The 144,179-nt window shown below is 41.4% G+C and overlaps 1 protein-coding gene across 1 annotated transcript; it reads right to left on the bottom strand.

The window, feature by feature from the left end:
- Nucleotides 1–51,986: 51,986 nt before the first annotated feature.
- LOC100369387 (protein Jade-3-like) lies at nucleotides 51,987–81,081 on the bottom strand. The gene is made up of 13 exons (XM_085498134.1): nucleotides 80,732–81,081; nucleotides 79,702–79,812; nucleotides 73,289–73,488; nucleotides 72,759–72,910; nucleotides 71,685–71,833; nucleotides 68,526–68,707; nucleotides 67,892–67,997; nucleotides 67,160–67,225; nucleotides 59,683–59,781; nucleotides 59,142–59,266; nucleotides 57,806–57,932; nucleotides 55,098–55,223; nucleotides 51,987–54,120 (listed from the first exon to the last, which is right to left on the bottom strand). The coding sequence occupies exons 2-13, from the start codon at nucleotides 79,774–79,776 to the stop codon at nucleotides 52,771–52,773; spliced, it is 2,757 nt and encodes a 918-aa protein (XP_085354260.1). The 5' UTR covers nucleotides 79,777–79,812; nucleotides 80,732–81,081; the 3' UTR covers nucleotides 51,987–52,770.
- Between the last annotated feature and the right edge of the window lie 63,098 nt (nucleotides 81,082–144,179).

Below are 144,179 nucleotides of genomic sequence, written 5' to 3'. Positions count from 1 at the left end.
GGGGTGTATACAATAACAAGTGAACCAGTGTAACCAGAGCAGACTGGGGTGTATACAATGACATGTGAACCAGTGTATCCAGAGCAGACTGGGGTGTATACAATAACATGTGGACCAGTGTATCTAGAGCAGACTGGGGTGCATAGAGTGACATTTCAACCAGTGTATCCAGAGCTGACTTGGGTGTATACAATGAGATGTGAGCCAGTGTATCCAGAGCAGGCTTGGGTGTATACAATAACAAGTGAACCAGTGTACCCAGAGCAGACTGGGGTGTATACAATGACATGTGAACCAGTGTATCCAGAGCAGACTGGGGTGTATACAATAACAAGTGAACCAGTGTATCCAGAGCAGACTGGGATGCATGGAATGACATGTCAACCAGTGTATCCAGTGCAGACTGGGGTGTATACAATAACAAGTGAACCAGTGTACCCAGAGCAGACTGGGGTGTATACAATAACAAGTGAACCAGTGTGTCCAGAGCAGGCTGGGGTGTATACAATGACGTGTGAGCCAGTGTATCCAGAGAAGACTTGGGTGTATACAATGACATGTGAACCAGTGTACCCAGAGCAGACTGGGGTGTATACAATAACAAGTGAACCAGTGTGTCCAGAGCAGACAGGGGTGTGTACAATAACATGTGAACCAGTGTGTCCACAGCAGACTGGGGTGTATACAATAACAAGTGAACCAGTGTACCCAGAGCAGACTGGGGTGTATACAATAACAAGTGAACCAGTGTATCCAGAGCAGACTGGGGTGTATACAATAACAAGTGAACCAGTGTATCCAGAGCAGACTGGGGTGTATACAATAACAAGTGAACCAGTGTACCAAGAGCAGACTGGGGTGTATACAATAACAAGTGAACCAGTGTATCCAGAGCAGACTGGGATGCATGGAATGACATGTCAACCAGTGTATCCAGTGCAGACTGGGGTGTATACAATAACAAGTGAACCAGTGTACCCAGAGCAGACTGGGGTGTATACAATAACAAGTGAACCAGTGTGTCCAGAGCAGGCTGGGGTGTATACAATGACGTGTGAGCCAGTGTATCCAGAGAAGACTTGGGTGTATACAATGACATGTGAACCAGTGTACCCAGAGGAGACTGGGGTGTATACAATAACAAGTGAACCAGTGTGTCCAGAGCAGACAGGGGTGTGTACAATAACATGTGAACCAGTGTGTCCAGAGCAGACTGGGGTGTATACAATAACAAGTGAACCAGTGTACCCAGAGCAGACTGGGGTGTATACAATAACAAGTGAACCAATGTATCCAGAGCAGACTGGGGTGTATACAATAACAAGTGAACCAGTGTATCCAGAGCAGACTGGGGTGTATACAATAACAAGTGAACCAGTGTACCAAGAGCAGACTGGGGTGTATACAATAACAAGTGAACCAGTGTATCCAGTGCAGACTGGGGTGTATACAATAACAAGTGAACCAGTGTAACCAGAGCAGACCGGGGTGTATACAGTGACATGTGAACCAGTGTATCCAGAGCAGACTGGGGTGTATACAATAACATGTGGACCAGTGTATCTAGAGCAGACTGGGGTGCATAGAATGACATTTCAACCAGTGTATCCAGAGCTGACTCGGGTGTATACAATGAGATGTGAGCCAGTGTATCCAGAGCAGGCTTGGGTGTATACAATAACAAGTGAACCAGTGTACCCAGAGCAGACTGGGGTGTATACAATGACATGTGAACCAGTGTATCCAGAGCAGACTGGGGTGTATACAATAACAAGTGAACCAGTGTATCCAGAGCAGACTGGGATGCATGGAATGACATGTCAACCAGTGTATCCAGTGCAGACTGGGGTGTATACAATAACAAGTGAACCAGTGTACCCAGAGCAGACTGGGGTGTATACAATAACAAGTGAACCAGTGTGTCCAGAGCAGACTGGGGTGTATACAAAGACGTGTGAGCCAGTGTATCCAGAGAAGACTTGGGTGTATACAATGACATGTGAACCAGTGTACCCAGAACAGACTGGGGTGTATACAATAACAAGTGAACCAGTGTGTCCAGAGCAGACAGGGGTGTGTACAATAACATGTGAACCAGTGTGTCCAGAGCAGACTGGGGTGTATACAATAACAAGTGAACCAGTGTACCCAGAGCAGACTGGGGTGTATACAATAACAAGTGAACCAGTGTGTCCAGAGCAGACAGGGGTGTGTACAATAACATGTGAACCAGTGTGTCCAGAGCAGACTGGGGTGTATACAATAACAAGTGAACCAGTGTATCCAGAGCAGACAGGGGTGTATACAATAACAAGTGAACCAGTGTACCAAGAGCAGACTGGGGTGTATACAATAACAAGTGAACCAGTGTATCCAGTGCAGACTGGGGTGTATACAATGACATGTGAACCAGTGTATCCAGAGCAGACTGATGTGTATACAATGACATGTGAACCAGAGTACCCAGAGCAGACTGGGGTGTATACAATGACATGTGAGCCAGTGTATCCATAGCAGACTGGGGTGCATAGAATGACATTTCAACCAGTGTATCCAGAGCAGACTCGGGTGTATACAATGACATGTGAGCCAGTGTATCCAGAGCAGACTTTGGTGTATACAATGACATGTGAGCCAGTGTATTCACAGCAGACTTGGGTGTATACAATGACATGTGGACCAGTGTATCCAGAGCAGACTCGGGTGTATACAATGACATGTGAGCCAGTGTATCCATAGCAGACTTTGGTGTATACAATGACATGTGAGCCAGTGTATCCAGAGCAGGCTTGGGTGCACACTATAACATGTGAACCAGTGTACCCAGAGCAGACTTGGGTGTATACAATAACATGTGAACCAGTGTACCCAGAGCAGACTTGGATGTATACAATAACATGTGAACCAGTGTGTCCAGAGCAGACAGGGGTGTATACAATGACATGTGACCCAGTGTATCCAGACCAAACACGGGAGTATACGATGACTTGTGAGCCAGTGTATCCAGAGCAGACTTGGGTGAATACAATGTTATGTCAACCAGTGTATCCAGAGCAGACAGGGGTGTATACAATAACATGTGAACCAGTGTGTCCAGAGCAGACAGGGGTGTGTACAATAACATGTGAACCAGTGTATCCAGAGCAGACTGATGTGTACACTATAACATGTGAGCCAGTGTATCCAGAGAAGACTGGGATGCATGGAATGACATGTCAACCAGTGTATCCAGTGCAGACTGGGGTGTATACAATAACAAGTGAACAAGTGTACCCAGAGCAGACTGGGGTGTATACAATAACAAGTGAACCAGTGTGTCCAGAGCAGGCTGGGGTGTATACAATGACGTGTGAGCCAGTGTATCCAGAGAAGACTTGGGTGTATACAATGACATGTGAACCAGTGTACCCAGAGGAGACTGGGGTGTATACAATAACAAGTGAACCAGTGTGTCCAGAGCAGACAGGGGTGTGTACAATAACATGTGAACCAGTGTGTCCAGAGCAGACTGGGGTGTATACAATAACAAGTGAACCAGTGTACCCAGAGCAGACTGGGGTGTATACAATAACAAGTGAACCAATGTATCCAGAGCAGACTGGGGTGTATACAATAACAAGTGAACCAGTGTATCCAGAGCAGACTGGGGTGTATACAATAACAAGTGAACCAGTGTACCAAGAGCAGACTGGGGTGTATACAATAACAAGTGAACCAGTGTATCCAGTGCAGACTGGGGTGTATACAATAACAAGTGAACCAGTGTAACCAGAGCAGACTGGGGTGTATACAATGACATGTGAACCAGTGTATCCAGAGCAGACTGGGGTGTATACAATAACATGTGGACCAGTGTATCTAGAGCAGACTGGGGTGCATAGAATGACATTTCAACCAGTGTATCCAGAGCTGACTCGGGTGTATACAATGAGATGTGAGCCAGTGTATCCAGAGCAGGCTTGGGTGTATACAATAACAAGTGAACCAGTGTACCCAGAGCAGACTGGGGTGTATACAATGACATGTGAACCAGTGTATCCAGAGCAGACTGGGGTGTATACAATAACAAGTGAACCAGTGTATCCAGAGCAGACTGGGATGCATGGAATGACATGTCAACCAGTGTATCCAGTGCAGACTGGGGTGTATACAATAACAAGTGAACCAGTGTACCCAGAGCAGACTGGGGTGTATACAATAACAAGTGAACCAGTGTGTCCAGAGCAGACTGGGGTGTATACAATGACGTGTGAGCCAGTGTATCCAGAGAAGACTTGGGTGTATACAATGACATGTGAACCAGTGTACCCAGAACAGACTGGGGTGTATACAATAACAAGTGAACCAGTGTGTCCAGAGCAGACAGGGGTGTGTACAATAACATGTGAACCAGTGTGTCCAGAGCAGACTGGGGTGTATACAATAACAAGTGAACCAGTGTACCCAGAGCAGACTGGGGTGTATACAATAACAAGTGAACCAGTGTGTCCAGAGCAGACAGGGGTGTGTACAATAACATGTGAACCAGTGTGTCCAGAGCAGACTGGGGTGTATACAATAACAAGTGAACCAGTGTATCCAGAACAGACAGGGGTGTATACAATAACAAGTGAACCAGTGTACCAAGAGCAGACTGGGGTGTATACAATAACAAGTGAACCAGTGTATCCAGTGCAGACTGGGGTGTATACAATGACATGTGAACCAGTGTATCCAGAGCAGACTGATGTGTATACAATGACATGTGAACCAGAGTACCCAGAGCAGACTGGGGTGTATACAATGACATGTGAGCCAGTGTATCCATAGCAGACTGGGGTGCATAGAATGACATTTCAACCAGTGTATCCAGAGCAGACTCGGGTGTATACAATGACATGTGAGCCAGTGTATCCAGAGCAGACTTTGGTGTATACAATGACATGTGAGCCAGTGTATTCACAGCAGACTTGGGTGTATACAATGACATGTGGACCAGTGTATCCAGAGCAGACTCGGGTGTATACAATGACATGTGAGCCAGTGTATCCATAGCAGACTTTGGTGTATACAATGACATGTGAGCCAGTGTATCCAGAGCAGGCTTGGGTGCACACTATAACATGTGAACCAGTGTACCCAGAGCAGACTTGGGTGTATACAATAACATGTGAACCAGTGTACCCAGAGCAGACTTGGATGTATACAATAACATGTGAACCAGTGTGTCCAGAGCAGACAGGGGTGTATACAATGACATGTGACCCAGTGTATCCAGACCAAACGCGGGAGTATACAATGACTTGTGAGCCAGTGTATCCAGAGCAGACTTGGGTGAATACAATGTTATGTCAACCAGTGTATCCAGAGCAGACAGGGGTGTATACAATAACATGTGAACCAGTGTGTCCAGAGCAGACAGGGGTGTGTACAATAACATGTGAACCAGTGTATCCAGAGCAGACTGATGTGTACACTATAACATGTGAGCCAGTGTATCCAGAGAAGACTTGGGTGTATACAATGACATGTGAACCAGTGTGTCCAGAGCAGATTTTGGTGTATACAATAACATGTGAACCAGTGTATCCAGAGCAGACTGATGTGTACACTATAACATGTGAGCCAGTGTATTCAGAGAAGACTTGGGTGTATACAATGACATGTGAACCAGTGTACCCAGAGCAGACTTGGGTGTATACAATGACTTGTGAGCCAGTGTACCCAGAGCAGACTGGGGTGTATACAATAACAAGTGAACCAGTGTGTCCAGAGCAGACAGGGGTGTATACAATAACAAGTGAACCAGTGTGTCCAGAGCAGACAGGGGTGTGTACAATAACATGTGAACCAGTGTATCCAGAGCAGACTGGGGTGTATACAATAACAAGTGAACCAGTGTACCCAGAGCAGACTGGGGTGTATACAATAACAAGTGAACCAGTGTATCCACAGCAGACTTGGGTATATACAATAACAAGTGAACCAGTGTCCTCAGAGCAGACTGGGGTGTGTACAATGACATGTGAGCCAGTGTACCCAGAGCAGACTGGGATGCATAGAATGACATGTCAACCAGTGTACCCAGAGCAGACTGGGATGTATACAATAACAAGTGAACCAGTGTATCCAGAGCAGACTGGGGTGTATACAATAACAAGTGAACCAGTGTATCCAGAGCAGACTGGGATGCATAGAATGACATGTCAACCAGTGTATCCAGTGCAGACTGGGGTGTATACAATAACAAGTGAACCAGTGTACCCAGAGCAGACTGGGGTGTATACAGTGACATGTGAGCCAGTGTATCCAGAGCAGACTGGGGTGTATACAATAGAGACATTAAGTTGCGCATACGAGAACGGAACGAGAACGGATACGTCACTGCTTTGTGCATGACCTCCGCGCGAACCAATGACGTCATCGGTTGCCTGGTCGTTCGGTAGTCGTTTTGAACGTGATCAAGGCGACTGACTCGTAGTTGATTTCCGAGAGCTTTTCTCGCTGTCAATTTTGAATAATTTTCATTGACATTGATAAAACGTTTTATATTAGAGTGTTTTTGTATATTTATGATGAAATAAGAAATATTGGATGCATTTTAGCTGACATTTATACCCACTGAAAACGCAAGATATTGATCTGCTGAAAGAGGATTCGGCAAACAGGCCTGGAACCTCAGCAGAGTGGATGGAAATAGTGAGAGCTCTGTCAAATATCTGGGAACTAACTACTAATTCAGATTCCGGACGTGAAATGACATAACAAATTTTATTAGGTAGTTATTGTTGCCCAATGAGAGACGGATTGACATGGTTCTGGTTTCAGTTACGTTCCCGTTGTGGGCTGTTGTACTTAATCGTTTTCTGACACCCGAGAACGTAACGCAAACGAAATTAGAACATCACGTTACGTTCTCGTTACGTACGCAAATCTTAAACTCTCTAATAACAAGTGAACCAGTGTGTCCAGAGCAGACTTGGGTGTATACAATGACAAGTGAACCAGAGCAGATTGGGGTGTATACAATCACGTGTGAGCCAGTGTATCCAGAGCAGACTGGGATGTATACAATAACAAGTGAACCAGTGTACCCAGAGCAGACTTGGGTGTATACAATAATATGTGAACCAGTGTATCCAGAGCAGACTGGGGTGTATACAATGACGTGTGAGCCAGTGTATCCAGAGCAGACTGGGATGTATACAATAACAAGTGAACCAGTGTACCCAGAGCAGACTTGGGTGTATACAATAACATGTGAACCAGTGTATCCAGAGCAGGCTTGGGTGTCACAATAACAAGTGAACCAGTGTACCCAGAGCAGACTGGGGTGTATACAATGACATGTGAACCAGTGTATCCAGAGCAGACTGGGGTGTATACAATAACAAGTGAACCAGTGTATCCAGAGCAGACTGGGATGCATGGAATGACATGTCAACCAGTGTATCCAGTGCAGACTGGGGTGTATACAATAACAAGTGAACCAGTGTACCCAGAGCAGACTGGGGTGTATACAATAACAAGTGAACCAGTGTGTCCAGAGCAGACAGGGGTGTGTACAATAACATGTGAACCAGTGTGTCCAGAGCAGACAGGGGTGTATACAATAACATATGAACCAGTGTATCCAGAGCAGACTTTGGTGTATACAATAACATGTCAACCGCTGTACCCAGAGCAGACTTGGGTGTATACAATGACATGTGAGCCAGTGTATCCACAGCAGACTGGGGTGCATAGAATGACATTTCAACCAGTGTATCCAGAGCAGACTCGGGTGTATACAATGACATGTGAGCCAGTGTATCCAGAGCAGACTTTGGTGTATACAATGACATGTGAGCCAGTGTATCCAGAGCAGACTTGGGTGTATACAATGACATGTGGACCAGTGTATCCAGAGCAGACTCGGGTGTATACAATGACGTGTGAGCCAGTGTATCCAGAGAAGACTTGGGTGTATACAATGACATGTGAACCAGTGTACCCAGAGCAGACTGGGGTGTATACAATAACAAGTGAACCAGTGTGTCCAGAGCAGACAGGGGTGTGTACAATAACATGTGAACCAGTGTGTCCAGAGCAGACTGGGGTGTATACAATAACAAGTGAACCAGTGTACCCAGAGCAGACTGGGGTGTATACAATAACAAGGGAACCAGTGTATCCAGAGCAGACTGGGGTGTATACAATAACAAGTGAACCAGTGTATCCAGAGCAGACTGGGGTGTATACAATAACAAGTGAACCAGTGTACCAAGAGCAGACTGGGGTGTATACAATAACAAGTGAACCAGTGTATCCAGTGCAGACTGGGGTGTATACAATAACAAGTGAACCAGTGTAACCAGAGCAGACTGGGGTGTATACAATGACATGTGAACCAGTGTATCCAGAGCAGACTGGGGTGTATACAATGACATTTCAACCAGTGTATCCAGAGCTGACTCGGGTGTATACAATGAGATGTGAGCCAGTGTATCCAGAGCAGGCTTGGGTGTATACAATAACAAGTGAACCAGTGTACCCAGAGCAGACTGGGGTGTATACAATGACATGTGAACCAGTGTATCCAGAGCAGACTGGGGTGTATACAATAACAAGTGAACCAGTGTATCCAGAGCAGACTGGGATGCATGGAATGACATGTCAACCAGTGTATCCAGTGCAGACTGGGGTGTATACAATAACAAGTGAACCATTGTACCCAGAGCAGACTGGGGTGTATACAATAACAAGTGAACCAGTGTGTCCAGAGCAGACTGGGGTGTATACAATGACGTGTGAGCCAGTGTATCCAGAGAAGACTTGGGTGTATACAATGACATGTGAACCAGTGTACCCAGAACAGACTGGGGTGTATACAATAGCAAGTGAACCAGTGTGTCCAGAGCAGACAGGGGTGTGTACAATAACATGTGAACCAGTGTGTCCAGAGCAGACTGGGGTGTATACAATAACAAGTGAACCAGGGTACCCAGAGCAGACTGGGGTGTATACAATAACAAGTGAACCAGTGTATCCAGAGCAGACTGGGGTGTATACAATAACAAGTGAACCAGTGTATCCAGAGCAGACTGGGGTGTATACAATAACAAGTGAACCAGTGTATCCAGAGCAGACAGGGGTGTATACAATAACAAGTGAACCAGTGTATCCAGTGCAGACTGGGGTGTATACAATAACAAGTGAACCAGTGTAACCAGAGCAGACTGGGGTGTATACAATGACATGTGAGCCAGTGTATCCACAGCAGACTGGGGTGCATAGAATGACATTTCAACCAGTGTATCCAGAGCAGACTCGGGTGTATACAATGACATGTGAGCCAGTGTATCCAGAGCAGACTTTGGTGTATACAATGACATGTGAGCCAGTGTATCCACAGCAGACTTGGGTGTATACAATGACATGTGGACCAGTGTATCCAGAGCAGACTCGGGTGTATACAATGACATGTGAGCCAGTGTATCCATAGCAGACTTTGGTGTATACAATGACATGTGAGCCAGTGTATCCAGAGCAGGCTTGGGTGCACACTATAACATGTGAACCAGTGTACCCAGAGCAGACTTGGGTGTATACAATAACATGTGAACCAGTGTACCCAGAGCAGACTTGGATGTATACAATAACATGTGAACCAGTGTGTCCAGAGCAGACAGGGGTGTACACAATGACATGTGACCCAGTGTATCCAGACCAAACGCGGGAGTATACAATGACTTGTGAGCCAGTGTATCCAGAGCAGACTTGGGTGAATACAATGTTATGTCAACCAGTGTATCCAGAGCAGACAGGGGTGTATACAATAACATGTGAACCAGTGTATCCAGAGCAGACTGATGTGTACACTATAACATGTGAGCCAGTGTATCCAGAGAAGACTTGGGTGTATACAATGACATGTGAACCAGTGTGTCCAGAGCAGATTTTGGTGTATACAATAACATGTGAACCAGTGTATCCAGAGCAGACTGATGTGTACACTATAACATGTGAGCCAGTGTATCCAGAGAAGACTTGGGTGTATACAATGACATGTGAACCAGTGTACCCAGAGCAGACTTGGGTGTATACAATGACTTGTGAGCCAGTGTACCCAGAGCAGACTGGGGTGTATACAATAACAAGTGAACCAGTGTGTCCAGAGCAGACAGGGGTGTATACAATAACAAGTGAACCAGTGTGTCCAGAGCAGACAGGGGTGTGTACAATAACATGTGAACCAGTGTATCCAGAGCAGACTGGGGTGTATACAATAACAAGTGAACCAGTGTACCCAGAGCAGACCGGGGTGTATACAATAACAAGTGAACCAGTGTATCCACAGCAGACTTGGGTATATACAATAACAAGTGAACCAGTGTATCCAGAGCAGACTGGGATGCATAGAATGACATGTCAACCAGTGTATCCAGTGCAGACTGGGGTGTATACAATAACAAGTGAACCAGTGTACCCAGAGCAGACTGGGGTGTATACAGTGACATGTGAGCCAGTGTATCCAGAGCAGACTGGGGTGTATACAATAACAAGTGAACCAGTGTGTCCAGAGCAGACTTGGGTGTATACAATGACAAGTGAACCAGAGCAGATTGGGGTGTATACAATGACGTGTGAGCCAGTGTATCCAGAGCAGACTGGGATGTATACAATAACAAGTGAACCAGTGTACCCAGAGCAGACTTGGGTGTATACAATAACATGTGAACCAGTGTATCCAGAGCAGACTGGGGTGTATACAATGACGTGTGAGCCAGTGTATCCAGAGCAGACTGGGATGTATACAATAACAAGTGAACCAGTGTACCCAGAGCAGACTTGGGTGCATACAATAACATGTGAACCAGTGTATCCAGAGCAGGCTTGGGTGTCACAATAACAAGTGAACCAGTGTACCCAGAGCAGACTGGGGTGTATACAATGACATGTGAACCAGTGTATCCAGAGCAGACTGGGGTGTATACAATAACAAGTGAACCAGTGTATCCAGAGCAGACTGGGATGCATGGAATGACATGTCAACCAGTGTATCCAGTGCAGACTGGGGTGTATACAATAACAAGTGAACCAGTGTACCCAGAGCAGACTGGGGTGTATACAATAACAAGTGAACCAGTGTGTCCAGAGCAGACAGGGGTGTGTACAATAACATGTGAACCAGTGTGTCCAGAGCAGACAGGGGTGTATACAATAACATATGAACCAGTGTATCCAGAGCAGACTTTGGTGTATACAATAACATGTCAACCGCTGTACCCAGAGCAGACTTGGGTGTATACAATGACATGTGAGCCAGTGTATCCACAGCAGACTGGGGTGCATAGAATGACATTTCAACCAGTGTATCCAGAGCAGACTCGGGTGTATACAATGACATGTGAGCCAGTGTATCCAGAGCAGACTTTGGTGTATACAATGACATGTGAGCCAGTGTATCCAGAGCAGACTTGGGTGTATACAATGACATGTGGACCAGTGTATCCAGAGCAGACTCGGGTGTATACAATGACGTGTGAGCCAGTGTATCCAGAGAAGACTTGGGTGTATACAATGACATGTGAACCAGTGTACCCAGAGCAGACTGGGGTGTATACAATAACAAGTGAACCAGTGTGTCCAGAGCAGACAGGGGTGTGTACAATAACATGTGAACCAGTGTGTCCAGAGCAGACTGGGGTGTATACAATAACAAGTGAACCAGTGTACCCAGAGCAGACTGGGGTGTATACAATAACAAGTGAACCAGTGTATCCAGAGCAGACTGGGGTGTATACAATAACAAGTGAACCAGTGTATCCAGAGCAGACTGGGGTGTATACAATAACAAGTGAACCAGTGTACCAAGAGCAGACTGGGGTGTATACAATAACAAGTGAACCAGTGTATCCAGTGCAGACTGGGGTGTATACAATAACAAGTGAACCAGTGTAACCAGAGCAGACTGGGGTGTATACAATGACATGTGAACCAGTGTATCCAGAGCAGACTGGGGTGTATACAATGACATTTCAACCAGTGTATCCAGAGCTGACTCGGGTGTATACAATGAGATGTGAGCCAGTGTATCCGGAGCAGGCTTGGGTGTATACAATAACAAGTGAACCAGTGTACCCAGAGCAGACTGGGGTGTATACAATGACATGTGAACCAGTGTATCCAGAGCAGACTGGGGTGTATACAATAACAAGTGAACCAGTGTATCCAGAGCAGACTGGGATGCATGGAATGACATGTGAACCAGTGTATCCAGTGCAGACTGGGGTGTATACAATAACAAGTGAACCATTGTACCCAGAGCAGACTGAGGTGTATACAATAACAAGTGAACCAGTGTGTCCAGAGCAGACTGGGGTGTATACAATGACGTGTGAGCCAGTGTATCCAGAGAAGACTTGGGTGTATACAATGACATGTGAACCAGTGTACCCAGAACAGACTGGGGTGTATACAATAGCAAGTGAACCAGTGTGTCCAGAGCAGACAGGGGTGTGTACAATAACATGTGAACCAGTGTGTCCAGAGCAGACTGGGGTGTATACAATAACAAGTGAACCAGTGTACCCAGAGCAGACTGGGGTGTATACAATAACAAGTGAACCAGTGTATCCAGAGCAGACTGGGGTGTATACAATAACAAGTGAACCAGTGTATCCAGAGCAGACTGGGGTGTATACAATAACAAGTGAACCAGTGTATCCAGAGCAGACAGGGGTGTATACAATAACAAGTGAACCAGTGTATCCAGTGCAGACTGGGGTGTATACAATAACAAGTGAACCAGTGTAACCAGAGCAGACTGGGGTGTATACAATGACATGTGAACCAGTGTATCCAGAGCAGACTGATGTGTATACAATGACATGTGAACCAGAGTACCCAGAGCATACTGGGGTGCATAGAATGACATGTCAAACAGTGTGTCCAGAGCAGACAGGGGTGTATACAATAACATATGAACCAGTGTATCCAGAGCAGACTTGGGTGTATACAATGACATGTGAGCCAGTGTATCCACAGCAGACTGGGGTGCATAGAATGACATTTCAACCAGTGTATCCAGAGCAGACTCGGGTGTATACAATGACATGTGAGCCAGTGTATCCAGAGCAGACTTTGGTGTATACAATGACATGTGAGCCAGTGTATCCAGAGCAGACTTGGGTGTATACAATGACATGTGGACCAGTGTACCCAGAGCAGACTCGGGTGTATACAATGACATGTGAGCCAGTGTATCCATAGCAGACTTTGGTGTATACAATGACATGTGAGCCAGTGTATCCAGACCAGGCTTGGGTGCACACTATAAAATGTGAACCAGTGTACCCAGAGCAGACTTGGGTGTATACAATAACATGTGAACCAGTGTACCCAGAGCAGACTTGGGTGTATACAATAACAAGTGAACCAGTGTGTCCAGAGCAGACTGGGGTGTATACAATGACGTGTGAGCCAGTGTATCCAGTGAAGACTTGGGTGTAAACAATGACATGTGAACCAGTGTACCCAGAGCAGACTGGGGTGTATACAATAACAAGTGAACCAGTGTGTCCAGAGCAGACAGGGGTGTGTACAATAACATGTGAACCAGTGTGTCCAGAGCAGACAGGGGTGTGAACAATAACATGTGAACCAGTGTGTCCAGAGCAGACTGGGGTGTATAAAATAACCAGTGTACCCAGAGCAGGCTTGGGTGTCACAATAACAAGTGAACCAGTGTACCCAGAGCAGACTGGGGTGTATACAATGACATGTGAACCAGTGTATCCAGAGCAGACTGGGGTGTATACAATAACAAGTGAACCAGTGTATCCAGAGCAGACTGGGATGCATGGAATGACATGTCAACCAGTGTATCCAGTGCAGACTGGGGTGTATACAATAACAAGTGAACCAGTGTACCCAGAGCAGACTGGGGTGTATACAATAACAAGTGAACCAGTGTGTCCAGAGCAGACAGGGGTGTGTACAATAACATGTGAACCAGTGTGTCCAGAGCAGACAGGGGTGTATACAATAACATATGAACCAGTGTATCCAGAGCAGACTTTGGTGTATACAATAACATGTCAACCGCTGTACCCAGAGCAGACTTGGGTGTATACAATGACATGTGAGCCAGTGTATCCACAGCAGACTGGGGTGCATAGAATGACATTTCAACCAGTGTATCCAGAGCAGACTCGGGTGTATACAATGACATGTGAGCCAGTGTATCCAGAGCAGACTTTGGTGTATACAATGACATGTGAGCCAGTGTATCCAGAGCAGACTTGGGTGTATACAATGACATGTGGACCAGTGTATCCAGAGCAGACTCGGGTGTATACAATGACGTGTGAGCCAGTGTATCCAGAGAAGACTTGGGTGTATACAATGACATGTGAACCAGTGTACCCAGAGCAGACTGGGGTGTATACAATAACAAGTGAACCAGTGTGTCCAGAGCAGACAGGGGTGTGTACAATAACATGTGAACCAGTGTGTCCAGAGCAGACTGGGGTGTATACAATAACAAGTGAACCAGTGTACCCAGAGCAGACTGGGGTGTATACAATAACAAGTGAACCAGTGTATCCAGAGCAGACTGGGGTGTATACAATAACAAGTGAACCAGTGTATCCAGAGCAGACTGGGGTGTATACAATAACAAGTGAACCAGTGTACCAAGAGCAGACTGGGGTGTATACAATAACAAGTGAACCAGTGTATCCAGTGCAGACTGGGGTGTATACAATAACAAGTGAACCAGTGTAACCAGAGCAGACTGGGGTGTATACAATGACAAGTGAACTAGTGTATCCAGAGCAGACTGGGGTGTATACAATGACATTTCAACCAGTGTATCCAGAGCTGACTCGGGTGTATACAATGAGATGTGAGCCAGTGTATCCAGAGCAGGCTTGGGTGTATACAATAACAAGTGAACCAGTGTACCCAGAGCAGACTGGGGTGTATACAATGACATGTGAACCAGTGTATCCAGAGCAGACTGGGGTGTATACAATAACAAGTGAACCAGTGTATCCAGAGCAGACTGGGATGCATGGAATGACATGTCAACCAGTGTATCCAGTGCAGACTGGGGTGTATACAATAACAAGTGAACCATTGTACCCAGAGCAGACTGGGGTGTATACAATAACAAGTGAACCAGTGTGTCCAGAGCAGACTGGGGTGTATACAATGACGTGTGAGCCAGTGTATCCAGAGAAGACTTGGGTGTATACAATGACATGTGAACCAGTGTACCCAGAACAGACTGGGGTGTATACAATAGCAAGTGAACCAGTGTGTCCAGAGCAGACAGGGGTGTGTACAATAACATGTGAACCAGTGTGTCCAGAGCAGACTGGGGTGTATACAATAACAAGTGAACCAGGGTACCCAGAGCAGACTGGGGTGTATACAATAACAAGTGAACCAGTGTATCCAGAGCAGACTGGGGTGTATACAATAACAAGTGAACCAGTGTATCCAGAGCAGACTGGGGTGTATACAATAACAAGTGAACCAGTGTATCCAGAGCAGACAGGGGTGTATACAATAACAAGTGAACCAGTGTATCCAGTGCAGACTGGGGTGTATACAATAACAAGTGAACCAGTGTAACCAGAGCAGACTGGGGTGTATACAATGACATGTGAGCCAGTGTATCCACAGCAGACTGGGGTGCATAGAATGACATTTCAACCAGTGTATCCAGAGCAGACTCGGGTGTATACAATGACATGTGAGCCAGTGTATCCAGAGCAGACTTTGGTGTATACAATGACATGTGAGCCAGTGTATCCACAGCAGACTTGGGTGTATACAATGACATGTGGACCAGTGTATCCAGAGCAGACTCGGGTGTATACAATGACATGTGAGCCAGTGTATCCATAGCAGACTTTGGTGTATACAATGACATGTGAGCCAGTGTATCCAGAGCAGGCTTGGGTGCACACTATAACATGTGAACCAGTGTACCCAGAGCAGACTTGGGTGTATACAATAACATGTGAACCAGTGTACCCAGAGCAGACTTGGATGTATACAATAACATGTGAACCAGTGTGTCCAGAGCAGACTCGGGTGTATACAATGACATGTGAGCCAGTGTATCCAGAGCAGACTTTGGTGTATACAATGACATGTGAGCCAGTGTATCCACAGCAGACTTGGGTGTATACAATGACATGTGGACCAGTGTATCCAGAGCAGACTCGGGTGTATACAATGACATGTGAGCCAGTGTATCCATAGCAGACTTTGGTGTATACAATGACATGTGAGCCAGTGTATCCAGAGCAGGCTTGGGTGCACACTATAACATGTGAACCAGTGTACCCAGAGCAGACTTGGGTGTATACAATAACATGTGAACCAGTGTACCCAGAGCAGACTTGGATGTATACAATAACATGTGAACCAGTGTGTCCAGAGCAGACAGGGGTGTACACAATGACATGTGACCCAGTGTATCCAGACCAAACGCGGGAGTATACAATGACTTGTGAGCCAGTGTATCCAGAGCAGACTTGGGTGAATACAATGTTATGTCAACCAGTGTATCCAGAGCAGACAGGGGTGTATACAATAACATGTGAACCAGTGTATCCAGAGCAGACTGATGTGTACACTATAACATGTGAGCCAGTGTATCCAGAGAAGACTTGGGTGTATACAATGACATGTGAACCAGTGTGTCCAGAGCAGATTTTGGTGTATACAATAACATGTGAACCAGTGTATCCAGAGCAGACTGATGTGTACACTATAACATGTGAGCCAGTGTATCCAGAGAAGACTTGGGTGTATACAATGACTTGTGAGCCAGTGTACCCAGAGCAGACTGGGGTGTATACAATAACAAGTGAACCAGTGTGTCCAGAGCAGACAGGGGTGTATACAATAACAAGTGAACCAGTGTGTCCAGAGCAGACAGGGGTGTGTACAATAACATGTGAACCAGTGTATCCAGAGCAGACTGGGGTGTATACAATAACAAGTGAACCAGTGTACCCAGAGCAGACTGGGGTGTATACAATAACAAGTGAACCAGTGTATCCACAGCAGACTTGGGTATATACAATAACAAGTGAACCAGTGTATCCAGAGCAGACTGGGATGCATAGAATGACATGTCAACCAGTGTATCCAGTGCAGACTGGGGTGTATACAATAACAAGTGAACCAGTGTACCCAGAGCAGACTGGGGTGTATACAGTGACATGTGAGCCAGTGTATCCAGAGCAGACTGGGGTGTATACAATAACAAGTGAACCAGTGTGTCCAGAGCAGACTTGGGTGTATACAATGACAAGTGAACCAGAGCAGATTGGGGTGTATACAATGACGTGTGAGCCAGTGTATCCAGAGCAGACTGGGATGTATACAATAACAAGTGAACCAGTGTACCCAGAGCAGACTTGGGTGTATACAATAACATGTGAACCAGTGTATCCAGAGCAGACTGGGGTGTATACAATGACGTGTGAGCCAGTGTATCCAGAGCAGACTGGGATGTATACAATAACAAGTGAACCAGTGTACCCAGAGCAGACTTGGGTGCATACAATAACATGTGAACCAGTGTATCCAGAGCAGGCTTGGGTGTCACAATAACAAGTGAACCAGTGTACCCAGAGCAGACTGGGGTGTATACAATGACATGTGAACCAGTGTATCCAGAGCAGACTGGGGTGTATACAATAACAAGTGAACCAGTGTATCCAGAGCAGACTGGGATGCATGGAATGACATGTCAACCAGTGTATCCAGTGCAGACTGGGGTGTATACAATAACAAGTGAACCAGTGTACCCAGAGCAGACTGGGGTGTATACAATAACAAGTGAACCAGTGTGTCCAGAGCAGACAGGGGTGTGTACAATAACATGTGAACCAGTGTGTCCAGAGCAGACAGGGGTGTATACAATAACATATGAACCAGTGTATCCAGAGCAGACTTTGGTGTATACAATAACATGTGAACCGCTGTACCCAGAGCAGACTTGGGTGTATACAATGACATGTGAGCCAGTGTATCCACAGCAGACTGGGGTGCATAGAATGACATGTGAGCCAGTGTATCCAGAGCAGACTTTGGTGTATACAATGACATGTGAGCCAGTGTATCCAGAGCAGACTTGGGTGTATACAATGACATGTGGACCAGTGTATCCAGAGCAGACTCGGGTGTATACAATGACGTGTGAGCCAGTGTATCCAGAGAAGACTTGGGTGTATACAATGACATGTGAACCAGTGTACCCAGAGCAGACTGGGGTGTATACAATAACAAGTGAACCAGTGTGTCCAGAGCAGACAGGGGTGTGTACAATAACATGTGAACCAGTGTGTCCAGAGCAGACTGGGGTGTATACAATAACAAGTGAACCAGTGTACCCAGAGCAGACTGGGGTGTATACAATAACAAGTGAACCAGTGTATCCAGAGCAGACTGGGGTGTATACAATAACAAGTGAACCAGTGTATCCAGAGCAGACTGGGGTGTATACAATAACAAGTGAACCAGTGTACCAAGAGCAGACTGGGGTGTATACAATAACAAGTGAACCAGTGTATCCAGTGCAGACTGGGGTGTATACAATAACAAGTGAACCAGTGTAACCAGAGCAGACTGGGGTGTATACAATGACATGTGAACCAGTGTATCCAGAGCAGACTGGGGTGTATACAATGACATTTCAACCAGTGTATCCAGAGCTGACTCGGGTGTATACAATGAGATGTGAGCCAGTGTATCCAGAGCAGGCTTGGGTGTATACAATAACAAGTGAACCAGTGTACCCAGAGCAGACTGGGGTGTATACAATGACATGTGAACCAGTGTATCCAGAGCAGACTGGGGTGTATACAATAACAAGTGAACCAGTGTATCCAGAGCAGACTGGGATGCATGGAATGACATGTCAACCAGTGTATCCAGTGCAGACTGGGGTGTATACAATAACAAGTGAACCATTGTACCCAGAGCAGACTGAGGTGTATACAATAACAAGTTAACCAGTGTGTCCAGAGCAGACTGGGGTGTATACAATGACGTGTGAGCCAGTGTATCCAGAGAAGACTTGGGTGTATACAATGACATGTGAACCAGTGTACCCAGAACAGACTGGGGTGTATACAATAGCAAGTGAACCAGTGTGTCCAGAGCAGACAGGGGTGTGTACAATAACATGTGAACCAGTGTGTCCAGAGCAGACTGGGGTGTATACAATAACAAGTGAACCAGTGTACCCAGAGCAGACTGGGGTGTATACAATAACAAGTGAACCAGTGTATCCAGAGCAGACTGGGGTGTATACAATAACAAGTGAACCAGTGTATCCAGAGCAGACTGGGGTGTATACAATAACAAGTGAACCAGTGTATCCAGAGCAGACAGGGGTGTATACAATAACAAGTGAACCAGTGTATCCAGTGCAGACTGGGGTGTATACAATAACAAGTGAACCAGTGTAACCAGAGCAGACTGGGGTGTATACAATGACATGTGAACCAGTGTATCCAGAGCAGACTGATGTGTATACAATGACATGTGAACCAGAGTACCCAGAGCATACTGGGGTGCATAGAATGACATGTCAAACAGTGTGTCCAGAGCAGACAGGGGTGTATACAATAACATATGAACCAGTGTATCCAGAGCAGACTTGGGTGTATACAATGACATGTGAGCCAGTGTATCCACAGCAGACTGGGGTGCATAGAATGACATTTCAACCAGTGTATCCAGAGCAGACTCGGGTGTATACAATGACATGTGAGCCAGTGTATCCAGAGCAGACTTTGGTGTATACAATGACATGTGAGCCAGTGTATCCAGAGCAGACTTGGGTGTATACAATGACATGTGGACCAGTGTACCCAGAGCAGACTCGGGTGTATACAATGACATGTGAGCCAGTGTATCCATAGCAGACTTTGGTGTATACAATGACATGTGAGCCAGTGTATCCAGACCAGGCTTGGGTGCACACTATAAAATGTGAACCAGTGTACCCAGAGCAGACTTGGGTGTATACAATAACATGTGAACCAGTGTACCCAGAGCAGACTTGGGTGTATACAATAACAAGTGAACCAGTGTGTCCAGAGCAGACTGGGGTGTATACAATGACGTGTGAGCCAGTGTATCCAGTGAAGACTTGGGTGTAAACAATGACATGTGAACCAGTGTACCCAGAGCAGACTGGGGTGTATACAATAACAAGTGAACCAGTGTGTCCAGAGCAGACAGGGGTGTGTACAATAACATGTGAACCAGTGTGTCCAGAGCAGACAGGGGTGTGAACAATAACATGTGAACCAGTGTGTCCAGAGCAGACTGGGGTGTATACAATAACCAGTGTACCCAGAGCAGACTGGGGTGTATACAATAACAAGTGAACCAGTGTATCCAGAGCAGACTGGGGTGTGTACAATAACATGTGAACCAGTGTGTCCAGAGCAGACTGGGGTGTATACAATAACAAGTGAACCAGTGTACCCAGAGCAGACTGGGGTGTATACAATAACAAGTGAACCAGTGTATCCAGAGCAGACTGGGGTGTATACAATAACAAGTGAACCAGTGTATCCAGAGCAGACTGGGGTGTATACAATAACAAGTGAACCAGTGTACCAAGAGCAGACTGGGGTGTATACAATAACAAGTGAACCAGTGTATCCAGTGCAGACTGGGGTGTATACAATAACAAGTGAACCAGTGTAACCAGAGCAGACTGGGGTGTATACAATGACATGTAAACCAGTGTATCCAGAGCAGACTGGGGTGTATACAATGACATTTCAACCAGTGTATCCAGAGCTGACTCGGGTGTATACAATGAGATGTGAGCCAGTGTATCCAGAGCAGGCTTGGGTGTATACAATAACAAGTGAACCAGTGTACCCAGAGCAGACTGGGGTGTATACAATGACATGTGAACCAGTGTATCCAGAGCAGACTGGGGTGTATACAATAACAAGTGAACCAGTGTATCCAGAGCAGACTGGGATGCATGGAATGACATGTCAACCAGTGTATCCAGTGCAGACTGGGGTGTATACAACAACAAGTGAACCATTGTACCCAGAGCAGACTGGGGTGTATACAATAACAAGTGAACCAGTGTGTCCAGAGCAGACTGGGGTGTATACAATGACGTGTGAGCCAGTGTATCCAGAGAAGACTTGGGTGTATACAATGACATGTGAACCAGTGTACCCAGAACAGACTGGGGTGTATACAATAGCAAGTGAACCAGTGTGTCCAGAGCAGACAGGGGTGTGTCCAGAGCAGACAGGGGTGTGTACAATAACATGTGAACCAGTGTGTCCAGAGCAGACTGGGGTGTATACAATAACAAGTGAACCAGTGTACCCAGAGCAGACTGGGGTGTATACAATAACAAGTGAACCAGTGTATCCAGAGCAGACTGGGGTGTATACAATAACAAGTGAACCAGTGTATCCAGAGCAGACTGGGATGCATGGAATGACATGTCAACCAGTGTATCCAGTGCAGACTGGGGTGTATACAATAACAAGTGAACCATTGTACCCAGAGCAGACTGAGGTGTATACAATAACAAGTGAACCAGTGTGTCCAGAGCAGACTGGGGTGTATACAATGACGTGTGAGCCAGTGTATCCAGAGAAGACTTGGGTGTATACAATGACATGTGAACCAGTGTACCCAGAACAGACTGGGGTGTATACAATAGCAAGTGAACCAGTGTGTCCAGAGCAGACAGGGGTGTGTACAATAACATGTGAACCAGTGTGTCCAGAGCAGACTGGGGTGTATACAATAACAAGTGAACCAGTGTACCCAGAGCAGACTGGGGTGTATACAATAACAAGTGAACCAGTGTATCCAGAGCAGACTGGGGTGTATACAATAACAAGTGAACCAGTGTATCCAGAGCAGACTGGGGTGTATACAATAACAAGTGAACCAGTGTATCCAGAGCAGACAGGGGTGTATACAATAACAAGTGAACCAGTGTATCCAGTGCAGACTGGGGTGTATACAATAACAAGTGAACCAGTGTAACCAGAGCAGACTGGGGTGTATACAATGACATGTGAACCAGTGTATCCAGAGCAGACTGATGTGTATACAATGACATGTGAACCAGAGTACCCAGAGCATACTGGGGTGCATAGAATGACATGTCAAACAGTGTGTCCAGAGCAGACAGGGGTGTATACAATAACATATGAACCAGTGTATCCAGAGCAGACTTGGGTGTATACAATGACATGTGAGCCAGTGTATCCACAGCAGACTGGGGTGCATAGAATGACATTTCAACCAGTGTATCCAGAGCAGACTCGGGTGTATACAATGACATGTGAGCCAGTGTATCCAGAGCAGACTTTGGTGTATACAATGACATGTGAGCCAGTGTATCCAGAGCAGACTTGGGTGTATACAATGACATGTGGACCAGTGTACCCAGAGCAGACTCGGGTGTATACAATGACATGTGAGCCAGTGTATCCATAGCAGACTTTGGTGTATACAATGACATGTGAGCCAGTGTATCCAGACCAGGCTTGGGTGCACACTATAAAATGTGAACCAGTGTACCCAGAGCAGACTTGGGTGTATACAATAACATGTGAACCAGTGTACCCAGAGCAGACTTGGGTGTATACAATAACAAGTGAACCAGTGTGTCCAGAGCAGACTGGGGTGTATACAATGACGTGTGAGCCAGTGTATCCAGTGAAGACTTGGGTGTAAACAATGACATGTGAACCAGTGTACCCAGAGCAGACTGGGGTGTATACAATAACAAGTGAACCAGTGTGTCCAGAGCAGACAGGGGTGTGTACAATAACATGTGAACCAGTGTGTCCAGAGCAGACAGGGGTGTGTACAATAACATGTGAACCAGTGTGTCCAGAGCAGACAGGGGTGTGAACAATAACATGTGAACCAGTGTGTCCAGAGCAGACTGGGGTGTATACAATAACCAGTGTACCCAGAGCAGACTGGGGTGTATACAATAACAAGTGAACCAGTGTATCCAGAGCAGACTGGGGTGTGTACAATAACATGTGAACCAGTGTGTCCAGAGCAGACTGGGGTGTATACAATAACAAGTGAACCAGTGTACCCAGAGCAGACTGGGGTGTATACAATAACAAGTGAACCAGTGTATCCAGAGCAGACTGGGGTGTATACAATAACAAGTGAACCAGTGTATCCAGAGCAGACTGGGGTGTATACAATAACAAGTGAACCAGTGTACCAAGAGCAGACTGGGGTGTATACAATAACAAGTGAACCAGTGTATCCAGTGCAGACTGGGGTGTATACAATAACAAGTGAACCAGTGTAACCAGAGCAGACTGGGGTGTATACAATGACATGTAAACCAGTGTATCCAGAGCAGACTGGGGTGTATACAATGACATTTCAACCAGTGTATCCAGAGCTGACTCGGGTGTATACAATGAGATGTGAGCCAGTGTATCCAGAGCAGGCTTGGGTGTATACAATAACAAGTGAACCAGTGTACCCAGAGCAGACTGGGGTGTATACAATGACATGTGAACCAGTGTATCCAGAGCAGACTGGGGTGTATACAATAACAAGTGAACCAGTGTATCCAGAGCAGACTGGGATGCATGGAATGACATGTCAACCAGTGTATCCAGTGCAGACTGGGGTGTATACAACAACAAGTGAACCATTGTACCCAGAGCAGACTGGGGTGTATACAATAACAAGTGAACCAGTGTGTCCAGAGCAGACTGGGGTGTATACAATGACGTGTGAGCCAGTGTATCCAGAGAAGACTTGGGTGTATACAATGACATGTGAACCAGTGTACCCAGAACAGACTGGGGTGTATACAATAGCAAGTGAACCAGTGTGTCCAGAGCAGACAGGGGTGTGTCCAGAGCAGACAGGGGTGTGTACAATAACATGTGAACCAGTGTGTCCAGAGCAGACTGGGGTGTATACAATAACAAGTGAACCAGTGTACCCAGAGCAGACTGGGGTGTATACAATAACAAGTGAACCAGTGTATCCAGAGCAGACTGGGGTGTATACAATAACAAGTGAACCAGTGTATCCAGAGCAGACTGGGATGCATGGAATGACATGTCAACCAGTGTATCCAGTGCAGACTGGGGTGTATACAATAACAAGTGAACCATTGTACCCAGAGCAGACTGAGGTGTATACAATAACAAGTGAACCAGTGTGTCCAGAGCAGACTGGGGTGTATACAATGACGTGTGAGCCAGTGTATCCAGAGAAGACTTGGGTGTATACAATGACATGTGAACCAGTGTACCCAGAACAGACTGGGGTGTATACAATAGCAAGTGAACCAGTGTGTCCAGAGCAGACAGGGGTGTGTACAATAACATGTGAACCAGTGTGTCCAGAGCAGACTGGGGTGTATACAATAACAAGTGAACCAGTGTACCCAGAGCAGACTGGGGTGTATACAATAACAAGTGAACCAGTGTATCCAGAGCAGACTGGGGTGTATACAATAACAAGTGAACCAGTGTATCCAGAGCAGACTGGGGTGTATACAATAACAAGTGAACCAGTGTATCCAGAGCAGACAGGGGTGTATACAATAACAAGTGAACCAGTGTATCCAGTGCAGACTGGGGTGTATACAATAACAAGTGAACCAGTGTAACCAGAGCAGACTGGGGTGTATACAATGACATGTGAACCAGTGTATCCAGAGCAGACTGATGTGTATACAATGACATGTGAACCAGAGTACCCAGAGCATACTGGGGTGCATAGAATGACATGTCAAACAGTGTGTCCAGAGCAGACAGGGGTGTATACAATAACATATGAACCAGTGTATCCAGAGCAGACTTGGGTGTATACAATGACATGTGAGCCAGTGTATCCACAGCAGACTGGGGTGCATAGAATGACATTTCAACCAGTGTATCCAGAGCAGACTCGGGTGTATACAATGACATGTGAGCCAGTGTATCCAGAGCAGACTTTGGTGTATACAATGACATGTGAGCCAGTGTATCCAGAGCAGACTTGGGTGTATACAATGACATGTGGACCAGTGTACCCAGAGCAGACTCGGGTGTATACAATGACATGTGAGCCAGTGTATCCATAGCAGACTTTGGTGTATACAATGACATGTGAGCCAGTGTATCCAGACCAGGCTTGGGTGCACACTATAAAATGTGAACCAGTGTACCCAGAGCAGACTTGGGTGTATACAATAACATGTGAACCAGTGTACCCAGAGCAGACTTGGGTGTATACAATAACAAGTGAACCAGTGTGTCCAGAGCAGACTGGGGTGTATACAATGACGTGTGAGCCAGTGTATCCAGTGAAGACTTGGGTGTAAACAATGACATGTGAACCAGTGTACCCAGAGCAGACTGGGGTGTATACAATAACAAGTGAACCAGTGTGTCCAGAGCAGACAGGGGTGTGTACAATAACATGTGAACCAGTGTGTCCAGAGCAGACAGGGGTGTGAACAATAACATGTGAACCAGTGTGTCCAGAGCAGACTGGGGTGTATACAATAACCAGTGTACCCAGAGCAGACTGGGGTGTATACAATAACAAGTGAACCAGTGTATCCAGAGCAGACTGGGGTGTGTACAATAACATGTGAACCAGTGTGTCCAGAGCAGACTGGGGTGTATACAATAACAAGTGAACCAGTGTACCCAGAGCAGACTGGGGTGTATACAATAACAAGTGAACCAGTGTATCCAGAGCAGACTGGGGTGTATACAATAACAAGTGAACCAGTGTATCCAGAGCAGACTGGGGTGTATACAATAACAAGTGAACCAGTGTACCAAGAGCAGACTGGGGTGTATACAATAACAAGTGAACCAGTGTATCCAGTGCAGACTGGGGTGTATACAATAACAAGTGAACCAGTGTAACCAGAGCAGACTGGGGTGTATACAATGACATGTAAACCAGTGTATCCAGAGCAGACTGGGGTGTATACAATGACATTTCAACCAGTGTATCCAGAGCTGACTCGGGTGTATACAATGAGATGTGAGCCAGTGTATCCAGAGCAGGCTTGGGTGTATACAATAACAAGTGAACCAGTGTACCCAGAGCAGACTGGGGTGTATACAATGACATGTGAACCAGTGTATCCAGAGCAGACTGGGGTGTATACAATAACAAGTGAACCAGTGTATCCAGAGCAGACTGGGATGCATGGAATGACATGTCAACCAGTGTATCCAGTGCAGACTGGGGTGTATACAACAACAAGTGAACCATTGTACCCAGAGCAGACTGGGGTGTATACAATAACAAGTGAACCAGTGTGTCCAGAGCAGACTGGGGTGTATACAATGACGTGTGAGCCAGTGTATCCAGAGAAGACTTGGGTGTATACAATGACATGTGAACCAGTGTACCCAGAACAGACTGGGGTGTATACAATAGCAAGTGAACCAGTGTGTCCAGAGCAGACAGGGGTGTGTCCAGAGCAGACAGGGGTGTGTACAATAACATGTGAACCAGTGTGTCCAGAGCAGACTGGGGTGTATACAATAACAAGTGAACCAGTGTACCCAGAGCAGACTGGGGTGTATACAATAACAAGTGAACCAGTGTATCCAGAGCAGACTGGGGTGTATACAATAACAAGTGAACCAGTGTATCCAGAGCAGACTGGGGTGTATACAATAACAAGTGAACCAGTGTATCCAGAGCAGACAGGGGTGTATACAATAACAAGTGAACCAGTGTATCCAGTGCAGACTGGGGTGTATACAATAACAAGTGAACCAGTGTAACCAGAGCAGACTGGGGTGTATACAATGACATGTGAACCAGTGTATCCAGAGCAGACTGGGGTGTATACAATAACAAGTGAACCAGTGTATCCAGAGCAGACTGGGATGCATGGAATGACATGTCAACCAGTGTATCCAGTGCAGACTGGGGTGTATACAATAACAAGTGAACCAGTGTACCCAGAGCAGACTGGGGTGTATACACTAACAAGTGAACCAGTGTGTCCAGAGCAGACTGGAGTGTATACAATGACGTGTGAGCCAGTGTATCCAGAGAAGACTTGGGTGTATACAATGACATGTGAACCAGTGTACCCAGAGCAGACTGGGGTGTATACAATAACAAGTGAACCAGTGTGTCCAGAGCAGACAGGGGTGTGTACAATAACATGTGAACCAGTGTGTCCAGAGCAGACAGGGGTGTATACAATAACATATGAACCAGTGTATCCAGAGCAGACTTTGGTGTATACAATAACATGTGAACCGCTGTACCCAGAGCAGACTTGGGTGTATACAATGACATGTGAGCCAGTGTATCCACAGCAGACTGGGGTGCATAGAATGACATTTCAACCAGTGTATCCAGAGCAGACTCGGGTGTATACAATGACATGTGAGCCAGTGTATCCAGAGCAGACTTTGGTGTATACAATGACATGTGAGCCAGTGTATCCAGAGCAGACTTGGGTGTATACAATGACATGTGGACCAGTGTATCCAGAGCAGACTCGGGTGTATACAATGACGTGTGAGCCAGTGTATCCAGAGAAGACTTGGGTGTATACAATGACATGTGAACCAGTGTACCCAGAGCAGACTGGGGTGTATACAATAACAAGTGAACCAGTGTGTCCAGAGCAGACAGGGGTGTGTACAATAACATGTGAACCAGTGTGTCCAGAGCAGACTGGGGTGTATACAATAACAAGTGAACCAGTGTACCCAGAGCAGACTGGGGTGTATACAATAACAAGTGAACCAGTGTATCCAGAGCAGACTGGGGTGTATACAATAACAAGTGAACCAGTGTATCCAGAGCAGACTGGGGTGTATACAATAACAAGTGAACCAGTGTACCAAGAGCAGACTGGGGTGTATACAATAACAAGTGAACCAGTGTATCCAGTGCAGACTGGGGTGTATACAATAACAAGTGAACCAGTGTAACCAGAGCAGACTGGGGTGTATACAATGACATGTGAACCAGTGTATCCAGAGCAGACTGGGGTGTATACAATGACATTTCAACCAGTGTATCCAGAGCTGACTCGGGTGTATACAATGAGATGTGAGCCAGTGTATCCAGAGCAGGCTTGGGTGTATACAATAACAAGTGAACCAGTGTACCCAGAGCAGACTGGGGTGTATACAATGACATGTGAACCAGTGTATCCAGAGCAGACTGGGGTGTATACAATAACAAGTGAACCAGTGTATCCAGAGCAGACTGGGATGCATGGAATGACATGTCAACCAGTGTATCCAGTGCAGACTGGGGTGTATACAATAACAAGTGAACCATTGTACCCAGAGCAGACTGAGGTGTATACAATAACAAGTGAACCAGTGTGTCCAGAGCAGACTGGGGTGTATACAATGACGTGTGAGCCAGTGTATCCAGAGAAGACTTGGGTGTATACAATGACATGTGAACCAGTGTACCCAGAACAGACTGGGGTGTATACAATAGCAAGTGAACCAGTGTGTCCAGAGCAGACAGGGGTGTGTACAATAACATGTGAACCAGTGTGTCCAGAGCAGACTGGGGTGTATACAATAACAAGTGAACCAGTGTACCCAGAGCAGACTGGGGTGTATACAATAACAAGTGAACCAGTGTATCCAGAGCAGACTGGGGTGTATACAATAACAAGTGAACCAGTGTATCCAGAGCAGACTGGGGTGTATACAATAACAAGTGAACCAGTGTATCCAGAGCAGACAGGGGTGTATACAATAACAAGTGAACCAGTGTATCCAGTGCAGACTGGGGTGTATACAATAACAAGTGAACCAGTGTAACCAGAGCAGACTGGGGTGTATACAATGACATGTGAACCAGTGTATCCAGAGCAGACTGATGTGTATACAATGACATGTGAACCAGAGTACCCAGAGCATACTGGGGTGCATAGAATGACATGTCAAACAGTGTGTCCAGAGCAGACAGGGGTGTATACAATAACATATAAACCAGTGTATCCAGAGCAGACTTGGGTGTATACAATGACATGTGAGCCAGTGTATCCACAGCAGACTGGGGTGCATAGAATGACATTTCAACCAGTGTATCCAGAGCAGACTCGGGTGTATACAATGACATGTGAGCCAGTGTATCCAGAGCAGACTTTGGTGTATACAATGACATGTGAGCCAGTGTATCCAGAGCAGACTTGGGTGTATACAATGACATGTGGACCAGTGTATCCAGAGCAGACTCGGGTGTATACAATGACATGTGAGCCAGTGTATCCATAGCAGACTTTGGTGTATACAATGACATGTGAGCCAGTGTATCCAGACCAGGCTTGGGTGCACACTATAAAATGTGAACCAGTGTACCCAGAGCAGACTTGGGTGTATACAATAATATGTGAACCAGTGTACCCAGAGCAGACTTGGGTGTATACAATAACAAGTGAACCAGTGTGTCCAGAGCAGACTGGGGTGTATACAATGACGTGTGAGCCAGTGTATCCAGTGAAGACTTGGGTGTAAACAATGACATGTGAACCAGTGTACCCAGAGTAGACTGGGGTGTATACAATAACAAGTGAACCAGTGTGTCCAGAGCAGACAGGGGTGTGTACAATAACATGTGAACCAGTGTGTCCAGAGCAGACAGGGGTGTGTACAATAACATGTGAACCAGTGTGTCCAGAGCAGACTGGGGTGTATACAATAACCAGTGTACCCAGAGCAGACTGGGGTGTATACAATAACAAGTGAACCAGTGTATCCAGAGCAGACTGGGGTGTGTACAATAACATGTGAACCAGTGTGTCCAGAGCAGACTGGGGTGTATACAATAACAAGTGAACCAGTGTACCCAGAGCAGACTGGGGTGTATACAATAACAAGTGAACCAGTGTATCCAGAGCAGACTGGGGTGTATACAATAACAAGTGAACCAGTGTATCCAGAGCAGACTGGGGTGTATACAATAACAAGTGAACCAGTGTACCAAGAGCAGACTGGGGTGTATACAATAACAAGTGAACCAGTGTATCCAGTGCAGACTGGGGTGTATACAATAACAAGTGAACCAGTGTAACCAGAGCAGACTGGGGTGTATACAATGACATGTGAACCAGTGTATCCAGAGCAGACTGGGGTGTATACAATGACATTTCAACCAGTGTATCCAGAGCTGACTCGGGTGTATACAATGAGATGTGAGCCAGTGTATCCAGAGCAGGCTTGGGTGTATACAATAACAAGTGAACCAGTGTACCCAGAGCAGACTGGGGTGTATACAATGACATGTGAACCAGTGTATCCAGAGCAGACTGGGGTGTATACAATAACAAGTGAACCAGTGTATCCAGAGCAGACTGGGATGCATGGAATGACATGTCAACCAGTGTATCCAGTGCAGACTGGGGTGTATACAATAACAAGTGAACCATTGTACCCAGAGCAGACTGGGGTGTATACAATAACAAGTGAACCAGTGTGTCCAGAGCAGACTGGGGTGTATACAATGACGTGTGAGCCAGTGTATCCAGAGAAGACTTGGGTGTATACAATGACATGTGAACCAGTGTACCCAGAACAGACTGGGGTGTATACAATAGCAAGTGAACCAGTGTGTCCAGAGCAGACAGGGGTGTGTACAATAACATGTGAACCAGTGTGTCCAGAGCAGACTGGGGTGTATACAATAACAAGTGAACCAGTGTACCCAGAGCAGACTGGGGTGTATACAATAACAAGTGAACCAGTGTATCCAGAGCAGACTGGGGTGTATACAATAACAAGTGAACCAGTGTATCCAGAGCAGACTGGGGTGTATACAATAACAAGTGAACCAGTGTATCCAGAGCAGACAGGGGTGTATACAATAACAAGTGAACCAGTGTATCCAGTGCAGACTGGGGTGTATACAATAACAAGTGAACCAGTGTAACCAGAGCAGACTGGGGTGTATACAATGACATGTGAACCAGTGTATCCAGAGCAGACTGATGTGTATACAATGACATGTGAACCAGAGTACCCAGAGCATACTGGGGTGCATAGAATGACATGTCAAACAGTGTGTCCAGAGCAGACAGGGGTGTATACAATAACATATGAACCAGTGTATCCAGAGCAGACTTGGGTGTATACAATGACATGTGAGCCAGTGTATCCACAGCAGACCGGGGTGCATAGAATGACATTTCAACCAGTGTATCCAGAGCAGACTCGGGTGTATACAATGACATGTGAGCCAGTGTATCCAGAGCAGACTTTGGTGTATACAATGACATGTGAGCCAGTGTATCCAGAGCAGACTTGGGTGTATACAATGACATGTGGACCAGTGTATCCAGAGCAGACTCGGGTGTATACAATGACATGTGAGCCAGTGTATCCATAGCAGACTTTGGTGTATACAATGACATGTGAGCCAGTGTATCCAGACCAGGCTTGGGTGCACACTATAACATGTGAACCAGTGTACCCAGAGCAGACTTGGGTGTATACAATAACATGTGAACCAGTGTACCCAGAGCAGACTTGGGTGTATACAATAACAAGTGAACCAGTGTGTCCAGAGCAGACTGGGGTGTATACAATGACGTGTGAGCCAGTGTATCCAGAGAAGACTTGGGTGTAAACAATTACATGTGAACCAGTGTACCCAGAGCAGACTGGGGTGTATACAATAACAAGTGAACCAGTGTGTCCAGAGCAGACAGGGGTGTGTACAATAACATGTGAACCAGTGTGTCCAGAGCAGACTGGGGTGTATACAATAACAAGTGAACCAGTGTACCCAGAGCAGACTGGGGTGTATACAATAACAAGTGAACCAGTGTATCCAGAGCAGACTGGGGTGTATACAATAACAAGTGAACCAGTGTATCCAGAGCAGACTGGGGTGTATACAATAACAAGTGAACCAGTGTATCCAGAGCAGCCAGGGGTGTATACAATAACAAGTGAACCAGTGTATCCAGTGCAGACTGGGGTGTATACAATAACAAGTGAACCAGTGTAACCAGAGCAGACTGGGGTGTATACAATGACATGTGAACCAGTGTATCCAGAGCAGACTGATGTGTATACAATGACATGTGAACCAGAGTACCCAGAGCATACTGGGGTGTATAGAATGACATGTCAAACAGTGTGTCCAGAGCAGACAGGGGTGTATACAATAACATATGAACCAGTGTATCCAGAGCAGACTTGGGTGTATACAATGACATGTGAGCCAGTGTATCCACAGCAGACTGGGGTGCATAGAATGACATTTCAACCAGTGTATCCAGAGCAGACTCAGTGTATACAATGACATGTGAGCCAGTGTATCCAGAGCAGACTTTGGTGTATACAATGACATGTGAGCCAGTGCATCCAGAGCAGACTTGGGTGTATACAATGACATGTGGACCAGTGTATCCAGAGCAGACTCGGGTGTATACAATGACATGTGAGCCAGTGTATCCATAGCAGACTTTGGTGTATACAATGACATGTGAGCCAGTGTATCCAGACCAGGCTTGGGTGCACACTATAACATGTGAACCAGTGTACCCAGAGCAGACTTGGGTGTATACAATAACATGTGAACCAGTGTACCCAGAGCAGACTTGGGTGTATACAATAACATGTGAACCAGTGTGTCCAGAGCAGACAGGGGTGTATACAATGACATGTGAGCCAGTGTATCCAGACCAAACGCGGGAGTATACAATGACTTGTGAGCCAGTGTATCCAGAGCAGACTTGGGTGAATACAATGTTATGTCAACCAGTGTATCCAGAGCAGACAGGGGTGTATACAATAACATGTGAACCAGTGTGTCCAGAGCAGACAGGGGTGTGTACAATAACATGTGAACCAGTGTATCCAGAGCAGACTGATGTGTACACTATAACATGTGAGCCAGTGTATCCAGAGAAGACTTGGGTGTATACAATGACATGTGAACCAGTGTGTCCAGAGCAGACTTTGGTGTATACAATAACATGTGAACCAGTGTATCCAGAGCAGACTGATGTGTACACTATAACATGTGAGCCAGTGTATCCAGAGAAGACTTGGGTGTATACAATGACATGTGAACCAGTGTACCCAGAGCAGACTTGGGTGTATACAATGACTTGTGAGCCAGTGTACCCAGAGCAGACTGGGGTGTATACAATAACAAGTGAACCAGTGTGTCCAGAGCAGACAGAGGTGTATACAATAACAAGTGAACCAGTGTGTCCAGAGCAGACAGGGGTGTGTACAATAACATGTGAACCAGTGTATCCAGAGCAGACTGGGGTGTATACAATAACAAGTGAACCAGTGTACCCAGAGCAGACTGGGGTGGATACAATAACAAGTGAACCAGTGTATCCACAGCAGACTTGGGTATATACAATAACAAGTGAACCAGTGTCCTCAGAGCAGACTGGGGTGTGTACAATGACATGTGAGCCAGTCTACCCAGAGCAGACTGGGATGCATAGAATGACATGTCAACCAGTGTATCCAGTGCAGACTGGGGTGTATACAATAACAAGTGAATCGGTGTACCCAGAGCAGACTGGGGTGTATACAGTGACATGTGAGCCAGTGTATCCAGAGCAGACTGGGGTGTATACAATAACAAGTGAACCAGTGTGTCCAGAGCAGACTGGGGTGTATACAATGACAAGTGAACCAGAGCAGATTGGGGTGTCTACAATGACGTGTGAGCCAGTGTATCCAGAGCAGACTGGGATGTATACAATAACAAGTGAACCAGTGTACCCAGAGCAGACTTGGGTGTATACAATAACATGTGAACCAGTGTATTCAGAGCAGACTGGGGTGTATACAATGGCGTGTGAGCCAGTGTATCCAGAGCAGACTGGGATGTATACAATAACAAGTGAACCAGTGTACCCAGAGCAGACTTGGGTGTATACAATAACATGTGAACCAGTGTATCCAGAGCAGACTGGGGTGTATACAATAACAAGTGAACCAGAGCAGACTGGGATGCATAGAATGACATGTCAACCAGTGTATCCAGTGCAGACTGGGGTGTATACAATAACAAGTGAACCAGTGTGTCCAGAGCAGACTGGGGTGTATACAATGACGTGTGAGCCAGTGTATCCAGAGAAGACTTGGGTGTATACAATGACATGTGAACCAGTGTACCCAGAGCAGACTGGGGTGTATACAATAACAAGTGAACCAGTGTGTCCAGAGCAGACAGGGGTGTGTACAATAACATGTGAACCAGTGTGTCCAGAGCAGACAGGGGTGTGTACAATAACATGTGAACCAGTGTATCCAGAGCAGACTGATGTGTACACTATAACATGTGAGCTAGAGTATCCAGAGAAGACTTGGGTGTATACAATGACATGTGAACCAGTGTGTCCAGAGCAGACTTTGGTGTATACAATAACATGTGAACCAGTGTATCCAGAGCAGACTGATGTGTACACTATAACATGTGAGCCAGTGTATCCAGAGAAGACTTGGGTGTATACAATAACATGTGAACCAGTGTATCCAGAGCAGACTGGGGTGTATACAATAACAAGTGAACCAGTGTATCCAGAGCAGACTGGGATGCATAGAATGACATGTCAACCAGTGTATCCAGTGCAGACTGGGGTGTATACAATAACAAGTGAACCAGTGTACCCAGAGCAGACTGGGGTGTATACAATGACATGTGAACCAGTGTATCCAGAGCAGACTGGGATGCATAGAATGACATGTCAACCAGTGTATCCAGTGCAGACTGGGGTGTATACAATAACAAGTGAACCAGTGTACCCAGAGCAGACTGGGGTGTATACAATAACAAGTGAACCAGTGTGTCCAGAGCAGACTGGGGTGTATACAATGACGTGTGAGCCAGTGTATCCAGAGAAGACTTGGGTGTATACAATGACATGTGAACCAGTGTACCCAGAGCAGACTGGGGTGTATACAATAACAAGTGAACCAGTGTGTCCAGAGCAGACAGGGGTGTGTACAATAACATGTGAACCAGTGTGTCCAGAGCAGACTGGGGTGTATACAATAACAAGTGAACCAGTGTACCCAGAGCAGACTGGGGTGTACACTATAACATGTGAGCCAGTGTATCCAGAGAAGACTTGGGTGTATACAATGACATGTGAACCAGTGTGTCCAGAGCAGACTTTGGTGTATACAATAACATGTGAACCAGTGTATCCAGAGCAGACTGATGTGTACACTATAACATGTGAGCCAGTGTATCCAGAGAAGACTTGGGTGTATACAATAACATGTGAACCAGTGTATCCAGAGCAGACTGGGGTGTATACAATAACAAGTGAACCAGTGTATCCAGAGCAGACTGGGATGCATAGAATGACATGTCAACCAGTGTATCCAGTGCAGACTGGGGTGTATACAATAACAAGTGAACCAGTGTACCCAGAGTAGACTGGGGTGTATACAATAACAAGTGAACCAGTGTATCCAGAGCAGACTGGGGTGTATACAATAACAAGTGAACCAGTGTATCCAGAGCAGCCAGGGGTGTATACAATAACAAGTGAACCAGTGTATCCAGTGCAGACTGGGGTGTATACAATAACAAGTGAACCAGTGTAACCAGAGCAGACTGGGGTGTATACAATGACATGTGAACCAGTGTATCCAGAGCAGACTGATGTGTATACAATGACATGTGAACCAGAGTACCCAGAGCATACTGGGGTGTATAGAATGACATGTCAAACAGTGTGTCCAGAGCAGACAGGGGTGTATACAATAACATATGAACCAGTGTATCCAGAGCAGACTTGGGTGTATACAATGACATGTGAGCCAGTGTATCCACAGCAGACTGGGGTGCATAGAATGACATTTCAACCAGTGTATCCAGAGCAGACTCGGTGTATACAATGACATGTGAGCCAGTGTATCCAGAGCAGACTTTGGTGTATACAATGACATGTGAGCCAGTGCATCCAGAGCAGACTTGGGTGTATACAATGACATGTGGACCAGTGTATCCAGAGCAGACTCGGGTGTATACAATGACATGTGAGCCAGTGTATCCATAGCAGACTTTGGTGTATACAATGACATGTGAGCCAGTGTATCCAGACCAGGCTTGGGTGCACACTATAACATGTGAACCAGTGTACCCAGAGCAGACTTGGGTGTATACAATAACATGTGAACCAGTGTACCCAGAGCAGACTTGGGTGTATACAATAACATGTGAACCAGTGTGTCCAGAGCAGACAGGGGTGTATACAATGACATGTGAGCCAGTGTATCCAGACCAAACGCGGGAGTATACAATGACTTGTGAGCCAGTGTATCCAGAGCAGACTTGGGTGAATACAATGTTATGTCAACCAGTGTATCCAGAGCAGACAGGGGTGTATACAATAACATGTGAACCAGTGTGTCCAGAGCAGACAGGGGTGTGTACAATAACATGTGAACCAGTGTATCCAGAGCAGACTGATGTGTACACTATAACATGTGAGCCAGTGTATCCAGAGAAGACTTGGGTGTATACAATGACATGTGAACCAGTGTGTCCAGAGCAGACTTTGGTGTATACAATAACATGTGAACCAGTGTATCCAGAGCAGACTGATGTGTACACTATAACATGTGAGCCAGTGTATCCAGAGAAGACTTGGGTGTATACAATGACATGTGAACCAGTGTACCCAGAGCAGACTTGGGTGTATACAATGACTTGTGAGCCAGTGTACCCAGAGCAGACTGGGGTGTATACAATAACAAGTGAACCAGTGTGTCCAGAGCAGACAGAGGTGTATACAATAACAAGTGAACCAGTGTGTCCAGAGCAGACAGGGGTGTGTACAATAACATGTGAACCAGTGTATCCAGAGCAGACTGGGGTGTATACAATAACAAGTGAACCAGTGTACCCAGAGCAGACTGGGGTGGATACAATAACAAGTGAACCAGTGTATCCACAGCAGACTTGGGTATATACAATAACAAGTGAACCAGTGTCCTCAGAGCAGACTGGGGTGTGTACAATGACATGTGAGCCAGTCTACCCAGAGCAGACTGGGATGCATAGAATGACATGTCAACCAGTGTATCCAGTGCAGACTGGGGTGTATACAATAACAAGTGAATCGGTGTACCCAGAGCAGACTGGGGTGTATACAGTGACATGTGAGCCAGTGTATCCAGAGCAGACTGGGGTGTATACAATAACAAGTGAACCAGTGTGTCCAGAGCAGACTGGGGTGTATACAATGACAAGTGAACCAGAGCAGATTGGGGTGTCTACAATGACGTGTGAGCCAGTGTATCCAGAGCAGACTGGGATGTATACAATAACAAGTGAACCAGTGTACCCAGAGCAGACTTGGGTGTATACAATAACATGTGAACCAGTGTATTCAGAGCAGACTGGGGTGTATACAATGGCGTGTGAGCCAGTGTATCCAGAGCAGACTGGGATGTATACAATAACAAGTGAACCAGTGTACCCAGAGCAGACTTGGGTGTATACAATAACATGTGAACCAGTGTATCCAGAGCAGACTGGGGTGTATACAATAACAAGTGAACCAGAGCAGACTGGGATGCATAGAATGACATGTCAACCAGTGTATCCAGTGCAGACTGGGGTGTATACAATAACAAGTGAACCAGTGTGTCCAGAGCAGACTGGGGTGTATACAATGACGTGTGAGCCAGTGTATCCAGAGAAGACTTGGGTGTATACAATGACATGTGAACCAGTGTACCCAGAGCAGACTGGGGTGTATACAATAACAAGTGAACCAGTGTGTCCAGAGCAGACAGGGGTGTGTACAATAACATGTGAACCAGTGTGTCCAGAGCAGACAGGGGTGTGTACAATAACATGTGAACCAGTGTATCCAGAGCAGACTGATGTGTACACTATAACATGTGAGCTAGAGTATCCAGAGAAGACTTGGGTGTATACAATGACATGTGAACCAGTGTGTCCAGAGCAGACTTTGGTGTATACAATAACATGTGAACCAGTGTATCCAGAGCAGACTGATGTGTACACTATAACATGTGAGCCAGTGTATCCAGAGAAGACTTGGGTGTATACAATAACATGTGAACCAGTGTATCCAGAGCAGACTGGGGTGTATACAATAACAAGTGAACCAGTGTATCCAGAGCAGACTGGGATGCATAGAATGACATGTCAACCAGTGTATCCAGTGCAGACTGGGGTGTATACAATAACAAGTGAACCAGTGTACCCAGAGCAGACTGGGGTGTATACAATGACATGTGAACCAGTGTATCCAGAGCAGACTGGGATGCATAGAATGACATGTCAACCAGTGTATCCAGTGCAGACTGGGGTGTATACAATAACAAGTGAACCAGTGTACCCAGAGCAGACTGGGGTGTATACAATAACAAGTGAACCAGTGTGTCCAGAGCAGACTGGGGTGTATACAATGACGTGTGAGCCAGTGTATCCAGAGAAGACTTGGGTGTATACAATGACATGTGAACCAGTGTACCCAGAGCAGACTGGGGTGTATACAATAACAAGTGAACCAGTGTGTCCAGAGCAGACAGGGGTGTGTACAATAACATGTGAACCAGTGTGTCCAGAGCAGACTGGGGTGTATACAATAACAAGTGAACCAGTGTACCCAGAGCAGACTGGGGTGTACACTATAACATGTGAGCCAGTGTATCCAGAGAAGACTTGGGTGTATACAATGACATGTGAACCAGTGTGTCCAGAGCAGACTTTGGTGTATACAATAACATGTGAACCAGTGTATCCAGAGCAGACTGATGTGTACACTATAACATGTGAGCCAGTGTATCCAGAGAAGACTTGGGTGTATACAATAACATGTGAACCAGTGTATCCAGAGCAGACTGGGGTGTATACAATAACAAGTGAACCAGTGTATCCAGAGCAGACTGGGATGCATAGAATGACATGTCAACCAGTGTATCCAGTGCAGACTGGGGTGTATACAATAACAAGTGAACCAGTGTACCCAGAGCAGACTGGGGTGTATACAATGACATGTGAACCAGTGTATCCAGAGCAGACTGGGATGCATAGAATGACATGTCAACCAGTGTATCCAGTGCAGACTGGGGTGTATACAATAACAAGTGAACCAGTGTACCCAGAGCAGACTGGGGTGTATACAATAACAAGTGAACCAGTGTGTCCAGAGCAGACTGGGGTGTATACAATGACGTGTGAGCCAGTGTATCCAGAGAAGACTTGGGTGTATACAATGACATGTGAACCAGTGTACCCAGAGCAGACTGGGGTGTATACAATAACAAGTGAACCAGTGTGTCCAGAGCAGACAGGGGTGTGTACAATAACATGTGAACCAGTGTGTCCAGAGCAGACTGGGGTGTATACAATAACAAGTGAACCAGTGTACCCAGAGCAGACTGGGGTGTATACAATAACAAGTGAACCAGTGTGTCCAGAGCAGACAGGGGTGTGTACAATAACATGTGAACCAGTGTGTCCAGAGCAGACAGGGGTGTGTACAATAACATGTGAACCAGTGTATCCAGAGCAGACTGATGTGTACACTATAACATGTGAGCCAGTGTATCCAGAGAAGACTTGGGTGTATACAATGACATGTGAACCAGTGTGTCCAGAGCAGACTTTCGTGTATACAATAACATGTGAACCAGTGTATCCAGAGCAGACTGATGTGTACACTATAACATGTGAGCCAGTGTATCCAGAGAAGACTTGGGTGTATACAATAACATGTGAACCAGTGTATCCAGAGCAGACTGGGGTGTATACAATAACAAGTGAACCAGTGTATCCAGAGCAGACTGGGATGCATAGAATGACATGTCAACCAGTGTATCCAGTGCAGACTGGGGTGTATACAATAACAAGTGAACCAGTGTACCCAGAGCAGACTGGGGTGTATACAATGACATGTGAACCAGTGTATCCAGAGCAGACTGGGATGCATAGAATGACATGTCAACCAGTGTATCCAGTGCAGACTGGGGTGTATACAATAACAAGTGAACCAGTGTACCCAGAGCAGACTGGGGTGTATACAATAACAAGTGAACCAGTGTGTCCAGAGCAGACTGGGGTGTATACAATGACGTGTGAGCCAGTGTATCCAGAGAAGACTTGGGTGTATACAATGACATGTGAACCAGTGTACCCAGAGCAGACTGGGGTGTATACAATAACAAGTGAACCAGTGTGTCCAGAGCAGACAGGGGTGTGTACAATAACATGTGAACCAGTGTGTCCAGAGCAGACTGGGGTGTATACAATAACAAGTGAACCAGTGTACCCAGAGCAGACTGGGGTGTATACAATAACAAGTGAACCAGTGTACCCAGAGCAGACTGGGGTGTATACAATAACAAGTGAACCAGTGTATCCAGAGCAGACTGGGGTGTATACAATAACAAGTGAACCAGTGTACCCAGAGCAGACTGGGGTGTATACAATAACAAGTGAACCAGTGTATCCAGAGCAGACTGGGGTGTATACAATAACAAGTGAACCAGTGTATCCAGAGCAGACTGGGGTGTATACAATAACAAGTGAACCAGTGTATCCAGTGCAGACTGGGGTGTATACAATAACAAGTGAACCAGTGTAACCAGAACAGACTGGGGTGTATACAATGACATGTGAACCAGTGTATCCAGAGCAGACTGATGTGTATACAATGACATGTGAACCAGAGTACCCAGAGCATACTGGGGTGCATAGAATGACATGTCAAACAGTGTGTCCAGAGCAGACAGGGGTGTATACAATAACATATGAACCAGTGTATCCAGAGCAGACTTTGGTGTATACAATAACATGTGAACCGCTGTACCAAGAGCAGACTTGGGTGTATACAATGACATGTGAGCCAGTGTATCCACAGCAGACTGGGGTGCATAGAATGACATTTCAACCAGTGTATCCAGAGCAGACTCGGGTGTATACAATGACATGTGAGCCAGTGTATCCAGAGCAGACTTTGGTGTATACAATGACATGTGAGCCAGTGTATCCAGAGCAGACTTGGGTGTATACAATGACATGTGGACCAGTGTATCCAGAGCAGACTCGGGTGTATACAATGACATGTGAGCCAGTGTATCCATAGCAGACTTTTGTGTATACAATGACATGTGAGCCAGTGTATCCAGACAAGGCTTGGGTGCACACTATAACATGTGAACCAGTGTACCCAGAGCAGACTTGGGTGTATACAATAACATGTGAACCAGTGTACCCAGAGCAGACTTGGGTGTATACAATAACATGTGAACCAGTGTGTCCAGAGCAGACAGGGGTGTATACAATGACATGTGAGCCAGTGTATCCAGACCAAATGCGGGAGTATACAATGACTTGTGAGCCAGTGTATCCAGAGCAGACTTGGGTGAATACAATGTTATGTCAACCAGTGTATCCAGAGCAGACAGTGGTGTATACAATAACATGTGAACCAGTGTGTCCAGAGCAGACAGGGGTGTGTACAATAACATGTGAACCAGTGTATCCAGAGCAGACTGATGTGTACACTATAACATGTGAGCCAGTGTATCCAGAGAAGACTTGGGTGTATACAATGACATGTGAACCAGTGTGTCCAGAGCAGACTTTGGTGTATACAATAACATGTGAACCAGTGTATCCAGAGCAGACTGATGTGTACACTATAACATGTGAGCCAGTGTATCCAGAGAAGACTTGGGTGTATACAATGACATGTGAACCAGTGTACCCAGAGCAGACTTGGGTGTATACAATGACTTGTGAGCCAGTGTACCCAGAGCAGACTGGGGTGTATACAATAACAAGTGAACCAGTGTGTCCAGAGCAGACAGGGGTGTATACAATAACAAGTGAACCAGTGTGTCCAGAGCAGACAGGGGTGTGTACAATAACATGTGAACCAGTGTATCCAGAGCAGACTGGGGTGTATACAATAACAAGTGAACCAGTGTACCCAGAGCAGACTGGGGTGTATACAATAACAAGTGAACCAGTGTATCCACAGCAGACTTGGGTATATACAATAACAAGTGAACCAGTGTACCCAGAGCAGACTGGGGTGTATACAATGACATGTGAACCAGTGTATCCAGAGCAGACTGGGATGCATAGAATGACATGTCAACCAGTGCAGACTGGGGTGTATACAATAACAAGTGAACCAGTGTACCCAGAGCAGACTGGGGTGTATACAATAACAAGTGAACCAGTGTATCCAGAGCAGACTGGGGTGTATACAATAACAAGTGAACCAGTGTACCCAGAGCAGACTGGGGTGTATACAATAACAAGTGAACCAGTGTATCCAGAGCAGACTGGGGTGTATACAATAACAAGTGAACCAGTGTATCCAGAGCAGACTGGGGTGTATACAATAACAAGTGAACCAGTGTACCCAGAGCAGACTGGGGTGTACACTATAACATGTGAGCCAGTGTATCCAGAGAAGACTTGGGTGTATACAATGACATGTGAACCAGTGTGTCCAGAGCAGACTTTGGTGTATACAATAACATGTGAACCAGTGTATCCAGAGCAGACTGATGTGTACACTATAACATGTGAGCCAGTGTATCCAGAGAAGACTTGGGTGTATACAATAACATGTGAACCAGTGTATCCAGAGCAGACTGGGGTGTATACAATAACAAGTGAACCAGTGTATCCAGAGCAGACTGGGATGCATAGAATGACATGTCAACCAGTGTATCCAGTGCAGACTGGGGTGTATACAATAACAAGTGAACCAGTGTACCCAGAGCAGACTGGGGTGTATACAATGACATGTGAACCAGTGTATCCAGAGCAGACTGGGATGCATAGAATGACATGTCAACCAGTGTATCCAGTGCAGACTGGGGTGTATACAATAACAAGTGAACCAGTGTACCCAGAGCAGACTGGGGTGTATACAATAACAAGTGAACCAGTGTGTCCAGAGCAGACTGGGGTGTATACAATGACGTGTGAGCCAGTGTATCCAGAGAAGACTTGGGTGTATACAATGACATGTGAACCAGTGTACCCAGAGCAGACTGGGGTGTATACAATAACAAGTGAACCAGTGTGTCCAGAGCAGACAGGGGTGTGTACAATAACATGTGAACCAGTGTGTCCAGAGCAGACTGGGGTGTATACAATAACAAGTGAACCAGTGTACCCAGAGCAGACTGGGGTGTATACAATAACAAGTGAACCAGTGTACCCAGAGCAGACTGGGGTGTATACAATAACAAGTGAACCAGTGTATCCAGAGCAGACTGGGGTGTATACAATAACAAGTGAACCAGTGTACCCAGAGCAGACTGGGGTGTATACAATAACAAGTGAACCAGTGTATCCAGAGCAGACTGGGGTGTATACAATAACAAGTGAACCAGTGTATCCAGAGCAGACTGGGGTGTATACAATAACAAGTGAACCAGTGTATCCAGTGCAGACTGGGGTGTATACAATAACAAGTGAACCAGTGTAACCAGAACAGACTGGGGTGTATACAATGACATGTGAACCAGTGTATCCAGAGCAGACTGATGTGTATACAATGACATGTGAACCAGAGTACCCAGAGCATACTGGGGTGCATAGAATGACATGTCAAACAGTGTGTCCAGAGCAGACAGGGGTGTATACAATAACATATGAACCAGTGTATCCAGAGCAGACTTTGGTGTATACAATAACATGTGAACCGCTGTACCCAGAGCAGACTTGGGTGTATACAATGACATGTGAGCCAGTGTATCCACAGCAGACTGGGGTGCATAGAATGACATTTCAACCAGTGTATCCAGAGCAGACTCGGGTGTATACAATGACATGTGAGCCAGTGTATCCAGAGCAGACTTTGGTGTATACAATGACATGTGAGCCAGTGTATCCAGAGCAGACTTGGGTGTATACAATGACATGTGGACCAGTGTATCCAGAGCAGACTCGGGTGTATACAATGACATGTGAGCCAGTGTATCCATAGCAGACTTTTGTGTATACAATGACATGTGAGCCAGTGTATCCAGACAAGGCTTGGGTGCACACTATAACATGTGAACCAGTGTACCCAGAGCAGACTTGGGTGTATACAATAACATGTGAACCAGTGTACCCAGAGCAGACTTGGGTGTATACAATAACATGTGAACCAGTGTGTCCAGAGCAGACAGGGGTGTATACAATGACATGTGAGCCAGTGTATCCAGACCAAACGCGGGAGTATACAATGACTTGTTAGCCAGTGTATCCAGAGCAGACTTGGGTGAATACAATGTTATGTCAACCAGTGTATCCAGAGCAGACAGTGGTGTATACAATAACATGTGAACCAGTGTGTCCAGAGCAGACAGGGGTGTGTACAATAACATGTGAACCAGTGTATCCAGAGCAGACTGATGTGTACACTATAACATGTGAGCCAGTGTATCCAGAGAAGACTTGGGTGTATACAATGACATGTGAACCAGTGTGTCCAGAGCAGACTTTGGTGTATACAATAACATGTGAACCAGTGTATCCAGAGCAGACTGATGTGTACACTATAACATGTGAGCCAGTGTATCCAGAGAAGACTTGGGTGTATACAATGACATGTGAACCAGTGTACCCAGAGCAGACTTGGGTGTATACAATGACTTGTGAGCCAGTGTACCCAGAGCAGACTGGGGTGTATACAATAACAAGTGAACCAGTGTGTCCAGAGCAGACAGGGGTGTATACAATAACAAGTGAACCAGTGTGTCCAGAGCAGACAGGGGTGTGTACAATAACATGTGAACCAGTGTATCCAGAGCAGACTGGGGTGTATACAATAACAAGTGAACCAGTGTACCCAGAGCAGACTGGGGTGTATACAATAACAAGTGAACCAGTGTATCCACAGCAGACTTGGGTATATACAATAACAAGTGAACCAGTGTGCCCAGAGCAGACTGGGGTGTATACAATGACATGTGAACCAGTGTATCCAGAGCAGACTGGGATGCATAGAATGACATGTCAACCAGTGTATCCAGTGCAGACTGGGGTGTATACAATAACAAGTGAACCAGTGTACCCAGAGCAGACTGGGGTGTATACAATAACAAGTGAACCAGTGTGTCCAGAGCAGACTGGGGTGTATACAATGACGTGTGAGCCAGTGTATCCAGAGAAGACTTGGGTGTATACAATGACATGTGAACCAGTGTACCCAGAGCAGACTGGGGTGTATACAATAACAAGTGAACCAGTGTGTCCAGAGCAGACAGGGGTGTGTACAATAACATGTGAACCAGTGTGTCCAGAGCAGACTGGGGTGTATACAATAACAAGTGAACCAGTGTACCCAGAGCAGACTGGGGTGTATACAATAACAAGTGAACCAGTGTATCCAGAGCAGACTGGGGTGTATACAATAACAAGTGAACCAGTGTATCCAGAGCAGACTGGGGTGTATACAATAACAAGTGAACCAGTGTACCCAGAGCAGACTGGGGTGTATACAATAACAAGTGAACCAGTGTATCCAGAGCAGACTGGGGTGTATACAATAACAAGTGAACCAGTGTGTCCAGAGCAGACAGGGGTGTGTACAATAACATGTGAACCAGTGTGTCCAGAGCAGACTGGGGTGTATACAATAACAAGTGAACCAGTGTACCCAGAGCAGACTGGGGTGTATACAATAACAAGTGAACCAGTGTATCCAGAGCAGACTGGGGTGTATACAATAACAAGTGAACCAGTGTATCCAGAGCAGACTGGGGTGTATACAATAACAAGTGAACCAGTGTACCCAGAGCAGACTGGGGTGTATACAATGACATGTGACCCAGTGTATCCAGACCAAACACGGGAGTATACGATGACTTGTGAGCCAGTGTATCCAGAGCAGACTTGGGTGAATACAATAACATGTGGACCAGTGTATCTAGAGCAGACTGGGGTGCATAGAATGACATTTCAACCAGTGTATCCAGAGCTGACTCGGGTGTATACAATGAGATGTGAGCCAGTGTATCCAGAGCAGGCTTGGGTGTATACAATAACAAGTGAACCAGTGTACCCAGAGCAGACTGGGGTGTATACAATGACATGTGAACCAGTGTATCCAGAGCAGACTGGGGTGTATACAATAACAAGTGAACCAGTGTATCCAGAGCAGACTGGGATGCATGGAATGACATGTCAACCAGTGTATCCAGTGCAGACTGGGGTGTATACAATAACAAGTGAACCAGTGTACCCAGAGCAGACTGGGGTGTATACAATAACAAGTGAACCAGTGTGTCCAGAGCAGACAGGGGTGTGTACAATAACATGTGAACCAGTGTATCCAGAGCAGACTGGGGTGTATACAATAACAAGTGAACCAGTGTACCCAGAGCAGACTGAGGTGTATACAATAACAAGTGAACCAGTGTATCCACAGCAGACTTGGGTATATACAATAACAAGTGAACCAGTGTGCCCAGAGCAGACTGGGGTGTATACAATGACATGTGAACCAGTGTATCCAGAGCAGACTGGGATGCATAGAATGACATGTCAACCAGTGTATCCAGTGCAGACTGGGGTGTATACAATAACAAGTGAACCAGTGTACCCAGAGCAGACTGGGGTGTATACAATAACAAGTGAACCAGTGTGTCCAGAGCAGACTGGGGTGTATACAATGACGTGTGAGCCAGTGTATCCAGAGAAGACTTGGGTGTATACAATGACATGTGAACCAGTGTACCCAGAGCAGACTGGGGTGTATACAATAACAAGTGAACCAGTGTGTCCAGAGCAGACAGGGGTGTGTACAATAACATGTGAACCAGTGTGTCCAGAGCAGACTGGGGTGTATACAATAACAAGTGAACCAGTGTACCCAGAGCAGACTGGGGTGTATACAATAACAAGTGAACCAGTGTATCCAGAGCAGACTGGGGTGTATACAATAACAAGTGAACCAGTGTATCCAGAGCAGACTGGGGTGTATACAATAACAAGTGAACCAGTGTACCCAGAGCAGACTGGGGTGTATACAATAACAAGTGAACCAGTGTATCCAGAGCAGACTGGGGTGTATACAATAACAAGTGAACCAGTGTATCCAGAGCAGACTGGGGTGTATACAATAACAAGTGAACCAGTGTACCAAGAGCAGACTGGGGTGTATACAATAACAAGTGAACCAGTGTATCCAGTGCAGACTGGGGTGTATACAATAACAAGTGAACCAGTGTAACCAGAGCAGACTGGGGTGTATACAATGACATGTGAACCAGTGTATCCAGAGCAGACTGGGGTGTATACAATAACATGTGGACCAGTGTATCTAGAGCAGACTGGGGTGCATAGAATGACATTTAAACCAGTGTATCCAGAGCTGACTCGGGTGTATACAATGAGATGTGAGCCAGTGTATCCAGAGCAGGCTTGGGTGTATACAATAACAAGTGAACCAGTGTACCCAGAGCAGACTGGGGTGTATACAATGACATGTGAACCAGTGTATCCAGAGCAGACTGGGGTGTATACAATAACAAGTGAACCAGTGTATCCAGAGCAGACTGGGATGCATGGAATGACATGTCAACCAGTGTATCCAGTGCAGACTGGGGTGTATACAATAACAAGTGAACCAGTGTACCCAGAGCAGACTGGGGTGTATACACTAACAAGTGAACCAGTGTGTCCAGAGCAGACTGGAGTGTATACAATGACGTGTGAGCCAGTGTATCCAGAGAAGACTTGGGTGTATACAATGACATGTGAACCAGTGTACCCAGAGCAGACTGGGGTGTATACAATAACAAGTGAACCAGTGTGTCCAGAGCAGACAGGGGTGTGTACAATAACATGTGAACCAGTGTGTCCAGAGCAAATTGGGGTGTATACAATAACAAGTGAACCAGTGTACCCAGAGCAGACTGGGGTGTATACAATAACAAGTGAACCAGTGTATCCAGAGCAGACTGGGGTGTATACAATAACAAGTGAACCAGTGTATCCAGTGCAGACTGGGGTGTATACAATAACAAGTGAACCAGTGTAACCAGAGCAGACTGGGGTGTATACAATGACATGTGAACCAGTGTATCCAGAGCAGACTGGGGTGTATACAGTAACCTGTGGACCAGTGTATCTAGAGCAGACTGGGGTGCATAGAATGACATTTCAACCAGTGTATCCAGAGCTGACTCGGGTGTATACAATGACATGTGAGTCAGTGTATCCAGAGCAGGCTTGGGTGTATACAATGACAAGTGAACCAGTGTACCCAGAGCAGACTGGGGTGTATACAATGACAAGTGAACCAGTGTATCCAGAGCAGACTTGGATGCATAGAATGACATGTCAACCAGTGTATCCAGTGCAGACTGGGGTGTATACAATAACAAGTGAACCCAGAGCAGACTGGGGTGTATACAATGACATGTGAGCCAGTGTATCCAGAGCAGACTGGGGTGTATACAATAACAAGTGAACCAGTGTATCCAGAGCAGACTGGGGTGTATACAATAACAAGTGAACCAGTGTATCCAGAGCAGACTGGGGTGTATACAATAACAAGTGAACCAGTGTATCCAGACTGGTGTGTTTACAAAGATAAATGTGATTACTGTAATGTTTTTTGTGTCTAACATTTATATGGTCTACTGTAGCATAATGACACACGCACGCACGCACGCACGCACGCACGCACGCACGCACGCACCCAATGCTCAGTTATTCCAAAGTTAACCATTTTTATTCATTAAAGCTTTGTTGCCCAATCATTTGAGATATTGGACAGATCCGTGTTTATATTAACACAAACTAACAATAGTAGCTGTGGGGTAATTTTGCAATATTCACTTGGTGTTGCATTAACTTGCAGATAAATGGATTGAGGTAATGTGAATTTCTGCTGAACATGATAAATCCAAAATCACTACAGATACAAATGCAGGGTTGTTTGACCCCCCCCCCCCCCCCCCCACTCACAATACTTGTCTGTGTTATGTCCAGAATCTCTCAAATAATCCCATCATATCCTATACAAATCAAATAATTGACACTTAAAAGTTACTGTCAGTCTTTGTTTATGCATAAAATAACAATATAATCCCAGACATTCCTCACTCGGTGACATTTTGGACTCGTATATAAATTTGTATTATAGGAGCAAGATGTATATATACACAACCTAATGTGTGATGTATGTGTGAAGTTTAAACTTGATTGGTCCAGGGCATGTGCAAGATATGGCTCCATGGAACTGAAACTTGTTTCAACAAGATAACCACCCAGCCAATCTGGATTTGATGGTGACAAAAATCATGCATGATGTATGTGTAAAGTTTGAACTTCATTGGTCCAGATATGTCAAATACATGAATCAGGAACTACGTTCTTTGAAACCAAATGGTCACCAGTCAGACATTTTGAACAAAATCTGAAAAACAAAATGATATGCATAAAGGTTCTATTACGTTCAAGGCATTTCCTATGTTTGAACAGAATCTATCCATGCACAATTGAGATCTTGTTCTGTGACTGACATTTTTGGCCTTAAAATGGCTGCCAATCACCCAATCAGATCAGAAAACAAATTCATATGCGTATGTCCAATATGATGTATGTGTGGAGTTTCAACTTGACCGGTCCAGTCATTTTCAATATATATATATATGGATCCTGGTACTACATTTTTTACAACAAAATGGCTTTCAGTTGGCCATTTTGAACCCAATCTGAAAAATAAAATGATATGCATCAAGGTACTATATTGCTATAAGTTTAAAGTGTAACTGAATTGGGACAATTGACTTTTTTTGTGTGCAAAATTTATTTATAAAAACATTATGAAAAAAAATCAAGTGAAAAATGTACATAAATTAAGTAAACGATCAATAATAATGTTCTGGATAAGGACACGCCCACGTTCAGTTTTCTTGGTCGACTCAGAGCGAGGCTCCAACTAGAGTACCTAATTAGCATACAAGGGTACTTTGTGACGTCACGGGGGGAACTTGTCATCGTCTCACAATGGCCGCTATACGTATGCAGTGCTCGGAAAGCGACACGGAATCTATGTTATCGTCTGACGAGAGTTATGAAATCGAAGAGTATGATGACAATGAGAGATGTCACGATTTTGTTTTAGAGTGCCAGGGACAAATTGGCCCATACAGGTTTGAACCTGCAAGAAAAGTACGCGATGTGGGTGATCGTGTACCTTCCCAAAATGACCGTGACACAGAGTTTGAACATCGTGACCGGCTTGGTTTCCAGTTTCTGTCTTTTGTTCATCCAAATTCTAAACACATATCAGTGTGCAATTTTCAGTTTCTTGATCTTCTGAAGAAATCATGTAAAGACACAAAGTACGTGAACGGTGAATGCGTCCAGTGCTTACATTTTCCAATCGCCATTTTGTGTTTTGTTGTTGTTGTTCCACGATCGATCTACTTATTTCGACTCTGGCATAATAACATGAATACATTCTAAACTTTTCAAGCAAATTAATATTCATATTCTACATGGAAAATATTATTCTTCTGGTTATTTACACAGTTATTCCCGAAACCCAAATAATTCATAATGAATCCAGATGGTGGATCAACAAATGATTCGGGCGTAAAATGGACACTGCAAATAACGGTATATGGAGAAGGTCCATCCCAATGTTTCCTGGTGTTCTTGACGGCTTTGGTCCACTGATGTCATAAATTTGAATCTTTTGGGAACCCATAAAAACTTACGTGATCGCCGTGTGTGTTACTACACCCGCCAACAACACAGCGTTTCCCCATGAAAACGATCGTGGTAACTCGTTGTATATGATGGTAACTCGGAGGAATTCTCGATCTTGGTAACTCGTTGTATATGTTTACGAAACGCGTGCGTATGGAAAATGATAAACAATCCTGTCTGCTAGCTAGCTCATGCTTTATGCTCCCGTTGGTGGCGCCATTTCGGTTACACTCGTAATGCCGAAAAAACTCGAAGGTGATGGGAGAGGGGGGCGTGGCGCGATTTCGGAATATCATTGACTGTTTACCCAATTTATATACCCTTTTCACTTGATTTTTTTCATAATGTTGTTTATAAATAAATTTTGCACACAAAAAGTCAATTGTCCCAATTCAGTTACACTTTAACGAAATCTATCTACACACAACTGGTTCCGGAATAGTGAAAATGTGTGATTATGATCGAGTTTTGGTATTAAAATGGTTGGCAAATGGCCTTCTTGAATCAGATCATAAAACAAACTCGTGTACATATACTTGATGTATGTGAACTTGATCAGCCCAAGCATGTGTGAGGTAAAGCTGAATACGGACAGAGACACAAAGGTCAATCCATGAGTTCCTGTTTTTGGACTTTGTCCCATCAAGGACTAATAAATATTTACCTGTTTCCAAAATGTGACTGTTCACAAGGTAAGACAAGTTCATAGACATGGTGAGCCAAATTTCAAAATGAAAGCCGAGAACATATACTTGATGTATGTGAACTTGATCAGCCCAAGCACGTGTGAGGTAAAGCTGAATACGGACAGAGACACAAAGGTCAATCCACAAGTTCCTGTTTTTGGACTTTGTCCCATCAAGGACTAATAAATATTTACCTGTTTCCAAAATGTGACTGGTCACAAGGTAAGACAAGTTCATAGACATGGTGAGCCAAATTTCAAAATGAAAGCCGAGAACATATACTTGATGTATGTGAACTTGATCAGCCCAAGCATGTGTGAGGTAAAGCTGAATACGGACAGAGACACAAAGGTCAATCCACGAGTTCCTGTTTTTGGACTTTGTCCCATCAAGGACTAATAAATATTTACCTGTTTCCAAAATGTGACTGGTCACAAGGTAAGACAAGTTCATAGACATGGTGAGCCAAATTTCAAAATGAAAGCCGAGAACATGTGGCTCATCAGTTACTATAAGATAAAGATCTATTGTCTGCAAGCATTCTGCAAAGACACTTGTAAACAAGCAGTATACTATAATAGATAACATTGGGAAGCCAATACAAACTTTTAAATTTTAATAACTTTAAAATGAAATGCTTTACGTTCAAAACATAATCCTCAAATTTGCAATGCCTCAAAGAACATTGGTCACCAAGACCACATGTTTTATTTACACCAAATTCCAATTGTTAGCCGCATACTACAGTTTTTATTGAAAACACTTTATACACCAGCAGCAATGAATACAAGCAGTCAACAACTGTAGAAAATGTGATGGCATCTTCAAATCTGAAGGAAATTTAAACATGACCCCGCCCCTTCTAAACAAATACTAATACAAGCACCCTGCCACAATGACAAATGCCAATACAAGCGATGTAAATAAACAGAGAACCTGTTTTCAGCCCTTTGTATGTAGTCATTTTTTCCACACACAAAATTGGTGCAATATATTTTGCATATTTTTCTTTACTTTGTTTTTAAATTTTGGACCAAATTGACATAATTGTCCATAGATCAAATTGGAATAAATTACACCAGTTAATTTTGTGAAAAGTGACAAAAGTTGACTTTGGTGCTCAAGGGGTTAACTAGAATCTCTTAAAATAGAAATAACAGAATTGTCATTAGACTACAACATGACTTGATTGTCAAACCCAATGTAAATGCCTTTCAACGTTGGCAGTGAAAACCCACAGAATTACTAAATGCGTCTATCGCACACCTATCAAGGATGTTTATAACAAAACAAAAAACACAGAAAATATTAATAGAAGTTCAAATCCAAAAACTGTTTTTTACGAGAAGCTAATTGAACTGACTAATATTATACTGCCTCACAAACCTGTGGCAGTGCTCCAAAGTTTGCCAACACCGTCATTTAATCGAGAACGAAACTGATATTTTCCACTGGATGACAACTCATTCCTTCGACGGGTTACCGGTCCACTGTGTTCATCACTACTACTACTATTTTCAGAATCTGAATCATATTGGCTTCCACTTGAACTTGACTGTACATCAATGCTACTTTCACTGTCAATCACTGGTTTCTCAATGTCATCCAGTTCAACAGTGGGACTCGGTTCACGACTGGACCGGCATATACTTATTTCATCATCAACATTTTCAAACTGTCGATCAGTCGAGTTACTATCCCTATCCAGCTCATTTTTAATTCGTCTTCTTGTACTTCTTGTCTCTAGTGTATACGTAAAACTATCATTACTACTTTCGTTATAACCTTTGGCCGTTGACATTGCTTTGCTTTTCAAAATATCAGCTGGACTTACGGCCGTTTTTTTTGGGATTCTGTATCCACTCAGACTTCCCATGGGACTGCTTTGCATTGCGAAAAGTGACTCTCGTACTTTCGCTGCTTCATCTCGCATACTTTCCTGTCTAGGGGATATTTCTGTTCTTTTTAATGATGCCCTATCTTTCCTTGAAGTCCTATTGTTGCCAGCTCGCCTCCTACTCTGAGGTGGAGAATCGAGATCAATAGTAAGATTTCCTTTTGAGAAGAAATTAGCCATCCTTCTCTGCGACAGGCTTCTATATTTGCCATTAGAGCGATGTCTCTTGCAATTCGTATTCTCATCTTTTTTATTTTCGGATTCGCGTTTCATGTCACATTTTACCGTCCTGTTTTCCTTCAGTTGCCTTTCAGAAACATTGTTACTCAACAATGAGTCTGTTTCGTTATTAATGACAATAGCATTGTTATTTGTATTACCACCTTTGTCCACTTCTGCTTGGATGTCAAGAGAAATGCTTTCTTTGAGTGTGGATTGACTACTTGTCTTTTGCAAGCTAGACAAACTGGACGATGATGACGAAGAATACCTATGCCTTCTATTCCATCTTTTGCCTCGCCTCCTCCGCGAGTTTGAACGATTACTGGATTGATATGAAAGGTTACTGTTGCATGTCCGACTAGTATCACTGTCAGCATGGCTATTGTTTTCAGAAGTGTGTTCCATTTCTATATTGTCTGTTTTAATAACAGTCACTATTTCTTTTTCACTTCTCTGTATTGCTGTGTCAATCCACGCCAAATCCTCCGCACTGCAATATGCGTCATTATCCAACATATCAGTCTGCCGATGAAATATTTGTTCTCGCAGTCTGTTGTATGTCCTACTGAGTTTTTCACGCCGTTGAACCATGTAACACAAGTTTCTCACCTGTAAAGTGAAATAATCATTAGATGGAAAAGAAGAATTTCAAAATGAGACACAACATTTTAATTTATTTCAATCAATTACATTTTTTAAATTAAATTAAAAGAGTTTTTTCGCATTCATCATTCTAATTCTCCCAAAATACTAAGAATTTTACAGCAGTTCTTATTTTTTAAATTATTTATTATTAATATTAAATAATGAATTGGTGCGTCACGTTACAAGTTCACTGTGCTTTGTAAACAATACTGCTACTTGCACACTTCAATTGAGTACAGAGCCAAACTTTTAAGTCGATTTCCTGAGAATTTAGTATAGAAGATGGCGCATTCATAATTGGAAATGTTGGTTTGATTGAATCATTTGATTTGAACATGAGCAAAATTAAATTTTGAGTGATATTGTAGCCAGGAGTTCTACTACACAAATATGCCTTCAATGACCTGATAAGTTAGTACATATTTTTCAGGGGACAATCACTTGACCCATCGTGATATTTGGTGCATAAGGTCCCAAGCTGGTTGCATAGATTTTTATTGGATCCTATATATCTTTAATTGTTTCTTGGCTCATAGTATTTTGGTAACTAGCTATCAATTTCACCATGTCTGTGTCGCTAATTAAGCACATATTGAGATATAATCAGTCATTGTACCAAATGTTTTGCACAGCAGAATAACATCAAATGACAGCAATTTAGTCCTTTATCAACTTGCTTTTATCACATTGCATTGAAGGGTTTGAAAGTATCAAGATATTTGATGTGTGTGTGTGTGCGTGTGCGTGTGCGTGTGCGTGTGCGTGTGCGTGCGTGAAGTTTGAATTTGATCATCCCAGGCATGACCAAGATACAGGTAGCAATGCAGGGACACTCACACTGTTAATCTTTAAGTTCCTGTTTCTAAATGCAGGGACACCCACACTGTTAATCCTCAAGTTCCTGTTTCTGAACTTTGTCTGAATGCAAATTAAAAACTTACCCTTTCCAAGTCTTGCCTGAGATGCACAAACATTCTCATCCTTGCGACTAAGCTGTCTTCCTCGGCCTGTGACATTGTTCCACTATCCTCCTTCTTTGGTGACAGTAATGGCCTATTGAAGTTAGACTGTTGAAATGCAAACATAGCGTAACTATAACAACCATGACCATTGAGAATCAAGAATTCAAATAACAATTCCAGATTGATACAAGATGATGATGATACCTTGCTGCAGGTTAATGTACTGTCTAATAACAGATCTTACTACTGACATCTGTTTATCATGATTAGCTGTATTAATGTCTTTATTTCCTGGACTTAATATTTCTATTTGAAACAAACATTTCAATTTAGTCAATTAAACCTAAATTATGAATTATACATGCTAAATTGGGATATGCAGAAGCCATTGTGATGGGAACCCATAGTCCAAATTGGGATATGCAGAAGCCATTGTGGTGGGAACCCATAGTCCAAATTGGGATATGCAGAAGCCATTGTGGTGGGAACCCATAGTCCAAATTGGGATATGCAGAAGCCATTTTGGTGGGAACCCATAGTCCAAATTGGGATATGCAGAAGCCATTGTGGTGGGAACCCATAGTCCAAATTGGGATATGCAGAAGCCATTGTGGTGGGAACCCATAGTCCAAATTGGGATATGCAGAAGCCATTGTGGTGGGAACCAATAGTCCAAATCGGGATATGCAGAAGCCATTGTGGTGGGAATCCATAGTCCAAATTGGGATATGCAGAAGCCATTGTGGTGGGAACCCATAGTCCAAATTGGGATATGCAGAAGCCATTGTGGTTAGAATCCATAGTCCAAATTGGGATATGCAGAAGCCATTGTGGTGGGAACCCATAGTCCAAATTGTCTACAACAGGGCAAAGCACACAGTGAATTTAAAGATAGGTCTGTCTATAGCAGTATAACATACAGAGTGAAATTAGGGAAAGGTGTGTCTATAATAGTGTAACACACAGTGAATTTAAAGACAGACCTGTCTATAGCGGTGTAAAGCACACAGTGAATTTAAAGACAGACCTGTCTATAGCGGTGTAAAGCACACAGTGAATTTAAAGACAGACCTGTCTATAGCGGTGTAAAGCACACAGTGAATTTAAAGACAGACCTGTCTATAGCGGTGTAAAGCACACAGTGAATCTAAAGACAGACCTGTCTATACCGGTGTAAAGCACACAGTGAATTTAAAGACAGACCTGTCTATAGCGGTGTAAAGCACACAGTGAATTTAAAGACAGACCTGTCTATAGCGGTGTAAAGCACACAGTGAATTTAAAGACAGACCTGTCTATAGCGGTGTAAAGCACACAGTGAATTTAAAGACAGACCTGTCTATAGCGGTGTAAAGCACACAGTGAATTTAAAGACAGACCTGTCTATAGCGATGTAAAGCACACAGTGAATTTAAAGACAGACCTGTCTATACCGGTGTAAAGCACACAGTGAATTTAAAGACAGACCTGTCTATAGCGGTGTAAAGCACACAGTGAATTTAAAGACAGACCTGTCTATAGCGGTGTAAAGCACACAGTGAATTTAAAGACAGACCTGTCTATAGCAATGTAAAGCACACAGTGAATTTAAAGACAGACCTCTCTATAGCGGTGTAAAGCACACAGTGAATTTAAAGACAGACCTGTCTATAGCAATGTAAAGCACACAGTGAATTTAAAGACAGACCTGTCTCTAGTGGTGTAAAGCACACAGTGAATTTAAAGACAGACCTGTCTATACCAGAGTATAGCACACAGTGAATTTAAAGACAGACCTGTCTATAGTGGTGTAAAGCACACAGTGAATTTAAAGACAGACCTGTCTATAGCGGTGTAAAGCACACAGTGAATTTAAAGACAGACCTGTCTATACCAGAGTATAGCACACAGTGAAATTAAAAACAGACCTGTCTATAGCAATGTAAAGCACACAGTGAATTTAAAGACAGACCTGTCTATAGTGGTGTAAAGCACACAGTGAATTTAAAGACAGACCTGTCTATAGCGGTGTAAAGCACACAGTGAATTTAAAGACAGACCTGTCTATAGCGGTGTAAAGCACACAGTGAATCTAAAGACAGACCTCTCTATAGCGGTGTAAAGCACACAGTGAATTTAAAGACAGACCTGTCTATAGCGGTGTAAAGCACACAGTGAATTTAAAGACAGACCTGTCTATAGTGGTGTAAAGCACACAGTGAATTTAAAGACAGACCTGTCTATAGCGGTGTAAAGCACACAGTGAATTTAAAGACAGACCTGTCTATAGCGGTGTAAAGCACACAGTGAATCTAAAGACAGACCTCTCTATAGCGGTGTAAAGCACACAGTGAATTTAAAGACAGACCTGTCTATAGCAATGTAAAGCACACAGTGAATTTAAAGACAGACCTGTCTATAGCAATGTAAAGCACACAGTGAATTTAAAGACAGACCTGTCTATAGCAATGTAAAGCACACAGTGAATTTAAAGACAGACCTCTCTATAGCGGTGTAAAGCACACAGTGAATTTAAAGACAGACCTGTCTATAGCGGTGTAAAGCACACAGTGAATCTAAAGACAGACCTCTCTATAGCGGTGTAAAGCACACAGTGAATTTAAAGACAGACCTGTCTATAGCGGTGTAAAGCACACAGTGAAAATAAAGATTGACCACATATGCTCATACATTAACATATTTTTTACCTTTCGTTTGAGTTTCCAATATTCACACACCATATCTACAGCAATTTTATTACTTTCCATACTCAAGGCATTGGCAACTTCTTTGAATTTCACTTGCTTATAGAATTCATCCTCCAGCTGTTGTATCCTATGGTGAAAAATCAACAGCAGTGTTAGTAGTTGTTAATTTGACAGTGAGACTGTGAATTGATTGGATAACAAAAATTACTAGGATCAAAATAAGTCGTGTTCAAGTAATTAATGAATGAATGTTTTGGCTAATGTGCACTTCTAATAAATCAAATACAGTAAGTGTATACAAGACATTCTAATTCTTTCTATCAATATAGTAAACAATATTCAATGAAATGCAAAACCATACATATCACAGTGGTGTTTTTTTGTTAATTAGTTTAAGGATGAGGGTACAAGGGTGTTGGAAAAAACCAAATGCTAATTAATTAACACAATGCCAGAGTAGGATGTCTTTTAGTTTCTACATTATACATAACATGCTGGTAACTATCTTTAAACAAATCCTTTAATAATAATTGCTGACATTTCAAAATCTAACCAAATCCGTTAACGGGCGGTGGTCATTGCATACACTATGTATACCAATTACTGCTGGTGACTCTTTTGATACCTTGAGATCATCAAAAAAATTTCAGCTCAGAAACACCTTAGTTTGTACTCGTTGGTCAAAGTCGCCATCTTTGTTCATATGAGACCCATATCTCGCACATACATGGTGCGACGACCACTGCCTTTTAATATTGCCAGACAATCCAAGATCATTCAGGGGTTTTTCTAGAAAAAAATGAACAAGAGGGGGCACATACAGGCAAGGGAGCGAAGCGAGAGTAGCTAGAACAGAAATAACATGGCAAATTAACCTGGAAACGTCATATCGGAAGATTTCTGCACCGTATTAACAGAGTATCTATCGACATTGAAATATTTTTGGAGTAATTTTAGTGTATTTAGTGTCCAGACACATTGTCAGCTGGTGTTGATTTCATGGAGAAAAATATATTTGAGAAAGATTTCATGTTGTATAGCATCACAGAAGTGATATTTAGGACTTGAAAATTCAATCAACAATTCGATAAGAGAGTGCCAGCCGAGAGTATCAGGGTGCTGCGCCTCTGTTCCCCGGTTTAGAAAAAAAACCTGTCATTGCAGACAACACAGCAGTTATGATTGCTCAGGGTTAAAAAGAAAAATTGCAATGCAGTGCCGGCTACACTACAAGAGACATCGCACAACAAGCCGGACATCTTTTGATCTCATTTACATATCTCAGTAACTCATTTACATAAAAGCATACCAGAATGACTATTAATCTGGACTATACCTAAGTGCTCTTTCATTTGCTTCTTGTTCCTGTGTCTTTTCTTTTTTTGGAGTTGATTTTATTGGTGAATCAGTAACATCTAGTTCACCCTGCAGTCTTCGTTTAGTATGCCGCATACAGAATGACTAATTACATGAAACAGATAATTACAATGCAGTTACTAGTTTGTTTTACCCAAAGTAGCCTTGTGAGACTAAGTAAAATTTTATTTGCATTTCATAACAAACCAACAAACTTAGTTTTTTGTAAGTTATTATAACTATTGACTCAACAAGTGCAACACTTCAAGTTGTTCACCTGTGAAACACAGCATGACCGGATTTCCCTGTCAGCAATCTGATCATTTGCTACTAAGCAATGCATTCGTATTTGTTTTTATTTGAAACTTCTTTAAACTATTTTTTTTTACCAACAAAGAAGTATTTGGGGGGGGGGGGGACTAAGCGAATTCAGCTGTCACAAGTGATCTCAGGTAAGCAGTTGACCGTTTCATTACTTATATACCATCCAGCATCATCTAAACGCTATGGGAATTAAATACCTTGAATTTGACATCAGAACAGTCATCCAAGTAGGTTTTCATTTCTAGATTGTGTTGAAAGCCACATGTCACATGGTACGCCGTCTTGCACGTCTTCACCTACAGAAACAAGTGACAAAAGTGAATAAACATACCGCACTTCCCTGATCATAAGCCCAGGGGCTGGACCATGAAAAATCTGAAAAAAGTAAGGGGTGGGCTTATACTCGAAGACCACCTCAAAAAAGATGATTTTTTGGGGGGGTTTAACATTGTAACCATCTTACCACCCACAACATTTTTTAATTACATTTTTCATTCACCACACCAGGCTCAGGGAAACATTACGTCTATAAAATGCGAAACAAATCATCACTTTCATACAGTCTGATTTTTGGTGTCTGTAGGGAAACAGTCGAAAGCAAGATCTTTATCTTCGTTGTAGGGTGTTTTTGATCGTACACAATCTCTCGATGAAAAACATTTTCTGCCATGATGCTTCTTAGCACGATTTGACATGAAACAACGTCCTTTGACCTAACAGGTCATGTCTTTTATTACCCAATCTAAATGAAGAAATTTCCCGATTATTGAAGATGTAATGCAGAAGTGAATTACGGCAATGTTAAAATGCAATCTGTAGCACTGATTTTGACGAAAAAACTTTATCCTTTAAAACTGGTAATTCACAATTTTCTTAAAGTAAACTGAGTGTGGAGGAAATATTTAAACACCTTTAACGGTCGCCAACAGGTCACATCGAAAAAATAGTTTACACCTCATGATGATAGTCTCAATGGACATGATTAAGTAAAAAGATGTCCAATGACCAGGTTTCACGACTTAAGGTAGAGATGCAGTTTATTTGGCTTGCTTTTTAATTGAGTAATTAGACAATGAAGATGGTATTATATATCCAACATGTTATACATTTTCTGAAAGCTTATTATACAAACTTTGTAAAAACTTGTCTTTATTTTAAATATCCAGAATGCGTTTTTGATTTTGGATCAAAAATATGCTTTTTTGGGCAAAAGTGATTTAAAAAAAATTAGCTTAAAAACTTTAAGTCCGTTTATGGGTAAAATTACATCACTGGATACCTTGGTATACTACTAATTCAAATGCCTCCACACATCTCTCTAACGGCTTTCAAAGTCGTACAGCATGACCTCAAAGTTCGCTCTTTTCTATTTTTGCATAATTTATATATCTATATTAATTGCGGACTTGTTATTTATGTTCTACTCGCTGTAATAAACTGTTCGGACGCATTTTGAAGGGGGAGCACCTTGTCAATAATGTGTGAAAATTTCAAGGCAAATGGCCAAAGTGTCTATCAGCTATTTTAATTTAAAACCCAAGAATTCACCAAAAATAGAAGACGAGAAAAAGGCTAATTTGCATATTTGCGCGTTAAACCGGGAATTACTGCTTTGTCATATTTCGTCAGACTTTCTAGACTATTGAAATTGAAAGTTAACGTATAGACATAGACATTTGATGTAAAATCGTTGAACCAAAACAACTGCTCTTGAATATATAAATCAGAAACACGTCATTCGTACCAGTGTTTTGATGGGGTCGGTAAAAACACGTGGCAATGCCCAGTAAATATGACGTCATCTCATGAATTATTAAATAGGGGGCGTTCCTAAGAAGGTGACCTTTTATCACGACCAAAACATCATGGCTTCTCTTCCATGTATTTTCAATAAAAAATCTACGAGTATTTCAGAGCCTATGGTTTATGGTGAAGAGTACAAAGTGGGATATTAAATTATTTATCCTCGATGATTTTTATGTAGTATTGAGAACCAACTCCAGGAAGCAAACACACAATAATGAATAATCGCGTAACCCTAGAATCGAAACGCGAGGCACAGAAGTTTTGTTCAGTGTTTCCAATCCCATTTTTCCCACTGCAACATATTTGTTAAAAGAAATATTTGAATTCTGTTCGTTTTTTAAGGAGGCAATTTTTTTCCCGATTTCGGTGCGCACTATTCAGGGATTTTCTAAGACAGTCGCAGACAATCAGCTCACGGATGTACGTACAAAACATGCTGTTGTACTACCGGCGACAGTCGCCTGCAAGAAGAGAGCTCCAGCACCTACCGAAAAAGTTCTAAAATTTAGACCAGTTTTAAATAATTAGTGTTGGAAATCTGACATGTTTTTAGCGTGCAAAATTAAGGTGCATTTTCGAGCGGTTGAATTTTTCAGAATAGAAATCAGCAAATGAAAAAAATGGGGATGCTAGACAGTGTGCTTCGTTAGTTTAAAAAAAATGGAATGTCCGTCAAATTGACGTAAACTTCCCCATGTTTCACGGTAAAAGCAAAGGTCGTGACCGAGTTGTAGGCTAAAAAAATCAAAATCAAAACAAAGTCATCAATCAGTAAGTATTATGACAAGGAAAACAAAACATCAGACGCGGAGAAGAGGTCAGCACAAAACTAATAGGTCAAAAGAGTTGTTAATGTATCAAGTCACCTCTCTCTGTGATTTATTTTTCATGGAAATTATTTGCTTGTTTTCAATTAATTTTAGCGTACCTCTGCAATTTATTTTAGCATTGTCAGTTGTTTGCTTCATTGAATTAAACAGAGTTCGTCCGGTTACGAACAAAGCTGTCTCGCACTACCTAGGAAAACTTGCGAATGATCGAAGTACAGATACCCATTCGACAAAAGATACATGAAAGTTTGTATCTCCCCGACCAGTGCAATATAGAATCAAAGCTCACGTGTTCCTTATTTGAAGGACCAGATTCTGCCGTAAATTCGGGATGGGATTTAGAAAAAATAAAATGGGACTTTTAAGGTATATTTCAATCATTCCTGACGCCTAAAATAGAGTCCAAGTTTTACCGCAGTCATTGACGCCTATTCAAGAGTATAATGTTTATTGTGACTGGCGTGAATGGGTAAGCTTCGTTTCGACAATGAGCTGTTATCACTGTAAACAATGTTAAATTATTCTCCACATGCTCAGTTTATTTTTTGAAAACAATTATTAAAAAATAAAATCTCTCAGTCAATCAGAAACTCGGATTCACGCCTTCAGGGAAAGTCACGTTTGGACGCTCACATCGATTTTGTTTTTCGTTCGGCAGTCTGATGCATTCGGTATAGCTTTTGCCTCTTCCGACATAGAAATCTTCTGAATCATCTTTCTACCTCTCTTTTCACACAACGCATAATGTAATGATAAAAATTAGGAAAAAACGCCGAGGAAATATAATGTTTGGTTTGCTAGCGAGCGAGAACTGATTTGAGAATAATTGCACATGCGCGTGATTGAATGAACTATGACCCGTACAATCTCGATTTGCATATTGTCAATCAAAGGTCTTACTCATGCAAATTAGGCAATTGGACATAAACATTGCCACGTGTGAGTGTTTTTTTATTTTTATCCAGAAAATAACCAGCAATTTTAACCGTGTTCCAATAAGAATTCATTGGTCAAATTTTCACAGAATGTTCTTTAGATAAAAATCTATATAAAAAGCGAAAAAAACTATTTTTGATTGAAATTCACAAATAAACTGCATCTCTACCTTAACAATCACATTTTTGGAGTTTCAAAAACTACTACTCAAAGAAATATGGATTGTTTCAGTATTGCAACATCAGGGTTCATCCTGAGTAAATAACAGAATAGAAAGGGTGCAAACCATGTTGTGTATGTTCGCCATGTACTCTGCGGGTTAAAGTGCCTGTGAAATGGCTGCTATTTTCACGTCTAAAATTATCAATTGATACATAAATATTATTAATTTTTATGTTTCTAAGCATAAATTATTTTTTTTAAGTGAAAAAATGTGTTTTAAACTCAGTCTACAGCAACTTTATTTTTGTATTTTAAAACGAGGCTCCTCATTAGCTATTCATTGCCATACAGAAATTCCCCTTGTGACGTCAGAAAGGGAAGTTGCTGGGCAGCTCGCATTGCCGATACGTGTAAATAAGGCAAATTTCTTGTGCAGTTTTCTCGTCTTTGACTAAATTGTCACTTATGTACTTTTTCGTCGAGGAAGAACGGGCCATAATGAACACTTGGATATCAAATTTGTTGCATGGGGTTGAGTTAGATGCGAGATATGTCCGTTCTGGTGTGGCTGGTCGCAGTGATGTCACCGTCCCCGGCGCACGTTTGTAAACTATCGCTGAACCTCGGCACTGGACAACTTTCGAGTCGGTAAGAAGTTCTAGTTTTTTTTTGTTCTAGTTGAGCTTACTACTCTTTATAAAATATCTTATCGATAATTTCAAAGAGGTATGTGTGAACTCTTTATTATGCTCGATAAACTTAGATCGCGAATTTCCTCAGAAATATTGCCTGCTTCGTTCAAACGTGCATTGGCATCCATATATTGGATTTTCGTTCATGGTCGAAGGCGTGAGTGTCTCGTGTAGCCCGAATGTCATCGGCGTTTTACTTTATCACGTTTGATTTTTTTTTTGCACAAATGAAACTCTTATTTTTTTCCACCATCAACAATTTCTGATATGGTTGTTGGGATCGGCCGACGTCTCTGTGGGCTGCTCTACACACGTAAAATGCCCAATGTTTTGACCTGGCTTCCCCTCACACGAAGCGCGGGTGTGCATTACATCCGCAAGTTTCAAAATTTTAAACGTAAATTTGAAAAATGTTTGGTGAAATAAAATTGACATATTATTATGAAAAGAAAATGAAGAAAAAAAATTTAATTATTTTTTGAATAATCGTTTGAGAGGATTGGGTGGCAATTGCTTATACTTATGTACTAATTGTAAATGTGTTCAATATTTTTTTCATCCATAATTCAAACACATGTATAACATAATAATAGTTGCCTTTATTATAGTAAAAAAAGATGCATCATAAAACGAATGAATTACGTATAAACAAATGCCAAATAAAGATTGTGACCTTATTTATTTTCTAAACCTCCACAGGTTAACGAGGGGATACTTGAAGTTCATTGAAAAAGACTACAGTACTACCAGAGTGAGCAGTAACAGATTTATCAATATTTATGTCAGAGAATTTGGGACTTAAATTACCAAATCTTGGTTTTTCATAGATTCCAAAATCTGAAGATGTGTTTCCTTTTTTCATTGTCACACAGTGTCACTCAATTAAAACCATATACTATAGTAATAGTAATCCATGTACAAATTATATTTTATTCACATTATTTTCCTCACATACATGTACAGACAATCCAATGTTTACATTGTCATATTTCTTTGTTCATCACAAGTCTAAATAAAATTTGTGAACTGTGTAACGTAGCCTGTTTTTTATTAGCATAATTGTTGCAGCATCTGGAAATGTATTTACACTGTTATGTGAATCTTGTAGTGTGGCAATGAACTGCCGAGACTTTGTCAGGGTGGGCATACTGGCTGTTGAGTGGCAGGGGTGCATCATCAAGTGTATGTAATACACAATCTCCTCCAACATACAAGTCTAGTGTATTGAAGAGCTCTTCTACGTAATCTGTAAATTATAATGAGAGCATTTTGATTCAACAATAGTAGATAGAAAACCATAAAGAATCATATCATACATGCTCTATTGAAGTACATTTCCAGTAGAAGCATCAAAATTAAAATAAAAAGAAAACATATTTTGACATTCTAGACGTTAAACTATAGTGATCAATAAAATAGGGAAATAACTAAAAAAACGACAAATCACAGTTACTAAATAAATGACCGCCGCGTGGAAATAGATTCAGTTGAAATGGGTGAACGCGTCGGGTCACGACGAGGACAAGTGCGTGACTGGTGGCGTTTAATTGGATAACAGAAATAATTGAGAGCAACACACATACAGACAAATTCAGAGTGGACTCGAGTTAGCGTGATTGTCATACTTATTTACTTGGTGATAACGCATTGACAGCCAAAGCCCGGATTCTTATTCCATAAATGATTTCTAGACATCTCGACCCAAGACATTTCGACCCAAATTGAACATCTCGACCCACCGCATCGACGCGACCCTGTCTCAATGTGGCGACGCGAACCTCTATCTAGTTCAACGTTGATCGACATCTTTTAATTCGAAACATCGTGTACTATCTACTAGTATTTCCAACGCGTGTGGTCGGCGCCTTTGATTGCGTTAATTTTGTTTTTTATTCGCGAAATCTATCACTGGCAGCGTTTGTTTTGTCATGTCTCATAACTGAAAGTCCAAGCTGACTTTCAATTTTTGTTTTGGCTGTAGGTATGAAAAACGGGTCGGGATTTTTTGGGGTCGAGATGTCCAGTACCCCCATAAATTATTTCGCAGATCAAGCTAGAAGGAAAGTAACAGAGGTGTGAATTCGACATTCAGCACCAATCACCGAACAATTCAGAAACTTTTAGCCTGCGAAAATGAAAACAATTAGCAGTGTGTAAGGACTGCGTAATTTCCTGTTTGTCCGACGCGTCGTTTTCGTGTTACTATCAAAAATTATTGATACCTTTACATAACGCAAACTTAATTGTCTCTATAAAGCGATAATCAGGATGGCAAAACAAGTCAAATGATTTGAAACACTTACCCGACGTCTCTCTCTCTTCTGAAATCCGCCTCGGTGATCATGGGCTGGTTCGGAATCTATTTCTTTCAAAATTGTTGGTATTGCGCCAGGTTTAAGTTGTCGGCGCTTCTCTTTAAAACCTAGTTGTTTTTTCACGGCCGAAGACAGTTTTTCGAAAAAAGAATCTGAGGTGAAGTGGACACTACATATGACGCTGTAAGGAGAAGGTCCACCCCAACCTTTTCTCGTTGTTTTCACGGCTTTCGTTTACTGACGTCGCACCTTCGGATCGTTTGGAAAAGTGTGAATACTTACACTATGACTATACGTATTACTGCAACCGCCCACAACACAACGTTTAACCATCACAAACGTTTGTTCTGAAAACAACTTCTAAAAACTCTCTATCTCAAAAAAAAAAATTGACAAAAAAAAGAAATGCCGACCGAAAAATGTATATCGTTTAAAAGTATGTTGAATCACGCAGTGTTATATAAGTACAGCTCAGGAGTATGGCTTCCTCTCATATTTTGGCATTTGGTGGCGCACTTTCGGCGAGAGTCGGAAATCCGGAAACAGTCGACCGTTTCAGGATGGGTGGGCGTGGCTACAGCACGAGATATATCTTAAATTTACTTGGATAGGAGTAACCATTTTGACAAAAACAATCAATAACTGCCCACTTCAGTAGGACACGGATCTAAAATAGTTAACGTGAGAGTGGGCATTGCACAGGCACTTTAACTCATAAAAGCACGAACCAAACTACAGTACCTATCACAATTTTTACACGCATATTTTAATGAATGTAGTTGCCACCCAGTAAAAATACCTTGGACTTATAATTTGGGATGCTTATACTCGGGAGGGGCTTTTATCGGGAAATTATGATGGTGATGGTGTTTTCAATGATATCACTAATCAAGATATAACATAATTGTATTCTCCACTAAATGTAATACTTACACAACACTGGATACAGGCTCCTGTTCTCTCTCGACATATATTACATATCAGTGCCCATCTGCTACTCTGTAATTGAGAAAAAATGTAAAGTTAAACAGCTGAGTATAATAGATGTTCATTTGTTGTGTATTGATTCTGAGAAGCGAAAAGTAAGCAAGATGCAGCATAGTGACTGAAATGCCCATAATCTGGTTGTCCATACAATTTACTAATACTAATTCAAAAATGAATGCATGTATGACTTTGATGCAAGTTTCATTCAAACGAACCATGCTGCACCTCAGCCAACCATACTACTTTCCATTTCATACTGCACCTCAACCGACTATACTGCACCTCAACCGACTATACTGCACCTCAACCCACTATACTGCACCTCAACCCACTATACTGCACCCCAACCCACTACACTGCACCCCAACCCACTACACTGCACCCCAACCGACTATACTGCACCTTAACCCACTACACTGCACCACAACCGACTATACTGCACCCCAACAGACTATACTGCACCCTAACCGACTATACTCTCCTACCAACTGACTATGTTGCACTCCGACTATACTACATCCAATTGAATATACTGACTCCCAACTGACTATGTTGCACCAAAACCATCTATACTGCACACAATCGACTATATTGCACCCCAGCTGACTATGCTGCATTTTAATTGGCTATATTGCATCTCAATAGTCTATGCTGCATTCAAATCACAAATTCACTTACAGGTATCTGTGATATCCTGGTTATGGGTTCCATTTTTTCAACACAACCAATGGAAACCTCAGGAATCCACAGAGAACAACTAACATGTGCCCATTTGGTTCCACTCCTACAAACCATAAAGTAGAACAAGTCATAACACAAGATAAACAATGTAAGTTCATATAGGACTGCATATATGTTCAATATCAGAATTTTTGAATCAGATCTTGCCATACTGTACTTTGATTTGATTTGATCTGATCTGATTTTGGAATGGCAGAAATGGATTGCAAAACATAAGTATGTGAATATGTGTGAATTCTGAACAAGATTGGTCAAGGAATGGCAGAGATATACATGTATGACTGCAACAACATTTGTTGAAACAAAATGAACACAATTGACCATTTTGAACTGATTTTAGCTTTAAAATGGACACCATGTGGCTTGAAACCCACACAACAACATTCAGGATTACATCAGAAAGGCTTGGGAATCACAGCTACAGAAGAAACAGCGTTCAGGATGGCATTTTTGGGGAAATGCTGAGGTTCTGAAAAATTTATTCTGTGTCTTAATTATAAACGGGACCCTGTATCATCTCAAAAGGGTGATGAGATGAGAGGTAGAATTTAATGACAGAAATGCTGACTACCTTGTACTCTTCATGGCACCTTTCTTCTTAGGGCACAATATACACTGAGGTTGAATACCTAATGCACAAGTTCTACACATCCAACTGCCTTCAGGAATTTTAACAATACCATAGCAAGCTTGGTGTACACAGATATCACATGCATCACAGAACACCATTTCATTACCTTCCTCACAATCAGGCTACAAATGAAAAAGGCATGATGGTTATTAGGTATTCATTTGTAGACAAAGGATTCTATTTTGTTTTCTTTTTGAAAATAATAATTCCAGATTTATTTAGCTCTTCAAATATTACAATACATCAATGCATATATACAACTCAACTGACTGAAAATATATGACTGGAAATTTAATGCAAAACAAGAATTGCATAACTTGTTCCTTTTATCTTTTTCAAAGTTGATTGAAAATTTGTTTGTTCCCATTAAAACAAAATTTATCAGAGTAAATCATACAAGAATTGTTGTGATGATTCCCATACATGCAAGTCATTTATGTTTCAAATTCCAATGGAGAAAGAGATGGATGTGTTTACAAGAATTGTTTTGATGATTCCCATACATGCAAGTCATTTATGTTTCAAATTCCAATGGAGAAAGAGATGGATGTGTTTACAAGAATTGTTGTGATGATTCCCATACATGCAAGTCATTTATGTTTCAAATTCCAATGGAGAAAGAGATGGATGTGTTTACAAGAAAACATAATCCAAAAAGCATCCATTTTGGAAATAATGTAAACACATTATTCCATAGAGAAAATTTCTTCGTGATAGCCATATGTAACCCTAATAACACTACATGCCGTATTTATCTGGATAAGAGCCCATGCTCGAGAAAACGCCCACCCCCACTTTTGACACAATAAAGAAGTTGAGGTCATATCCGGGCATACGCCCAGGGAGTCTTTTTCTACACCAAAAATAACAAAAACCTATTTTCTATTCGTTGACTGTGGTTGTAATAACAGTTGACTTTCTTGCAGTCTGTTGTGCTTATAAACATTCTTTAAAAATAATTGTTAATTGCGTGAAACAAGGGGTGAGCACGAAATATCTGTGACAGTAAAATAGGTAATTTCGCTTTCTGCCTTCAGGGCACCGCATTCACCACTGATTTACATTTATTTTTCAAGATTTTTTTTCAGCAAGTCTATAAAAATGTATATTACTTTTATCATTGGATATAAAAAAAAAACTTCCTATTTCAAGCCCACCGTGATATCCATATAGTGAAACATTCCAACCGCCGGAACTTGTTGAATGTTAACTTTCACCATGATTGATAAGCGTTGAGTCTGATAAAAAAGCAATGTCACGATTTGACCTTTATGATGAAAAACTAGGAGTGATGTCATTCTTAGCCAATCAGTAAAGCAGATGCATAAAGGTCAAAGATGATTACCAGACTTTAAACAAAAGCATCGTGTGCCATCGCAGCAGAGCGACCCCATTTTTCTTGTCTCTTTATTGTGATTAGACATGAATGAAAAGTGCCAAGCTGACAGACTGCGAAATCCATGGATTAAATGTGCTAAGTCCAAATTGTGTGGGACGATATCGATGAACTTCAGGACGAAACTGTAGGGATTTTGTTCGATGGCTACAGTGACGCTGACTTGGACTTTGAGTTTGACGAAGATAGCAATGAACGTAAAAATAAAGATCTGAGAAGTTTTTTCAAACAGCTATGAATTTTTATAATTTTTACTGTGTAAATTATTATTGATCTTGTATGGCAGTTGATCCGTAATTTGTCGAGACCTGAAATAATTTTATGCAGTTTACCCCTGAACATTTTAGTTCATTTTGAGTTCATGTGTATTGGGCGTGTTTGTCGGCGGCGAAATCCTAATTCAAATGATTTCTCACTGTCGATTTTTATTATTTCTGGTTTATTTGTCACATTATAAGCAATAAATTATTTTTGTTTTACTTCTAATGTTGCATATTGTTCATTTATTTCCGTTGCACGTTTTCATTTGCCGTTCTATTCTCTGCTGCAGTTCGATCTGCATGTTGTCAATTTTCACAAATTTTCGTTTTTTGTGCAGGGGATACAGAAATTTTTTTTGGAGATATGATGGAATAACATAGGAAAAAATTGTTAGCTACTCAAAACATTTTTGATCGATTTTCAAGGTTGTGTCATGGAAAACTTCCTTCAATGACCCAATATTTTTATTTCCGAATCTTGAACACTACAGTAACCTTTTGCAGGATTTCGAGGATTTCTGAGTATGTTTTTTAATGGTAGCAAGCTACCTTAAAATGTTCAGTATTAATATTCAGATTTGAAATGCAAGTATATGCAAATTAGTCACATTGGTTGGTATTTCATTTGCAAATAACACTGATCCATGCATGCTGTGATGGCACCCACACAAGCATTGACATGCGTTTCATGTCTGCATCCAGATTCTAATCACTTACACTACTTTTAGCACAAATTTATTTTTTAAAACAAAAATAAAGGGTAACATTGAAATCAAAAATAGGCAAAATTGCCAATAGGTAATATTGGATAATAGAGCAATTGACAACCACAAATACTGTAAAATGACTAATTTTCACTGGGTTTAAATTTTGCTGATTTACCATTTCAGGCATATTCCGTGGGTTTTAAATTCACAGTTTTGTCATTTAGATGTGGTGTTCTATGCTAAATTTGACATATTCACTGGGTTTTAATTTAGCGTATTTTCCAGTCAGTGAAATAAGCAAAATTAAAACCCAGTGAATAATTAATCCTTTTACAGTACAAATATGGCATCAAGTCTTATACACACCCTCAAGTGATTATAAGATTCACTTGGGCTCATTTGCATTACCCAATCAGAACTCACGATAGAAACGATACATACTTGGTAAACTTAAAATGGTGGCACATAGACTCCTGGTGAATCAGCGCAAAGCCTACACACCGCAATTTGTGATGACCACCAGGCGTTCACATTTATGATACAGCAACGCTGATTGGTGGTTCCAGCTCCTTGGCACGCCCAATCAAATGACTCAATTTAACTGCAGTGAAATACAGCTTTTCCTAACACAATCACGCACAGGTTCGTGAGCCGGTTATGAATGGCCGGCTTTAGCGAAACCGTGCGACTCGGAAGATGGAGAACAACCTGCCTGGGATTTGTGATGTGTACTTACCGATCTACACACATCACAGATGACATCTTCATCATATTCGATTCCAAGACCTTCTTTGGTTAATATGGCGTGTGTCATATTATCATGACATTGCTTTTCACATTCCTCCATGATCCGCTCCATAGTTAATTCATCTATCATACAGTCACCTAAACAAATCACATAGACTGGCCTTCAGTACCAGTTGAAGCATTGGAAGAGGGATATTATCACCAGTTATGTTACAATAACCACAAAACAGGGCAGCTAATTTAAGCATTATCATGGTGAATTTATTGGCTGCGATTAAAAAACTATTTAATTTGTTTAACCATCAATGTATTTACAATCATATAGTGTGAACGTTCAGATTAGTCATATTTCAAACAGTTTTCACAACAATAATTAAACAAACCATTTTATGAGTTTTATGAGCCACAATTTCAAATTACTAGCAAGGACCTGACAGGGAATGTTATAAAAATATATGACTTTATGTAACTGCTAGTACATGATACATGAGGTTAGTACGAAACTATCACAAATTATGGAAGACCATTGTAATCCAGTAATTTTGTTATGCAGTAACATAACATTCATGCTCCTGTGATCTTTTGCACTCAGTGGCAAAAATGAATTTTCAAAATAAGAACAACGTTGAACACATTCAAATGCATCCATGACACTTTCAAACATGTCCATGCAGGTTTTTTTATACATTGCCAATAACCATTGTTTTTGCTATCGAACTATAGTGCCATATATGAAGCTTCATCTCAATCATTTAATCACAAAAGCTGAAACTCAGAACTATAATAGTCAAATTTTCTTAATTTTTTTTTTATGTGTTGAGTGCATGATAGAACAGGCACAGGAAGCAATAATTACATGCATCCATACATCATTCACAACACTGAAGGAACATGAGGCCGGGAACACAAATATCATCCTATTATTAGTAATGTGAAGTCAACTGACTACTGAAAATACCTAGGACTAATTAAAATTATGAATAAAATAAAAAAGCAATGATCACCACAGAAAATTTAATTATTGAGATATTTGTCAGTACTTATCTTTACAAGAGATACTTACCCATCTCCTCTCGTTTGTGATTGACATTTATCAGCCACTGGGTGTCAACGTCATCCAAATCATATCTACATACACTATCAGCCAAACATTCCAATACAGATACACTTTGTTCGTTATCACAATTGGTTTCCCATTTTAACAGCTTCTTGGGTCTAAAAAAAACAGTGATGTAATCCATTCATACCAGTCTAAGATCAGGCTCAGGCTTACAGTCAATCTGATTTAAATTTAATGTGCTGCATAACTCTGGCCATTTTTATTTCCTATCACTTGCGAGATTGCAACAACATCTGCAAGTTGTATTTAGATTTAACAGGAACAGTAACAAATCAGAAATGTTGTTAGATGTTACTTTCTAGCAACTCGCATCCTAATTGGTCACAGTAGCAGCTCAAAAGCAACTTGCATTACCATTAGTATCTTAATTTATGTCATGATGCATTCGGCAGCCGAAGCCTCTGGTCCTCCTACAGAAATTCTTAATTGGGTTGGTTTACCAGTTTCGGTAACTTAAAGAAGGTGTAACTTACAGTTTGAATTCAGAAACTTGCCATCTGAGTGGTACTGTTCTAACTGCTGGTTGTGGGTAATCTCCACCATCATTGACAGGAACCTGAACACCCTTCTCCCATTCTTGTTTCCATTGATCGGTAATTAAAAAATATTCTTCTTGTTGAAGTTGGTATGAATCAGGTAATTTCATGGCACTTATCAAGTCTTTCCTGAAAACCTGCAATTTATACAATATATTTTGAAATTGTGAACAGAATCCAACAACCATCGATTAGATGGAACCAGAATAGCAGGCATGGGAAGGCAGTTTTGGGATTTAACCTTTTTCCGGTCAAGTCGATGAAAAACCGCCGTCAATATGGGTATGCTAGAATTTACCACTCCAGCTAGCTAACTGGTTAAGTCGTTGAAAAACGGCCTGCTATTTAGGTTGCTCAGACGGTCAAGCGTTTATAATACGTTGTACGGAACCTGATATTTTACACTTGCGAAATTATGGAGGGAGAGAATTTGTTTTCGATTCCGCCAAGTCAAATAAATTAACCAAGTAATAAAGAATGTAATTCTATACACTTGTCTGCTCATTTCACTATTTTACCGTCACAACGCGACGTTTGCGACGACGTAAAAAAACGCCTTGACCACATTGCAAACTGCAGCATTACAACCGTATTTGAACGACACGATTCACGATTATAACGTATTTTGACCAGCTTGGCAAATAGTCCCATCACTTAGAATGAATAGCATGACGGATTCCAACGGCTGAGCTTGGAATGTCGGCAATCACCAACGTAAAATGACCGGGACAGCTGGTGGGAAATATTCAAGTCCACGTGATTTCACCATCTGAGCCAGCATATGCAATTCTATGTGTATGCAAATTGTAACCAATCCGTGTTCGAAAAAATAACATATTTATTTACATAACAATAAATATTCATATTGTGGGGAGATGCAGTCTTGTGGACATCTGGTCGTTCAGTATAAATATGGCCGAAGAAAGTGAGATAAAGCCCAGACTTGCAGTCTGCCTCCTTTCCGACACGTATGTTAATATGCCGTTCTATACAGATAGGAAGTGTTTTATGAAGGCAAGAAGAAAACTGAAGAAAACGCGTCAATCGTGCAGTGGAACGGGGAGTGATAAGTTTGACATTGACACGACAGGAAAAGAAAGAAATCCAAAGCAAAGGAAACATTTGACGTCGGTGAGTTACCAGCCGAACGTACCACGGACACAAGTGATAATAGTCCACTCAAGAAAAGGCGTAAAAAGAAAAAGAACAAACGCAAGTCGGAGACTGTCTCCTCTGTCAATGAACATGCGATTACAGAAGAAAGCCGTTCGAAGGACTGCGGGGGCAAACTAGGGGGCAAACCAGGAGGCAAACGTAAATCCAAGACAAACCGTAAAGTGGTTGAATCGACAGTTGCCGACGAAGCAAATGCCGAAGAAACGGGAGTTGGTCACGCTGAAATACAACGTGCCGTCGAAGATGTGATACAATTTTTGCAAGACAATGTTTGCGATTCGGAACCGTCGACATCCGCCACAACTGCCAACACAGAAAAGCAGGGGCCTGAACATATTGACCCAGCGAGTACGCAACAAAACATCGATGTCACCAAAGAAATGGTACAAGAAAATGTATGCGATACAGAACAATCAACACTTGCGAGTTTCCCCGAAAAACAAACTATTAAAAAACGTGTTGTGTATGCACACGCATCGCCAATGGACACGCGTGATGATGAACTTGTATTGGACGAAAAAACTGGCGAACTACGTCACAAAATATCAGATGACTTCATAGTTGCAAATGACGACGATACAGATTCAGAAATCGATGAAGATCGTGCTGAGAATGACGATTTTTTAGAGCAACGTTACCCACCTGTACTCGATAGCGACATTGAAATTGAATCCGACACAGAAATTGGTGCTACATTCGATTATGTTGCCTCCGGCACTGGTGAATGGAGAATGGCCACGGAGGAAGACGGCGATATATTTACTATTCCAGTTTTTGAACACGAACCTGGACCAACTTTCGAACTGCCTTCATATGCTTGTGAGATGGAATATTTCTACAAATTTATCCCACCAGAACTGATAGAACTGGCTTCCATCGAGACTAATAAATACGCCAAATATCATCAAAAATACATTGCAAAAAAGTTAAATGCCCGCTGGCGTAATACAAATTTCAGTGAAATGCAAGCATTCTTTGGTGTGATGATATGTATGGGTGTTGATCACAAATCAGCAATCGACGATTATTGGTCGAGTGACCCCTTTCTGCAGAATATGGGAATTGCATCAGTAATGACTCGGGCCAGATTTCAAATGCTAATGCGATATTTTCATTTAGCTGATCCAGTAAATGACCCACGGCGGGATCCTGACATTGAACGTCGTCGTCAACGATCAGAGGCCGACCCGTTGTATAAAATCAACCCGTGGCTGAAACCCGTACTCGAAAATTGTCGGCGATACTATCAGATGGGACAGGAAATTTCGATTGATGAGGGTATGGTTAGATTCAAGGGACGGTCCAAGTTTAAGCAGAGATTGCCCCACAAACCCGACCGTGATGGCGACTCCACAACGTCTTACATTGCAAACTTTGAACCGTATTTGGGGGTGAAATATAAAACTACAAATGAGGGAAGAAGGAAAGAAACTGGGACAATCAAGAAGACAACACACCGGTTGCTACAGCCCTTCACAGAAAAAAACCATATTCTTTTCTGTGATTCGCTTTTTACGTCAGTTAACACAACCCTTGAATTACAAGACAAGAAAGTGTACATGGTCGGTAGTTTTAGCAGACGAAATCGGAAAACCATGCTACCGCAATTAATTCCTGAGAGGAAAAGCAAAAAGCTGAAATTGAAAATTGGTGAAATGAAAGCAGCAACTAGACCGGACGACACTATCAATATTACTGCATACCAGGATGACAGCGCACAAATATTGATTTTAATAGACAGTCTATCCCCCACTGGCTACGTCGGCAGAAGCAGTAGATGACGAGAGACACGTGCCTGTATCGTTACAATGTTACAGACAACACATGGGTGGCGTGGATCGTTCTAACCAAAGGCGAAAATACTATCACACTGGCAGAAAAAACAATCGTTGGTGGATCTACATGGCCTGTTACCTCATAGATGTTGCGTTGGTCAATGCTTATGAATGTTTCAAGGCATTGAATCGCGCGACTAAAGTAACGCACAAATTCTTCAATATCCACACAGGAAAACAACTGATTGGTGGACACTCGAGTAGAATTCAAAAATCCATAAGAGAAGTTGGCTCCCTTCCAAGTAACACGTCATTTATTCGCAGTGAAAACATGGATTCGCACGAAATATGCAGACTACCCGGGCGTCAAAAATCGTGTAAGCAGTGCAGCAAGGACGGGAGAAAAACGGTGAGTGGCCGATTATCAGAAACATCGAATGGATGCCCAATTTGTAAAGTTCACCTTCATGCGGGCGAATGTTTCGCTGCTTTTCATCACAACATGGCACTGAGGGACTAAAAAAACGCACCGTGGGAACACAAACACGAAGTACGGAAGAGCAGCCCTCGACATCAGGCAGACGCATGGGAGCAGCCCGCCGGGGTGGACGACTAAGAAAAGCGCACAACAAATAAATTTGGAACTTATTACAGCGTCATGGACTGTACAATAGTTTGAGTTGGTGAAAATACATTATCGTTAATTTAGTTTCATGCTCACTCGGTATTTATACGTTTTAATGTCAGAATAGTTCATCGGGTCTAGTCGGTGGAAATACGTTTCTGCGTGAGTATATATACACGGCAAGTCCCTGCAGTTACGTTCTCGCTAGTTCCTTTTATTTCAAGTCGTTAAATATACGTTGAAATATTTAGTTAGTTAATCGGGTCATGTCGGTGAATATACGTTGCCGTGTGAAGGTAGCCCCGATCAAGTCGCTGCAGTTACGTTCTCGTTCGTTTTAGTTTCAGTCGTTAAATATACGTTGTAAGTGTGGGCTCACTCGTACGGTCAAGTCGGTTAATATACGTTAGAGCATGAATATAACATCAGTCAAGTCACGGAAAGTACGTTGTAATATGTTACACATGTAGTTCAAGTCGTTGAATATACGTTGCAATTTGAAATGTATGCTGTCAGGTTGAGTACGTCAAACACGTTTTCCCCCGTACATGTCCCAAATATCCCCATACTCACACGTTTTTTTTCTTCTTAATTCGAACTTGCATTCATGTAGTGACCTTGTACTTGCTTGTAATGTGTTTTCAATTAAGCAATATTTATTTCAATGTTTAACACGTGTTTACTGAGACTGCACAAAGGGCAAAACATCGTTACTTAACGACAGTAAAAAATGTGTATTGAAATAAAACGGTGATTTTTTTTATACGAGAAATTGTTGTCCATGGTGGTAATGAAGTGTGTATGCGAACAGATTGCAAAAAATGTGAAAACTGAGGTCGATACAGTCTGTTAACTATGGCCTATTTTTGCAAAAATGTCTGGCAGGATAGCATGCACAGATGCTGGCTACTGGAGTGCATTGAATCATGGCCGTTTTTCACCGACTTAACCTGATAGCCTGAAACTCCCCTGACCGGAAAAGGGTTAATGAAACCCCAATGGTTGGCATAGAGAAGCTGTTTGGATATTAGATGAAAACCAAATGATTGTCATGACAAGGCAGTTATGGGATTTAATAAACCCACAATTGTTGTGAAGTGAAATTTGTTCACAATACAGGCATCACCATATACATGTACCATATCAGTGTTCTCCCCAGGTCTTTCAAGCACTGCGGGCCCGCGTCGCTTAGACAAACAGACGCGTCGCTTTTGTTTCGCCCGCGATCCTTGAAATCCTGCCCGCGATGCTTATTCACGTTGTATTGTTTACAAGTGTCAGCCTCGTCTAGCACATCTTTAAAACAATAACATGTATTGAGCGAAAGGTAATCCCGCCTTTGTACATAGTTAGCCTTACAAACACAGTGATAAAAACGGAAGTCTACAAGAAGTTACCAAGTCTATCAAGGATGCGGAGCTGGCAAACCCAAAATACTAGGGTAGTAATAATTTGCCCATTGCGTCGGGATGGTCTATCCCGAGTTGCTGCACTGCGATTAATTGCGTTTTTACTACTTCATCGCCAGTGACACTAATTACCAAGAATTAAAAAAACAAGTGAAATTAAGTCGCATCGGAAAAAAAAAACTGTAAATAAATCGAAGTAAAAAGTATCCAACTGCAGACGAGACGGACGAGGAAAAAACGAACCCTGACCTCTAGAAATACCTCATTCATAGTGCGTCATTACCGAGGAACGCAACCCTAATGCGACGTAACGCATGTAGTGACATCACAACCGATGCATGCTGGGTTACAACGTAGATTTTGATTGAGGTAACAAAGATGGCGGCGCAGAGTGCATGTTTTTCCGCGATGTTTAAAAACAACATTTCGTTGGCGATTTTGATGTAATTTCTAAGTTAATCATCAATGAATCGTTTTAATTAAGCAAACATTCTAAGTTTGTGTATTTTTAAGCAAAAAAGTCAGGGACCGATGATCGCAACAGCAGCGGTGAATACCCGTTCAACGCAATGCCGTCAGCTGACAATGTTACGGTGATCGTAGCGTTACACAAATAATAGATAGATCAATGAAAAATCGCTGACTTTAGTTTTGAAATGCCGTTGTAGAAAAAAAATGTCATTATTGATTTATTAATTTCTTCATACAGATTTTACAAATTTAACAAACAAATCCAACAACAAAAATAACCAAGGTTATTAAATACATTACAAATTTGAATTGAAGAATAGATTTTTACAGCTATCAAGTATTAAGTTAACAAAAACACAAAGCACATACTGCACTGACCTAGCACCCAGGCCACTCAACTCCAAAAATCACATTTTTTAAGGGGTGCTCAAATTCATTCATTATGTACTAGGTCAGGAGGAATTTGGGGGAAATAAATCATCGTTTTAACAAAAAAGCTGTACAAAAAATATGCACATTTTAGTACAATATGTAATATTAGTATTTATTCAAGGCATTTTTATTTAACCAAGAAATGAGGTGTGGGAGCAGTGTAGTAACTGTTGTACAGGTAGCATATTCATACATGTAATACATGCAAACAATGCCATTTTTGGGTGCGTTTATGGTCAGTTCAATGCTACATGTACCCTTACAAAAAAAATATTCAATATTTCTGATTCAGTTTACATGTAGAAGTATCACTTTCCAAGTTACTTGTTTTAAATTAATTTCATTTTTAAGTAAACCTAGTTTGCACCTCAGATGGTAATTGTACAAAAACAATAAAATATATTAGTATTCTGTTGTTGTAGACAATATCACGGACAAATAAATAAATAAACATATTCCTACCTCAGCTGGCTTACTGCTGTTATTACTCGTTAACGTTTCAAAGATTGGCTGAGGAGGGGGTGGTACAATACTCATGATGATTCCGTTTATACCAACGATGCTATCAGGAGACTGTAATATTGAATACAAGGATACATTGATCAAACACAGACAAGCAAAATCAAATATTCACATCGACACAAACAATGACAGAATCATGACAAAATTACCATTTCACACAGGCAGCATCTAATTTGAGAAATGTAGCTGACGCTGCATCTGCACAAAGAACACTGTTAACCTATATAGCTAGCACCTGCTTTTGTTGACAATAGTCAATACATTAGACGCATGCGTACAACACAAAGTGTTGATACATAGCGCAGCAGTACAATTAATAAGAGTATTTTGAATATTACCATGAATATAAAAACTAAAATAAGATCAGTTAGAGTGGCAAAATAACAGAAGCATTGTAGAAATATTCCACACTTCTGGCCGTAAACTAAAACGCTATGTTTTTACCATAATAAAAGCAGCTTGTGCGTCATTGACCTTTGACACGATATTTGCATAGTATGCTAATTGGCCAAACAAATTCGGATCTCCTCAACGGGAACGTGTACAGTGGGCGATTGTTTTTGTAAAACAGAGTTACAGATGCAAACTTATTTCAGGGGGTCTATAAATAAGACAAGTTGGCTTGGTGACACCGCAATAATTCCACATTCTGTCACTATCTTCAACTACGACGCTGTATTTTGTTAACAAATTGTGCGAAATCGGATATTTCAAAATGGCGACCACTCCTCCTTCGGTGATGTTCACACAGTGCGAATGAAAGATCGCAAAAATAAAACGACCTCAACGGTTATTAAACAGGGGATTTATAAGACCACGTATTGATTGTGACAATATATGAGAAAAATATACATTCTTCCCTCACAATATTACTCCAAGCATGGTCGCCATATTGTGATCGGCGTGCCTGTGTGCCTTTTTAAAAGAACGACATAAAAAATAACCACATGTAGCAAAAAAAAATACCTACGATGACGTTTAGTAAATGTTTCTCCACTGACCAGTATGTACGAGTCGGTCAGCAATTCAATCAAAGAGCAGTATATCGAAGATAACCTTCGGTGAACTCGTGCTTAGGTTTGGTGCGTAGGCTACCTAACAGCACGGAGCAGAGGGTAATTAAATATTCACTCTAATGGAAATCCTTATCCACAGTCCATATCCCGTGCAAGGCCTAACACAGAAACGGCCATTATTATCAGATTCTTCCTCAGTTAACTATACTCCAAAATACTGCAATATAAGCTCAGTCCATGAAAATGCCAAGTCCCAAATCGCTACATATACTCGATGATCCTCTTCACTTGGCGCCATAGTGATGACGTCACGGGCATTTCCACAACATCACGTTGAAGACACGCGAGAGTGTGGTAACTCGCATTGAGACTGAACGAGATGACTACGGTGTTTACAGCTATTGCTTGAATAACTGCAAATTTGACATGCAAGCGGGACATTGGATATTTGTTTCCATTATTGGATAATTATTGAACAATAATACAAACCAGATGAGGTTTATTGTTGTCTTATATCGAGCTAAAACTTCGATAATCGAAGAATTCGCAATCATAGAAATCCTGACCTGACTATGACCCAAGTCCCAACCCATCTAATTTCGACCTAAATATTTATACGTGTCATTTGTCCGATAATTGTATAAATCTAATATCGAGCTAATATCTCATGAATGTACACATCAGTGAAAAAACAAACTCAGTTTAATGAAATAAATAGAAATGATATTTTACTTCATATGGAATTTATGAAAAAAATAAATATTACCTCGTTATGACGAAATATTACCTAGTTCAAAAAAACTGCTAATGGTATTGACTGTTTTTATGATCATAGCATTTCCACAATTCAAATCATGATATTTACACAACAAGTCCTTCCTCCAACTTCGAACTACTAGTAGTAATAAAATATATTGCTAGTCCGATGGTATGAAAGTTTAGGGTATACAACAGAATAATTAATAGTAGCTGAAAACAAAAGACAAGAGTAGAATAAAAAACACTACCCTTCTTTCACTTGACATATATACCATTCAAAGCAGACAAGACACAAGCCAACTAATGCATCGGATATCTATTTATCGACAAGTAATATTAAAACATTTTGAAATCGCGAGTTTTGACCTGGGCGCAACGTGCACTAATTACTGCCGGTGACTCCTGAAACCTTCCAATTACCAAAGAAATTAAAGTTTAGTAACGCTCAGGCTGTACTCACTGGTCTGCACAACAGTCAAGGTGAGTCAAATGAGCCCCATATCTCGCGCATGCGTGGCATGACGACCACCGCCCTTTAAGTTGTTTTATTCGACATGTTATTAACAGACGTAATTCATCCATCCATCAATCCATCGTGGCAGTCATTCCTCGGACATGCCTGTATAGACCGATTTCGTTTTAAATTTACATCACTCATTGTCAATGACTGGACTGGCGTCATTTTAAGCACGCTACACAAAGGACAAAATATTGCAACTTTCTTCCGTTTTACAAATTTTATATTTCATGTCACAAGGATAAAGAAAATGGAATAAAAGTATGGGGTCACCGTACATGGCTCGGAGAAAATCGATGTACAAAATGGAGTGAAATAGTTCGTTTTGTCTGTTTTAGGGCATTTCACCTTGGTTTTCCTATGGAACTGATATATCTATCAGGGGGAAAATCTTCTCCCCGGGGTTCTCCACTCTGTCGGGGGGAATCTCGTCTCGTCTCTATATCTCGTCCCCTTGAGGTACGGGATCGGGAAAGTCACTTTAACTTTACAGTCAAATAAGACACACACAACGAAATACGTTTCAGCTCTCGTCTTAGTCGATCTTTTGGAGCACTCTATAAGACACAGCGCCCTGGGGAATAGTTCCCAAGACTCTCACAAGGCTGAACCAAGACTCTCTTAGACTGCGTCAAGGCTCGCCCCTGGACTCTCTCGGACTGCGTCTGTCGTGGAGTATTCGCCAAGACCAACTCAAACTCTCTTTATTCATTTTCAAAACTCTAACCAATTACAAAACAGTAAAAAGACTCTAGGGCGTAACCTTCAATCATAAAGCCAATCACACTAAGTACTGAATACGTCATATCTTTTGATTAATCGTTCACTACATTAATAACTACGGATGTCAGAATAGCGACGGTATCTGGTAATTAGTTCCAAACCACTGAGCCAAGTTCCGTCCAAAACTTCAAATAGGCCTACACGATGACAGACATAACACAGCAATTCGCTAATAATCAGTTAATTAAGTCGGTTAACAGATACGCAAAAACAAATTCATGACACATCCCTTCACCCAAACTGAGATATGCCTTTTGGCATAACACGTTCATAAATCAAAGATACCGTCCTCTACTCATCGTCATACAGGTTAAATACAATACTAATAAAAGGAATAAATCAAAAAGAGAAAAACACACTAATTAAGTACAATGATTATAAAGTCTAAATACAATGGTTATAAAGTCTCAAATATCAACAGTTATAAATCAAAAACAAGGGAAAGGCTACCAATCGACTCGCTTTGCTCAAACAGTTCGCTGAGGGAAACCCTTCGCTTCACTTTCTCCGTTACTAAGGTTACAAACTCTATATCAAAAGGTCAAAAAAAACTAAGGCGTGGCGGTGTAACCAAGCGATCAGCCAATCGCTGCAGTCGACAGCATGATCACGTGATTACCAGGGATGCGTCTCTCGGTTAAAGCATTGCAAAGCGGTAACTAATAAAGAATGAAAAAAAGCTATTAATCAAAGTCCTGTCACATACCCTTATAAACTTCAACTGAACTCACAATTCGTTAATCTAAACAAAAGTCATACGGCATGGAAACAGAATGCAAAGACAAAGTCGCTTTCATAACACATTACTCCTCTGGCAAAAAAGACGGGAAAGGCAAAAACGATAGAAACTACTGAGTTACATATAATCCTGTCAATCATGAACAAAAGCTTGCGATATCAAACAATACGTATATAAGCGCACCAAACTCTCATCCTAAAAAAGACATTAAAAAACGTTACAAAGGTGCTATCAACTCAAAAAGCGTCAGAAGTATTCCGGAAAACAACACATAAACAAAAACAACTCTTAAACGTCGGTATCTCTGTACTCGACAAATCTCAAAACTCTTAAAAAAAACTCATTGGGGCATTACTTTCCCCATCATAATCCGTACTCATAAACTCATTAAAACACCATAAAAACTCACAAAACTCAAAACACTGTGTTGCAAATACTCGTCCACTGAAACGCGCTTAAATCGTTGTAAAGGACCTCGCACGTCACTAAATATCAGTTCAAAACAAAGATCTGGGCGCTCACGTACATACAATTCAACATTACAAAAAAAAGGTAAGAAAAAAGATAGAAAAAGCAAACAATACATTACATTACTGAGCAATAGGGTTAGGATTGTGGAAAAGAGTTCAACGTCCTGAGTTACACAGTGTCCGTTACAGTGTCCAACGAGCGGTTCTCTAAGCAATACACAGATAGCTAAAGTCAAAGTCTATAAGCGTCTCTTCTCTTGTCGCGTTAGTCCGGGTCGTTCTTTATCATCATCTTGTCTTTAATGTCGTTCAATTCTTAATTATACAGTCCTATCCGGTACTGGTCCTTCCGAAGGGGTTCTGAAATCTTCATCTCTTCAGCGTTGTACATCGGTGCCATTCGGGTAAAGTCGTTAGTCGTCAAACGCAGTTTCCGAGTCGTCTCTGCCATCGCTGCTAGTTCAGTTCACAAGAAAGACACACCTTCGCCATTCACTTCTCTTCACAGGATGTCAATGTGCGTAAGACGCAATGCCCAGGGTTCTCACACCACGTATCAGGGGGGAAATTCTTCTCCCCGGGGTTCTCCACTCTGTCGGGGGGAATCTCGTCTCGTCTCTATATCTCGTCCCCTTGAGGTACGGGATCGGGAAAGTCACTTTAACTTTACAGTCAAATAAGACACACACAACGAAATACGTTTCAGCTCTCGTCTTAGTCGATCTTTTGGAGCACTCTATAAGACACAGCGCCCTGGGGAAAAGTTCCCAAGACTCTCACAAGGCTGAACCAAGACTCTCTTAGACTGCGTCAAGGCTCGCCCCTGGACTCTCTCGGACTGCGTCTGTCGTGGAGTATTCGCCAAGACCAACTCAAACTCTCTTTATTCATTTTCAAAACTCTAACCAATTACAAAACAGTAAAAAGACTCTAGGGCGTAACCTTCAATCATAAAGCCAATCACACTAAGTACTGAATACGTCATATCTTTTGATTAATCGTTCACTACATTAATAACTACGGATGTCAGAATAGCGACGGTATCTGGTAATTAGTTCCAAACCACTGAGCCAAGTTCCGTCCAAAACTTCAAATAGGCCTACACGATGACAGACATAACACAGCAATTCGCTAATAATCAGTTAATTAAGTCGGTTAACAGATACGCAAAAACAAATTCATGACATATCTCACAATCTTTCTTTGTGATATATGGTGAATAAAAGATATACTGAATGGCCCTGAGTTGAACACCTGGTATCACTTTCTGAATGGCTCTGAGTTGAACACCTGGTATCACTTTCTGAATGGCACTGAGTTGAAACCTGGGGACACTTTCTGAATGGCCCTGAGTTGAAAACCCGGGGTCACTTTCTGAATGGCCCTGAGTTGAAAACCTGGTATCACTTTCTGAATGGCACTGAGTTGAAACCTGGGGACACTTTCTGAATGGCCCTGAGTTGAAAACCCGGGGTCACTTTCTGAATGGCCCTGAGTTGAAAACCTGGTATCACTTTCTGAATGGTCCTGAGTTAAAAACCTGGTATCACTTTCTGAATGGTCCTGAGTTAAAAACTTTGGGTCACTTTCTGAATGGCCCTGAGTTGAAAACCTGGTATCACTTTCTGAATGACACTGAGTTGAAACCTGGGGTCACTTTCTGAATGGCCCTGAGTTGAAACTTGGGGCCACTTTCTGAATGGCACTGAGTTAAAAACCTGGTATCACTTTCTGAATGGTCCTGAGTTAAAAACTTTGGGTCACTTTCTGAATGGCCCTGAGTTGAAAACCTGGGGTCACTTTCTGAATGACCCTGAGATGAAAACCTGGGGTCACTTTCTGAATGACCATGAGTTAAAAACCTGGTATCACTTTCTGAATGGTCCTGAGTTAAAAACCTGGGGTCACTTTCTGAATGGCCCTGATTTAAAAACATGGGGTCGCTTTCTAAATGGACTCGAGTTGAAAACCTGGGGTCACTTTCTGAATGGCCCTGAGATGAAAACCTGGGGTCACTTTCTGAGTGGCCCTGAGTTGAAACCTGGGGTTACTTTCTGAATGGCCCTGAGTTGAAACCTGGGGTCACTTTCTGAATGGCCCTGAGTTGAAACCTGGGGTCACTTTCTGAGTGGCCCTGAGATGAAAACCTGGGATCACTTTTTGAGTGGCCCTGAGTTGAAACCTGGGGTTACTTTCTGAATGGCACTGAGTTGAAACCTGGGGTCACTTTCTGAATGGCCCTGAGTTGAAACCTGGGGTCACTTTCTGAATGGCCCTGAGTTGAAACTTGGGGTCACTTTCTGAATGGCCCTGAGTTGAAACCTAGGGGTCACTTTCTGAATGGCCCTGAGTTGAAACCTGGGGTCACTTTCTGAATGGCTCTGAGTTGAAACCTGGGGACACTTTCTGAAAGGCTCTGAGTTGAAACCTGGGGTCACTTTCTGAATGGATCCGAGTTGAAAACCTGGGGCCGAATTACCTGAGTTATGTTTATACCCTGGTTCACTTAGCAAGTGACCTTGAGTTAGACACATTTTCATAGAATGTTCTTAGCAAGGGGCTATGTTATATGTAAATAGGTTTGAAAGCACTAAAATAGTCATTCTACTCACAAATGTGGGTGTTTGTTTTTTAAATCTTCCTTTTCCCAACTTTTAATAAACCTTTTTGCAAAGGGCCTATTGAACAAAATAAACAAACGCTTACATCATTGAATATTTTAATGTTTTGCATACACCGATATGGTGTATATAGTGGCATACAAGACACTTTGTATGATAGAGATATTCATGTTTCCCAATCTGTCTAATCAATTAGAAAAATAATGGAATGTTTGTACCCCTGAAATAGAAACCACTCAAAATAGAAAAAAATCTTGCTCAGTGTTTTTTGTGACTAAGTGACTAAAATGAAGTTTGGTACACTCAGTAATCAAATTGTAATTTGGAATTATAGTGCTCATTGAAGGTTTCTGTAGCCATTACTGTAGTGTAATTTGTTGTGAACAACAGTTGCGTCCGTTCCAATAATCCTGAAATAGTTCCAATTGTGTTTACAGTGTCTTGTACTTTTTAATGTCTGGAAGTATTACAACTTATATTTTAGCAGGGTTTTATCGAGGAAATGTGTTTAAATTCAATGTGGTCTATGGAAACTGCTGCTAAAATGACATTTTATGCGCAATATTTAACAGTTTTTCCCCAAAAAACAAATTGACAGTGAACCAGTAAACCAAACAAGATCACACACACACACACATCAGTTGACTGATACTAAAACGAATAATTGTCGACACAAACCAATATAATGCTATATGCTCTAAAATATGCACACATAAAAAAACTCGCAAGTAGCATTCTACCTTTCGATATAATTTCAGTGAGCAAAATTCAGTGAGCAAAATTTTGAAAGACAGCAGAATGTTGCTCACCAATTCAGATAGAAACGTTGTCGTAAACGGTGAACACAATATTTTCTTGAAACAGATTAGAAGTCGACCATGTTTCCGGAACTTTTTAATATAGTTTTATATGTATGTCAATACCAGGTTTTAAAAACAACTCACTGACTTTAATATAAATATAATATAACCAAATGCCGTAGCCTGGCCCTGACGTTTGTAGGATATGGAAGTTATTTTTGCCAGTGATGCGATGTATCCTGCTACCTTGCAAATAAAGCATGGATACACGACTAATTTGCAAAAAATATTTTTTGCAAAAAATGACTCTGGAGTTTTTTTGATTCAGATATGCGTTACCAATATAAATGAAGTATTAATAACACGAACCATAGCAATTTTGTGATTGAAATGACAAGAAAACTCAACTTAGGAAGGGACTACTTACCCCATTTGCGTATTTGTGCAGACAATAACAAAGTTATTGAATAAGCTTGTCAGATATTGACAGATTTATGGTTTATCAGTAATATTATACATGATCGTTTTATCAGAGCCGAGTATTTCCGTCGAGCTTGTTGGTCTTGTGGTACGATTCCTGTTTCGGGTACAGGAGGTCCCGGGTTCGAACCCCGGACAAGCCCTAAGTTTTACCATGTTATTGACATGTGCATGTAGCAATTTGTTTCTAAAATCAGTAAGATCGTAAATTAATGATCGTCGCATCCATTCACCACTTCACATAGTAGGTAAAACGTTTCAAGTAATAGCTGCAAGTGAATTCTGCTCGAGGGCGAAGTTATTGATGTCGCACAGATCGGGCATAATGACGAAACCTATAGCTGTAAAACCTTGGTGTTTGACATATTATTTTGTGCAAAAAGTAGTACGGTAATAGTGATTTATTGTCAGGATTTCGTGAGCAGCAGCATAAAATAAGCTCATATGGTAAGATTAAATAAAATTTGGCGGTAGCTGCTATGATAGCTCAGTGCCCGAAAGTGAGAGCGCCGCCAGTGTTTAGAGAATGGTGGCCATCTTTGATTTAGTTCAAAGACAGGAGAAAGTACGCGCTACGTTCTTTGTGCCGGTGTATGAATGATCACTGCCAATGACCTTACGAACATTGGTTGGACTAATTATGAAAGCTGTGCCACAGGTAACCGAAAATCATTTGGCTGAGAATTTTAAAGCACCGATAGCCCTGCAGGGCTGACTTTATTCTTGACATCAGTACGCCATGGTGTTGGTGTAAACCAGGGACGTACACCGGAGTGAAGTCATCCGCCAGTCGCCATCCGCCAGTCAGAGTATCCGCCGGTCGTATCCGCCAGTCAATTTTTTTTTCTGTTCATACAAAATAAAAATGTTACCTATTTTTGTAATCGCTGGTTCATGCGGCAGTGGAAAATATTAAAAAAAAACTTTTTGTCAAAATGACGATTTTTAGATGAAATTCAGAAAACACGCTAGCATTTCTCCCGAATCAGGCGATCACAACCACAGTTTGAAAATCGATATAACCAAACTAGCAAGTAATAAATAATCTCAAGTATCTATATAGTATAGAAATTATTTCAGACCTTTGGCACAATCATTATTTTGGTAGCAATTTGGGGTCAAAATGACGAATTTTAGTACAAATTCATAAAACGCGCTAACATTCCTCCAGACTCCAGGCGATCACAACCACAGTTTGAAAATCGATACACATTAACTAACTAGTAATAAATAATCTCCAGTATCTATATAGTATAGAAATTATTTCAGACCTTTGGCACAATCATCATTTTGGTTGCAATTTGGGGTCAAAATGACGATTTTTAGATCAAATTCATAAAACACGCTAACATTCCTCCCCAATTCAGGCGATCACAACCACAGTTTGAAAATCTATACACACGAACTAACTAGCAATAAATAATCTCCAGTATCAGTATTATGTGGAAAATATTTCAGACCTTTGGCACAATCATTATTTTGGTTGCAATTTGGGGTCAAAATGAGGATTTTTAGATCAAATTCATAAAAAAACGCTAACATTCCTTCCGAGTTGAGGCGATAGCAACCACAGTTTGAAAATCGATACAATCAAACTAACTAGTAATAAATAATCTCCAGTATCTATATAGTATAGAAATTATTTCATACCTTTGGCACAATCATTATTTTGGTTGCAATTTGGGGTCAAAATGACGATTTTTAGATCAAATTCATAAAACACGCTAACATTCCTCCCCAATTCAGGCGATCACAACCACAGTTTGAAAATCGATACAACCAAACTAGCTAGTAATAAATAATCTCCAGTATCTATATAGTATAGAAATTATTTCAGACCTTTGGCACAATCAATATTTTGGTTGCAATTTGGGGTCAAAATGATGATTTTTAGATCAAATTCATAAAACACGCTAACATTCCTCCCCAATTCAGGCGATCACAACCACAGTTTGAAAATCGATACAACCAAACTAGCTAGTAATAAATAATCTCCAGTATCTATATAGTATAGAAATTATTTCAGACCTTTCGGACAATCAATATTTTGGTTGCAATTTGGGGTCAAAATGACGATTTTTAGATAAAATTCATAAAACACGCTAATATTCCTCCCGAATCCAGGCGACCACAACCACAGTTTAAAAATCGATACAACCGAACTAACTAGTAATAAATAATCTCCAGTATCTATATAGTATAGAAATTATTTCAGACCTATGGCACAATAAATATTTTGGTTGCAATTTGGGGTCAAAATGACGATTTTTAGATAAAATTCATAAAACACGCTAATATTCCTCCCGAATCCAGGCGACCACATCCACAGTTTGAAAATCGATACAACCGAACTAGCTATATATATGGATATGTTAGTAGATACTAAACTACTATAACCTGCGTGAATATGCCATAGTTTACAGTATGTTGTAGTATGTGTGTGTGTTTATCGTAAACGTAAACAACTAGAAGTATGCCGTCGCGTTCGCGCCATATGTAAATTTATGCTAATTATTAACGAAACGCGGAATATTTGAATCTCCCGGGACATTGATGATTGCTGTTCGAAAAATTTCTCGGTTTTGTTATATCAGCGCTCGCAAAGTTCTCAAGAGTGTAAAGTAAGAACAATCTGGGCTAAGTAGAATGAAATACTGTTCTTACATTAACACTTTTATTACAAATTGTCACTTCAATTCAATATAATGATGTATCACCAACTCACCGTACCACAACCGACCGGGGACCGCTACCTGGTTTCCGTAATAGACGGTGTATTTTTTTCTAACGGCCGTCGTCGAAAGGACCCAAATTATCGTTACCATTATGAATTGACTGGTGTACATGGTGTACATAATAACGTGATATTGTTCAGTAAATACTGATATTTACACGTCTACATTTTCTGGATTTTTTTTATTTTCGAATTTAATATTTACTTGTTTATTAAGTTTGTAAGTATTTGATTTCCTTATATTTTAGAAGTTTGGGCAGGGAGGAGCGAAACCTCTAAAGCTCGATACCAGTGTGACTGGCCTGCCTGTGGGGCTTCTGCTTAATATACTTTGTTTCTATTATTTTCTCCGACAGTGATGGTCATAAAATAATTAAAGGAGGAGTTTGAATAACTCGTCACCTCGTTCCAAGAAATTTAGAGATGCCGATTTTCCTCAAAATGACTTTATCTCATAGTATCCCAGCTCACTCACTGTCCTCCAGAAACTGTACATCTAAATTGTACTGTGACTGTGAACATGTTCTCCATAATCTCAGACAAACTCGCATCAAATCAACCGGATACAAATGACAAAAACGAAATCTGCATATGGAGTTTGTTTTGATATTTGAAAATATTAGTCACCCGCCGCCTTTCAATAACGACGATTATTACAGCTAATCCATACATTGTCTACAATTAGTTTTAAAAATCAAATATTACTACACAAATAATTACAACCATTTATTTTGCATACTAATGTGCTATTAATGTTTGAAACAACTCTTAAACTCAAAATTTAATTTTATGACCATCGATGTATTTTATGTATTACACTATTGTTTATATTTTGTTTATGTTACCCACAAATCAAAAATGGGTAGCACTGTATGTTTGTACATGTATAACCAACGGTAAGTATAATCCAGTTGCAAAATCAGTATAAAGGAATAACCGGTAAGTACTATTTGTAATTAGTATATACAAATATACTAGTGTTCAAATATTGCTGTGGTTGTTTATTACTACCCGGTAGTTTAGATAGTTGGTGTGTATCGATTTTCAAACTGTGGTTGCTATCGCCTCAACTCGGCAGGAATGTAAGCGTTTTTTATGAATTTGATCTAAAAATCGTCATTTTGACCCCAAATTGCAACCAAAATAATGATTGTGCCAAAAGTCTGAAATAATTTCTATACTATATAGATACTGTAGATTATTTATTACTAGCTAGTTTGGTTGTATCGATTTTCAAACTGTGGTTGTGGTCGCCTCAACTCGGGAGGAATGTTAGCGTGTTTTATGAATTTGATCTAAAAATCGTCATTTTGACCCCAAATTGCAACCAAAATAATGATTGTGCCAAAGGTCTGAAATATTTTCTATACTATATAGATACTGGAGATTATTTATTACTAGTTAGTTAATGTGTATCGATTTTCAAACTGTGGTTGTGGTCGCCTCAACTCGGGAGGAATGTTAGCGTGTTTTATGAATTTGATCTAAAAATCGTCATTTTGACCCCAAATTGCTACCAAAATAATGATTGTGCCAAAGGTCTGAAATAATTTCTATACTATATAGATACTGGAGATTATTTATTACTAGTTAGTTAATGTGTATCGATTTTCAAACTGTGGTTGTGGTCGCCTCAACTCGGGAGGAATGTTAGCGTGTTTTATGAATTTGATCTAAAAATCGTCATTTTGACCCCAAATTGCAACCAAAATAATGATTGTGCCAAAGGTATGAAATATTTTCTATACTATATAGATACTGGAGATTATTTATTACTAGTTAATTGGAGTGTATCTATTTTCAAACTGTGGTTGCTATCGCCTCAACTGGGGAGGAATGTTAGCGTGTTTTATGAATTTGATCTAAAAATCATCATTTTGACCCCAAATTGCAACCAAAATAATGATTGTGCCAAAGGTATGAAATATTTTCTATACTATATAGATACTGGAGATTATTTATTACTAGTTAGTTGGTGTGTATCGATTTTCAAACTGTGATTGTGATCGCCTGAATTGGGGAGGAATGTTAGCGTGTTTTATGAATTTGATCTAAAAATCGTCATTTTGACCCCAAATTGCAACCAAAATGATGATTGTGCCAAAGGTCTGAAATATTTTCTATACTATATAGATACTGGAGATTATTTATTACTAGTTAATTGGAGTGTATCTATTTTCAAACTGTGGTTGCTATCGCCTCAACTGGGGAGGAATGTTAGCGTGTTTTATGAATTTGATCTAAAAATCATCATTTTGACCCCAAATTGCAACCAAAATAATGATTGTGCCAAAGGTATGAAATATTTTCTATACTATATAGATACTGGAGATTATTTATTACTAGTTAATTGGAGTGTATCTATTTTCAAACTGTGGTTGCTATCGCCTCAACTGGGGAGGAATGTTAGCGTGTTTTATGAATTTGATCTAAAAATCATCATTTTGACCCCAAATTGCAACCAAAATAATGATTGTGCCAAAGGTCTGAAATAATTTCTATACTATATAGATACTGGAGATTATTTATTACTAGTTAGTTAATGTGTATCGATTGTCAAACTGTGGTTGTGGTCGCCTCAACTCGGGAGGAATGTTAGCGTGTTTTATGAATTTGATCTAAAAATCGTCATTTTGACCCCAAATTGCAACCAAAGTAATGATTGTGCCAAAGGTATGAAATATTTTCTATACTATATAGATACTGGAGATTATTTATTACTAGTTAGTTGGTATGTATCGATTTTCAAACTGTGGTTGTGATCGCCTGAATTGGGGAGGAATGTTAGCGTGTTTTATGAATTTGATCTAAAAATCGTCATTTTGACCCCAAATTGCAACCAAAATAATGATTGTGCCAAAGGTATGAAATATTTTCTATACTATATAGATACTGGAGATTATTTATTACTTGCTAGTTTGGTTGTATCGATTTTCAAACTGTGGTTGTGATCGCCTGAATTGGGGAGGAATGTTAGCGTGTTTTATGAATTTGATCTAAAAATGATCATTTTGACCCCAAATTGCAACCAAAATATTGATTGTGCCAAAGGTCTGAAATAATTTCTATACTATATAGATACTGGAGATTATTTATTACTAGTTAGTTAATGTGTATCGATTTTCAAACTGTGGTTGTGGTCGCCTCAACTCGGGAGGAATGTTAGCGTGTTTTATGAATTTGATCTAAAAATCGTCATTTTGACCCCAAATTGCAACCAAAATATTGATTGTGCCAAAGGTCTGAAATAATTTCTATACTACATGTATATAGATACTGGAGATTATTTATTACTAGCTAGTTTGGTTATATCGATTTTCAAACTGTGGTTGTGGTCGCCTCAACTGGGGAGGAATGTTAGCGTGTTTTATGAATTTGATCTAAAAATCGTCATTTTGACCCCAAATTGCAACCAAAATAATGATTGTGCCAAAGGTATGAAATATTTTCTATACTATATAGATACTGGAGATTATTTATTACTAGTTAATTGGAGTGTATCTATTTTCAAACTGTGGTTGCTATCGCCTCAACTGGGGAGGAATGTTAGCGTGTTTTATGAATTTGATCTAAAAATCATCATTTTGACCCCAAATTGCTACCAAAATAATGATTGTGCCAAAGGTATGAAATATTTTTGTATACTATATAGATACTGGAGATTATTTATTACTAGTTAGTTGGTGTGTATCGATTTTCAAACTGTGATTGTGATCGCCTGAATTGGGGAGGAATGTTAGCGTGTTTTATGAATTTGATCTAAAAATCGTCATTTTGACCCCAAATTGCAACCAAAATGATGATTGTGCCAAAGGTCTGAAATAATTTCTATACTATATAGATACTGGAGATTATTTATTACTTGCTAGGTTGGTTGTATCGATTTTCAAACTGTGGTTGTGATCGCCTGAATTGGGGAGGAATGTTAGCGTGTTTTATGAATTTGATCTAAAAATGATCATTTTGACCCCAAATTGCAACCAAAATATTGATTGTGCCAAAGGTCTGAAATAATTTCTATACTATATAGATACTGGAGATTATTTATTACTAGTTAGTTAATGTGTATCGATTTTCAAACTGTGGTTGTGGTCGCCTCAACTCGGGAGGAATGTTAGCGTGTTTTATGAATTTGATCTAAAAATCGTCATTTTGACCCCAAATTGCAACCAAAATATTGATTGTGCCAAAGTTCTGAAATAATTTCTATACTACATGTATATAGATACTGGAGATTATTTATTACTAGCTAGTTTGGTTATATCGATTTTCAAACTGTGGTTGTGGTCGCCTCAACTCGGGAGGAATGTTAGCGTGTTTTATGAATTTGATCTAAAAATCGTCATTTTGACCCCAAATTGCAACCAAAATAATGTTTGTGCCAAAGGTATGAAATATTTTCTATACTATATAGATACTGGAAATTATTTATTACTAGTTAATTGGAGTGTATCTATTTTCAAACTGTGGTTGCTATCGCCTCAACTGGGGAGGAATGTTAGCGTGTTTTATGAATTTGATCTAAAAATCATCATTTTGACCCCAAATTGCAACCAAAATAATGATTGTGCCAAAGGTATGAAATATTTTCTATACTATATAGATACTGGAGATTATTTATTACTAGTTAGTTGGTATGTATCGATTTTCAAACTGTGGTTGTGATCGCCTGAATTGGGGAGGAATGTTAGCGTGTTTTATGAATTTGATCTAAAAATCGTCATTTTGACCCCAAATTGCAACCAAAATATTGATTGTGCCAAAGGTCTGAAATAATTTCTATACTATATAGATACTGGAGATTATTTATTACTAGTTAGTTAATGTGTATCGATTTTCAAACTGTGGTTGTGGTCGCCTCAACTCGGGAGGAATGTTAGCGTGTTTCATGAATTTGATCTAAAAACCGTCATTTTGACCCCAAATTGTAACCAAAATAATGATTGTGCCAAAGGTCTGAAATAATTTCTATACTATATAGATACTGGAGATTATTTATTACTAGTTAGTTTGATTGTATCGATTTTCAAACTGTGGTTGTGGTCGCCTCAACTCGGGAGGAATGTTAGCGTGTTTTATGAATTTGATCTAAAAATCGTCATTTTGACCCCAAATTGCTACCAAAATAATGATTGTGCCAAAGGTCTGAAATAATTTCTATACTATATACATACAGGAGATTATTTATTACTAGTTAGTTAATGTGTATCGATTTTCAAACTGTGGTTGTGGTCGCCTCAACTCGGGAGGAATGTTAGCGTGTTTCATGAATTTGATCTAAAAACCGTCATTTTGACCCCAAATTGTAACCAAAATAATGATTGTGCCAAAGGTCTGAAATAATTTCTATACTATATAGATACTGGAGATTATTTATTACTAGTTAGTTTGATTGTATCGATTTTCAAACTGTGGTTGTGGTCGCCTCAACTCGGGAGGAATGTTAGAGTGTTTTATGAATTTGATCTAAAAATCGTCATTTTGACCCCAAATTGCAACCAAAATAATGATTGTGCCAAAGGTATGAAATATTTTCTATACTATATAGATACTGGAGATTATTTATTACTAGTTAATTGGAGTGTATCTATTTTCAAACTGTGGTTGCTATCGCCTCAACTGGGGAGGAATGTTAGCGTGTTTTATGAATTTGATCTAAAAATCATCATTTTGACCACAAATTGCAACCAAAATAATGATTGTGCCAAAGGTATGAAATATTTTCTATACTATATAGATACTGGAGATTATTTATTACTAGTTAGTTGGTGTGTATCGATTTTCAAACTGTGATTGTGATCGCCTGAATTGGGGAGGAATGTTAGCGTGTTTTATGAATTTGATCTAAAAATCGTCATTTTGACCCCAAATTGCAACCAAAATGATGATTGTGCCAAAGGTCTGAAATAATTTCTATACTATATAGATACTGGAGATTATTTATTACTTGCTAGGTTGGTTGTATCGATTTTCAAACTGTGGTTGTGATCGCCTGAATTGGGGAGGAATGTTAGCGTGTTTTATGAATTTGATCTAAAAATGATCATTTTGACCCCAAATTGCAACCAAAATATTGATTGTGCCAAAGGTCTGAAATAATTTCTATACTATATAGATATAGGAGATTATTTATTACTAGTTAGTTAATGTGTTTCGATTTTCAAACTGTGGTTGTGGTCGCCTCAACTCGGGAGGAATGTTAGCGTGTTTTATGAATTTGATCTAAAAATCGTCATTTTGACCCCAAATTGCAACCAAAATATTGATTGTGCCAAAGGTCTGAAATAATTTCTATACTACATGTATATAGATACTGGAGATTATTTATTACTAGCTAGTTTGGTTATATCGATTTTCAAACTGTGGTTGTGGTCGCCTCAACTGGGGAGGAATGTTAGCGTGTTTTATGAATTTGATCTAAAAATCGTCATTTTGACCCCAAATTGCAACCAAAATAATGATTGTGCCAAAGGTATGAAATATTTTCTATACTATATAGATACTGGAGATTATTTATTACTAGTTAATTGGAGTGTATCTATTTTCAAACTGTGGTTGCTATCGCCTCAACTGGGGAGGAATGTTAGCGTGTTTTATGAATTTGATCTAAAAATCGTCATTTTGACCCCAAATTGCAACCAAAATAATGATTGTGCCAAAGGTATGAAATATTTTCTATACTATATAGATACTGGAGATTATTTATTACTCGTTAATTGGAGTGTATCTATTTTCAAACTGTGATTATGATCGCCTGAATTGGAAAGGAATGTTAGCGTGTTTTATGAATTTGATCTAAAAATCGTCATTTTGACCCCAAATTGCAACCAAAATGATGATTGTGCCAAAGGTCTGAAATATTTTCTATACTATATAGATACTGGAGATTATTTATTACTAGTTAATTGGAGTGTATCTATTTTCAAACTGTGGTTGCTATCGCCTCAACTGGGGAGGAATGTTAGCGTGTTTTATGAATTTGATCTAAAAATCATCATTTTGACCCCAAATTGCAACCAAAATAATGATTGTGCCAAAGGTCTGAAATATTTTCTATACTATATAGATACTGGAGATTATTTATTACTAGTTAATTGGAGTGTATCTATTTTCAAACTGTGGTTGCTATCGCCTCAACTGGGGAGGAATGTTAGCGTGTTTTATGAATTTGATCTAAAAATCATCATTTTGACCCCAAATTGCAACCAAAATAATGATTGTGCCAAAGGTATGAAATATTTTCTATACTATATAGATACTGGAGATTATTTATTACTAGTTAGTTGGTGTGTATCGATTTTCAAACTGTGATTGTGATCGCCTGAGTTGGGGAGGAATGTTAGCGTGTTTTATGAATTTGATCTAAAAATCGTCAATTTGACCCCAAATTGCAACCAAAATGATGATTGTGCCAAAGGTCTGAAATAATTTCTATACTATATAGATACTGGAGATTATTTATTACTTGCTAGGTTGGTTGTATCGATTTTCAAACTGTGGTTGTGATCGCCTGAATTGGGGAGGAATGTTAGCGTGTTTTATGAATTTGATCTAAAAATGATCATTTTGACCCCAAATTGCAACCAAAATATTGATTGTGCCAAAGGTCTGAAATAATTTCTATACTATATAGATACTGGAGATTATTTATTACTAGTTAGTTAATGTGTTTCGATTTTCAAACTGTGGTTGTGGTCGCCTCAACTCGGGAGGAATGTTAGCGTGTTTTATGAATTTGATCTAAAAATCGTCATTTTGACCCCAAATTGCAACCAAAATATTGATTGTGCCAAAGGTCTGAAATAATTTCTATACTACATGTATATAGATACTGGAGATTATTTATTACTAGCTAGTTTGGTTATATCGATTTTCAAACTGTGGTTGTGGTCGCCTCAACTGGGGAGGAATGTTAGCGTGTTTTATGAATTTGATCTAAAAATCGTCATTTTGACCCCAAATTGCAACCAAAATAATGATTGTGCCAAAGGTATGAAATATTTTCTATACTATATAGATACTGGAGATTATTTATTACTAGTTAATTGGAGTGTATCTATTTTCAAACTGTGGTTGCTATCGCCTCAACTGGGGAGGAATGTTAGCGTGTTTTATGAATTTGATCTAAAAATCATCATTTTGACCCCAAATTGCAACCAAAATAATGATTGTGCCAAAGGTATGAAATATTTTTGTATACTATATAGATACTGGAGATTATTTATTACTAGTTAGTTGGTGTGTATCGATTTTCAAACTGTGATTGTGATCGCCTGAATTGGGGAGGAATGTTAGCGTGTTTCATGAATTTGATCTAAAAATCGTCAATTTGACCCCAAATTGCAACCAAAATGATGATTGTGCCAAAGGTCTGAAATAATTTCTATACTATATAGATACTGGAGATTATTTATTACTTGCTAGGTTGGTTGTATCGATTTTCAAACTGTGGTTGTGATCGCCTGAATTGGGGAGGAATGTTAGCGTGTTTTATGAATTTGATCTAAAAATGATCATTTTGACCCCAAATTGCAACCAAAATATTGATTGGGCCAAAGGTCTGAAATAATTTCTATACTATATAGATACTGGAGATTATTTATTACTAGTTAGTTAATGTGTATCGATTTTCAAACTGTGGTTGTGGTCGCCTCAACTCGGGAGGAATGTTAGCGTTTTTTATGAATTTGATCTAAAAATCGTCATTTTGACCCCAAATTGCAACCAAAATATTGATTGTGCCAAAGGTCTGAAATATTTTCTATACTATATAGATACTGGAGATTATTTATTACTAGTTAGTTGGTGTGTATCGATTTTCAAACTGTGATTGTGATCGCCTGAATTGGGGAGGAATGTTAGCGTGTTTTATGAATTTGATCTAAAAATCGTCATTTTGACCCCAAATTGCAACCAAAATGATGATTGTGCCAAAGGTCTGAAATAATTTCTATACTATATAGATACTGGAGATTATTTATTACTTGCTAGGTTGGTTGTATCGATTTTCAAACTGTGGTTGTGATCGCCTGAATTGGGGAGGAATGTTAGCGTGTTTTATGAATTTGATCTAAAAATGATCATTTTGACCCCAAATTGCAACCAAAATATTGATTGTGCCAAAGGTCTGAAATAATTTCTATACTATATAGATACTGGAGATTATTTATTACTAGTTAGTTAATGTGTTTCGATTTTCAAACTGTGGTTGTGGTCGCCTCAACTCGGGAGGAATGTTAGCGTGTTTTATGAATTTGATCTAAAAATCGTCATTTTGACCCCAAATTGCAACCAAAATATTGATTGTGCCAAAGGTCTGAAATAATTTCTATACTACATGTATATAGATACTGGAGATTATTTATTACTAGCTAGTTTGGTTATATCGATTTTCAAACTGTGGTTGTGGTCGCCTCAACTGGGGAGGAATGTTAGCGTGTTTTATGAATTTGATCTAAAAATCGTCATTTTGACCCCAAATTGCAACCAAAATAATGATTGTGCCAAAGGTATGAAATATTTTCTATACTATATAGATACTGGAGATTATTTATTACTAGTTAATTGGAGTGTATCTATTTTCAAACTGTGGTTGCTATCGCCTCAACTGGGGAGGAATGTTAGCGTGTTTTATGAATTTGATCTAAAAATCGTCATTTTGACCCCAAATTGCAACCAAAATAATGATTGTGCCAAAGGTATGAAATATTTTCTATACTATATAGATACTGGAGATTATTTATTACTCGTTAATTGGAGTGTATCTATTTTCAAACTGTGATTATGATCGCCTGAATTGGAAAGGAATGTTAGCGTGTTTTATGAATTTGATCTAAAAATCGTCATTTTGACCCCAAATTGCAACCAAAATGATGATTGTGCCAAAGGTCTGAAATATTTTCTATACTATATAGATACTGGAGATTATTTATTACTAGTTAATTGGAGTGTATCTATTTTCAAACTGTGGTTGCTATCGCCTCAACTGGGGAGGAATGTTAGCGTGTTTTATGAATTTGATCTAAAAATCATCATTTTGACCCCAAATTGCAACCAAAATAATGATTGTGCCAAAGGTCTGAAATATTTTCTATACTATATAGATACTGGAGATTATTTATTACTAGTTAATTGGAGTGTATCTATTTTCAAACTGTGGTTGCTATCGCCTCAACTGGGGAGGAATGTTAGCGTGTTTTATGAATTTGATCTAAAAATCATCATTTTGACCCCAAATTGCAACCAAAATAATGATTGTGCCAAAGGTATGAAATATTTTCTATACTATATAGATACTGGAGATTATTTATTACTAGTTAGTTGGTGTGTATCGATTTTCAAACTGTGATTGTGATCGCCTGAGTTGGGGAGGAATGTTAGCGTGTTTTATGAATTTGATCTAAAAATCGTCAATTTGACCCCAAATTGCAACCAAAATGATGATTGTGCCAAAGGTCTGAAATAATTTCTATACTATATAGATACTGGAGATTATTTATTACTTGCTAGGTTGGTTGTATCGATTTTCAAACTGTGGTTGTGATCGCCTGAATTGGGGAGGAATGTTAGCGTGTTTTATGAATTTGATCTAAAAATGATCATTTTGACCCCAAATTGCAACCAAAATATTGATTGTGCCAAAGGTCTGAAATAATTTCTATACTATATAGATACTGGAGATTATTTATTACTAGTTAGTTAATGTGTTTCGATTTTCAAACTGTGGTTGTGGTCGCCTCAACTCGGGAGGAATGTTAGCGTGTTTTATGAATTTGATCTAAAAATCGTCATTTTGACCCCAAATTGCAACCAAAATATTGATTGTGCCAAAGGTCTGAAATAATTTCTATACTACATGTATATAGATACTGGAGATTATTTATTACTAGCTAGTTTGGTTATATCGATTTTCAAACTGTGGTTGTGGTCGCCTCAACTGGGGAGGAATGTTAGCGTGTTTTATGAATTTGATCTAAAAATCGTCATTTTGACCCCAAATTGCAACCAAAATAATGATTGTGCCAAAGGTATGAAATATTTTCTATACTATATAGATACTGGAGATTATTTATTACTAGTTAATTGGAGTGTATCTATTTTCAAACTGTGGTTGCTATCGCCTCAACTGGGGAGGAATGTTAGCGTGTTTTATGAATTTGATCTAAAAATCATCATTTTGACCCCAAATTGCAACCAAAATAATGATTGTGCCAAAGGTCTGAAATATTTTCTATACTATATAGATACTGGAGATTATTTATTACTAGTTAATTGGAGTGTATCTATTTTCAAACTGTGGTTGCTATCGCCTCAACTGGGGAGGAATGTTAGCGTGTTTTATGAATTTGATCTAAAAATCATCATTTTGACCCCAAATTGCAACCAAAATAATGATTGTGCCAAAGGTATGAAATATTTTCTATACTATATAGATACTGGAGATTATTTATTACTAGTTAGTTGGTGTGTATCGATTTTCAAACTGTGATTGTGATCGCCTGAGTTGGGGAGGAATGTTAGCGTGTTTTATGAATTTGATCTAAAAATCGTCAATTTGACCCCAAATTGCAACCAAAATGATGATTGTGCCAAAGGTCTGAAATAATTTCTATACTATATAGATACTGGAGATTATTTATTACTTGCTAGGTTGGTTGTATCGATTTTCAAACTGTGGTTGTGATCGCCTGAATTGGGGAGGAATGTTAGCGTGTTTTATGAATTTGATCTAAAAATGATCATTTTGACCCCAAATTGCAACCAAAATATTGATTGTGCCAAAGGTCTGAAATAATTTCTATACTATATAGATACTGGAGATTATTTATTACTAGTTAGTTAATGTGTTTCGATTTTCAAACTGTGGTTGTGGTCGCCTCAACTCGGGAGGAATGTTAGCGTGTTTTATGAATTTGATCTAAAAATCGTCATTTTGACCCCAAATTGCAACCAAAATATTGATTGTGCCAAAGGTCTGAAATAATTTCTATACTACATGTATATAGATACTGGAGATTATTTATTACTAGCTAGTTTGGTTATATCGATTTTCAAACTGTGGTTGTGGTCGCCTCAACTGGGGAGGAATGTTAGCGTGTTTTATGAATTTGATCTAAAAATCGTCATTTTGACCCCAAATTGCAACCAAAATAATGATTGTGCCAAAGGTATGAAATATTTTCTATACTATATAGATACTGGAGATTATTTATTACTAGTTAATTGGAGTGTATCTATTTTCAAACTGTGGTTGCTATCGCCTCAACTGGGGAGGAATGTTAGCGTGTTTTATGAATTTGATCTAAAAATCATCATTTTGACCCCAAATTGCAACCAAAATAATGATTGTGCCAAAGGTATGAAATATTTTTGTATACTATATAGATACTGGAGATTATTTATTACTAGTTAGTTGGTGTGTATCGATTTTCAAACTGTGATTGTGATCGCCTGAATTGGGGAGGAATGTTAGCGTGTTTTATGAATTTGATCTAAAAATCGTCAATTTGACCCCAAATTGCAACCAAAATGATGATTGTGCCAAAGGTCTGAAATAATTTCTATACTATATAGATACTGGAGATTATTTATTACTTGCTAGGTTGGTTGTATCGATTTTCAAACTGTGGTTGTGATCGCCTGAATTGGGGAGGAATGTTAGCGTGTTTTATGAATTTGATCTAAAAATGATCATTTTGACCCCAAATTGCAACCAAAATATTGATTGGGCCAAAGGTCTGAAATAATTTCTATACTATATAGATACTGGAGATTATTTATTACTAGTTAGTTAATGTGTATCGATTTTCAAACTGTGGTTGTGGTCGCCTCAACTCGGGAGGAATGTTAGCGTTTTTTATGAATTTGATCTAAAAATCGTCATTTTGACCCCAAATTGCAACCAAAATATTGATTGTGCCAAAGGTCTGAAATAATTTCTATACTACATGTATATAGATACTGGAGATTATTTATTACTAGCTAGTTTGGTTATATCGATTTTCAAACTGTGGTTGTGGTCGCCTCAACTGGGGAGGAATGTTAGCGTGTTTTATGAATTTGATCTAAAAATCGTCATTTTGACCCCAAATTGCAACCAAAATAATGATTGTGCCAATGGTATGAAATATTTTCTATACTATATAGATACTGGAGATTATTTATTACTAGTTAATTGGAGTGTATCTATTTTCAAACTGTGGTTGCTATCGCCTCAACTGGGGAGGAATGTTAGCGTGTTTTATGAATTTGATCTAAAAATCATCATTTTGACCCCAAATTGCAACCAAAATAATGATTGTGCCAAAGGTATGAAATATTTTCTATACTATATAGATACTGGAGATTATTTATTACTAGTTAGTTGGTATGTATCGATTTTCAAACTGTGGTTGTGATCGCCTGAATTGGGGAGGAATGTTAGCGTGTTTTATGAATTTGATCTAAAAATCGTCATTTTGACCCCAAATTGCAACCAAAATATTGATTGTGCCAAAGGTCTGAAATAATTTCTATACTATATAGATACTGGAGATTATTTATTACTAGTTAGTTAATGTGTATCGATTTTCAAACTGTGGTTGTGGTCGCCTCAACTCGGGAGGAATGTTAGCGTGTTTTATGAATTTGATCTAAAAATCGTCATTTTGACCCCAAATTGCTACCAAAATAATGATTGTGCCAAAGGTCTGAAATAATTTCTATACTATATAGATACTGGAGATTATTTATTACTAGTTAGTTAATGTGTATCGATTTTCAAACTGTGGTTGTGGTCGCCTCAACTCGGGAGGAATGTTAGCGTGTTTCATGAATTTGATCTAAAAACCGTCATTTTGACCCCAAATTGTAACCAAAATAATGATTGTGCCAAAGGTCTGAAATAATTTCTATACTATATAGATACTGGAGATTATTTATTACTAGTTAGTTTGATTGTATCGATTTTCAAACTGTGGTTGTGGTCGCCTCAACTCGGGAGGAATGTTAGCGTGTTTTATGAATTTGATCTAAAAATCGTCATTTTGACCCCAAATTGCAACCAAAATAATGATTGTGCCAAAGGTATGAAATATTTTCTATACTATATAGATACTGGAGATTATTTATTACTAGTTAATTGGAGTGTATCTATTTTTAAACTGTGGTTGCTATCGTCTCAACTCGGAAGGAATGTTAGCGTTTTTTATGAATTTGATCTAAAAATCGTCATTTTGACCCCAAATTCCAACCAATATAATGATTGTGCCAAAGGTCTGAAATATTTTCCACATAATACTGATACTGGAGATTATTTATTGCTAGTTAGTTCGTGTGTATCGATTTTCAAACTGTGGTTGTGATCGCCTGGATTCGGGAGGAATGTTAACGCGTTTTATGAATTTGTACTAAAAATCATCATTTTGACCCCAAATTGCTACCAAAATATTGATTGTGCCAATGGTCTGAAATAATTTCTATACTATATAGATACTGGAGATTATTTATTACTAGCTAGTTTGGTTGTATCGATTTTCAAACTGTGGTTGTGATCGCCTGAATTGGGGAGGAATGTTAGCGTGTTTTATGAATTTGATCTAAAAATCATCATTTTGACCCAAAATTGCTACCAAAATAATGATTGTGCCAAAGGTCTGAAATAATTTCTATACTATATAGATACTGGAGATTATTTATTACTAGTTAGTTAATGTGTATCGATTTTCAAACTGTGGTTGTGATCGCCTGGAGTCGGGAGGAATGTTAGCGCGTTTTATGAATTTGTACTAAAAATCGTCATTTTGACCCCAAATTGCTACCAAAATAATGATTGTGCCAAAGGTCTGAAATAATTTCTATACTATATAGATATTTGAGATTATTTATTACTAGTTAGTTCATGTGTATCGATTTTCAAACTGTGGTTGTGATCGCCTGAAGTCGGGAGAAATGCTAGCGTGTTTTCTGAATTTCATCTAAAAATCGTCATTTTGACAAAAAAAATTTTTTAATATTTTCCACTGCCGCATGAACCAGCGATTATAAAAATAGGTAACTTTTTTATTTTGTATGAACATAAAAAAAAATTGTATGGCGGATGCGACTGACGGATACTCTGACTGGCGGATGGCGACTGGCGGATGACTTCACTCCGGTGGGACGTACTAGTACGTCCATGCGTAAACTAACTAAATCATTAAATGTTAGTGATGTAATTTTTGTCGAAATCGCGTACTCAAATCATAACATTCCTAAAAAAATGTTAATGTTTGTGTTCATATATTAAAAGGCCACGTTTACGCCTTTAACAACTGACTCTAGTCTATCTCTGCCACCATGTCAGAGGAATTGACACGAGAGGGCGCCGTCCGATCTGAGTAAAACGTTTCGAAGTCCCTTTTATCACAGTCCCTCTGTCCTCGGGGACGGACATCCGGGCATTATCACCGCCTGGCAACCGGAGGCGGTGAAAACAAAGGCCCAAAACTCGCAGAAAACGGTATTTTGGGATGATTGTTAAGACTCCTCTGAACAGTGTAACAAGATTAGCCTTACGTGTGTAACATATATAAATTTGGTTGTTCGGGATTACTTCAAAGTTGAGTTTGTGTTGTTTTCTCTAATTTTCACCGGCTCGACCGGCGTTCCACAGCAGCGCGCACAGAGCCCATAGGAATACATGTATAGTGGTGCGCGTCGTAGCAACGCGGAACGTCTTGTGACGTAGCTCCGCCCCCGAGGATATCCCCAGTCTGGAAACGCTTCGCAGTCTATTGTCCTAGGGCTGGTGGCGGGTAATGTCCTAGGGCTGGTGGCGGGTAAATAAACAGTTCACACCTTGGACAATTAGCCACGAAGCTGAGCGTACACTAACTTTAGCACTGTGATCACAAACTTTAAACAGAACAGAACATATTAGCTTGATTTATCAAAATACAAACATCTGAGAGAAAAACTACCGGTAACCACATCACCAAAAGGTTAATGTTCAAAATTATTCACATAGAAAAAAAAAATTATGGTTGAACGCAGTTTTCTTACTGTAAAAGGGGCCAACCCGCTGACTCGCGTCGAGTAAGTTAGTAAATCAAAAACAAAATGGTACTCGTAATTAAATTCTCATCGGGGCGAAAAAAAAGTCTGCCCACTCAATTTCTGGCAGTGCTGAAGAATTGATACTGCAGGATGTTATTCTTAGGAACATGATGTCACCAGCATTGTAAGCTACATTCCAAATATATGCTTGGAAACAAAAATTTGAATGGAAATAAATATGCGAGAGGCCATCGTTTTTTTGAACGGATAAAGTGATGCCTAAATACGATACGTATACTGTATATAATATAATAAAACAAGCACACTGAACCCATCCACCAACTACAACTGGGTTTAAGCTATCTAATAAATGAACAAATATTGATCTTTCTAAAACACAATTCACACCTTAGACAATAACCGTTTCCAGACCTGGGATAGAGGGACTGTGCTTTTATGAATAAATGAAAATCATTTCAGCGATTTCAATACAGAATAATCCTCAACAAAATATAGAAACATCACATAGAAATATACAGGTTCTAAAATTATGTCTATTGCAAAATAAATCAACTGACAACCAGTTTGGCACTACTGGAGTTTCTTGCAGGAGTGAGTCCTATCATGCCTGATTTTATTACGTTCAAAATTGGTCCATTTCATACTGTGCAGTGATTTCCCAAAATGCATACTATTTAGCTAAGTTTTCACTGGTAAAAATTATTTGCAAACACTATACACAATTGTGAGCAATAGTACTAAAGTGAAATATCAACGTGCCTCTGCATTCTCCATGAATTTTATAAATTTATATAATCACAATATAGAAGTATATTTTGGGGTACTTGCAATCTGTTTACCATGCAAGCGTTTATCTGAAGATCCAGTCTAAAAACAGTTATTTAGTTTTGTTCTGTAAGAATTAAAACAAAAAATTAAAGCAATTCAATTTCAGGAAAAACCAAATCACAAATTTATGACAATTTTAAAATGAAAATAAAAACACAGCTATGCACATCTTTTAAAATAAATTGACTAGAACCTTGTTTTCTTGACTTAACTTAAACTATTATGCATAAATGATATTGGAAGTATGTCATCCTAGTTTAAAACAAAATTGTACTTTTTGTTTGTTATGTGCATTCCTGTAAATAATGCCAAATGATACCTAGATGTCTTGGCACAGTCAATGGTAACTGGATGTCTTGGAACAGTCAATGATACCTAGATGTCTTGGCACAGTCAATGCTACCTGGATGTCTTGGCACAGTAAACGATACCTGGATGTCTTGGCACAGTCAATGGTACCTGGATGTCTTGGCAAAGTCAATGATACCTGGATGTCTTGGCACAGTCAATGATACCTGGATGTCTTGGCACAGTCAATGATACCCGGATGTCTTGGCACAGTCAATGATACCCAGATGTCTTGGCACAGTCAATGATACCTGGATGTCTTGGCACAGTCAATGACACCTGGATGTCTTGGCACAGTCAATGATACCTGGATGTCTTGGCACAGTCAATGATACCCGGATGTCTTGGCACAGTCAATAATACCTTGATGTCTTGGCACAGTCAATGATACCTGGATGTCTTGGTACAGTTAATGATACCTGGATGTCTTGGCACAGTCAATGATACCTGGATGTCTTGGTACAGTTAATGATACCTTGATGTTTTGGCACAGTAAATAATGCCTGGATGTCTTGGCACCATCAATGACACCTGGATGTCTTGGCACAGTCAATGATAGATGGATGTCTTGGCACAGTCAATGATACCTGGATGTCTTGGCACAGTCAATGATACCTTGATGTCTTGGCACAGTCAATGATACCTGGATGTCTTGGCACCATCAATGATACCTGGATGTCTTGGCACAGTCAATGATACCTGGATGTCTTGGCACAGTCAATGATACCTGGATGTCTTGGCACAGTCAATGATACCTGGATGTCTAGGCACAGTCAATAATACCTGGATGTCTTGGCACAGTAAACGATACCTGGATGTATTGGCACAGTCAATGATACCTGGATGTCTTGGCACAGTCAATGATACCTGGATGTCTTGGCACAGTCAATGATACCTTGATGTCTTGGCACAGTCAATGATACCTGGATGTCTTGGTACAGTTAATGATACCTGGATGTCTTGGCACAGTCAATGATTCCCGGATGTCTTGGCACAGTCAATGATACCTTAATATCTTGGCACAGTCAATGATACCTTGATGTCTTGGCACAGTCAATGATACCTGAATGTCTTGGTACAGTCAATGATACCTGGATGTCTTGGCACAGTCAATGATACCTGGATGTCTTGGCACAGTCAATGATACCTTGATGTCTTGGCACAGTCAATGATACCTGGATGTCTTGGTACAGTTAATGATACCTGGATGTCTTGGCACAGTCAATGATACCTGGATGTCTTGGTACAGTCAATGATACCTGGATGGATTGGCACAGTCAATGATAGATGGATGTCTTGGTACAGTCAATGATACCTGAATGGATTGGCACAGTCAATGATACATGGATGTCTTGGTACAGTTAATGATACCTGGATGTCTTGGCATAGTCAATGATTCCCGGATGTCTTGGCACAGTCAATGATACCTTAATATCTTGGCACAGTCAATGATACCTTGATGTCTTGGCACAGTCAATGATACCTGAATGTCTTGGTACAGTCAATGATACCTGGATGTCTTGGCACAGTCAATGATACCTGGATGTCTTGGCACAGTCAATGATACCTTGATGTCTTGGCACAGTCAATGATACCTGGATGTCTTGGTACAGTTAATGATACCTTGATGTCTTGGTACAGTTAATGATACCTGGATGTCTTGGTACAGTCAATGATACCTGGATGGATTGGCACAGTCAATGATAGATGGATGTCTTGGTACAGTCAATGATACCTGAATGGATTGGCACAGTCAATGATACATGGATGTCTTGGTACAGTTAATGATACCTGGATGTCTTGGCATAGTCAATGATACCCGGATGTCTTGGTACAGTTAATGATATCTGGATGTCTTGGCACAGTCAATGACACCTGGATATCTTGGCACAGTCAATGATACCTGGATTTCTTTGTACAGTTAATGATACCTGGATGTCTTGGCACAGTCAATGATACCTGGATGTCTTGGCACAGTCAATGATACCTGGATGTCTTGGCACAGACAATGATACCTGGATGTCTTGGCACAGTCAATGATACCTGGATGTCTTGGCACAGTCAACGATACCTGGATGTCTTGGCACAGTCAATGATACCTGGATGTCTTGGCACTGTCAATGATACCTTGATGTCTTGGTACAGTTAATGATACCTTGATGTCTTTTTACAGTCAATGATACCTGGATGTCTTGGTACAGTCAATGATACCTGGATGTCTTGGCACAGTCAATGATACCTGGATGTCTTGGTACAGTTAATGATACCTTGATGTCTTGGCAAAGTCAATGATACCTGGATGTCTAGGCAAAGCCAATGATACCTGGATGTCTTGGTACAGTTAATGATACCTTGATGTCTTGGCACAGTCAATGATACCTGGATTTCTTTGTACAGTTAATGACACCTGGATGTCTTGGCACAGTCAATGATACCTGGATGTCTTGGCACAGTCAATGATACCTGGATGTCTTGGCACAGTCAATGATATCTGGATGTCTTGGCACAGTCAATGATACCTGGTTGTCTTGGCATAGTCAATGATACCTGGATGTCTTGGCATAGTCAATGATACCTGGATGTCTTGTCATAGTCAATGATACCTGGATGTCTTGGCACAGTCAATGATACCTGGATGTCTTGGCACAGTCAATGACACCTGGATATCTTGGCACAGTCAATGATACCTGGATTTCTTTGTACAGTTAATGATACCTGGATGTCTTGGCACAGTCAATGATACCTGGATGTCTTGGCACAGTCAATGATACCTGGATGTCTTGGCACAGACAATGATACCTGGATGTCTTGGCACAGTCAATGATACCTGGATGTCTTGGCACAGTCAACGATACCTGGATGTCTTGGCACAGTCAATGATACCTGGATGTCTTGGCACTGTCAATGATACCTTGATGTCTTGGTACAGTTAATGATACCTTGATGTCTTTTTACAGTCAATGATAGCTGGATGTCTTGGTACAGTCAATGATACCTGGATGTCTTGGCACAGTCAATGATACCTGGATGTCTTGGTACAGTTAATGATACCTTGATGTCTTGGCAAAGTCAATGATACCTGGATGTCTAGGCAAAGCCAATGATACCTGGATGTCTTGGTACAGTTAATGATACCTTGATGTCTTGGCACAGTCAATGATACCTGGATTTCTTTGTACAGTTACTGATACCTGGATGTCTTGGCACAGTCAATGATACCTGGATGTCTTGGCACAGTCAATGATACCTGGATGTCTTGGCACAGTCAATGATATCTGGATGTCTTGGCACAGTCAATGATACCTGGTTGTCTTGGCATAGTCAATGATACCTGGATGTCTTGGCATAGTCAATGATACCTGGATGTCTTGTCAGAGTCAATGATACCTGGATGTCTTGGCACAGTCAATGATACCTGGATGTCTTGGCAAAGTCAATGATACCTGGATGTCTAGGCACAGTCAATGATACCTGGATGTTTTGGCACAGTCAATGATACCTGGATGTTTTGGCACAGTCAATGATACCTGGATGTCTTGGCACAGTCAATGATACCTGGATGTCTTGGCACAGTCAATGATACCTGGATGTCTTGGCACAGTCAATGATACCTGGATGTCTTTGCACAGTCAATGATACCTGGATGTCTTGGCACACTCAATGATACCTGGATGTCTTGGTACAGTCAATGATACCTTGATGTCTTGGCACAGTCAATAATACCTGGATGTCTTGGCACAGTAAACGATATCTGGATGTCTTGGCACAGTCAATGATACCTGGATGTCTTGGCACAGTCAATGATACCTGGATGTCTTGGCACAGTCAATGATACCTGGATGTCTTGGCACAGTCAATGATACCCGGATGTCTTGGCACAGTCAATAATACCTTGATGTCTTGGCACAGTCAATGATACCTGGATGTCTTGGTACAGTCACTGATACCTTGATGTCTTGGCACAGTCAATAATACCTGGATGTCTTGGCACAGTAAACGATATCTGGATGTCTTGGCACAGTCAATGATACCTGGATGTCTTGGCACAGTCAATGATACCTGGATGTCCTGGTACAGTGAATGATACCTGGATGTCTTAGCACAGTCAATGATACCTGGATGTCTTGGCACAGTCAATGATACCTTGATGTCTTGGCACAGTAAACGACACCTGGATGTTTTGGCACAGTCAATGATACCTGGATGTCTCGGCACAGTTAATGATACCTGGATGTTTTGGCACAGTAAATGATACCTTGATGTCTTGGCACAGTCAATGTTACCTTGATGTCTTGGCACAGTCAATGATACCTGGATGTCTTGGCACAGTCAATGATACCTGGATGTCTTGGTACAGTTAATGATACCTGGATGTCTTGGCACAGTCAATGATACCTTGATGTCTTGACACAGTCAATGATACCTGGATGTCTTGGCACAGTCAATGATACCTGGATGTCTTGGTACAGTTAATGATACCTGGATGTCTTGGCACAGTCAATGATACCTGGATGTCTTGGTACAGTTAATGATAGCTGGATGTCTTGGCACAGTCAATGATACCTTGATGTCTTGGCACAGTCAATGATACCTGAATGTCTTGGTACAGTCAATGATACCTGGATGTCTTGGCACAGTCAATGATACCTGGATGTCTTGGCACAGTCAATGATACCTTGATGTCTTGGCACAGTCAATGATACCTGGATGTCTTGGTACAGTTAATGATACCTGGATGTCTTGGCACAGTCAATGATACCTGGATGTCTTGGTACAGTTAATGATACCTGGATGTCTTGGCACAGTCAATGATACCTGGATGTCTTGGCACAGTCAATGATACCTGGATGTCTTGGCACAGTCAATGATACCCGGATGTCTTGGCACAGTCAATAATACCTTGATGTCTTGGCACAGTCAATGATACCTGGATGTCTTGGTACAGTCAATGATACCTTGATGTCTTGGCACAGTCAATAATACCTGGATGTCTTGGCACAGTAAACGATATCTGGATGTCTTGGCACAGTCAATGATACCTGGATGTCTTGGCACAGTCAATGATACCTGGATGTCCTGGTACAGTGAATGATACCTGGATGTCTTAGCACAGTCAATGATACCTGGATGTCTTGGCACAGTCAATGATACCTTGATGTCTTGGCACAGTAAACGACACCTGGATGTTTTGGCACAGTCAATGATACCTGGATGTCTCGGCACAGTTAATGATACCTGGATGTTTTGGCACAGTAAATGATACCTTGATGTCTTGGCACAGTCAATGTTACCTTGATGTCTTGGCACAGTCAATGATACCTGGATGTCTTGGCACAGTCAATTATACCTGGATGTCTTGGTACAGTTAATGATACCTGGATGTCTTGGCACAGTCAATGATACCTTGATGTCTTGACACAGTCAATGATACCTGGATGTCTTGGCACAGTCAATGATACCTGGATGTCTTGGTACAGTTAATGATACCTGGATGTCTTGGCACAGTCAATGATACCTGGATGTCTTGGTACAGTTAATGATAGCTGGATGTCTTGGCACAGTCAATGATACCTTGATGTCTTGGCACAGTCAATGATACCTGAATGTCTTGGTACAGTCAATGATACCTGGATGTCTTGGCACAGTCAATGATACCTGGATGTCTTGGCACAGTCAATGATACCTTGATGTCTTGGCACAGTCAATGATACCTGGATGTCTTGGTACAGTTAATGATACCTGGATGTCTTGGCACAGTCAATGATACCTGGATGTCTTGGTACAGTTAATGATACCTGGATGTCTTGGCACAGTCAATGATACCTGGATGGATTGGCACAGTCAATGATATCTGGATGTCTTGGCACAGTCAATGATACCTTGATGTCTTGGCACAGTCAATAATACCTGGATGTCTTGGCGCAGTAAACGATATCTGGATGTCTAGGCACAGTCAATGATACCTGGATGTCTTGGCACAGTCAATGATACCTGGATGTCTTGGTACAGTCAATGATACCTTGATGTCTTGGTACAGTCAATGATAACTTGATGTCTTGGCACAGTCAATAATACCTGGATGTCTTGGCACAGTAAACGATACCTGGATGTCTTGGCACAGTCAATGATACCTGGATGTCATGGCACAGTAAATGATACCTGGATGTCTTAGCACAGTCAATGATACCTTGATGTCTTGGCACAGTCAATGATACCTGGATGTCTTGGTACAGTTAATGATACCTGGATGTCTTGGCACAGTCAATGATACCCGGATGTCTTGGCAAAGTCAATGATACCTTAATGTCTTGGCACAGTCAATGATACCTGGATGTCTTGGCACAGTCAATGATATCTGGATGTCTTGGCACGATCAATGATACCTTGATGTCTTGGCACAGTCAATGATACCTGGATGTCTTGGTACAGTTAATGATACCTGGATGTCTTGGCACAGTCAATGATACCTGGATGTCTTGGCACAGTCAATGATACCTGGATGTCTTGGTACAGTTAATGATGCCTGGATGTCTTGGTACAGTCAATGATACCTGGATGTCTTGGTACAGTTAATGATACCTGGATGTCTTAGCAAAGTCAATGATACCTGGATGTTTTGGCACAGTCAATGATACATTGATGTCTTGGCACAGTAAATGATACCTGGATGTCTTGGCACAGTTAATGATACCTTGATGTCTTGGCACAGTCAATGACACCTGGATGTCTTGGCACAGTCAATGATATCTGGATGTCTTGGCACAGTCAATGATACCTTGATGTCTTGGCACAGTCAATGATACCTGGATGTGTTGGTACAGTTAATGATACCTGGATGTCTTGGCACAGTCAATGATACCTTGATGTCTTGGCACAGTCAATGATACCTGGATGTCTGGGTACAGTCAATGATACCTGGATGTCTTGGCACAGTCAATGATACATGGATGTCTGGGTACAGTCAATGATACCTGGATGTCTTGGCACAGTCAATGATACCTGGATGTCTTGGCACAGTCAATGATACCTTGATGTCTTGGCACAGTCAATGATACCTGGATGTCTTGGTACAGTTAATGATACCTGGATGTCTTGGCACAGTCAATGATACCTGGATGTCTTGGTACAGTTAATGATACCTGGATGTCTTGGTACAGTCAATGATACCTGGATGTCTTGGTACAGTTAATGATACCTGGATGGATTGTCACAGTCAATGATACCTGGATGTCTTGGTACAGTCAATGATACCTGGATGGATTGGCACAGTCAATGATAGATGGATGTCTTGGCACAGTCAATGATACCTGGTTGTCTTGGCATAGTCAATGATACCTGGATGTCTTGGCATAGTCAATGATACCTGGATGTCTTGTCATAGTCAATGATACCTGGATGTCGTGGCACAGTCAATGATACCTGGATGTCTTGGCAAAGTCAATGATACCTGGATGTCTAGGCACAGTCAATGATACCTGGATGGATTGGCACAGTCAATGATATCTGGATGTCTTGGCACAGTCAAAGATACCTTGATGTCTTGGCACAGTCAATAATACCTGGATGTCTTGGCGCAGTAAACGATATCTGGATGTCTAGGCACAGTCAATGATACCTGGATGTCTTGGCACAGTCAATGATACCTGGATGTCTTGGTACAGTCAATGATACCTTGATGTCTTGGTACAGTCAATGATAACTTGATGTCTTGGCACAGTCAATAATACCTGGATGTCTTGGCACAGTAAACGATACCTGGATGTCTTGGCACAGTCAATGATACCTGGATGTCATGGCACAGTAAATGATACCTGGATGTCTTAGCACAGTCAATGATACCTTGATGTCTTGGCACAGTCAATGATACCTGGATGTCTTGGTACAGTTAATGATACCTGGATGTCTTGGCACAGTCAATGATACCCGGATGTCTTGGCAAAGTCAATGATACCTTAATGTCTTGGCACAGTCAATGATACCTGGATGTCTTGGCACAGTCAATGATATCTGGATGTCTTGGCACGATCAATGATACCTTGATGTCTTGGCACAGTCAATGATACCTGGATGTCTTGGTACAGTTAATGATACCTGGATGTCTTGGCACAGTCAATGATACCTGGATGTCTTGGCACAGTCAATGATACCTGGATGTCTTGGTACAGTTAATGATGCCTGGATGTCTTGGTACAGTCAATGATACCTGGATGTCTTGGTACAGTTAATGATACCTGGATGTCTTAGCAAAGTCAATGATACCTGGATGTTTTGGCACAGTCAATGATACATTGATGTCTTGGCACAGTAAGTGATACCTGGATGTCTTGGCACAGTTAATGATACCTTGATGTCTTGGCACAGTCAATGACACCTGGATGTCTTGGCACAGTCAATGATATCTGGATGTCTTGGCACAGTCAATGATACCTTGATGTCTTGGCACAGTCAATGATACCTGGATGTCTTGGTACAGTTAATGATACCTGGATGTCTTGGCACAGTCAATGATACCTTGATGTCTTGGCACAGTCAATGATACCTGGATGTCTGGGTACAGTCAATGATACCTGGATGTCTTGGCACAGTCAATGATACATGGATGTCTGGGTACAGTCAATGATACCTGGATGTCTTGGCACAGTCAATGATACCTGGATGTCTTGGCACAGTCAATGATACCTTGATGTCTTGGCACAGTCAATGATACCTGGATGTCTTGGTACAGTTAATGATACCTGGATGTCTTGGCACAGTCAATGATACCTGGATGTCTTGGTACAGTTAATGATACCTGGATGTCTTGGTACAGTCAATGATACCTGGATGTCTTGGTACAGTTAATGATACCTGGATGGATTGTCACAGTCAATGATACCTGGATGTCTTGGTACAGTCAATGATACCTGGATGGATTGGCACAGTCAATGATAGATGGATGTCTTGGCACAGTCAATGATACCTGGTTGTCTTGGCATAGTCAATGATACCTGGATGTCTTGGCATAGTCAATGATACCTGGATGTCTTGTCATAGTCAATGATACCTGGATGTCGTGGCACAGTCAATGATACCTGGATGTCTTGGCAAAGTCAATGATACCTGGATGTCTAGGCACAGTCAATGATACCTGGATGTTTTGGCACAGTCAATGATACCTGGATGTTTTGGCACAGTCAATGATACCTGGATGTCTTGGCACAGTCAATGATACCTGGATGTCTTGGCACAGTCAATGATACCTGGATGTCTTTGCACAGTCAATGATGCCTGGATGTCTTGGCACAGTCAATGATACCTGGATGTCTTGGTACAGTCAATGATACCTTGATGTCTTGGCACAGTCAATAATACCTGGATGTCTTGGCACAGTAAACGATATCTGGATGTCTTGGCACAGTCAATGATACCTGGATGTCTTGGCACAGTCAATGATACCTGGATGTCCTGGTACAGTGAATGATACCTGGATGTCTTAGCACAGTCAATGATACCTGGATGTCTTGGCACAGTCAATGATACCTTGATGTCTTGGCACAGTAAACGACACCTGGATGTTTTGGCACAGTCAATGATACCCGGATGTCTCGGCACAGTTAATGATACCTGGATGTTTTGGTACAGATAATGATACCTTGATGTCTTGGCACAGTCAATGATACCTTGATGTCTTGGCACAGTCAGTGATACCTGGATGTCTTGGCACAGTCAATGATACCTGGATGTCTTGGTACAGTTAATGATACCTGGATGTCTTGGCACTGTCAATGATTCCTTGATGTCTTGGCACAGTCAATGATACCTGGATGTCTTGGCACAGTCAATGATACCTGGATGTCTTGGTACAGTTAATGATACCTGGATGTCTTGGCACAGTCAATGATACCTGGATGTCTTGGTACAGTTAATGATAGCTGGATGTCTTGGCACAGTCAATGATACCTTGATGTCTTGGCACAGTCAATGATACCTGAATGTCTTGGTACAGTCAATGATACCTGGATGTCTTGGCACAGTCAATGATACCTGGATGTCTTGGTACAGTTAATGATACCTGGATGTCTTGGCACAGTCAATGATACCTGGATGGATTGGCACAGTCAATGATATCTGGATGTCTTGGCACAGTCAATGATACCTTGATGTCTTGGCACAGTCAATAATACCTGGATGTCTTGGCACAGTAAACGATATCTGGATGTCTTGGCACAATCAATGATACCTGGATGTCTTGGTACAGTCAATGATACCTGGATGTCATGGTACAGTCAATGATACCTTGATGTCTTGGTACAGTCAATGATAACTTGATGTCTTGGCACAGTCAATAATACCTGGATGTCTTGGCACAGTAAACGATACCTGGATGTCTTGGCACAGTCAATGATACCTGGATGTCTTGGCACAGTCAATGATACCTGGATGTCTTGGCACAGTCAGTGATACCTTGATGTCTTGGCACAGTCAATGATACCTGGATGTCTTGGTACAGTTAATGATACCTGGATGTCTTGGCACAGTCAATGATACCCGGATGTCTTGGCAAAGTCAATGATACCTTAATGTCTTGGCACAGTCAATGATACCTGGATGTCTTGGCACAGTCAATGATATCTGGATGTCTTGGCACGATCAATGATACCTTGATGTCTTGGCACAGTCAATGATACCTGGATGTCTTGGTACAGTTAATGATACCTGGATGTCTTGGCACAGTCAATGATACCTTGATGTCTTGGCACAGTCAATGATACCTGGATGTCTTGGTACAGTTAATGATACCTGGATGTCTTGGCACAGTCAATGATACCTGGATGTCTTGATACAGTTAATGATACCTGGATGTCTTAGCACAGTCAATGATACCTGGATGTTTTGGCACAGTCAATGATACATTGATGTCTTGGCACAGTAAAAGATACCTGGATGTTTTGGCACAGTCAATGATACCTGGATGTCTCGGCACAGTTAATGATACCTGGATGTCTTGGTACAGTCAATGATACCTGGATGTCTTGGCACAGTTAATGATACCTTGGTGTCTTGGCACAGTCAATGATACCTGGATGTCTTGGCACAGTCAATGATATCTGGATGTCTTGGCACAGTCAATGATACCTTGATGTCTTTGCATAGTCAATGATACCTGGATGTCTTGGTACAGTTAATGATACCTGGATGTCTTGGCACAGTCAATGATACCTTGATGTCTTGGCACAGTCAATGATACCTGGATGTCTTGGTACAGTCAATGATACCTGGATGTCTTGGCACAGTCAATGATACCTGGATGTCTTGGCACAGTCAATGATACCTTGATGTCTTGGCACAGTCAATGATACCTGGATGTCTTGGTACAGTTAATGATACCTGGATGTCTTGGCACAGTCAATGATACCTGGATGTCTTGGTACAGTTAATGATACCTGGATGTCTTGGCACAGTCAATGATACCTGGATGTCTTGGTACTGTTAATGATACCTGGATGGATTGGCACAGTCAATGATACCTGGATGTCTTGGTACAGTCAATGATACCTGGATGGATTGGCACAGTCAATGATAGATGGATGTCTTGGTACAGTCAATGATACCTGGATGGATTGGCACAGTCAATGATACATGGATGTCTTGGTACAGTTAATGATATCTGGATGTCTTGGCACAGTCAATGACACCTGGATGTCTTGGCACAGTCAATGACACCTGGATATCTTGGCACAGTCAATGATACCTGGATGTCTTGGCACAGTCAATGATACCTGGATGTCTTGGCACAGTCAATGATACCTGGATGTCTTGGCACAGTCAATGATACGTGGATGTCTTGGCACAGTCAATGATAACTGGGTGTCTTGGCACAGTCAATGATACCTGGATGTCTTGGCACTGTCAATGATACCTGGATGTCTTGGTACAGTTAATGATACCTTGATGTCTTGGTACAGTCAATGATACCTGGATGTCTTGGCACAGTCAATGATACCTGGATGTCTTGGTACAGTTAATGATGCCTGGATGTCTTGGTACAGTCAATGATACCTGGATGTCTTGGTACAGTTAATGATACCTGGATGTCTTAGCAAAGTCAATGATACCTGGATGTTTTGGCACAGTCAATGATACATTGATGTCTTGGCACAGTAAATGATACCTGGATGTCTTGGCACAGTTAATGATACCTTGATGTCTTGGCACAGTCAATGACACCTGGATGTCTTGGCACAGTCAATGATATCTGGATGTCTTGGCACAGTCAATGATACCTTGATGTCTTGGCACAGTCAATGATACCTGGATGTCTTGGTACAGTTAATGATACCTGGATGTCTTGGCACAGTCAATGATACCTTGATGTCTTGGCACAGTCAATGATACCTGGATGTCTGGGTACAGTCAATGATACCTGGATGTCTTGGCACAGTCAATGATACCTGGATGTCTGGGTACAGTCAATGATACCTGGATGTCTTGGCACAGTCAATGATACCTGGATGTCTTGGCACAGTCAATGATACCTTGATGTCTTGGCACAGTCAATGATACCTGGATGTCTTGGTACAGTTAATGATACCTGGATGTCTTGGCACAGTCAATGATACCTGGATGTCTTGGTACAGTTAATGATACCTGGATGTCTTGATACAGTCAATGATACCTGGATGTCTTGGTACAGTTAATGATACCTGGATGGATTGTCACAGTCAATGATACCTGGATGTCTTGGTACAGTCAATGATACCTGGATGGATTGGCACAGTCAATGATAGATGGATGTCTTGGCACAGTCAATGATACCTGGTTGTCTTGGCATAGTCAATGATACCTGGATGTCTTGGCATAGTCAATGATACCTGGATGTCGTGGCACAGTCAATGATACCTGGATGTCTTGGCAAAGTCAATGATACCTGGATGTCTAGGCACAGTCAATGATACCTGGATGTTTTGGCACAGTCAATGATACCTGGATGTTTTGGCACAGTCAATGATACCTGGATGTCTTGGCACAGTCAATGATACCTGGATGTCTTGGCACAGTCAATGATACCTGGATGTCCTGGTACAGTGAATGATACCTGGATGTCTTAGCACAGTCAATGATACCTGGATGTCTTGGCACAGTCAATGATACCTTGATGTCTTGGCACAGTAAACGACACCTGGATGTTTTGTCACAGTCAATGATACCCGGATGTCTCGGCACAGTTAATGATACCTGGATGTTTTGGTACAGATAATGATACCTTGATGTCTTGGCACAGTCAATGATACCTTGATGTCTTGGCACAGTCAGTGATACCTGGATGTCTTGGAACAGTCAATGATACCTGGATGTCTTGGTACAGTTAATGATACCTGGATGTCTTGGCACAGTCAATGATTCCTTGATGTCTTGGCACAGTCAATGATACCTGGATGTCTTGGCACAGTCAATGATACCTGGATGTCTTGGTACAGTTAATGATACCTGGATGTCTTGGCACAGTCAATGATACCTGGATGTCTTGGTACAGTTAATGATACCTGGATGTCTTGGCACAGTCAATGATACCTTGATGTCTTGGCACAGTCAATGATACCTGAATGTCTTGGTACAGTCAATGATACCTGGATGTCTTGGCACAGTCAATGATACCTGGATGTCTTGGTACAGTTAATGATACCTGGATGTCTTGGCACAGTCAATGATACCTGGATGGATTGGCACAGTCAATGATATCTGGATGTCTTGGCACAGTCAATGATACCTTGATGTCTTGGCACAGTCAATAATACCTGGATGTCTTGGCACAGTAAACGATATCTGGATGTCTTGGCACAATCAATGATACCTGGATGTCTTGGTACAGTCAATGATACCTGGATGTCTTGGTACAGTCAATGATACCTTGATGTCTTGGTACAGTCAATGATAACTTGATGTCTTGGCACAGTCAATAATACCTGGATGTCTTGGCACAGTAAACGATACCTGGATGTCTTGGCACAGTCAATGATACCTGGATGTCTTGGCACAGTCAATGATACCTGGATGTCTTGGCACAGTCAGTGATACCTTGATGTCTTGGCACAGTCAATGATACCTGGATGTCTTGGTACAGTTAATGATACCTGGATGTCTTGGCACAGTCAATGATACCCGGATGTCTTGGCAAAGTCAATGATACCTTAATGTCTTGGCACAGTCAATGATACCTGGATGTCTTGGCACAGTCAATGATATCTGGATGTCTTGGCACGATCAATGATACCTTGATGTCTTGGCACAGTCAATGATACCTGGATGTCTTGGTACAGTTAATGATACCTGGATGTCTTGGCACAGTCAATGATACCTTGATGTCTTGGCACAGTCAATGATACCTGGATGTCTTGGTACAGTTAATGATACCTGGATGTCTTGGCACAGTCAATGATACCTGGATGTCTTGGTACAGTTAATGATACCTGGATGTCTTAGCACAGTCAATGATACCTGGATGTTTTGGCACAGTCAATGATACATTGATGTCTTGGCACAGTAAAAGATACCTGGATGTTTTGGCACAGTCAATGATACCTGGATGTCTCGGCACAGTTAATGATACCTGGATGTCTTGGTACAGTCAATGATACCTGGATGTCTTGGCACAGTTAATGATACCTTGGTGTCTTGGCACAGTCAATGATACCTGGATGTCTTGGCACAGTCAATGATATCTGTATGTCTTGGCACAGTCAATGATACCTTGATGTCTTTGCATAGTCAATGATACCTGGATGTCTTGGTACAGTTAATGATACCTGGATGTCTTGGCACAGTCAATGACACCTGGATGTCTTGGCACAGTCAATGACACCTGGATATCTTGGCACAGTCAATGATACCTGGATGTCTTGGCACAGTCAATGATACCTGGATGTCTTGGCACAGTCAATGATACCTGGATGTCTTGGCACAGTCAATGATACCTGGATGTCTTTGCACAGTCAATGATAACTGGGTGTCTTGGCACAGTCAATGATACCTGGATGTCTTGGCACTGTCAATGATACCTGGATGTCTTGGTACAGTTAATGATACCTTGATGTCTTGGTACAGTCAATGATACCTGGATGTCTTGGTACAGTCAATGATACCTGGATGTCTTGGCACAGTCAATGATACCTAGATGTCTTGGTACAGTTAATGATACCTTGATGTCTTGGCAAAGTCAATGATACCTGGATGTCTAGGCAAAGTCAATGATACCTGGATGTCTAGGCACAGTCAATGATACCTGGATGTCTTGGTACAGTCAATGATACCTGGATGTCTTGGCACAGTCAATGATACCTGGATGTCTTGGCACAGTCAATGATACCTTGATGTCTTGGCACAGTCAATGATACCTGGATGTCTTGGTACAGTTAATGATACCTGGATGTCTTGGCACAGTCAATGATACCTGGATGTCTTGGTACAGTTAATGATACCTGGATGTCTTGGCACAGTCAATGATACCTGGATGTCTTGGTACAGTTAATGATACCTGGATGGATTGGCACAGTCAATGATACCTGGATGTCTTGGTACAGTCAATGATACCTGGATGGATTGGCACAGTCAATGATAGATGGATGTCTTGGTACAGTCAATGATACCTGGATGGATTGGCACAGTCAATGATACATGGATGTCTTGGTACAGTTAATGATATCTGGATGTCTTGGCACAGTCAATGACACCCGGATGTCTTGGCACAGTCAATGACACCTGGATATCTTGGCACAGTCAATGATACCTGGATGTCTTGGCACAGTCAATGATACCTGGATGTCTTGGCACAGTCAATGATACCTGGATGTCTTGGCACAGTCAATGATACCTGGATGTCTTGGCACAGTCAATGATAACTGGATGTCTTGGCACAGTCAATGATACCTGGATGTCTTGGCACTGTCAATGATACCTGGATGTCTTGGAACAGTTACTGATACCTTGATGTCTTGGTACAGTCAATGATACCTGATGTCTTGGTACAGTTAATGATACCTTGATGTCTTGGCAAAGTCAATGATACCTGGATGTCTAGGCAAAGTCAATGATACCTGGATGTCTTGGTACAGTTAATGATACCTTGATGTCTTGGCACAGTCAATGATACCTGCATTTCTTTGTACAGTTAATGATACCTGGATGTCTTGGCACAGTCAATGATACCTGGATGTCTTGGCACAGTCAATGATACCTGGATGTCTTGGCACAGTCAATGATATATGGATGTCTTGGCACAGTCAATGATACCTTGATGTCTTGAAACAGTCAATGATACCTGGTTGTCTTGGCATAGTCAATGATACCTGGATGTCTTGGCATAGTCAATGATACCTGGATGTCTTGTCATAGTCAATGATACCTGGATGTCTTGGCACAGTCAATGATACCTGGATGTCTTGGCAAAGTCAATGATACCTGGATGTCTAGGCACAGTCAATGATACCTGGATGTTTTGGCACAGTCAATGATACCTGGATGTTTTGGCACAGTCAATGATACCTGGATGTCTTGGCACAGTCAATGATACCTGGATGTCTTGGCACAGTCAATGATACCTGGATGTCTTGGTACAGTCAATGATACCTTGATGTCTTGGTACAGTCAATGATACCTTGATGTCTTGGCACAGTCAATAATACCTGGATGTCTTGGCACAGTAAACGATACCTGGATGTCTTGGCACAGTCAATGATACCTGGATGTCTTGGCACAGTCAATGATACCTTGATGTCTTGGCACAGTCAATGATACCGGGATGTCTTGGTACAGTTAATGATACCTGGATGTCTTGGCACAGTCAATGATACCTTGATGTCTTGGCACAGTCAATGATACCTGGATGTCTTGGTACAGTTAATGATACCTGGATGTCTTGGCACAGTCAATGGTACCTGAATGTCTTGGCACAGTCAATGATACCTTGAAGTCTTGGCACAGTAAACGATACCTGGATGTTTTGGCACAGTCAATAATACCTGGATGTCTCGGCACAGTTAATGATACCTGGATGTCTTGGTACAGTTAATGATACCTGGATGTCTTGGCACAGTTAATGATACCTTGATGTCTTGGCACAGTCAATGATACCTAGATGTCTTGGCACAGTCAATGATATCTGGATGTCTTGGCACAGTTAATGATACCTTGATGTCTTGGTACAGTTAATGATACCTGGATGTCTTATTACAGTTAATGGTACCTGGATGTCTTGGCACAGTCAATGATACCTGGATGTCTTGGCACAGTCAATGATATCTGGATGTCTTGGCACAGTCAATGATACCTGAATGTCTTGGTACAGTCAATGATACCTGGATGTCTTGGCACAGTCAATGATACCTGGATGTCTTGGCACAGTCAATGATACCTTGATGTCTTGGCAAAGTCAATGATACCTGGATGTCTTGGTACAGTTAATGATACCTGGATGTCTTGGCACAGTCAATGATACCTGGATGTCTTGGCACAGTCAATGATACCTTGATGTCTTGGCACAGTAAACGATACCTGGATGTTTTGGCACAGTCAATAATACCTGGATGTCTCGGCACAGTTAATGATACCTGGATGTCTTGGTACAGTTAATGATACCTGGATGTCTTGGCACAGTTAATGATACCTTGATGTCTTGGCACAGTCAATGATACCTAGATGTCTTGGCACAGTCAATGATATATGGATGTCTTGGCACAGTTAATGATACCTGGATGTCTTGGTACAGTTAATGATACCTGGATGTCTTGGTACAGTTAATGATACCTGGATGTCTTGGCACAGTCAATGATACCTGGATGTCTTGGCACAGTCAATGATATCTGGATGTCTTGGCACAGTCAATGATACCTTGATGTCTTGGCACAGTCAATGATACCTGGATGTCTTGGTACAGTTAATGATACCTGGATGTCTTGGCACAGTCAATGATACCTTGATGTCTTGGCACAGTCAATGATACCTGGATGTCTTGGTACAGTCAATGATACCTGGATGTCTTGGCACAGTCAATGATACCTGGATGTCTTGGCACAGTCAATGATACCTTGATGTCTTGGCACAGTCAATGATACCTGGATGTCTTGGTACAGTTAATGATACCTGGATGTCTTGGCACAGTCAATGATACCTGGATGTCTTGGTACAGTTAATGATACCTGGATGTCTTGGCACAGTCAATGATACCTGGATGTCTTGGTACAGTTAATGATACCTGGATGGATTGTCACAGTCAATGATACCTGGATGTCTTGGTACAGTCAATGATACCTGGATGGATTGGCACAGTCAATGATAGATGGATGTCTTGGCACAGTCAATGATACCTGGTTGTCTTGGCATAGTCAATGATACCTGGATGTCTTGGCATAGTCAATGATACCTGGATGTCTTGTCATAGTCAATGATACCTGGATGTCTTGGCACAGTCAATGATACCTGGATGTCTTGGCAAAGTCAATGATACCTGGATGTCTAGGCACAGTCAATGATACCTGGATGTTTTGGCACAGTCAATGATACCTGGATGTTTTGGCACAGTCAATGATACCTGGATGTCTTGGCACAGTCAATGATACCAGGATGTCTTGGCACAGTCAATGATACCTGGATGTCTTTGCACAGTCAATGATACCTGGATGTCTTGGAACAGTCAATGATACCTGGATGTCTTGGTACAGTCAATGATACCTTGATGTCTTGGCACAGTCAATAATACCTGGATGTCTTGGCACAGTAAACGATACATGGATGTCTTGGCACAGTCAATGATACCTGGATGTCTTGGCACAGTCAATGATACCTGGATGTCCTGGTACAGTGAATGATACCTGGATGTCTTAGCACAGTCAATGATACCTGGATGTCTTGGTACAGTCAATGATACCTTGATGTCTTGGCACAGTAAACGACACCTGGATGTTTTGGCACAGTCAATGATACCTGGATGTCTCGGCACAGTTAATGATACCTGGATGTTTTGGTACAGTTAATGATACCTTGATGTCTTGGCACAGTCAATGATACCTTGATGTCTTGGCACAGTCAATGATACCTGGATGTCTTGGCACAGTCAATGATACCTGGATGTCTTGGTACAGTTAATGATACCTGGATGTCTTAGCACAGTCAATGATACCTGGATGTTTTGGCACAGTCAATGATACATTGATGTCTTGGCACAGTAAAAGATACCTGGATGTTTTGGCACAGTCAATGATACCTGGATGTCTCGGCACAGTTAATGATACCTGGATGTCTTGGTACAGTTAATGATACCTGGATGTCTTGGCACAGTCAATGATACCTGGATGTCTTGGTACAGTTAATGATACCTGGATGTCTTGGCACAGTCAATGATACCTGGATGTCTTGGTACTGTTAATGATACCTGGATGGATTGGCACAGTCAATGATACCTGGATGTCTTGGTACAGTCAATGATACCTGGATGGATTGGCACAGTCAATGATAGATGGATGTCTTGGTACAGTCAATGATACCTGGATGGATTGGCACAGTCAATGATACATGGATGTCTTGGTACAGTTAATGATATCTGGATGTCTTGGCACAGTCAATGACACCTGGATGTCTTGGCACAGTCAATGACACCTGGATATCTTGGCACAGTCAATGATACCTGGATGTCTTGGCACAGTCAATGATACCTGGATGTCTTGGCACAGTCAATGATACCTGGATGTCTTGGCACAGTCAATGATACCTGGATGTCTTGGCACAGTCAATGATAACTGGGTGTATTGGCACAGTCAATGATACCTGGATGTCTTGGCACTGTCAATGATACCTGGATGTCTTGGTACAGTTAATGATACCTTGATGTCTTGGTACAGTCAATGATACCTGGATGTCTTGGTACAGTCAATGATACCTGGATGTCTTGGCACAGTCAATGATACCTAGATGTCTTGGTACAGTTAATGATACCTTGATGTCTTGGCAAAGTCAATGATACCTGGATGTCTAGGCAAAGTCAATGATACCTGGATGTCTAGGCACAGTCAATGATACCTGGATGTCTTGGTACAGTCAATGATACCTGGATGTCTTGGCACAGTCAATGATACCTGGATGTCTTGGCACAGTCAATGATACCTTGATGTCTTGGCACAGTCAATGATACCTGGATGTCTTGGTACAGTTAATGATACCTGGATGTCTTGGCACAGTCAATGATACCTGGATGTCTTGGTACAGTTAATGATACCTGGATGTCATGGCACAGTCAATGATACCTGCATTTCTTTGTACAGTTAATGATACCTGGATGTCTTGGCACAGTCAATGATACCTGGATGTCTTGGCACAGTCAATGATACCTGGATGTCTTGGCACAGTCAATGATATCTGGATGTCTTGGCACAGTCAATGATACCTTGATGTCTTGAAACAGTCAATGATACCTGGTTGTCTTGGCATAGTCAATGATACCTGGATGTCTTGGCATAGTCAATGATACCTGGATGTCTTGTCATAGTCAATGATACCTGGATGTCTTGGCACAGTCAATGATACCTGGATGTCTTGGCAAAGTCAATGATACCTGGATGTCTAGGCACAGTCAATGATACCTGGATGTTTTGGCACAGTCAATTTTACCTGGATGTTTTGGCACAGTCAATGATACCTGGATGTCTTGGCATAGTCAATGATACCTGGATGTCTTGGCACAGTCAATGATACCTGGATGTCTTGGTACAGTCAATGATACCTTGATGTCTTGGTACAGTCAATGATACCTTGATGTCTTGGCACAGTCAATAATACCTGGATGTCTTGGCACAGTAAACGATACCTGGATGTCTTGGCACAGTCAATGATACCTGGATGTCTTGGCACAGTCAATGATACCTTGATGTCTTGGCACAGTCAATGATACCGGGATGTCTTGGTACAGTTAATGATACCTGGATGTCTTGGCACAGTCAATGATACCTTGATGTCTTGGCACAGTCAATGATACCTGGATGTCTTGGTACAGTTAATGATACCTGGATGTCTTGGCACAGTAAACGATACCTGGATGTTTTGGCACAGTCAATAATACCTGGATGTCTCGGCACAGTTAATGATACCTGGATGTCTTGGTACAGTTAATGATACCTGGATGTCTTGGCACAGTTAATGATACCTTGATGTCTTGGCACAGTCAATGATACCTAGATGTCTTGGCACAGTCAATGATATCTGGATGTCTTGGCACAGTTAATGATACCTTGATGTCTTGGTACAGTTAATGATACCAGGATGTCTTATTACAGTTAATGGTACCTGGATGTCTTGGCACAGTCAATGATACCTGGATGTCTTGGCACAGTCAATGATATCTGGATGTCTTGGCACAGTCAATGATACCTGAATGTCTTGGTACAGTCAATGATACCTGGATGTCTTGGCACAGTCAATGATACCTGGATGTCTTGGCACAGTCAATGATACCTTGATGTCTTGGCAAAGTCAATGATACCTGGATGTCTTGGTACAGTTAATGATACCTGGATGTCTTGGCACAGTCAATGATACCTGGATGTCTTGGCACAGTCAATGATACCTTGATGTCTTGGCACAGTAAACGATACCTGGATGTTTTGGCACAGTCAATAATACCTGGATGTCTCGGCACAGTTAATGATACCTGGATGTCTTGGTACAGTTAATGATACCTGGATGTCTTGGCACAGTTAATGATACCTTGATGTCTTGGCACAGTCAATGATACCTAGATGTCTTGGCACAGTCAATGATATATGGATGTCTTGGCACAGTTAATGATACCTGGATGTCTTGGTACAGTTAATGATACCTGGATGTCTTGGTACAGTTAATGATACCTGGATGTCTTGGCACAGTCAATGATACCTGGATGTCTTGGCACAGTCAATGATATCTGGATGTCTTGGCACAGTCAATGATACCTTGATGTCTTGGCACAGTCAATGATACCTGGATGTCTTGGTACAGTTAATGATACCTGGATGTCTTGGCACAGTCAATGATACCTTGATGTCTTGGCACAGTCAATGATACCTGGATGTCTTGGTACAGTCAATGATACCTGGATGTCTTGGCACAGTCAATGATACCTGGATGTCTTGGCACAGTCAATGATACCTTGATGTCTTGGCACAGTCAATGATACCTGGATGTCTTGGTACAGTTAATGATACCTGGATGTCTTGGCACAGTCAATGATACCTGGATGTCTTGGTACAGTTAATGATACCTGGATGTCTTGGCACAGTCAATGATACCTGGATGTCTTTGTACAGTTAATGATACCTGGATGGATTGTCACAGTCAATGATACCTGGATGTCTTGGTACAGTCAATGATACCTGGATGGATTGGCACAGTCAATGATAGATGGATGTCTTGGCACAGTCAATGATACCTGGTTGTCTTGGCATAGTCAATGATACCTGGATGTCTTGGCATAGTCAATGATACCTGGATGTCTTGTCATAGTCAATGATACCTGGATGTCTTGGCACAGTCAATGATACCTGGATGTCTTGGCAAAGTCAATGATACCTGGATGTCTAGGCACAGTCAATGATACCTGGATGTTTTGGCACAGTCAATGATACCTGGATGTTTTGGCACAGTCAATGATACCTGGATGTCTTGGCACAGTCAATGATACCTGGATGTCTTGGCACAGTCAATGATACCTGGATGTCTTTGCACAGTCAATGATACCTGGATGTCTTGGAACAGTCAATGATACCTGGATGTCTTGGTACAGTCAATGATACCTTGATGTCTTGGCACAGTCAATAATACCTGGATGTCTTGGCACAGTAAACGATATATGGATGTCTTGGCACAGTCAATGATACCTGGATGTCTTGGCACAGTCAATGATACCTGGATGTCCTGGTACAGTGAATGATACCTGGATGTCTTAGCACAGTCAATGATACCTGGATGTCTTGGTACATTCAATGATACCTTGATGTCTTGGCACAGTAAACGACACCTGGATGTTTTGGCACAGTCAATGATACCTGGATGTCTCGGCACAGTTAATGATACCTGGATGTTTTGGTACAGTTAATGATACCTTGATGTCTTGGCACAGTCAATGATACCTTGATGTCTTGGCACAGTCAATGATACCTGGATGTCTTGGCACAGTCAATGATACCTGGATGTCTTGGTACAGTTAATGATACCTGGATGTCTTAGCACAGTCAATGATACCTGGATGTTTTGGCACAGTCAATGATACATTGATGTCTTGGCACAGTAAAAGATACCTGGATGTTTTGGCACAGTCAATGATACCTGGATGTCTCGGCACAGTTAATGATACCTGGATGTCTTGGTACAGTCAATGATACCTGGATGTCTTGGCACAGTTAATGATACCTTGGTGTCTTGGCACAGTCAATGATACCTGGATGTCTTGGCACAGTCAATGATATCTGGATGTCTTGGCACAGTCAATGATACCTTGATGTCTTTGCATAGTCAATGATACCTGGATGTCTTGGTACAGTTAATGATACCTGGATGTCTTGGCACAGTCAATGATACCTTGATGTCTTGGCACAGTCAATGATACCTGGATGTCTTGGTACAGTCAATGATACCTGGATGTCTTGGCACAGTCAATGATACCTGGATGTCTTGGCACAGTCAATGATACCTTGATGTCTTGGCACAGTCAATGATACCTGGATGTCTTGGTACAGTTAATGATACCTGGATGTCTTGGCACAGTCAATGATACCTGGATGTCTTGGTACAGTTAATGATACCTGGATGTCTTGGCACAGTCAATGATACCTGGATGTCTTGGTACTGTTAATGATACCTGGATGGATTGGCACAGTCAATGATACCTGGATGTCTTGGTACAGTCAATGATACCTGGATGGATTGGCACAGTCAATGATAGATGGATGTCTTGGTACAGTCAATGATACCTGGATGGATTGGCACAGTCAATGATACATGGATGTCTTGGTACAGTTAATGATATCTGGATGTCTTGGCACAGTCAATGATACCTGGATGTTTTGGCACAGTCAATGATACCTGGATGTCTAGGCACAGTCAATGATACCTGGATGTCTTGGTACAGTCAATGATACCTGGATGTCTTGGCACAGTCAATGATACCTGGATGTCTTGGCACAGTCAATGATACCTTGATGTCTTGGCACAGTCAATGATACCTGGATGTCTTGGTACAGTTAATGATACCTGGATGTCTTGGCACAGTCAATGATACCTGGATGTCTTGGTACAGTTAATGATACCTGGATGTCTTGGCACAGTCAATGATACCTGCATTTCTTTGTACAGTTAATGATACCTGGATGTCTTGGCACAGTCAATGATACTTGGATGTCTTGGCACAGTCAATGATACCTGGATGTCTTGGCACAGTCAATGATATCTGGATGTCTTGGCACAGTCAATGATACCTTGATGTCTTGAAACAGTCAATGATACCTGGTTGTCTTGGCATAGTCAATGATACCTGGATGTCTTGGCATAGTCAATGATACCTGGATGTCTTGTCATAGTCAATGATACCTGGATGTCTTGGCACAGTCAATGATACCTGGATGTCTTGGCAAAGTCAATGATACCTGGATGTCTAGGCACAGTCAATGATACCTGGATGTTTTGGCACAGTCAATTTTACCTGGATGTTTTGGCACAGTCAATGATACCTGGATGTCTTGGCATAGTCAATGATACCTGGATGTCTTGGCACAGTCAATGATACCTGGATGTCTTGGTACAGTCAATGATACCTTGATGTCTTGGTACAGTCAATGATACCTTGATGTCTTGGCACAGTCAATAATACCTGGATGTCTTGGCACAGTAAACGATACCTGGATGTCTTGGCACAGTCAATGATACCTGGATGTCTTGGCACAGTCAATGATACCTTGATGTCTTGGCACAGTCAATGATACCGGGATGTCTTGGTACAGTTAATGATACCTGGATGTCTTGGCACAGTCAATGATACCTTGATGTCTTGGCACAGTCAATGATACCTGGATGTCTTGGTACAGTTAATGATACCTGGATGTCTTGGCACAGTAAACGATACCTGGATGTTTTGGCACAGTCAATAATACCTGGATGTCTCGGCACAGTTAATGATACCTGGATGTCTTGGTACAGTTAATGATACCTGGATGTCTTGGCACAGTTAATGATACCTTGATGTCTTGGCACAGTCAATGATACCTAGATGTCTTGGCACAGTCAATGATATCTGGATGTCTTGGCACAGTTAATGATACCTTGATGTCTTGGTACAGTTAATGATACCTGGATGTCTTATTACAGTTAATGGTACCTGGATGTCTTGGCACAGTCAATGATACCTGGATGTCTTGGCACAGTCAATGATATCTGGATGTCTTGGCACAGTCAATGATACCTGAATGTCTTGGTACAGTCAATGATACCTGGATGTCTTGGCACAGTCAATGATACCTGGATGTCTTGGCACAGTCAATGATACCTTGATGTCTTGGCAAAGTCAATGATACCTGGATGTCTTGGTACAGTTAATGATACCTGGATGTCTTGGCACAGTCAATGATACCTGGATGTCTTGGCACAGTCAATGATACCTTGATGTCTTGGCACAGTAAACGATACCTGGATGTTTTGGCACAGTCAATAATACCTGGATGTCTCGGCACAGTTAATGATACCTGGATGTCTTGGTACAGTTAATGATACCTGGATGTCTTGGCACAGTTAATGATACCTTGATGTCTTGGCACAGTCAATGATACCTAGATGTCTTGGCACAGTCAATGATATATGGATGTCTTGGCACAGTTAATGATACATGGATGTCTTGGTACAGTTAATGATACCTGGATGTCTTGGTACAGTTAATGATACCTGGATGTCTTGGCACAGTCAATGATACCTGGATGTCTTGGCACAGTCAATGATATCTGGATGTCTTGGCACAGTCAATGATACCTTGATGTCTTGGCACAGTCAATGATACCTGGATGTCTTGGTACAGTTAATGATACCTGGATGTCTTGGCACAGTCAATGATACCTTGATGTCTTGGCACAGTCAATGATACCTGGATGTCTTGGTACAGTCAATGATACCTGGATGTCTTGGCACAGTCAATGATACCTGGATGTCTTGGCACAGTCAATGATACCTGGATGTCTTGGCACAGTCAATGATACCTGGATGTCTTGGTACAGTTAATGATACCTGGATGTCTTGGCACAGTCAATGATACCTGGATGTCTTGGTACAGTTAATGATACCTGGATGTCTTGGCACAGTCAATGATACCTGGATGTCTTTGTACAGTTAATGATACCTGGATGGATTGTCACAGTCAATGATACCTGGATGTCTTGGTACAGTCAATGATACCTGGTTGTCTTGGCATAGTCAATGATACCTGGATGTCTTGGCATAGTCAATGATACCTGGATGTCTTGTCATAGTCAATGATACCTGGATGTCTTGGCACAGTCAATGATACCTGGATGTCTTGGCAAAGTCAATGATACCTGGATGTCTAGGCACAGTCAATGATACCTGGATGTTTTGGCACAGTCAATGATACCTGGATGTTTTGGCACAGTCAATGATACCTGGATGTCTTGGCACAGTCAATGATACCTGGATGTCTTGGCACAGTCAATGATACCTGGATGTCTTTGCACAGTCAATGATACCTGGATGTCTTGGAACAGTCAATGATACCTGGATGTCTTGGTACAGTCAATGATACCTTGATGTCTTGGCACAGTCAATAATACCTGGATGTCTTGGCACAGTAAACGATATATGGATGTCTTGGCACAGTCAATGATACCTGGATGTCTTGGCACAGTCAATGATACCTGGATGTCCTGGTACAGTGAATGATACCTGGATGTCTTAGCACAGTCAATGATACCTGGATGTCTTGGTACAGTCAATGATACCTTGATGTCTTGGCACAGTAAACGACACCTGGATGTTTTGGCACAGTCAATGATACCTGGATGTCTCGGCACAGTTAATGATACCTGGATGTTTTGGTACAGTTAATGATACCTTGATGTCTTGGCACAGTCAATGATACCTTGATGTCTTGGCACAGTCAATGATACCTGGATGTCTTGGCACAGTCAATGATACCTGGATGTCTTGGTACAGTTAATGATACCTGGATGTCTTGGCACAGTCAATGATTCCTTGATGTCTTGGCACAGTCAATGATACCTGGATGTCTTGGTACAGTTAATGATACCTGGATGTCTTGGCACAGTCAATGATACCTGGATGTCTTGGTACAGTTAATGATAGCTGGATGTCTTGGCACAGTCAATGATACCTTGATGTCTTGGCACAGTCAATGATACCTGAATGTCTTGGTACAGTCAATGATACCTTGATGTCTTGGCACAGTCAATGATACCTGGATGTCTTGGTACAGTTAATGATACCTGCATGTCTTGGCACAGTCAATGATACCTGGATGGATTGGCACAGTCAATGATATCTGGATGTCTTGGCACAGTCAATGATACCTTGATGTCTTGACACAGTCAATAATACCTGGATGTCTTGGCACAGTAAACAATATCTGGATGTCATGGTACAGTCAATGATACCTTGATGTCTTGGTACAGTCAATGATAACTTGATGTCTTGGCACAGTCAATAATACCTGGATGTCTTGGCACAGTAATCGATACCTGGATGTCTTGGCACAGTCAATGATACCTGGATGTCTTGGCACAGTCTATGATACCTGGATGTCTTGGCACAGTCAGTGATACCTTGATGTTTTGGCACAGTCAATGATACCTGGATGTCTTGGTACAGTTAATGATACCTGGATGTCTTGGCACAGTCAATGATACCTTGATGTCTTGGCACAGTCAATGATACCTGGATGTCTTGGTACAGTTAATGATACCTGGATGTCTTGGCACAGTCAATGATACCTGGATGTCTTGGTACAGTTAATGATACCTGGATGTCTTAGCACAGTCAATGATACCTGGATGTTTTGGCACAGTCAATGATACATTGATGTGTTGGCACAGTAAAAGATACCTGGATGTTTTGGCACAGTCAATGATACCTGGATGTCTCGGCACAGTTAATGATACCTGGATGTCTTGGTACTGTTAATGATACCTGGATGTCTTGGCACAGTTAATGATACCTTGGTGTCTTGGCACAGTCAATGATACCTGGATGTCTTGGCACAGTCAATGATATCTGGATGTCTTGGCACAGTCAATGATACCTTGATGTCTTTGCATAGTCAATGATACCTGGATGTCTTGGTACAGTTAATGATACCTGGATGTCTTGGCACAGTCAATGATACCTTGATGTCTTGGCACAGTCAATGATACCTGGATGTCTTGGTACAGTCAATGATACCTGGATGTCTTGGCACAGTCAATGATACCTGGATGTCTTGGCACAGTCAATGATACCTTGAAGTCTTGGCACAGTCAATGATACCTGGATGTCTTGGTACAGTTAATGATACCTGGATGTCTTGGCACAGTCAATGATACCTGGATGTCTTGGTACAGTTAATGATACCTGGATGTCTTGGCACAGTCAATGATACCTGGATGTCTTGGTACAGTTAATGATACCTGGATGGATTGGCACAGTCAATGATACCTGGATGTCTTGGTACAGTCAATGATACCTGGATGGATTGGCACAGTCAATGATAGATGGATGTCTTGGTACAGTCAATGATACCTGGATGGATTGGCACAGTCAATGATACATGGATGTCTTGGTGCAGTTAATGATATCTGGATGTCTTGGCACAGTCAATGACACCTGGATGTCTTGGCACAGTCAATGACACCTGGATATCTTGGCACAGTCAATGATACCTGGATGTCTTGGCACAGTCAATGATACCTGGATGTCTTGGCACAGTCAATGATACCTGGATGTCTTGGCACAGTCAATGATACCTGGATGTCTTGGCACAGTCAATGATAACTGGATGTCTTGGCACAGTCAATGATACCTGGATGTCTTGGCACTGTCAATGATACCTGGATGTCTTGGTACAGTTAATGATACCTTGATGTCTTGGTACAGTCAATGATACCTGGATGTCTTAGTACAGTCAATGATACCTGGATGTCTTGGCACAGTCAATGATACCTAGATGTCTTGGTACAGTTAATGATACCTTGATGTCTTGGCAAAGTCAATGATACCTGGATGTCTAGGCAAAGTCAATGATACCTGGATGTCTTGGTACAGTTAATGATACCTTGATGTCTTGGCACAGTCAATGATACCTGCATTTCTTTGTACAGTTAATGATACCTGGATGTCTTGGCACAGTCAATGATACCTGGATGTCTTGGCACAGTCAATGATACCTGGATGTCTTGGCACAGTCAATGATACCTGGATGTCTTGGAACAGTCAATGATACCTGGATGTCTTGGAACAGTCAATGATACCTGGATGTCTTGGTACAGTCAATGATACCTTGATGTCTTGGCACAGTCAATAATACCTGGATGTCTTGGCACAGTAAACGATATATGGATGTCTTGGCACAGTCAATGATACCTGGATGTCTTGGCACAGTCAATGATACCTGGATGTCCTGGTACAGTGAATGATACCTGGATGTCTTAGCACAGTCAATGATACCTGGATGTCTTGGCACAGTCAATGATACCTTGATGTCTTGGCACAGTAAACGACACCTGGATGTTTTGGCACAGTCAATGATACCTGGATGTCTCGGCACAGTTAATGATACCTGGATGTTTTGGTACAGTTAATGATACCTTGATGTCTTGGCACAGTCAATGATACCTTGATGTCTTGGCACAGTCAATGATACCTGGATGTCTTGGCACAGTCAATGATACCTGGATGTCTTGGTACAGTTAATGATACCTGGATGTCTTGGCACAGTCAATGATTCCTTGATGTCTTGGCACAGTCAATGATACCTGGATGTCTTGGTACAGTTAATGATACCTGGATGTCTTGGCACAGTCAATGATACCTGGATGTCTTGGTACAGTTAATGATAGCTGGATGTCTTGGCACAGTCAATGATACCTTGATGTCTTGGCACAGTCAATGATACCTGAATGTCTTGGTACAGTCAATGATACCTTGATGTCTCGGCACAGTCAATGATACCTGGATGTCTTGGTACAGTTAATGATACCTGGATGTCTTGGCACAGTCAATGATACCTGGATGGATTGGCACAGTCAATGATATCTGGATGTCTTGGCACAGTCAATGATACCTTGATGTCTTGACACAGTCAATGATACCTTGATGTCTTGACACAGTAAATAATACCTGGATGTCTTGGCACAGTAAACAATATCTGGATGTCTTGGTACAGTCAATGATACCTTGATGTCTTGGTACAGTCAATGATAACTTGATGTCTTGTCACAGTCAATAATACCTGGATGTCTTGGCACAGTAATCGATACCTGGATGTCTTGGCACAGTCAATGATACCTGGATGTCTTGGCACAGTCTATGATACCTGGATGTCTTGGCACAGTCAGTGATACCTTGATGTCTTGGCACAGTCAATGATACCTGGATGTCTTGGTACAGTTAATGATACCTGGATGTCTTGGCACAGTCAATGATACCTTGATGTCTTGGCACAGTCAATGATACCTGGATGTCTTGGTACAGTTAATGATACCTGGATGTCTTGGCACAGTCAATGATACCTGGATGTCTTGGTACAGTTAATGATACCTGGATGTCTTAGCACAGTCAATGATACCTGGATGTTTTGGCACAGTCAATGATACATTGATGTCTTGGCACAGTAAAAGATACCTGGATGTTTTGGCACAGTCAATGATACCTGGATGTCTCGGCACAGTTAATGATACCTGGATGTCTTGGTACTGTTAATGATACCTGGATGTCTTGGCACAGTTAATGATACCTTGGTGTCTTGGCACAGTCAATGATACCTGGATGTCTTGGCACAGTCAATGATATCTGGATGTCTTGGCACAGTCAATGATACCTTGATGTCTTTGCATAGTCAATGATACCTGGATGTCTTGGTACAGTTAATGATACCTGGATGTCTTGGCACAGTCAATGATACCTTGATGTCTTGGCACAGTCAATGATACCTGGATGTCTTGGTACAGTCAATGATACCTGGATGTCTTGGCACAGTCAATGATACCTGGATGTCTTGGCACAGTCAATGATACCTTGATGTCTTGGCACAGTCAATGATACCTGGATGTCTTGGTACAGTTAATGATACCTGGATGTCTTGGCACAGTCAATGATACCTGGATGTCTTGGTACAGTTAATGATACCTGGATGTCTTGGCACAGTCAATGATACCTGGATGTCTTGGTACAGTTAATGATACCTGGATGGATTGGCACAGTCAATGACACCTGGATGTCTTGGTACAGTCAATGATACCTGGATGGATTGGCACAGTCAATGATAGGTGGATGTCTTGGTACAGTCAATGATACCTGGATGGATTGGCACAGTCAATGATACATGGATGTCTTGGTGCAGTTAATGATATCTGGATGTCTTGGCACAGTCAATGACACCTGGATGTCTTGGCACAGTCAATGACACCTGGATATCTTGGCACAGTCAATGATACCTGGATGTCTTGGCACAGTCAATGATACCTGGATGTTTTGGCACAGTCAATGATACCTGGATGTCTTGGCACAGTCAATGATACCTGGATGTCTTGGCACAGTCAATGATACCTGGATGTCTTGGCACAGTCAATGATAACTGGATGTCTTGGCACAGTCAATGATACCTGGATGTCTTGGCACTGTCAATGATACCTGGATGTCTTGGTACAGTTAATGATACCTTGATGTCTTGGTACAGTCAATGATACCTGGATGTCTTGGTACAGTCAATGATACCTGGATGTCTTGGCACAGTCAATGATACCTAGATGTCTTGGTACAGTTAATGATACCTTGATGTCTTGGCAAAGTCAATGATACCTGGATGTCTAGGCAAAGTCAATGATACCTGGATGTCTTGGTACAGTTAATGATACCTTGATGTCTTGGCACAGTCAATGATACCTGCATTTCTTTGTACAGTTAATGATACCTGGATGTCTTGGCACAGTCAATGATACCTGGATGTCTTGGCACAGTCAATGATACCTGGATGTCTTGGCACAGTCAATGATATCTGGATGTCTTGGCACAGTCAATGATACCTTGATGTCTTGAAACAGTCAATGATACCTGGTTGTCTTGGCATAGTCAATGATACCTGGATGTCTTGGCATAGTCAATGATACCTGGATGTCTTGTCATAGTCAATGATACCTGGATGTCTTGGCACAGTCAATGATACCTGGATGTCTTGGCAAAGTCAATGATACCTGGATGTCTAGGCACAGTCAATGATACCTGGATGTTTTGGCACAGTCAATGATACCTGGATGTTTTGGCACAGTCAATGATACCTGGATGTCTTGGCACAGTCAATGATACCTGGATGTCTTGGCACAGTCAATGATAACTGGATGTCTTGGTATAGTCAATGATACCTTGATGTCTTGGCACAGTCAATGATACCTGGATGTCTTGGTACAGTTAATGATACCTGGATGTCTTGGCACAGTCAATGATACCTGGATGTCTTGGTACAGTCAATAATACCTGGATGTCTTGGCACAGTAAACGATACCTGGATGTCTTGGCACAGTCAATGATACCTGGATGTCTTGGCACAGTCAATGATACCTTGATGTCTTGGCACAGTCAATGATACCGGGATGTCTTGGTACAGTTAATGATACCTGGATGTCTTGGCACAGTCAATGAAACCTTGATGTTTTGGCACAGTCAATGACACCTGGATGTCTTGGTACAGTTAATGATACCTGGATGTCTTGGCACAGTCAATGATACCTGAATGTCTTGGCACAGTCAATGATACCTGTATGTCTTGGCACAGTAAACGATACCTGGATGTTTTGGCACAGTCAATAATACCTGGATGTCTCGGCACAGTTAATGATACCTGGATGTCTTGGTACAGTTAATGATACCTGGATGTCTTGGCACAGTTAATGATACCTTGATGTCTTGGCACAGTCAATGATACCTAGATGTCTTGGTACAGTCAATGATATCTGGATGTCTTGGCACAGTTAATGATACCTTGATGTCTTGGTACAGTTAATGATACCTGGATGTCTTATTACAGTTAATGGTACCTGGATGTCTTGGCACAGTCAATGATACCTGGATGTCTTGGCACAGTCAATGATATCTGGATGTCTTGGCACAGTCAATGATACCTGAATGTCTTGGTACAGTCAATGATACCTGGATGTCTTGGCACAGTCAATGATACCTGGATGTCTTGGCACAGTCAATGATACCTTGATGTCTTGGCAAAGTCAATGATACCTGGATGTCTTGGTACAGTTAATGATACCTGGATGTCTTGGCACAGTCAATGATACCTGGATGTCTTGGCACAGTCAATGATACCTTGATGTCTTGGCACAGTAAACGATACCTGGATGTTTTGGCACAGTCAATAATACCTGGATGTCTCGGCACAGTTAATGATACCTGGATGTCTTGGTACAGTCAATGATACCTGGATGTCTTGGCACAGTTAATGATACCTTGATGTCTTGGCACAGTCAATGATACCTAGATGTCTTGGCACAGTCAATGATATATGGATGTCTTGGCACAGTTAATGATACCTGGATGTATTGGTACAGTTAATGATACCTGGATGTCTTGGTACAGTTAATGATACCTGGATGTCTTGGCACAGTCAATGATACCTGGATGTCTTGGCACAGTCAATGATATCTGGATGTCTTGTCACAGTCAATGATACCTTGATGTCTTGGCACAGTAATGATACCTGGATTTCTTTGTACAGTTAATGATACCTGGATGTCTTGGCACAGTCAATGATACCTGGATGTCTTGGCACAGTCAATGATACCTGGATGTCTTGGCACAGTCAATGATACCTGGATGTCTTGGCACAGTCAATGATACCTGGATGTCTTGGCACAGACAATGATACCTTGATGTCTTGGCACAGTCAATGATACATGGATGTCTTGGCACAGTCAATGATACCTGGATGTCTTGGCACAGTCAATGATACCTGGATGTCTTGGCACAGTCAATGATACCTGGATGTCTTGGCACTGTCAATGATACCTTGATGTCTTGGTACAGTTAATGATACCTTGATGTCTTGGTACAGTCAATGATACCTGGATGTCTTGGTACAGTCAATGATAACTGGATGTCTTGGCACAGTCAATGATACCTGAATGTCTTGGTACAGTTAATGATACCTGGATGTCTTGGCAAAGTCAATGATACCTGGATGTCTAGGCAAAGTCAATGATACCTGAATGTTTTAGCACAGTCAATGATACCTGGATGTCTTGGCACAGTCAATGATACCTGGACGTCTTGGCAAAGTCAATGATACCTGGATGTCTTGGCACAGTCAATGATATCTGGATGTCTTGGCACGGTCAATGATACCTTGATGTCTTGGCACAGTCAATGATACCTGGATGTCTTGGTACAGTTAATGATACCTGGATGTCTTGGCACAGTCAATGATACCTGGATGTCTTGGCACAGTCATTGATACCTTGATGTCTTGGCACAGTCAATGATACCTGGATGTCTTGGCACCATCAATGATACCTGGATGTCTTGGCACAGTCAATGATACCTGAATGTCTTGGCACAGTCAATGATACCTGGATGTCTTGGCACAGTCAATGATACCTTGATGTCTTGGCACAGTCAATGATACCTGGATGTCTTGGTACAGTTAATGATACCTGGATGTCTTGGCACAGTCAATGATACCTGGATGTCTTGGTACAGTTAATGATACCTGGATGTCTTGGCACAGTCAATGATACCTGGATGGATTGGCACAGTCAATGATATCTGGATGTCTTGGCACAGTCAATGATACCTTGATGTCTTGGCACATTCAATAATACCTGGATGTCTTGGCACAGTAAACGATATCTGGATGTCTTGGCACAATCAATGATACCTGGATGTCTTGGCACAGTCAATGATACCTGGATGTCTTGGTACAGTCAATGATACCTTGATGTCTTGGTACAGTCAATGATAACTTGATGTCTTGGCACAGTCAATAATGCCTGGATGTCTTGGCACAGTAAACGATACCTGGATGTCTTGTCACAGTCAATGATACCTGGATGTCTTGGCACAGTCAATGATACCTTGATGTCTTGGCACAGTCAATGATACCCGGATGTCTTGGCAAAGTCAATGATACCTTAATGTCTTGGCACAGTCAATGATACCTGGATGTCTTGGTACAGTCAATGATATCTGGATGTCTTGGCACGATCAATGATACCTTGATGTCTTGGCACAGTCAATGATACCTGGATGTCTTGGTACAGTTAATGATACCTGGATGTCTTGGCACATTCAATGATACATTGATGTCTTGGCACAGTCAATGATACCTGGATGTCTTGGTACAGTTAATGATACCTGGATGTCTTGGCACAGTCAATGATACCTGGATATCTTGGCACAGTCAATGATACCTGGATTTCTTTGTACAGTTAATGATACCTGGATGTCTTGGCACAGTCAATGATACCTGGATTTCTTTGTACAGTTAATGATACCTGGATGTCTTGGCACAGTCAATGATACCTGGATGTCTTGGCACAGTCAATGATACCTGGATGTCTTGGCACAGTCAATGATACCTGGATGTCTTGGCACAGTCAATGATACCTGGATGTCTTGGCACAGTCAATGATACCTGGATGTCTTGGCACAGACAATGATACCTTGATGTCTTGGCACAGTCAATGATACCTGGATGTCTTGGCACAGTCAATGATACCTGGATGTCTTGGCACTGTCAATGATACCTTGATGTCTTGGTACAGTTAATGATACCTGGATGTCTTGGTACAGTCAATGATACCTGGATGTCTTGGTACAGTCAATGATAACTGGATGTCTTGGCACAGTCAATGATACCTGAATGTCTTGGTACAGTTAATGATACCTGGATGTCTTGGCAAAGTCAATGATACCTGGATGTCTAGGCAAAGTCAATGATACCTGAATGTTTTGGCACAGTCAATGATACCTGGATGTCTAGGCACAGTCAATGATACCTGGACGTCTTGGCAAAGTCAATGATACCTG

This window comes from Saccoglossus kowalevskii, chromosome 4, assembly GCF_978046115.1.
Source record: "Saccoglossus kowalevskii chromosome 4, keSacKowa6.1, whole genome shotgun sequence".
NCBI lineage: Eukaryota > Metazoa > Hemichordata > Enteropneusta > Harrimaniidae > Saccoglossus > Saccoglossus kowalevskii.
Note: the sequence above shows the minus strand (reverse complement) of the source record. Positions and strands in the feature narration are given on the sequence as shown.

Excerpts from the sequence above, each read along its gene's own strand:
- LOC100369387 (XM_085498134.1), bottom strand. The coding sequence starts at position 79,776 with ATGAGTATTGTACCACCCCCTCCTCAGCCAATCTTTGAAACGTTAACG. Across the intron at positions 71,834-72,758 it reads TCACAAACGAGAGGAGATGG|GTGACTGTATGATAGATGAA; the intron begins GTAAGTATCTCT and ends TGATTTGTTTAG. Across the intron at positions 59,267-59,682 it reads GTTCTGATGTCAAATTCAAG|TCATTCTGTATGCGGCATAC; the intron begins GTATTTAATTCC and ends TCATGTAATTAG.